This window comes from Excalfactoria chinensis, chromosome 12, assembly GCF_039878825.1.
Source record: "Excalfactoria chinensis isolate bCotChi1 chromosome 12, bCotChi1.hap2, whole genome shotgun sequence".
NCBI lineage: Eukaryota > Metazoa > Chordata > Aves > Galliformes > Phasianidae > Excalfactoria > Excalfactoria chinensis.
Window position 1 is genome coordinate 12,929,518 of NC_092836.1, and position 108,065 is coordinate 13,037,582.

Genomic DNA, 108,065 nt, shown 5'->3' on the forward strand with positions numbered 1-108,065 from the left:
TGAAGGCAGCTTCCACCTGCATTGTTGCACAGGAGGTGCTGCTTTCACAGAGGCATAAGAACAGCAGCAAAAGGAGCCACTGATCCTATCCCAAATACCTCTTTGTGGGCTGATTGAAGTGTATGTGAAGGGGTGAGGAGAAGGAGAGGGAGGGATGCAAGAATATGAAGGAGGCAGCTAGGAAAAAATGGCAGCAATGGATTAGGTTGGGCTGTTTGAGCAACTCGGAGCAGCTGGAGCTGCTGTGGGCAGGGATTTGTTGGCATAAAGCCTAGGAACAGCTCGATTCCAAAAAAGCAGCTGGCAAATGAGTGCAGTCTGGTAGCACAGACTGCACAGTGTGCACTTCTCTGTCTTAAAGGGATCGACTCATGGTTTTAGTAGCCATTGGGATAGGAAAAGGCACGTGAGATTAGAAGAAGGAACGGTGTGAGATGGGAAGGTGCAGGAAAGGAATATGTTGGTGTGTGTAAATTCAGAGCATTTCATGCAGGTTTCCCAGGATGCGGCAGTCGTCTTCTACTGAAGTTCACTGATTTTCTATTGAAGCATATAAAGGTATTTCTAATTAATATCTGCGACAAATTAAATACAGGCATGCTTATCTGAATGTGAGTATCAAGTTTAAGCAGATAAATTTGACTAGTCCCAGTTTAGGTTGCTTTCAAACATGGTTTAAACTTCATTTGTTCCTATAGTATTGCATTAAGAGAACTAAGTTTGCTCGAAGACTTCTACATACCTGACCCAAAATACAGCTATCTTGATGTGATCTTGTTTATACTGGAACACGTGAACCAGTCTAAAACTGGTGTAAGTATGGTGAAGAAGTTCTCTTCAAGCCTAGCAGGAGGGAGTGTGAGTCCCTGACCGCGGCTCCTTGCCCATTGCTAACTGGTTTTATTTCATTCTCAGTGCCCAGCACATCAAGGCATTCATTTGGACAGATGACTTGAAGTTTGCACTGCCGGAGCACTTTGTGCAGAATGCAGAGAGGATCTGGGCAATGTGAAGTTGCTTATTCATATTCTCTACCAAATCTGGCCACCAATGAAGGTTTATCTGCTTTTCTTCTACGTGGCACAGGTGCTGTAAGTACCACGTTTCCAGTCCAGCCCCCTTGTGCTTAATTAAAGAACTGCTTTAATGCCTGGAATGTCTCCGTAATCTCAGCTCTGTGAAATGCCTCTGCCTGTGTTCTGAGGGGCAGAGGGACCAAGAATGGAAGATAAACCTCCTTCCCATCTTTCTAGAATTCTCTTCCACATGCTGGGATAGAGAAAACGCAGCAACAAGAAGCCCATACAAGTCCAAGTGCCAGTGCTTAAAAGTAGTGCCAGTGTCTGGTTTTGAGGTCTTGGCTGCAGAACATTGCAGTGTTTCAAAAGGAAAAACCTTGAGTAAGTTTACTGCAGCTTGCTGGGAAAGAACTGGGTGTCCTACAGTCATTCTTTTCTTCTCTTTGGTCCTCCGCAGTCGTTCTTATAAAGGGCCGTTTCATTCTCGTTAACTCTTTAATTCCAGATTAAGGGTACGTTCCTGCCATAAGCATTTCAAATCACTTCTAAAAGTCCCGTGTCGAGCTGGTAGCTCGAGGTGACAGAATTCCATTCATAACTAAAGGGTAGAAAACATAGAAGGGATACGCTCTGTATGCCTGAGCGTGCAAATACCATCGCTTGCAACGGAGTTAATTCTGGAGCAGGGCTGCGCAGAGAACACTAGATGGCAGTGCAATACAGAGCGGCTCCTCCTTGGCTGCCTGCAGGGAAAACGTGCGCTGATGGCAAAGCAAAAATCACCGCGTTTGTTCCACGCTAAAAGATTTGACTTTTGTCTCAAGAATTCTCCCCTTCCCTCCCACTCCCTTTCCTTCCTTCCCCTCTTTAGCTTTGCCAGTGTTCCCCGTGGCTTTTCACAGCTCATCTTGAATGTATTTTTTTGCTCTTCTGACAAGTTTGGCAGGTTTGGAACATAAAGCTTTATGAATGGTTACCATTGCTGCAACTGATTACCCTAAGAATCACATGATAGACAATAAATGGAACCACAAGTTCTAAGGGATTTCTTTCTACTTTTTTAATCCCTCTGGTAACTCAGCTTGGTTCTTGAGCACTCGCCATCTGTCACTATGCCACAAAATCAAGTATTTGGGGCTCGTGCTGGATCTGCCATGACTGGGAACCTGCCCTGCATGCTAATTGTCATGCCTCGTAGGGACGGGTGGTGGGCTAGCACAAGTTTTTCCAGCTGCACATTAGTTGAACTGGCTTCATGCAGCAGGAGCTCAGCCCACATTGCTCTTTGGCCTCTCCATTGGGAGTTTGATAGCACAGTTTTCAAGCAGCATGGCCAAGATTTCATGCTAGTGAATGCAGCAGACCGTGGCCAGTTTAGGTGGAGGCAGTTGCAAATGAAAGAACACTTCTACGTGTTTCCAGCTTACCACTTCCCAGCATGCCCATTTGTTCAGGGCCGTTGTGAAAGGTAATGTTAGGCCAGCGCTGCTGAGGCTCTTGCAGCAAACATTGAGTCCTTGTTGTAAGGAGAGAGGAACAAAGCAAGAACTATTGAAATAAGCCATAAATCTCATTTCCTAGCGGATAGCATGGCCACATGTGCATGGCAGACAGAATGCAGTTCAATGTGCAGTCTTATGGAGGCTGTCATGCATTGGCTCTATTCTCTGTCATGCCATCACAGTTTGGGATCTCACACTACTTTTAGGAGTCAGAGAATGAAGAAGCAGCCTGATGGCTCTGGACCGAGCTGGATGTGAATTCATGGTATACTAAATGCTATCATTCTTCACGTAAGTGAAATAATCTGATAGATGCTTTTATCATCTGGTCAAAGCAGCTCCAAGCGCCAACCAGCCCCTCTCTATGGTAAGACTAAATGAAAACAAGGACTTCACTGGGGAGCATTTAAGGTATGAAGGCAAGAAAAAGAGGACCCTTAATCACTACTGAACTATGGTAAGATATGGAGGTGCATGCAGATGTGGGGAAACATAGGCCCCAAGCTCTTCTCAGTAGCACTTCATAAATACACAAGAAAGACCAGCATTAAATGGTTTGCCCTCATTCTGCCATCTTTTCTTTTTTGAACGCTTCAGTCTTCAAAGAGGTTGGAGAAAGAACCTTCTTATTTACACAAAGATGAAGGCAAAACTTCATCGAGACTGTGATACCGCGTGGTCTATGTGAAGAGCAGTTGGTGATGGCTGGTTTGAACCTTTCATACCTGATGGTTGAAGAGTGGTTTCTGTATTAAAACTTCAGCAATCACTTGAAGGGCCAAAGAATCTTTTTCTAAAGGAAAAATGTTTGCATGAATTCTGTCAATATTGTACTAACCGCCCCAATGATTTTCTTCAGACTAAAGCAGTTTTAAACGATCCGGCTTTAACTTATTTGCAGGGTCACCCATAAGTTAGACAAATACTGAAGTAATTGACTTGAAGTACTTCGGTAACATTATGAGAACGCCATTAGCAAAACTCCAATCAGCACTGGTTTCTGCACCCAGATTAATATTGACTGGAATGACAAAATCAAGAGCTATGTTTCTCTCCCCCCGATGAAAAGCTGAGTCTGCTGGGCCATCACATCTTACAAGTCAACATTTCTGGTGCTTTTCAAACTGGAGTAAACTTGTAACCTGTGTCCTGAAAAACAGCATTCCCTTCTCTCTTACAGAGATTCCAACTTAAATATGTAACTTATCAAAGCAAAAAAAAATTGATACAATTTCACTTTTGGCTGATTTTACTGCAAATTTTGTTGTAGAAATCTACAATGCCATTTATATTACTTACTTCCAAACTAATATTTTCCCAGGAGGTTTCATCCAAGCCCTGCTCGAAGCCAGGAGCGTTTAGGACCCTCTGTCCTTTTCCTTTTGAATAATGGAGTTTATGTTCCTGAAAGGCTTTTGCTTTTGAAAAACATCAACCCCGATGTATCTGTGCCATGTCAGATGATTACATTCATAAAGCATATCTTGTTCTTGAGGTAGGATAAAAGTCAGTTTTGTTTGAAAACAGTTAATCAAACGGTGACAAGCTTTAACTCCTTGTTTACTTTACAACGTGATACAAAATAAATTACAAACATGGGACTGGAAGGACCCTCTGGGTCACCGAGTTCATCCCTACTTCTATAGATGGATATACGTGTCTGACGGGCCTGCACCTTTCAGTAGGCTAAAAATATACGTGCAGAACCGCTGTAAACACAACCTAATGTATGCACAGAGGTTTCTGCAACACTACTGTGTTCTGTCTTATTTTCACCTTGGTATTCTGGTTGTGGCGAGCAAACAGAGACGCACTCACTGACAGACCAAGAGGCTGCTGGCTGCCACGCATGTTGGGTTTTAGCTGAAGGGGTCAGGAACATCTCCTCCTTCGCATCATCAGCTCCTGTGACTGCGGGTAGTTGGAGATGAAGTGTAACTTTCCTGGTCAGGACACCCGGAGTCCACTGCTGATCTTCACACTTAGAGACACAGAAGATAGGAGAGAAGCGAAACGAGTGAACCCAGCTTTCGTGTAGAGCATTGATATCAGAGTAAGAGCAGCAGGATTACTGTTTTCCTTAGCACAGCATTTAAAAGATGAATACTGACTCTGTTGTCTTCCTTAGGGTCTCTAAGAAGAACATTTTGGTTCTTGTGAAGATCAGGTTCTGTAAAGAGAAGCTGACACACTGCAATCACAGCTTGTCAGTGATATCAGCCTACTTCTGCTCTCAGAGAGTCCAGAGCACAGCTTGATGTATATTACCATCCAGAAGACCTGAATCAATTTATATGGAAAAAAATTGTCAGGCTGGTGTGTACCACTGAGATGAGAAATGGATGATTTGAAATCCCTCAGTGTTAAGGACTGCAGTCCTGGTACAAATTTAAGTCATTTACAAAGCAAGGATTAAAGACTAAGTATTGCACTCTGCTAACAAATCTTATGGCTGTACAAATAAGCTGCTTCTTGGATGTCGGACTACTTTCCTCTTATCTGCAGTTCCTTCTTCTTGTCTCCCTGCTGCTCTGCTCTTTATTTGTCTCTGGATTCCTGGCTGCTCTGGTAACTGGTGCTGGTGAATGTGGAATTAACTTGTTTATGCCTAAGGTATCATTAAAAGAAAAAACAACAAACCGCCCTACCTCAGTGGGGTTCATCTCCAAAGTATTTCCCCTCGGAAGCCACCTTTGATGAATCATTTATTCCCAGGTTTTTATTTCTAAATATAAAGTGAAAGCGACAGAATCAGCTTCAGTGCTGTAAATTCGTGTTGCAATTGCTGGTTTAATCTCACTGTGAATGAGAAATAAAGCCGTACTTTCTCTGTAATTGAAAGGGCTCGGTTTCAGATGGATGAAAATGAGATGGCGTAAATAGACAAGTTACATTCATCTCCAAACCTTCATCTTCAATTTAAAAGTAGGCTCTTCTAAAAGGAAGAAAAAACCCAACACCAAAATGCTCTGATCAAAATTCTGAGAGTTATAAATAAGGAATCTGTGCACAAAGGAACTTTGTATATTCAGTAGAGGAGTGTCATATGATGGCAAAAGCACATGAGGGTCACCCTGAGGATGACATCATCTGTGGAAGAGAACACAACATGCATCTCTTGTATGAGAAGCATGGTGACAATACCGTGTATTAGCAAAGCATTTGTAAGATTTAAGAAGTAATGGCCAGAACTTGATATTTGCTTAAATGGTAAACTTCCTTCAGAATTATTCACTGAATTCAACACATTCTGGTCAGAGGTGCCAATTAAATACTGCCCACACCCAGACTGTAAGAGCTGATTGCACCTATGATGAAATATACCCCAACTCTTTGGGAAAACACAACCAAACCCAAGTGCTGGATAGGAAAGAAACACAAGGGAAATAAAACAACCCTCTTAAAGAATGATGGTCATTTGCTCTTATGGTGCCAGATCAAATATGCTTAATATAAACACTTGTTTGTCTTAGTTCGATACATTAGAGCAAGGACCTTGTTTTCCTGAGAGCAAAGAACATGGAAAACGTCCAACAATTGTTAAGCCTGTTTCTGCTGAACATGGGCCATGTCTGATAACTGTCTAACAATAACAGGTAAGCTGGATCTGCTCTGATGAGAAAGTCCTTCAGAGGTGATCAGTGTTATTGAACTAAGGGCAGGATGAATTTCAGGGAGCTGTGACTATTTTCTATAGCACTAAACACAAAGAGTTTGATCTCTGAAATGGCTGGCTGCATATTGCTCTCATATATGATTCATAGTGCAGTGAGGGGCTGAAGGGCCAACCCTCAGAAAGCTGTCCTTTAAACACACACCGCACCTGAGGACGAGGTGTCCGCTTGGCCACTGCACACCTGCAGAAAGGCAGCTCTGTCCCCCTGAGCAGCACTTTGCCAGCATGTGTAACTAGTGATGGGATGAGAGGGAACGGCCTCCAGTTGCACCAGGGGAGGCTCAGGTTGGATGTTAGGAAAATGACCCCTCAGAGCTGTCAGGCACTTTGACGGGCTGCCCAGGGAGGTGGTGGAGTCACTCCCTGGAAGCATTCAAGCAATGTGTAGATGTGGCACTGAGGGATGTGATTAGTGGGCACGGTAGGGATAGGTTGATGGCTGCTGATGATCTTCGTGGTCTCCTCCAACCACTGATTCTTTCGCTGACAAGGCACAGAGCGGTGAGTCAGTCCTGGCCTGGCTTTTCAAGCAGCACTGAAGGACCTTCTGGTGTGGGGTGGTTTTCTGGGAAGAGAGCAGCAGCTGGGCTGTCTGAGAGGACACAGCAGCACCAGGGCTCGTCTTTTCTTTGCTCTCCACCCTGGGAGTGAAGGAATGGGCAGTGGTGTTGGGAACCGTCTGTGGCCATGGAACGCGCTCCTTCAGCTCGGCCTCGCCACATGCCGTGTCCCTGGGCAGCTGCGCCGCAGGGACTTGGCATCGGAGGCAACAGCTGGTGAGGATGCCTGTAGCTTTTGGAAGCTTCATACCACGTTGCTTTTGTACGCAGGACTCCGGGGCTTTGCCCAAACAAAATGGGGAAAGCCCTCCCTGCTGCACGTGGGGTACCGAGCTTTGGTGCCTTCCAGGAGGGCCGTCCGTCCGAGAGGCCAGCTCTAGGGGCCGGTTCCTGGCAGCAGCGGCGTCCCGTCAGCAGCGCAGCTTTCTGCTCGCGGAGCGCCTGGCAGCTCCGTCCCCTCGGGCCCTTCTTTCCCTCGAGGGGCTCGGCGTGCCGTCAGGGTCGGGGTCTCCACCCCCGCCTCGAGGCCTGCAGAGGGGCTCTCGGGCCTCAGCGCCGCGCCGAGCCGCGTTCCCCTCCCCCGCCGCCCCCGTGCCGGGAGCTGCACCTGGCCGCAGGGCAGCCGGCCCCTCCCTGCCCGCCGGTCCCGCTCGCCGCCTGGGCCGGGCCGCGCCGGGGCGGGCGGCTCGCAGCCGAGGCGCTGGGAGCCCCTCCCGCCTCCGCCGCCTTCGGGGGCGCCTCGTCCCGCTCGCGGCGCCTCATGGCGCGATGCAGCTGCAGTGGGAGGGAGAGGAAACCCACCCCCCTCGCCCGGCGGCCGCCTTTGTAACCGCTCAGCCCGGCGCGCCGCCCGGCCCAACTCGCAGCAGCTCGGGGAGCGCCGGAGCGCGGCGAAGGGAGCAGATGGAGCCGGAGGGTAAGAAGACGGGGACGGGTGGGGGTACGGGGAAAGCGGCGCCGCCGGGCCGGGCCCCGCGTCCCCGGGGAGAAGTTTCCGTGCGGGCTGCGCTGCCGCCCGCTGCCTTGCTCCTCGGCGGAGGCCGGGGGCGGTCAGGGGCCGCGGGGAGCGCCCGGCTGTGGGCGGCGGGGGCTCTGCGGACAGAGGCCGGCCCCTGGGCGGCCCCGATCCAGGTGTGCGCGGCCGGAGGGCAGCGCGGCCCGCCCGCCCCTTCCCCTGGCGGCGCCGGGCCCTCTCTTCGGCCCGGAGGGGGTGGGTTGGCGAAGGGGGAGGGGGGGGGGACCGAGCGGGGCGGCCGGAGCGGGGCGGCGTGGGAGCGCTGCGCTCCGTTCCGCTCTTCCTCCGTCCGTGGCTTTACGCTGGGCTGCAGGCCGGGCCGCCCCGCTCGCTCCCGCACCTTTGTTGGGGCGCGTCCCGCGCTGTCCGGCGAGTTGCGGCCGCGTATTTTTAGTTCTTCGAAAACCACATAAAACCGGTTCTGTGAAACGCTTCTTTGGGTAGAGGGCTATTATTAACTGCGGAGATCAAATTGATTTCCTGCCGATCCATATTTAGGCGCCGCGAAATGCCAAGTTTTTTTTTTTCTTTGCTCCGCTCTCTCCTTTTTCAATACCTTTTGGAGCTGTTAGTGCTTCTAATGTAAACCATTTCGAGTTGCAAATTGGAAACCTCTGAGCCGTAATGGGCTGTTGCGTTGAGCTGGCTGTCTCCCCTAAGCGCTACGAGAGTGCAAAAAGAAAAGGAAAAAAGCCCTACAAATCCTTACGAGATTCATGTTTAGCAAATTGGCTGCAAACATCGGAGCTGTTTTTTAAACCTTGGTACCTAAGTCACATTTTCCATTCCAAATATTAAAGAGTGGTTAAACTACGTTAAAGGGATACGCTGTACCTTCGTTCCCCGTGCAGGCTGGGGGGAACTTTAACACAAAGGAAAATGGCTCTACAGTTGGAAAGAATTGGAGGCGAACGTCTTCTTGCAGTGCCTGAAACGCAGCAGCACCGAGGAGTGAAAGAGACTATTGGCCATTGTTAGTGACCAGAGCTGGGTTTGTTGTCCATGCGGAGAAGTGGGCACGATGCAAATGGAATATGTGTTGATAAGCACATTGATAAAAGTGGGTTTTGTGCTCGTTATAAGGTGCGTATTTTAGTAGCAAGCTCATTTTCATACTGTTAGTCAGGATGCTGTAGTTACACAGATGATACTCTAACCAGAAGAGCCGTGTTTATAATGTCATGGGCCGATGCGTGTGAGCTGGTTTTGTTCATATTTCTCCTTAATAATGCTAGAAATAAGTGATTAAAATTAAATTGACTTCAAAGGAAATCCATCTTTTGAAGAAAAAAATCCTGCTATTTCAAGAAATGGAACTTCTCCTCCGCCGTGCTTCTTGGGTAGGTAAAGGCCGGATGAACCCAAGGAGGATGACAGTGAGTTGCGGACCTGCTGATGTTCCCCCTCTGCCCTGGCTCCTGGGTCACCCTGTCTGACCTCTGGCTTCTCCTGAGCTCCTCAGGTAGCGAGCTGCAGTGTGCTGGGTTTGCAGATGGGTCCCATGGTGCAGACTGGAGGTGGTCTGGGGTACCTGCATTAGCAGCCTGCCTCCATTAGTTACAGAAGGAGCCAAAGGTCTTAAGTTAGACATTGGTCGATGGGTGCTATAAATATCCCACCCTGTGCACGAACATGTGGTTTTGGTGACTGTGGTTGGCTTTGGAGAGCGAGTTATTTCTGTTTTCCAAGTTAGAGCGGCCAGAGTGTGGTGATTGGTGTCAGTGATGTCTGTAGATGTGGAGCTTGCTTGCTTTGTTCAGATGTGTCCTGCTTGTTGAGCCCAGGCTCAGTCCAGGCTCAGTTGGCATTGAAATACCTTCAGTGTGGTGCCTTGTGTGTCTTGCCAGACATGAATGCCGGACCTTATCTTTCCAGAGGGGCTCTGTGTCTTTACAGATGTGTAGACACAAGCCCAGTAGGGTATTATCCTCCACAGAGATGGGAAGAAAGATAGGAGATGGCAGTAGGTTACCCTTTCCTTAAGGAAAAGTCGGTGTGGTCTGGCAGTGTGACAGGAGAGGCTGACCTGCAGAGCTCATGTGAGTGTCCCCTGTAGCATGTCACTGGAGGTGATGATGTGCAAAGCAGCTGAGATTTGAAAGTGGTTTTGGTCCTGAAGTCTGTCAGAGATGTTGGAAAGGATTTTCTGTTCCAGTCAATGGAAGAGATTAATTCAACAGAGCAGTGATGGTCCTCGTGGCCTCTCATGTGTCATGAGCTTCTGTAGCACGCTCGAGGAGGAGGAGGAGTCCTAGGGCTGTATCAATGGGAGCAGGTTACTGGGACCCTGGGACACCAGCAGGAAAGGCACAGGAGGTCAGAATCCAAGGTGGTAACTTCTCCCTTGTGCATTGTTTGCATTGCAGTATTTTGGAGATGGGCTTTGTGGCTGCTTTGTGTTTGTTTGTTCTCAGTGCAGCCTTAGGTTTTTTGTACTCCAAGCTCCACAATTAAGTTCTTAGCTGTTTGTTTTTGGGGAAGCTTTGTTCTCAGGCGAGCTGTGTGGGATCAGGGGGGATTTGGAGACTGCAGCCCTCTGAAATCCTATCTAAAATTCATGCATTTCTCTCTGGTTTTCAATGAAAACCGAACAGCGTCCTTGGGCTGCCCTTGGAAACAGTTCTGTCCTTCCGCATGAATCCGTTCAATGGGTGAACATTCTTGTTCCTGAGCAAAGTGTATCTGCTGCTGCTGACCCTGCTGGATGGCAATGAATGTATTGCCTTCAAATTGTTTGCACCTACGTGTGATAAAGGCGTCTTGTGAAGACCAGCAGTTGTGCTGGTGCAGATGGTCCTGCTTTGGTCGGTGTGCCCACGTTGTCTTTATGTGAATTGAAAGGACGACGAATATTAATGTAACTGTGGTGTGATTAATGCTTTGTTTCTGTCCAGCTGTAAACTGGCTCTGACTAAAACAGCTGTAAACTTTTCAAATGCTTATTGAATAGGATTCATTTGCTTCTTCGAGCTGTTTTGTAAACAAATTAAATACTTCCTTGTACAAAATAATAAAAACTTAAAAGTTTGTAAAACTATTAAAGAGAGGTGTTTGGTAAAAACCAAGTAATAAAGGCTTCTGTATTGCAAGACTGATTGCAGATACTGCACTGGGGCTTTGAGTTGTTGGCTGTGTGAATGTTAACTTACCTGAGTGCAATAAACAATGTTGTAGATTAAAAGCAATAATAACTGCTGTGGCATTTACTTCTGTCGGCGTTATCAAATTTTAATGTGAAAGTGAATGTTTTGCTTCAGAGACCTTGGTTTATGGTTAATGCCTGATGACGAATGTCGGTGCCGCTTGCAAAATCTGTCTCCTATTCCAGATTTCCTGTGCTTCCCTTTGAGTGAAGAATTAACGTCGTATATTTCTCAGATGCGGAAACTGAGAGAATTTGAGATAGACTGAGATAGAGTGAGCTAAATTACAAGTGGGAGGGAGAGGAGGGGTGAGGAGGGAGGTGGTGGAGCTCCTCAGCTGCTGTTGCCATGAGGTGGCTGCCATCCATCCATGCTGCTCGCCCATCCCCAGCTCTCAGCGCTCAGGTTCCTTGTTCCTCGCCCAGCTCCCTGCTAGGCCCTGCCGGACATGGCACCCCACACCTCCAGTGTGAAAATGTGCCGTGAAATTGGGGCTAGATGTTTGCACATCAGCCTTGCATTCACTGGAGCTTACGGCAGTCGGTAAGTGGGAGGCAGTCATGGCAAGAGCTGCCTGCTTTGGGGGTTATGAGGAGTGAAACCTGAGAAAGCCTTTGTTGGTAAGTATTGTGGAGGTGCGCTGGGGAGTGCTTGAGGGGAAGTGTTCTGCCCCTCCCTCTGCCCCCACTCCCCATCCCTCTCCTACAAGAGGTTGAGTGTAACCGTGCTACCATATCTGCATTTAGCTCTTTGCAATGTCTTAACATTTTATAAGTCCTTGAATTTTATTCCTCCATCAGTGGATTTGCACATTATCTGCACTCAGTATGTTAGGATACTGCATGCTGTATCTCGGTGCTGGAAGGCTGTGCCAGTGCAGATAAGTGCTCATGTGGGGCGTCCTCTCCTGCAGCACTGAATGGAGGCAGAGGCTGATGCTCTTCTCCATTCCCTCCTGGCCATTGCTTTCTTTGTGCAGTGGTTGCTGTGTACTTCTCTGGGAAGCACCCAGGCTGCACTGTTGTGAACTGGCTTCCCAGTAATGACAGCATTTACAGCATGTTGCCTCTGCGGTCCCTGACCACTACCTCTCAAAATACTTCCTGCTTTTTCTTCTGGTGTCACTGACTTTTGTTGCTGTTTTGGTCATTGTGCAAAATGCAACTTTTATTTCATTTATTGATATTCCCATTTCCTTGTTTCCGAGGCTGCACTGAATTATTTGCCTTCAGTCCATGGTGTGGGGCAGTGGGCTGGTGTTGGAGCGGGCTGGGTTGGTTGGGGAAGAGGTGAAGGTTTGCATGGCATAACCTCAGTCATCTCACACAGGATTGGGGTGCTCAAAGAGGTGGTTACGTGAACTCGTTGCCTCCAGAAGCTCTGTTAACAGAGAGCTGAGCTGCCTGCCTCTGGGCCAGGAGTGCTGCAACACCCTTCAGGGTGTCTTTCAGGAGCATCTCTGCGTGATGGCAGCAGATTGCTTCTTCCATTTGTGTTCCTTGGTCTGACATGCCGGCACATAAATGTGGTCGACTGCAACATAAAACGGTTGCCCAAGTCTAACTTTCCTTTTTCGCATGGATGCACTTAATACCGCCTGAGAGATGTAGTGCATGTTGGTGGGAGGAGCAGGGAAGCCTGGGCTCAGCGTGGCCGGCACCCTGAGTAGGCTTGGCAGCCTTCCTTGGCTCTTCTCTGCAGCCGTGTCGTGCAGCGATTGCCTGGGGAAGGAGCTTTTCTGTCTGGAAGGAATCTGTCAGGTACTGAGACAGCCTTTGTGACGTTCTTTAGATGCTTGTGACTTTCTGGGAGCGCTCAGAGTTCTTAAAAGCAAGAATGGCGGTTTCTAAGTTTTCAGATTCGGGTTTGTACGGTGCACTTCAACGTTAGAAGTATTGATTGCAGTTCTGGGACGAGCTCTTGATGCTGAGTAAGAGGCTGTCATCAGGCAGTGAATGGAATAATGTACGATTCATGGTCTTCGAATCTGCTATTAGTAGTAGGAAAAGGCATTTCCTTGGATGACAGAATCTCGAAGGCGTTAACAGAGAGGGATGGAGCAGACCACAGGAAACGGCTGCGAGAGGGGAGCGACTGTTCAATGGTTTGGGTCCTCGTGAATTGCAGCGTGGACAGAAATAGCAACGTGACTGAAATTAGACATTAAAGGCTGAAGCTTCTCCTTTTGAAATGTAATTCTTCTCAAGTGCGGCTCTTCTGAAATTCTTTGAATTTCCTCAGAGACTGATTTAACACATCTCAGTTCTTTGAGTTAATAAAGATGGAAGGACCGAGTGTCTTTATGCTGAACTGCTGAGTGAATTGTTTCTGTATTTGTGCTGTTTTTCTCCTGTCGAGCACTTTGAGTTGCTGAAGTATACAGAGGCGCTGTGCTACGTGTAGCTACATCTGCCATTATTTATGTTGCTCATTGATCCATTTAATTAATGTGTAAGGCTGAAACACTGGGACTTTGGACTCTGGTTCGGCATCAGCCTGTTGTAGGAAACTCAATCTCCATCCTTTGGATGAGTACTCAGGTACATTGTGGCATGCACTTCTTTGCACATCATCAAGGCAAGCTGCATGGAGATTTCTGGAGCCCTTCAAAGTCCAAAGAGCCCAGTAGTTCCAGTATTGTTTGGAAGGTAGGGAGGCATGTAAATGTCACTTGGATGTCAGAGGTTTCTCTGGCTTGTTTTAGACTTCTGAAAGGCAGGCAGGTGTCTAACTATAATGAAGGAATTTAACACTGGGCACTAGTTTTTTTAAACTCTTGGCCCCTCTTTATTCTTTCTTTTTGAGCTTGCAGGCTCTGAGCAGAAATTCTCTCTTGGTAACTTAACCCTGAGCAAATATTTACATTCATGAGATTCTTGCTACTTCAGCAATCGTTCTGGGCCTTGAGGTTGGAACGGGGTGAAAGTTACTGTACCAAACATTGGGGATGGGGAAGGAGAGGGGAAAGGAGGCCCAAAGAAGGTTCCAGATGTGGTTTTACCATGTTTGGTAAGAATCACCTGCTCAGCGTATTTTGATTGTCGCTCCACAAACATTGCTGTATTCCACAGTAAGTTCTGCAGAGATACGATGTCACCTGCTGCCGTACCTGTGTGTATCTGAAGGTTCTTTGAGCGTGGAATTGCACCCACGTCTTCAAAACAGTGAAAGAAAATGTTAGTGTTAAACTGAAGTGAATGGAATAAAGGGATGACTGAGGTGGAAAAGAAGGAAAAGGTAAGTAAAACGTAAGTAAGGAAAGGGTAGGCGTCCCTGTGAGGTGGCTGCCATCGATCCGTGCTGCTCATGGTTCAGTGTGTAATATTGGTGGTAGGTGGATGGTTGGACTAGATGACCCTAAATGTCTTTGCTAACCTTAATTGTTCTTGAAAAGCAGAAACCATTGAAAGAAGGAGGAAGAGATTTTTGAGGAATGTACGTGTGAAATTAAACCTATGGATGGTTCAGAAATGAAAGAAAGATGTACAGAAGAAAAGAGAACTGAATAAACAAGGCGAAAATAGAATTATGTATTTGTGGATTCCATCCAGACCTCTGCCTCCTATTCTTTTGTTTTCTGGATGCTGCTGTTGTCCCGCAGTGTGCCCAGCATTGTCTGCATTGATCTGGAGAAGAGTGAGGAAGGCGGTGAGCTCAGTTCTCTGATGTGCAGAGTCAGGCAGGTTCCTCAGGGTGCTTCAGCACAGCTCACCTCCAGCATAGCTTCCTCTCTGCAGCCTGTCTTTGCTGTCCTCTGCCTGTCATGAAAGCACAAAGCCAGCACAAGCGGTGCGTTTTGTTCCCAGCTAAATGTGACAGCGGTGGGATTGTGCCCCTGCAGTCAGATTTGTGCTGGATGCTGACACGGTTCTGCCCAGAACTCCTGGAACTGTGGCAGGATCTGCAGTTGCTGACACTGATTAAAGGTCTGGCCCCCGGCTATAACAGCAGATAGCTACATGTTGGAACTGTTACCCTTTGCATTGAAGTAGAGTATATGGTTTTTCTATTTAAATATTTTCCCCGTTTTTTTCCTGTTTGTGGAATATGTGCAAAGCCCTGGGTTGGGGGTGGATGAATTTGCCTAGAGGAAAATCTCAGCTTTCCAATTTCCTGCTGGAGCCAGGTGTGCCACCTCCGTGCATCGCTCACGCTGGCTGCGGGAGTCGTTCTCTTGGTTGAAGTTTCCCATGGAGAAACAAACAGTGCTGCCTGCTGAGCCCTTCTGTATCTGTTTTATTAATCGCTATTGAAATTCTTACAGCCAGCTTCTGAGCTGTAAAAGTGTGGAGCCAAATACAGAAGTTGAGGGGGAACAGCAGCCCCTTGCTATTAGGCAGTTCGGGAATTAGTTTCTTAAAAGCATCTTCAACTGTAGCAAATACGTGTCTTGCCATTCCTTGTTTTCTGATGAAGCTGCAAGTGTTCACAAGCAACCAGCCAGCGGAGAGTAAAGTTTCCTTAGAATAAAAAACTGGCAGTAAAAGTTTGCCTCATCGCTGGAATGGATGGAATTGGGTAGTTGGTCGGAGTTGGAGCCGCTTGGTTTTGATGATTGTGCAGTCAGAGGAGTTGCTTCACATGGAATGCAGAACAGATGCTCTTCTATTCACTTGAAAGAGAAGACACTGAGACAGTTTTTTCTTTTTTTAATGTGTGTTTCCCAGACCATGGAAATCCTAAGTGTCATTTTAAAAATTGCTCATCTTTTCAGGACAAAGAATCGGAACAAGTGAATTTTGAGGCTAAAGGAGCTGCTTTGTTGACCTTCCTTTTAGTCCAGTGTTTGAGCTCTGCCAGTGGCCTCAGCCATGGTATCTTTGGGGAAGAGGGTCCACCATTGGTGTTTGCAGGGTGTAGAGACATAAGAACGACTTGTTGCTTTAATTTCTGGTTTGTTAGTTTGATTGTTCTTGGTGAGCAGATAGCACCAGAGTGGTTCCACTGTTTTACTTGTATGCTCAAAGTCTTAAAACATTGTATTTTGGCAACAAACACGAGGAGGTGGGGAATGTTCAGCCTGGCTGCTGTGTGCACCAGCAAAGTACTGCATTTTGAATCCTAATTGACTCTCCCAAGTAAGAAACATGCAGGTAAGTCATCTTCAACTGGAGCACAGCACGTATACTGTTTTGATGGCTCCCTTCTCTTCCCTTCCTCCTTGTTCAGCTGGGTTACAAAGAAAACCACCATCAAAAACAGAGAAGGACTGTGTTAAATAATGAACTATGGTAGCAGGCCCTCCATAAGGTGTTGTCTTGTTTTCTGTTCAGTGGGGGGGTTGGAAACCGAGGAGCCGAAGATGATGTCTGTAATTTGGAAACAATGTGTTGAAATATGCTTTTAAGATCTGACAGCACAGGCCGGTTTTAAGTTTTGCTCTTTGTTTTTTGCTACATCCATCATTGCACATACATTGCTCAGGTCTCCCAGGCCCAAGTATCAGCTTCTAAGAGCTTGCTCCAGGTTGGCCAGATGCAGGAGGTTGTACCACTGTCACTTCCTGATTCGCTCTGTGGGTTTCATTGGATGACATTCAAATCCTGTTGCTTATTCTGAGCTTTCCTGGTCACCTCGTTGTCCCACTCCAGGACAGCTGGGTGCCCTTGTTTGCTGCTGGTGAGGAGAACTATCAGCCTCCAGGTGCTTTTTCCATTTCCTTTTGTTCCTGGTCTGTTACCTCTCCTCTCCCCACATGGTTCTGTAGTACTGTAGGTCTTCGGAATATTCATGCTGGAATCTCTTTCCAAGATGCATTTCTGGTGCAGCATCTGCTTGGCTGATGGTATGTCTTTAAAAATCATAAAAGCCGAGCTGCTGCAGCGATGGGCTGACATGGTGTTGATCTGCATATCCAACCGGTGACCAGACTGCAAAAATGCACATTTCTGCTTGCAGCCTTTTAAAACTTTTGGGTTTAGATCAGAAGTTCACAGTTTACGTAGCTCATTTGCACACACTTCATTAACTGCGTCTCCCTGCTGCTGCTGCTGCTTCGCCTATTTCCTTTTTTTTCCCCCCCAGAATTTAAGTTCCTCTGTCTTGCCACAGAAAAACAGACAACCGTACTTGTTAAAGTCAGACTGCTGAGCATGGAGACCGCGGGTGCAGCATGCAGAGCCCTGGGTGTGGTGATAGGATAAGTAACGAGGCCGATCATCACTGTCATTCCATAGAAGTGCACATCATATATGAAATCCCTTGGGGTCCGTCCGAGGAGGCGCTGGTGTTGAAAACTGATGGTGGCTTCAGGCAGTAGGGAAAAGAGATGAATTTCCATCTAATAGACATTTGGTTCGTTAATAGGTCTTTCGTATTGATCTAACTTGTGAAGTGCATTAAGGATTTCCAAATGGCTTGTGCCTTAGTCTTAAAGATTGCTGTGAATTCATCGTTTGTACCAAAAGCCTAAAAATAAAAGGAGAGCAGTTCAAATGTAACTCAATTCTATAACTTCCATCGTGGCTTTAGATTTGAACAATCTAGTGGTGGAAAAAGTGTGCGAACGTGCTCAAAATGTATGTCAGGCCTTCAGATCCAGATCGGTATTTTTCAGTCTGGCATAATAATAATGCAGAAGGCTGTCACTTCACTTACAGCAAACTATGCTGAGTGCTCTGGTTTTCTTTTGGCTTTTCAGCAACTTTGGTATTAAAAGATACTGCTGGAAGGAATATTACATTTTTACCCCTGATGTTTCTGCTGCCAGATTGTGAGGGGAGGTCACACGTAAAGGGATTAACAGGGGATGGAGCAAGATAAAGCCTTGTCTGAACAGCCCAAGTAGGCAGTACTTTACATGGGGATTGATTCTTGGTTTGGTCCTGTCTTTGGTTTTCAGTCCTGTGAAAAGTGCTGTTAGGCCTTTAGCTGACACACTGCGTATGAATTTGTCCCCATTCCCTGCACCCAGCTGACCTTTTTGAATGGTATGTAGATCCAGATTCTTGATTTCAACTTGCTGGTGTTGCTGATGTGATTAAACTGCAGTGTCTGAATTTTTCTCTTTCAGTCTCGATAAACCTATTCTTAAGAACCCCGTGCTGGACCTCACAATTGCAGGATTTGAGCGAGTTTGTTTAAGCGAAAAACCAACAAAAACTGGAAGTCTGCAGTTTTTCTGTATTGTTATTTTTTCGTTTATTTAATGGAAGTCTTGATAAAGTCTGATTTATGGGGGGTTTGTAGCGCAGACGTTGCTGTGGATTTCTGCAAGCGCAGTTTTCGAGGGCTTAGAAGTGTTTGTAGCAGTTAGATAATGACAGCATTTGATGCCGTGCCCTGGCTGAAGTACCCAGCACATGATGTGGGGATGCTGAGGTACGTGTCCTGCTTGGAGCTGGGCTAGTGGAACTGCACTACTGTTTGCCTTTCTGGCGCACCCATTAAATCTGTTCTCCATGTAGCCCAAATTCAAGGGCTAAAATCAAGTTCAGTATGTTTTCAAGTTTTGTTGACTCTGAAATAAATCTCTTAGTTTTCTCTTAATTTATTTAATTGCGGCATCGTCCCTTCTTGAGAGCTGCCATGATAATGTCTTCCTTCCAGGCTGAGGATGTTTCTTCAGTACTGGCAGATCTGATCTAAACATTTGGTGCAATCCAGCAGGCCCGTGCTCCATCCAGCAGACCTGTTTCCAAATCCTTTCGAGGCACAGTAACTCATCCAGAACGTTAATGCAAACACTTTCACTTTCTTCCTGCCCTCATATGCTGTTACACTGCTCATCTAAGAATACCCAGTTGTGCTGAAATCTGAACAACTGCTTCCTTTTGTGTGCCTTCAAGTTTAGGAGCTCTCCTTTGAGAAGTGAATGTGGAGATGATTGGGGCCTGGCTGTTTTGGGGCCAAATGCACAGAGCGTGCTGAAGCATGACCAGGGTAGCTGAGGGCCTGCTGTGTCTCTGTTGCCCGTAGTTGTCTGAGGGCTGTTACTGGGTTGGTTGGTTTGCTTGCTTTTAGGAGGCCTTTGAAAACAGCATCATCTGTTGTAGCTGTAATGGAGTTCATGGTGTGCATGTTGCCAGAATGTTTTGTCATGAGAAAACAAATATCATCCCCTGAATTCAGGTTAGCTAATCCACTATTAAGTGAGGACGTGTGGTGTTTGTAGGCTGGGGCATGCCATGGTCACATCTCATCTAGCCAGGAATATTGAGAATTGTGAAACACTCTGAGTTCTGCACTGTCATCTTTAACTTCATGGGTTTTGGGATGACACCTCAAAAACAAGCACAAGCTTCCAAATACTGTTGTCAGCTTAGTCAATACTGAGCAGACACCGTAGAGCAGAGCATAAAATACATACCACAGTGTTGTCAGGAAATGCAGATTCTATGAGTTCATGGAGGTTCAGTATATTCCCTTGCAGTTACATCCAGTTTTACAAGAATATTGTTACTCATTTTGCTGGAGTTGGGGTCATAAGTGTGCACAGAGATCAGTAGCAGCTGTGCAAGGAGCCAAGAGTAGAGATCCCTGTAAGTCGTGTCACCAGTTTTCCCTCCTTTATGGCCAGATGTTGGGTAATCCTTAAATCATTTAGAACTTTGAAGACGCAGATAGTGAGCTAACATCTTGTTTAACAGGCAGGGTGCTTAACAGTTAATTTTTTTTCCCTCAAAATGTCGACATCATTAGATAAAAGCCAGGCTATTCTGAGTTGTTATTCTACTGTCTTTTCCATGCTCTAATTACGAGCTTGATAGGGGTTTTATCATCTAGGTGTTATGATGGACTTTGGTCAGTAACAGCAGGAAATGAGAGGGACACGCTCTTGCTCTGTGCTACACCCCTCTGCTCACTGGGAAAATAAATGCAGGAACAAAACTGGCTGTTTTTTTCTCCCTCTGTGTCGGATGGGTGAGAATTGACTGCAGTGGGAACTGGAGGCTCCTCTCGCAATTCTGCTTATGAAGAACGTGGGTTCCTCTAGGAAGACTTTGAACTTGGGAGGTTTTGTTTTATACGGAACCACACAGAAGATGGGGGAAAGTGCAGCAGTCAGGTATCTCATTCTTGTGAATATCTCGTGGTGTGTGATTAGCAGCTTGTGTATGTCCTTATGGGGGTAGTGGGAGATGTAAGGGGCTGGATCCTAAAAAATAGGAAGGTGTAGATTCTGTCAAAGTAAGGAGCTTTGCAGCGAGCTTATTTTAAATGGGGAAAGATCCCATTTGTTGGGATCTTTCAAGGAGTCAGTGTGGTAGCACAGGCTGCCTTGGCATTGCATGGCAGCAAACTGAGTCTAACAGAGGAATAACCTTTTTAGCTGTACTTCTGCTGCTGATTGCCAATGCTCTGCTGGTGCATAGCAAGAAACTCCTAATAGCTAGTTTTGTTAGGAATGGGTTTTTTTTTTGTCAGTTTTTCTTTCTTCTTATTCACTCCCCTCCCTCCTCTCACATTGCAAGTCTGAGTTACTACCGTGTTGGCAGACAGTGTACTTGGCACTAAGAATAAAGGCAGCACTAGAAAGATTATTTAAGGAATCCGTAAGATGTATGTCAGAAGATGTGTTGAGCTGGAGCTGGTGCTTGGTGGAGTTCCGTCTGCTCCTGTTGAATAAACTGGCATTTGGTTGAGTCCTCAGAAGACCACAGATCTCTTCTGCTGGAAAAAGTGGGTGTTGTAGGAAACTCTAGATACAACCATGCTAATTCTCATAAATCTCTCAGCTTCTTTCCATGCCCCTAAACATAGGGTTTGCAATCCCTGATGGGGTATGAAGACACCGCATTGAAGTGGCTTTACTTGGCACAGGATTAAGACATTCTGGGGCCTTGAGCCGTAACACAACTTGGTGCTGGCACCGGCACTGCGTGCAGCTTGCAGCAGAGGGCTCCTCTTATCATGTGAGGAGAGCTGGGAGCTTTTTATCCTGCTAGAATAATGGCAGGGCCTTGTCTTTTCCTCAGAGCAAGAGTGGGACACACATGAAGCAGCACAGTGATTAATACCTGCCTTTTTGTTCTTTTTTTGGGGATAAGAAGTACATTTTCCTTCACAGTTGGGCCACAGGTGATGAGGTTACTGGGGCTGATCCTGTGAGTCTGGATTTTTCCTGCCATTAGGTAGATTACATTTTGCATTTATCACTTTACAGTATTTAATTGAGAGAACCAGAAACTCACCCTGTCTTAAGTACTGACTTACACTGTATAACTCAAACAACGGAAGCTTTAGATGTCAGTGTACAGTGCTTGCACTTAATCTGGCTGTGGATCAGCTACCTTTGAATTGAGCCTTAAGGTAATGCTTTTTGGGCTTTGTCAGCTCAGTTGGACTTCTGACAGCTATTGAGAAAGTCAGAGAAGAGGATTGGCTTTGTTTCCTCTGATCTGTTGAAGCTTTTTGTCTCTCATTAACCTCATCTGGGGCAGCTGAGGACTTTATTTAGAGTCTGTAGAGGAGAAGAATTGGATAATTTGGATTGCTTGGAAAACACTGCTGGATGTGGATTTAGTTTTAAGGCTACCCAAAAGTTTGGGTTGGGACTAGATTAGCTTGTTACTGATCAGACAGTTGTTTGCCTGAGGAACAGAATTTATTATGTTCTGGATAATCCTTAGGGTCTGAAACAAGCAGTCTCCCTTGCAACCAGGTGGGTCCACTCTCAGGTGAGTGCTGTCAGCAGCAGCTGTGCCTTGGGGTGCTGAGGGAGCAGTGCCCACAAACATTCTTCCAGTGGCAGCTGCCCATCAGACACCTGGTGAGATGCTTGCTTCCTTTTTCACACAGGGCTTTGTCAGTGCTCATCCAGCTAGCATCTGATTTATGTTTGAACTTATCTGAGGCTCACTTCTGCAGTGCTTGGTGAACAAGCTCGTTTGCTCCCTGGTGAGCAGACATTGCAATGGCCCCAAACCATGCAACAGCTGCAGTGCTTTTGGCAGCCAGGGGCCTCTCGCATCAGGTGATGAGGTTGTTGGAAAGGCTGCCTGAAGATACACCTGCTTTCTGTACTTTGTAACTTCACTTATACTCTTCCTTTTCCTAGAAACCAGGATGTTTCCCAAAGGTGTCTGCCCCATGGTTTGCTTATCAAGGTTACCAGTTGTGTAATAATGTATTTCAAAACTGGTGCCTGTAAAGCATTTGTGTTGGGGCAGGAGGGATGAAGTTGCTTGCAGAGTCAAAGCATTAACTCTGTGACCGGAGTTAATCTTTTGGCAGTGATCCTGGCAATGGCTATTGTGTTTTGTTTGGTTTTTCCCTTTAGCTTCCTTAGCAGTTTGTTGCAGTCTTTCTGCTCTTTCTTGCTCTCTTACCCATACTTCTTACCCATAAGAAAGGAGATGTACATTTTTTAATCCGAATATCAAAGGTCAGTCTTGGTTATTTCTACTTCCCTTTAACATATGCTGTGAAGAAAGGTTACTTTCAGTGCAGTTCTGTGTCAATCCACCAGATGACACTTGATGCTTGGAGATGAAAAGATGATGAGTGGTCTTGTAGTAAGAATGCTGTATTTCTTTACTGATGTGGGAAAGCATCAGAACATTTTATTCCCAGAATGTTTTCGTATGGAAATTTTGAGTGCTGTGTATCAAAAATGCTTACACAGTGTATGTGTGCTCTTCCTAGTGGTCATGAGGGAAGAAAACAGAGATTTATGTGAAGGCTTTGAACAAAATTATGAAGGGCAAAACACAACAAACCATAATCCGCTTCTGATTGCTGTGTGCGACCCTGACCTGGTCTGTTGGCTCAAGGAACTTTCTGTGAGACACTTGACATTCTTGTTCCTCTTCACTTAATGCCATTGATGGGGATCGAAGGAGGCACAGCGGCTCCTTCTGTGCATGAAAGTTTCACTGGGGGCACTTTCCCCTACTCTGACATGTCTGTGTATTCTGCGCTCCTCACAGTGCGCCAGTGTTTGGTGATTGTGCTGGATTGCATGCTCTGTTTTGCTCTTTGAAATTGCAGTTTCCATTGAATGGTTACAAAGTTTGAAGAACAGGAATTTGTGGGGAAATTCCGCAGTGTCAAATTCAGATCCAGGTTTTTTTTGTTGTTTGTTTGTATCATTTTTTAGTTAAAGTGAATAAAAACCAAATACCTGATAAACCCTGCCTACCTTGTAAATATTAATCTAATGTAACTTACTTGCCATCTGGAAGCAGACTAATAAGGGGCAAAATAGCTGTACATGAGAAGCAAGGAGGAATGATACTTCTTGCTAAAGATCTGGGAATCATCTGCTCAGCAGATGTTTCAAGTAAGTCTTGTATAAGCTCTGCTTATAGATTTATGTAAGTGCAGCTCATGGATTTATGTTCATTCTTGATGTAATGATTGAGTTCCTCTGAAAAAAATCCCCAATCAGGTGGTGACGCTGCGGTGTGTACACAGACAAGGCCACCTGTGCTTGAAATCTGTCCCACCATTCATCTTGGGAAAATCGATGGGTCGTTTTCATTAGTGGACTCTTGCTCAGGAATTCAGTTCAGGCTGCGCACGCAGTTGGACAGATCGTGTTGCTTGTCTGTTCACTACTGCTGGTTTTTAGGAGCTGCAGATTTTTTGCTACGTGGCCCACCCTGTGGGCTTCCACTGCTTGCGTTTTTTCTTTTCCCTTTTTTCACCCCCTAAGTTGTAGAGAATGCAGAAAAGATTTGGGAAAAAAAAAAAAAGCGTCTGGATTTGAAGCCAGTATTGTGGTGGGTTTCTTCCTAAATCGTGGTAGAGGAAAGCAAAAAGGTTAAAAATAGAAGAGTTGTAGTGACTGTTAGCCAAGTAACGTGGCTGAACGCTTGTCTTGAAATCCTGGAGTTGGGATGTGAAGCAGTGGGGCTGCACGTGGGGCTGGAAGAACCTCCTGGGAGCAGAGCCCAGCAGCACAGCAGGGTGGCTGTCCTGGAGAGCTGTTTCTCAGGGCTGGAATCAGAGCAGTTGCAGCTGAAGCCTGTAGCTGCTCTAAGCTTCCTTTAGCACCAGGTTTGCAGTGTTCCACTATGGAGAAAATGACCAATATTTTATTTATAGTTGCAGGATTCGAGCTAACTTTTCCAAGGCTACAATTCTATATTTTCCAGGTAGTGTGTATTGGCTTTAGGTCAAGCAGTAGTTCATATTCTGTCTTACTCAGTCAAGGGGTCAGTCTGGGATCCATTTGGAAGTGGGGCTAAGAGTGCATCATTGGTAAAGCTTTGTGGTCTGTCTGGGGTTGGCACTGTTGGGGTGCCTGCATTCAGATGGGAGGTAGACAGGCCTACACACAGCTTGGAAAGCTCTTCAGTGGTAGGATGAACATTAAGGCTTGTGTTTGGAGCTGGCAAAATTGAAATTAATCATTGTTAGCTTTTGTAATTTAAATTTCAGTCTTGCTTTGTCTTTTATACTGTGTCTGGCTTCTCCTTCCCTTTCGCTTTCTTTACCCCAGTACCTCAGCAGTATATTAAAATGGAGAAATTCCATGTCCAATCTCAACGAAGCTAAGCTGGCATGAAATAGTTTACAGGACATTTGTGGTATTCCCTGCTGCCTTCCCTCTTCCCTCTCCATCTGTTATCCAACCCTTTCTTTCTCACTTCACTCTTTTATTCACTTGCGTTACTTGTGGTCAACCTTTTGTTATTCTTTCCTTCAACTTTGTCTCAAAACCCCATGAAACAATTATAAGGAAAACATAAAGAGCCAGTTCTCAGACTCAAGCCTAACCTTTAAACCATGTTCAAATGAGGTTTGAAATGAGGTGATGGGAGTTTATGGATCCCCAGTTAGAAGCAAAACCTGGTGAGCGTGATGAATTTATTGATGATAAACCTCAGCCCTGATTAAGCTTCTGTTTAAGGTTGATTTAGTAAATTACAGCAGATTACTGCTGCCTTAGCTGCAGATGCTGGGTCTTCCTGGGCACTGGAAGAGTGCATTGTGCCGTATTGGTGGCAATGGTAACAGCAGTCCTGGGCCTCACTGCAAGATGAAGAAAATTCCCTCATCCTTCTTAAAATCAAACCTGAAAAGCATCCTCAAGAATCTTTTCAAGGTGCACCACGTACCACTGAGGTGGGCAAGGAGTCAGGCATATAACTTATTATATTTCTCTTTGGTTAAAGAGGATCTGAACTGATTCTGGAGGCAGCCAGAGGGCTGCCAAGTTCCTAGGGCAACAAATTAATTAGCTTAATACAAACTTGACCTTACTTGTGTAGAAAATCGTGTTTTTCAGGTTGGAGAGGAGTGTGGCAGGACAGCAGTCACACGGTGCTTCAGTGAAACTCTGGATTAAAACTGTTGCAAATAACCAGAGGGCATGGGTAATTTGTTAGACTCCATGGTGTACATGTTTTCTCACTGTGGGAAACCTGGGTATTTAATATTGTGCCTTTCCTTGCTTCACTTTCGCCCAGCTTTTTTCTTTTTGTGTAGTCCGATAGGTCCAGTTTGCTTTGTGTTTTGTTTTGTAACAAGTACAGGGTTTTCCACCTTTTCCATATAGGGGTCCTCTCTTTCCTATCCACTTAGCACTATGGAAAGATATTTCCTCGAGAAAAGAGGTTTTTCCAGCCAAGAATGCATTGCCAAATGTTTGTCTAAAGCATGTCATTAGTATGGACGAAACAAATGATAACCAGCCCAAATCCAAACCTCTTGGCAGTCAGCTGGAACAAAGGACTCTTTTGACTATCTTGTGCCAGACGTTTAAAGCCATGCAATAGGCTGTGCTTAGAAGAACAGCATTCAAAATAGAAGCCCTGGGTGCCATAAAATAGGCAAGTTGGTGCAAGGCAAGAGGGCCCGGTAACTTTATTCCTCAAGCCAGGATGTAGTTTCATGGCTGTCTGAAAAAAACAAGAGAACAAAAGTAAATCCTGTCACAGGAACTCAGCTTGCTTTGGGTCTGGGGCAGCTCTGGTTGGTCTGAGCAGTGGTGCTCCTGTGAGCTGCAGTGGCTGCAGCAGTGCAGCAGCTGGCCAGCAGCACGGAACTCAGCCTGTCGCTTTGGGTTTCCTTTGTCTGTTTCCCCTGAGAAAAAACGTGCTACATCTCAGCTGGGAGGTGATTGCAATTTCTGTAATCGATCAGTTATTCCATGGCGATAGAAATGTTGCATCATAAAGTGCTCTGGGATTTGGGGGGAAAAAGTCTTTTGTGATAACAAGATTATCATTAAGCCTGGTTAGTTGCGATTGAACACATTCCAGAATCCGAGATGAATGCTGTAGAAAGTGCAGGCTTCTCCTGATCATCGCGGTGCGGATCTTTGTGTGAGCACTGCTTTTTGATTGATGTAATATAGAAATTACCAGGAGTGCTCAGACTTTTTCCTGTGTCAGTGCAGCTCTAACTTCTGCCTTGGCATAGTAAGGCGTGCTGGCTTGCCATGCCAGGCAAGTGTGCTGCTGCTGGTTCCTGGCAAGGAATGTAGGTCATTTGTACCTCTTAAGCCTGGTGGAGAAATGAGCAATTGAGTGAATTGTAGCCTTTCATTTTACATAAAGTGAAAGAAAATGTGAAAGAGGGGAAAAAAGACTTTGATATGAAAGCATGCACACATACAGATGTTTGCAAAAAAAGCTGTGAATGCAAGAGGTTTGTCATATATGAGGAGCAATGGTCCATACAAAAATTGCTAATATAATGACAGTCTTTTTGTTGCTGTGCAGCTTTCCACAGAGCCATTGGATTAACACCATTTTAACTGTCTTTGAATCCATATGAAAACAGAGTACGTGGAGCAGGAGCTCCATGCTTCCCTTTGGGCATTCTGCTGAGGAAAACAGCCCCAGCAGGAGCTCTGAAAGCAGCTCAGCACCTCGACTGCTGCTCTGGAGTTCTTTCACCTTTGCTTGTGCAAAATGCGTGTTACCGCACAGTGCAGCCATTGCTGAGCGTCTGCTGAACATTGCCTTTCCTTTGGCCCAGACGGTGGTTTTTTAGCCAGAGCTTCAGAATGAGAATTGGTCTCTCTTTGGAGCATCACGTATGTATGTGTGCGTTCTTAGAAACATACAGCTCTGTTCCTGCGGAGTATTGCTTCAATAAAAGTGTATGCGTGAGCCAGGCTGTCTCTTCCCATGTGTCTGTGGGTACATCTAGAATCAATTTTTAATCGAGTTGTGATCGTCAGTCCAACGCTTGTGCAGGACAAGGCCTTTGGATCATTAAGACTTCTAATGACAGCTGTGGAATGAGTGCTCCAGCGTAGCATGAAGAGGAAGCCAGTGCTTCCAGTGCTTTGAAAGCCTCAAAGCTTTTCCTGGAAGCACCAATTTAAATCATTTAAGGGAGTGATTTCTTAGCAAATATACTTAGTGCTCAGTGTAAATGAATCTGTGTGGCAGAATACTGTGTTCACTTCTTGCATGAAACGCCTTTATGGTGCTGAGTTCTTTGCATGGTGTCGATTCTCTGTGTGTTCCTTTGTGTTGTTTTTTTTCCCCTGCAGAATTGCACGTTCTGCTTCCATGGGAGCATGACTAATGTACGGTTTGATTTCTGTAGCACTAGTGATGTTGTGCCAGTGTTATAGCAGGGGATTCCCATCAAAATTTCCCTGCCGCCCGTGTGCCAGTGAGGAGTTGTGTGAATCCAAGATGTGCTTCACTTACAGACTTTGTTGGGAGGGCCGAGGCCCCCACTTACTTTCTCACCTGATAGCTGCTGCCAGAGGGTGGCTGAGCCCTGGCCAGGAGCGCCTGCTTGAGCCGCTCCTGCTGGGAAACCTTGGCAACACAGGACTTTTTTCCCTTCTTTCACTTTCAAGCATTCCCTGTTTGGACTGTGAACAAAGACTGTTTTAGTAAGTGTTTGTACAGCGCCTATCTCACTGGGCTCTGCTTTCCTTTGGGATTGTTAGGTGCTTTTGTGGTAATAATGAAATTAAAGCTGCCTACTGGTCCAACAGGCAGCTATCAGTGCTTCACCCAGGGCAAGGGCTGGTGCTCCTCATTGCCGAGCTGTGCACAAGAAGGAAAAGTGGTTGAGCCTTCTTCAGCCTGTCTGTGTAACACCAGGAGGACTGCAGAGCTTCACACCTGAGCAGTAACAGCTTGCCACTCTCTTGCACTGTCCACTATAGGAGCAGGGTGTGAAGGTTTTGGAAGAGATTTCCCCCCTGTCGTGTTATTTGTGAATAACTGTTTGTTCCTATCGCTCTTTAACACACGATCCATTAAATTAGTTGTGAGCAATTACTGTAAGAGCAGCAAACTACCTCTTGGTAGGTTCCTAGTTATTGAAGGGAATGATGGTCAAGGTACCGAGACAGTTATTGTCATACATACGCTTGTGTATGAATTCAATATATTTCTATTTAATGTTTATGTATATATAATGTTTATGTATATGTAAAATTAACAAAGACTTGGCCTGCCTCATGCTCTTGCTAAGCTGTTCAGTGTTATGCACCATTCAGAGCACACAAGTGTGTTTCCTCTTGTACAAAGACTATCTTTGTGTTTTGTGTGAAGTCACGGTCTATTTAAAACTCTGTGTTTTAATAATGGGTTTCACTGGAAACTGAAGGAAATGAGTCTGTGGGTTTTTGTCCTGATAAACCCGAATTGGAAATTGGGAAGTCAACTGTGAATAAATATGTGTGTTCTGTTTTGTTGTTTCTTCTTTCCAGCTTTGTTCCTCTTTTCTGAATGTTTTACAAGCGGTTATAAAGTTCACATCAATGATTACACACAAGTTTGGGAGTTCATGGAAGAGCTACTTCTGACCACGTAAATAAAATGAGAACTGAAATAGGCTCATGGGGCCTGTCGTGCTTTTCTGAAATGCTCTGTTTAATTGTACTGCAGTGTTTGTTGCTGAAGGTGGTTATCAGCACTGCCTGGAGCTACAGTTTATGTACAATGAGATCTAAAACCTCTATTGAGTATGTGGTATAAAATGGATGTATCAGGGATCTTTATGTAAGGACCGATGCATCAAGTTTCATTGCAGAATTGAGTTTTTTTTTTTTGTTTCTTTATTTTTTTTCTTCTAAAACTTTCAGTAGCTGAATCAGTTGGGATGTTTAACCTTCTCTTGATACCAGTTACACCCAGCAAGTGATAGAACTTCTTTTCTGCAGGATTTTAAGCGGAAGTGTCTGAAATAGGTTGCATGAATCCATATGACCGGAGCCAGTACTTTCTGTTTCGTTTGCTTAAGTCTAGGAAAGCAGTGGTTTGGTTTGTGGAGGTCATTTGGGTGGTTCAGTGGCGATTATGTGGAATCAGAAAGCTGTTTGAGTTGGAAGGGGCCCTTGAAGGCCATCTGCTCCAACCCCACTGAGCAGGGACAACTACAGTTCCAGCAGGTGCTCAGAGCACATGCAGCCCAACCTTGGGTGTCTGCAGGGATGGGACATCTAGCTCTCCTAACTGTCAGCATTCAATAGTTTAATTTCCCTCTATAAAAGGAATATTATAAACTTGCTTTCAACTTTCAAAGTCTTGATTTATCCTTTAAAAAAATAAAAAGGGATCTGTGGGAGCAGCCGCTGAGATCCCATGAGATTCAGCTGGTGCACCCAAACTTCCCAGCAGGAGAACAGCAGGTGGGGAGGGAGCCAGCAGTGAGTCCTGCTGCTCCCAGCCTGCATCCTGCTCCATGCTGTGCCACTCAGTCACCCCCCTCCAATTCGAGGATGCTCAGCTTGAAAAATGCATATCTTAGGCAGAAATGTAACCTGCTGTGTTCTCACAGGGCTGTATTCTGGCAGCGTAGCTGGCTGGCAGCAGTGCTAGTTCCATCTTCTCAAAATGTGTTTAGCTATCAAAAAATTTAGCTTGCGAATCAACGCTGATGTGACCAAAGAAACTTCAGGTTGCAAAAGTCACGCTTTGGAGTTGGAAATGCAACTCTAATAATTGCAGATTCAAGGGGAAAAATGATGGTGTTTGATGAAGGTGTTTTGATGAATATTTTAAAGCAGCCTTTGTTTCTAGGCAGCATCTGAAAGCCCTACGTGCTCATACGGGGAGCTTTTCTGCTGTTATACATGAAGGAAGTGCTAGCATTTAGCAGAGACAGGTTTTTAAACGCTGGACACATAAGGCAGGTTTTGGAAAGTCAACTTTTAAAAAGATAAATCATAAAAAAAATGACTTTAGCCTCATTTCTGATGGCTTGGACTTGGGTTAGAGTGTGTGGAAAAACTGAATGGCTCATGAAAGGTATCCTGAGTTGTCTCTGCCAACGCAGCCATCTTTGATCAGGAGTGAATTACAGAAGCACATGTTACAAACTGCCAGCTGTCTCTTGAATCTGCTTTTAGGAGCTGCTGTGTCGTTTGGCTCTTAGTTGTTTTATGTGGGCAGCTGCAGTGTGTTCATGCAATGTTCTTGCATAGCGCTCAGATGCGAGTATGATTTTTTGCTGGTTATTTAAAAGTTATTTGTATCTTCAAAAAAAGAAAAAGGTTCATTAGCACAGTGTTACTTTCTGGTTAGAATGAGTCACTTTGTCCTTGGGTTGTTGTGACTTTTTTCTGCAGTCGATACTATTAGTTGATACAAGTGAGACTGATGCTATTAATACTCAGCCAATCATAGGTCTGTATCAAGTATATGATGTTGTAATTAGGCAAGCTGACAGCTTTCCTTTGTTTCACTCGCAGGTGGATAGGGTTACCAGGTTATTAAATAAGTGGTGAACAAGTGTCAGGGATCTCCTCATTCCCTCTTTTGCTGCATACATGATATGAAGTCTCAGTTTATCCTTATCAATAGCCTCTTTTTTTTTTAATTGTTTTTAATTAGATATCTATATTTTTCCCACCAGGAAGAGGTTATCAGCAATCTGAGGGCTGCCAGCAACCAAGAGATTAATTCCTCATTACTTTGAGTGTGAACAATTCTCATAAAAAGCTCCAAGCAGATTACAGACTCATAACTGGCCATTCGCTTGTCATTTCTGTTCTACTTTGTCTTTCTCAATAACAGACCGAAGTCTGTTGGTTTGATTTTTATTTTTCCTTTTCTCAGCTTTGCACATCTGATATTGTGCCCTGTTACTAGGAGATGTGGCAGGATGCGTGTTACTTCACCGGAGCACAGTGATCCTAGCCTCTTAATCAAGGGAATGCAGGCTTGTGGGAGTCTTGCTGTTTAGCTGTTACGGAGGCTGGAAGCAGTAATGCTTTGTTATTTGTTCAGGGAGTGTTTGAAGAAACACCCTGGCCATCATTTCCAGACATACCTGTACGTATGTGATTTTTATAGACACGTATAAGGGTATATTTTCTTTGACTTAGAATATGTGCTCCTGCAGCAGTTTCTTGGCCTTCTGCTGTGCCTCAGTTGCAACCTTTGTCTCCCACTGCCAGTCTACCTTTTAACAAAAAGAATAATACATCTGAGCTACTCCTGGCCAAATTCCCCTGGGCCGGCTGAGCTTCCCCAGTATCAGCAGCAACTCTTTAATCTGGTTTCCTGAGGAAGCAAAGGAAGTAAGGCTTTGCCATTGTGCTGCCTGTCCCTCACCGCTCTTGGGACTGCAGTCTCATTTCAAACCAGGTAGATGGATGAAGGAGTCAAGGGATGCAGAATATATCTGGCTTTTTGTTTGTTTTTCTTCTTCTTTTTTTTTTTTTTACTTTCAGCTTGACAAAACCTTGCTAGCCAAGTAGCCTGCTCTCCATGTGGGGAGGGGACACGTGGTGAAGCCATCAGGCCATTGGATTGTGTCTGTCACTGGGCAGGGGACATAGAGTGCTGCAGTGTGCATTTTAGGAATGATGTATATATACATAGAAAATTGTTTCATCTTCATGCTGTGAAATGTTGTTAGGGAAAACATCTTTTAATTCTCAGAAAAGAAGCTGGTCTTGCACAAGACGGATTACTGTCATTTTGTCACCTCAAACCAAAGAGGAAATCAGTGCAGCGGCAGGAGTCAGAAGGGAGCCCAGGTTAGGGGGGTTTCTCCCCACAGCAGTGGGAGAGACCACTTATATCCCAGTGCCACCATGTTTTCCCATGTGGGACCCAGAGGAAGAGCAGGGAGATAAGAGAAGGCAGCTGCTTTGGGTGTATTGGAGCAGCTGTGGGACCAGGACCACTCCCAGCTGGGGTTTTTCTACGTGAAATCCCTGTAGCCAGACTGGGCTTTTCCAGCTTCATGCCCAGCTGACTCTGCTTTTCTCACGGTGTCTTAACCTTGACTCAACACTGCAGCTGGACATTCATATGGCCATCAGCTCCATTTTGTGCTTAACTTTCCCCTTTCTAAATAAGCCTGCTGGAAATGGTAAGTAAATATACCGTGGAATTTAGAGCGGATTCCCTTTAGCTGCTGTGCTGCTGTTTGCTGTGCTTACAGATCCCGAGGGGCCTGGTGTGACACAGGTGTCCTGATGCCTGTGCTGAGGCAAGAGATCTGGCTGGTGTGCTATTTGACAGCTGTTATTAAAAGACCTTCAGCAATTCCTGCATGCTCAGAGGTAGTGAATGGGTACTCCTTAGCATGCAGAACTGAAATACATTACTTTAGTAGTAGTTAATGGTGAACTGATGAGAGCAAGTGTTGTGTCAGTCTGACTGATTGTGCTGCTGTCAGTGCATGTGGTGGCCATGTGCATCTCTCTTGTGCTTCATTGTATTCTGCATTTAGCCTGAGATCATCATCGTGCTAACAGGGACATTTAAAATTGTATTTAGTGAAAGCTGTATGTACATGAGCCCATCCTCAGCCCAGTGTATGCACTAATATAGCTGACATGAAGTGTCATCTCTAACTTATTTTTAACTTTTAGTACATTAACCAGTGCTATAAACCCATAGCAATTAGACTGTATTAGCCTGCCTTGCTGGGATTTTAGTGCCAGGCTTTAGTCTGCCTTGCATTATTTTGGTGGGTCTCTAAGAGGAGCTGTAATGACCCAGTGGGGATGAGTTGGGGTCTCACCACAGCACCAGCACTGCCCTGCTGTAACTCAGCGCTTCTCCTGTCTGCTGCCACCAGTAACAGAATCACTGCCTGGTGTACTTTAAAATACACACAGTAATGCCAGCAGTGGCACTGCTTGCTGCGCTGTAGTGATAAGCTGATGCTCCTTATCAAGCCTGCCTGAGACTGGTCATCCCTGCTACAGTCTTGGCTCTGCAACAGGTTCATCCTTGCCAGCTAATTTTTAATTGCAATTGAACAGGAATTGCCATTGGTGCAAACACCAGTATGTGAATAAGTTCTTTCCCAGTTCTTCAGCTCCTCCTTGCAGGGCTGGTGGGAAGCACGTGCCTCAGCCAGCATTCCCCGTCACACCCCAAAGTGCTGCATGTAACAGGGTGCAGTTCATCTGTGGGAGGTTCAGTGACAGTGGAAGAAGACAGGGTGCTGCTGGTGGTGTTGGTGGTGTTGGTGGTCCGCTCCCGCCGGGCCCCACGCAGCCATCAGCGCGGCCTGTCAGCACCGCAGCCCCCTCCCCTCACTCCCCTCCGCCTATTGCCATGGAAACCCGGGGCCGGCTTTCGGCAGCCTCCAAACTACTTTTGCTCTTTCATCATGCATGCTGGCATTGTCAAGGGCTGAGGGTATTCCTGCAGCTTTGAATGAATAAAAAAAAAAAAAAAGCTGAATTTGGATGGGCGTTTGTTATTTGGGAGGCCCTACAGCAGGAAAGAACGGGCAACCTTCAAGTGACCTAGTGTCCGTACGGTGCCTAGTAAGGACAAACAGTCTTGCTTCATTAATTGATTAACTTGGAGGGTGGGGGCTATCGGAGCGCTCCTTCCGTGAAGTGGACGTGGCAGTTTCCTACCCATCTCGAGGTGGCAGCGGGCAGATGGCTGGCCGGGCTGTGCGGGTGCGCCGCTGGTAAGCCTGCGAGCTGCTGAAATCGTGTTGTTTGTGGGCTCGGTAATGTCTGCTCAGGTATCACAGAGAAAATGGTGCCTTAACAGATGTCTGCTCTTTGGCTTCATTGTGCATTTGCGGCTGCTTGGTGTCCATGCATTTAGCAGTGCATCTTCAATGGGAGCAGTCGAGAAGCTGGTAGTAAAGCACTGGCTGTGTTTGCTGCTGTAATGAGCCGGATTGATTTTATCATCTCTGCATGCTTTTCTGAAATCTGTATTTGTGTGGCATTTGTTGGGAGGATTTTCTTATATTTGGGCTAAGGCTGTTTGATTGCTGTGTGTGATAAGAGCAGCATGTGGAACTGGTAGTACTTGTTAAAGGAAAACCAATTGCTTGCAGACAGCATCTGCAAACGGGGAGGAATGAAATGATGTTGTAAGTAATGATGTTTTAAGTATTCTGAAGGCAGAAACCTGTCCGAGCATTGTCAGAAACGTTTCAAACTGTATTTTCATTTTGCTAGAAGAAACCGATTTGGCAGAGTATTAGTTCTAGTTTTCTGCTTATGTCCTTTTTTATGCTGAGTACATGCATCACGGAGCAATTATAGTATTTATTAAAATACTTGAGGGGGGCCTGAGCAAAGAATTGTGCTGCCATTCAATTGATTGGTGACAAGCTGGCCAGATTTTTGTTTCTCCTTGCGTTATTTGGTTGGGGAGGGGTAAAAATGTAGCTTTCCTCTAAATGTGTCTGAAGTACATAATGGCTGTGAAGTCACCATGACAACACGGGGACCTGGATCAGATTCTCCCTCCGCCCCTTCTGTGTTTTGTTGTTTTCTAAATATTTATTTGTGCGTTCTCTGAGATGTGGGAGGGAATATCTTACAGCTCTTGTTGGTTCCGTACTCGATGTTATCCAGCTTTTAGTGTACATTGTATCTGTGGGGCTTTTCGGCTAAGTGCTGTGATATATACAGTGCACAGTGCAGCTCAGATGGAATCCGAACAGGGACATGAGGACCTGCAGCCAGGAGTAGGTGGCTGCATTTCCTGTGATTCTGGTATTGCAGCCCCAAAAAACTTCTGCTGAGCTCCTGCCTGGTTCTGTGCAGTTGTGGCATCACTTCTGAAAGTTACATGTAAACTGATGTATAACAATATCTGTGTTCAGATATGGCTGGAATATAGCATGAGCATTTGGGCTGTGAAGGAGAAATCAGATTATGGTCAAGAGGCAGTTCTTTTCTTTGCTGAATGGTACTGAATGCGCCACGTGCAAGGGAAGTGCTTGGAGGTTTTAGCAAAGTGTGATGCAGGCTGCTCCTCTCCACTCACAGAGACTTGCTAAAGATACACTGTCTGAGGTGAGGTGAAATTTGTCTTCAGTTTCCCTCTTTCCGAGGGACTTCAGTTTTACCTTGTATGGTTTTTTCCAGCTTGCTGGGGGTTGGACTGTGCAGGGCACCTCAAGCTCTTCTGAAGTGCTGGCACTGTATAGAAAGAAGCAAGAAAATGGGTCAGAGAGGGTGTACAAGAAGAGAGGGTGTGCAAGAAAGGCAGTGACTGTGGTCTCCATTCCCACAGCTGTTGGCATATGCGTGAATTTAGACATAGGCTTACATTAGGGCTGGTATTTAGGGGTGGCAGAATTAAATACTTGTAAGATAGCCGCATACTTACTGATGGGAAAAAAATACATTGTAATTTGGATTAAGTTGAAGTAAACATTGCAATTGGTTCTTGTGCCTTATCATATGTGAATCTCGAGCTGACATCTTCCTACAACATATGGACTTAGCTGCTCTTGTGGCTGAGTTGTGGGCATGTCTTATTATTAAGTCAACTGAAAAGCAAATGCAACATGACTTTTGTCTTTGCTGTGTTACTGCACTTGCCTGACATGGGAAAACTAAGAGCTGGAGGTTTCCCCCTCTGTTCCTATCAACCTAATGTTTTACTTACTGATGCACAAGTCATATAACGGCTTTTTCTTTCTTAAGTACTGGAAGAGTAAGGAATTATCTGGAGCTGCGTAGAATTGTGTTCTTTGACAAATTTCATGTCTACCTGACATTATTTCCCCTTTTCCTTACTGTTTCTTGATGTTATCATTTCAAATACAGCAACTGTGCAGAAAATCCAGTTTTTTGGTTATACATCTTGAGTATCTGAGCAGAGATTTCATTTGAGTCAGAGGCCCAAAGCAATGAGATAAATCAGTGATGAGAACAACAAGTAAGAGCAAGAATCTGCAGGAGTCAGGTTGTACAGATTTTTGTGGTTTCGCATCTTGCTTTCAAGAGCCTTAAAGTTAGGAAATGTACCTTGAATGCTAGAGGCAAGAACTTGAAAGTCATGAATTTGGGAATAACATTGAAAAGAAAAGAGAAAAAAAGATGGGATCAGAAATAGATTTCAGCTGCTCCTGTCACTCCCTTTGCTTCTCATCTGCTCTGTGTATGTAGTGATACTGGAGTTAAATGTGGTGGTTGTGTCAATTAAATTCTTTGTTGAGTGAACCAGGAGGATAATTGTCTTTCTTCTAAGAATAAATTACTTCCCCTTATTCCCATGGCTTGAGATGGCCTTGATGCTGTAATGAAATCCAAACCCTCTATAGATGTCTGAAGGTCCAATGGGAGTAGAGCAGATTGACATCCCCAGTGGCTTGCAGCATTCTTGGTGTTTAAGGATCCCGGAGATTGAAATGACACTATTTACTCCATGTAAAGTTAGCAGCTGTACTGTAAGAGCCTCTGGTGCATCAAACCAAGATAGATATATATATAGAGAGAGAGAGAGTTATGTAGACATAGATATCTTTCTGTTCATTTTGTCAGTTTCTGTGTGGAGTAAAGAAATACTTTATTTCAAGCTTTCCAGGTACCGAATACAATCACATTTTTTGCACTTTTTTAGGGACAGCCTGTATTTGCTCTGCCCAACACTGGCAGAGCGTGCAGTGCATTCCTTCTGCTTGGTCTTTTCCTTGGTACATGGGGAGTGCTGATATATGAACTGCCACGAAGCACTTCGGGCCAGGTCCAAAATTCTTTAATTATATTAATTAAATGTTTATTGATTCCCTAAGAAACAGGGTGTCTGCCTGCTCCCCCAACATAACTGATAAATTCGCTACCATGGGTGATTCACAGTTTGTTGCTAAAACTGAATCTTGTTTTTATAGAGTTGTTTTGAGGGAAAAAACCCACAGAGTTTTCTGCAGTTGTGTTTTCCAAATGGAAACCCAAACAGAGCATCATCACTTAAGCATGGGATCTGTTGAAGCGTTATTTCTACTAAAAATGTGGATGTGGCATTAAAAACCCCTTGCCTCCAAAATGATGCATCTGACGGAAATGCTTCACTGAAATAACTGTAGGTCTCAACCTATTTGGTGTATCAAAGACGGGTTGGTTTTAATGTGGGTTGCTTTCTTTGAACAACTGACGCTTTGGTCTGGGGAGGGAAGAGGATGAATCTGTGTTGATTTGTTTGCAGAGGTGATTTGTGCTGCGACTGGGCTCTGCTGGGTGCAGAATGCTGATGTGCTCTGCAATGTGGCGAGGTGGGGAAAGCATAGTGGCTCGGTTCTGCTTTCTGGGAGCTGCGGTCTCCTTGTGCTGGCTCCCATCAGTGGGCGGCCTTTTCCCCATGCAATGGATGGGGATCAGTATATATATCAGTATATTATATCAGTATAAATCTGAATCTCTAGTCCCACTGCCAGCATCTGTATGAAGTTCTGCCCTCTAGCACAGGTCTTTCATAGAAGAGCTAGAAGGGACCTCTGGAGATCCTGAAGGCTGGAGCCTCCTGCTAAAGTGGGTTCCCTACAGCAGGTTGCACAGGAAAGTGTCTGTGTGGGTACTGAGTATCTCCAGGGAAGGAGACTGCGCGAACTCTCTGCGCAGCCTGATCCTGTGCTCCGTCACCCTTTCTGCTGTTGAATGTTGAATATAGTTTGTAAAACTGTACTGCTTTGGAATTGTTGGCACGAGAAGCAGAGCGAACAGCAGTTGCCATGAGCTATCATATAGGTTGGTGTGATATGCAGGGGACTAATGGAGCTCACAGCCTGCCCTTGTGAGATGGGAAGCCTCCCATATAAAGGAGCAGTAGTTTTTGTTCATTTTCAGCAGTCTGGATGGAGAGGCTGGAGGTTCATTTCTTAGAGGATTGGGCCCTTGAAGAGTTAAACGCACAGAAGTGCTAATCAGTGAATATTTAGGTCATGGAGGACCAAGACTGGAGAAAGGCCTGACAGTTGGTGGTTTTTACCGTGGTAGCGGAGTACTGGGGAATATCTTCTATCCAATATTTGCACCAGATTTTGACTTTCTGATTGTATTTCGTGTTTGCGTCAGTTTTGCTTCGCTACAGGTGAGGTTTGGAATGGGTCCCTATGTGGGCTTTTTGCTGTCATTATTTGGGTCTTCTGTGAGATCCTGCAGGTGGGTTCCTAGCACCTGGGGCAGGTGGAACAGGGGCATTAAAGCTCTTCTGCTGCTCCAGCAGTGTCCGAGAGGGTGAGACTGTTTGGGAAATGCTTGTTTCATGCTTTTGGTTATTGTGCTAGAATTAGCAAATTGGCATTCAGTGAAAGTAATTCTCAGTAATTAATTTTTTTCTCATCACTGAGCTTCATGTTTATAATTAGTTCTCTTGTCTGCTTCAGGAGATGAGTATCTGTCTGCTGCAATGAGTTCTTTTTTTTGCTTCACTCTGTTGAAATTTGCTCAGACTCCGCTTATTATCATCAGTGTTCATGGGAAATGAAAAATCACTACGGTGGAGGTTCAGAGCCTGAGGAGCTCTCAAGCACCCCTGTGCTTAGGAAGGCAACTGGAAAATAGCAAGAAAAGATGGGCAAAGAAAATGATCTCATTTGGTGACGATCTTCTGCACGGTTAGATCAAGGCAGGGGAATCACGTTAGATTACATAGTGTCACCTTTGCAAGTTGAGGACAAAACGTTCACAACATTCAAGCTTAGCTGTATCTCGAGTGTTCTTGAAACAAAGTGTTTCTAGAATGTATGACTTGAAAGATCTCTCTTTTATATGAAAATAAATCATTTCTACCTGTGTGTTTTCGGAGCAGCGGCCTCTTGTGCCTGTTCTGAGCAGTTTTCCAATGAAAATGTTTGATTAACTTTTTCCTGTTATTATTTTGACATGGAGAAATGCAGTCTGACAATCTGGAGTCCTGAAGTAGTCATTTGACAGTGCAATAATCTAAGCAGTACATCCAGGTTTATTCTTGCACTTGCGTGCCCAAAGTACAGCAGTTTTATGTTTGAGGTAGGCTGAGCAAAGAGTAAGAGAATATTTCAAAGTAGGGTAAATTCTGCTTTTCCTTCATCTCTCTCTACATGGAAATGAACTAAGGAGTTCCCAATAGTATGGGAATCTGTGTTGAATTAATGTGATGTGGGTTTATTTAAGCCGCTTACTTAACTCCTGGGGGCATTTGCAAGTCTCAGACTGTGCACCTACTGCTAGTTTGAACCTTACCCAGAGAAAAGGAGTGAAAGCTGTGGTTAGAAGGCAGTGTTATACACTGTGTGGTTTGGGTCAAAATACTCTCACATCATGCTGTGCAAATGAAGAGTATCCTGAACACAGTGGCCTGGTCCACATTGCTGCCGTCTCCTGCAGGCACTTGTGGGGCATTCAGGTTGCTCAGCTGAGAGAAGCAGAGGGAGGAAAGGTGAGGAGCAAGTACACAAGTTGAACATGTCACTGGTTTATCAACATGGCATCAGCGGCTTCAGTGGTGAGGCAAAAAGACATTAAATCTGCTGGTGGGAAAATGACTTGAAAGGTATAGACAGATCCATGGCGACATGTAAAGTAGCTCCAAATGATCCTATATAGTTGATGAAAAAATAGAAGGTTGGTCATGTGAAATACAGCAGGTATAATCACCGTTAATGTACAGGAAATTTGCTTTCAACAAAAGGAGTAGCTGAATACCAGCAGAAATTGAAATGTTTTTCCATTGGAAAAGCCAGTGAAGGGAACCTAAAGAAAGGCTCATCTTAAGGATACTCTTATTTTTTTCCATCTATGTTAATCTATCTTAAAAACAAGCCAAAACGGTAAGTTCTTTTCTTCCTACAGTAACTTCTGTTGCCCCATGTCTTCTGGCTACAGCAGTTTATTTGCCTGGAAAGGTGTTTGTGCCTTGTGTTCTGGGTGTGATTGGCTGGAGATCTGCTTTCCAGTCTGTGCTTGCTGGGAAGTTAAACACTGTGCTCATCATTTGGGAGAACTCAGAGGGAAGGCAGGAAAGCACACTGTGTCTGGGATGAAGTTCTGGGATTTGGAGGGTGAGCGCTGCTGCTGGCTGGGAGGATGCAGAGCACTCGGTGGGCCATCAGAAGTTGTTACGGGGCTGCTGGCTGCAGTCTGCACGGTCGTAGCCCAAAGTGAGTCCTGCACTGCCAGATCTGCGGAGCTTTTGGGCAACGTTTTGACTGGAGAAGTCAAAAGGCAGGAAGAGTTCAGGTGAATCTTTTGGAGGGATGAGATAAAAATCACTTGCCATCAGTTTGCTTGTAATAATAACAATGAGAATTAGATTGATATGAATGGACTAACGATAGCCACCTTAGAGTACCAGATTAATCCATCTCTCTCCATAATGAGTTTTCTATTTAACTGCCTACTGTTTCTCAGCGTAGTGGTGCATTATGTAGGCAGTTGGGTTTTGCAGATCAGTACTTTTGTTTCTTGTAATGGTAAAATATTGCTTTCCTGTTTATCCTTCACTGATCATACTGCTATGAACGTTTTCTTTGGTGGTGTGGATTACATTCCTTTCAAGCTTGGTAATTGCATCATCTTCAGCGTGCAGTAAAATTTAAGCCATTGAGTGAGGACTGTCTGCTGATGAATAGCTGCATTCTCTGATACTCAAACTCGCTCCAGTTCATCTGTGAAGAATTGGATTTGGGCTGTTAATTATCCAGACAAATCAGCAATTGATTTAAAGCATTGTCGAGGACAAAGCAAAGAATAAATAGCTTCTGCAAAATATGGCATTGTGAAACATTGTGAAAGGGTACTGATAGTGGCTGCTATAATTTGTCTGCGTACCTCGGAAAGCATTGTGCAGAAACATGAGCCGAGCTTTTTGAGATAATTATCCACAATGAATACTAACCTATTTCTTCCTCTGTATTAAAAGACAAAAGCAAATTTGGTTACGCGCTTTGTAAAAATAAACAGCAGCCAGCTAATTAAAACCTGGTGATCCTTCTCAGAAGTTTCTCCGACTTCTGTATTCACATCCAGGGCTTTATGCTATGGAAGAAGTGTTTGGAAGGTGAGGATTCAGTGCTGAGAACTGCATTAAATAAACTGCACCTCACACTGCCTTAGTGCAGGGATTTGTAGATCATAGAATCGTGGAGCGGTTTGGGTTGCAAGGCACCTTTAAGATCATCTCGTTCCAGCCCCTCTGCTATAGGCAGGGACATCTCCCATGAGACCCGGTTGCTGCAAAGCTGCTTCCAACCTGGATAATGAATGTGTTCTTGTTTGAGGCTTATTTCCTAGCGTAACAATAAGCTGGAAAGTTTCTTCATTAAAGAAATGCATGTGAATGGTTATCTGTCAGATTCAAGATCTTTTGGTTGTAGATGAGTGCTGCGTATGAGAGTTTCGTTTTCAGTTGGTGAGACTTGCTTCTGCTCAGTTCACAGGAAAGACTTCCATTTTTATTAGAAAACAACACCTGAAAAATCTCTAGGAATGAGTTTTCTTTCCAACTTTAAGCTCTGAGTTAAGCAAGAAAATGGGATTAATGCTGCTTCTGCAGTGCAAAGGATGGCGTTCTCTGCTGTCGGACCCTGGATTTCTTCTAGGTAGTCTGAAGATGGCAGTTGAAGTAGTAAGGGACTGGCTTTTGGCACATTCCTATTTGTCAGGCCTTTTTTCTTGCCTTTTTAATTAATTTTACATGAATTAGGACCATGCTTGAGCAAAATAAGAGTCCAATAATGCAACTGCTGGCAATCACATTACGGCAGAACAGTAAAGCACCGCCGATCTGTTTAGCTCAGCAGTGGTTAATGTGTGAGCTGCTAGCCTGCCCCAGTTTTGAAATAAAATGTGTCAGATTGAGGTTGTTTCTTCTCCATGATGACACAGGCAGTGAGAGCAGGTTTTCTGAGGAGGCAGCACGCTGTCAGGCTGCAGTAACTGGGGGTGCTTCTGCTTGGAGGGAGTTTTTGAGTGAACCCAAATTCTGGTGCTCTGGCCCGCCTGGAGCATCAGAGGGGAAGGAAGCCAATAGTTCTTCTTTGTGGTAAATGTTTACCCGTGGTTTTTTTTCCCATTGCTTGCTGCCTTCTGGAGCTGTTATTGCTGGTATCTATCATATGGTACCTGCTCAGGTGGAGTATGGGTTTGAACCTAATGAAAATGGAAGGAAAAAGTGATCTGACTGCTCAATAGATGGTTCCACATTGGGCTGACAGTCTGCATCTCTCTGAAATAGTGCAAAGAGCCACCCATACACGAGTTAAAATGTTCATTTCTACAGCCATAATGCAGAGGAAAATGAAAGTCATCAGTAAAGGTTAAGTAGGAATGGGGTATTTCATGCTGTTGCTGGTTCTTACCTGCTTATTTCACACTGCTAGTCACAGACTGACCTTCCTTCACAGTCCTCTCCATCTGATAGCCTGTTATCACATGCAGGTACCACTGCTTAGTGTTGTGGCTGTCACTGCATGAGTGTTTCCAGTTCATCACTGCTTATTGCAGGGAGAGCTCCCAGATTTGTGATCTCCTCCCTTCCCCAAACAAGGGGAGAAACTGGGCACTGGGGCTGGTGCTGGTTGTACGGCTTTACTCTGTCCTCATTCCCAAGAGCAGGGCTTCTGGCCTTTTGTCTGTCAGTAAAATGTCAGTGCTGTAGTGTAAATAATAAAGGTAATGATGGTCTCACAAGGCACTGTGTCTCCCTGGGGAGGACAGAGGCTCCCGCCCCCACCATTTCCAGTCCCCCATGTCCAGATGGCGATGCTTTAATGGACTTGTTTGCATCCTCTTTGAACACCACAGCCATTTAATTTGGCAGCCGTGTTACTTCATATTCAGTCACTGTGAATCTTGCAATCTGCCTTTCAGGTAGCTTATTCTTTAAAGTATGTCAAAATGGTATCATTTCCAAATCCTAAAACTAAGGAATTCTAATTCTAAGTGCTCAGGAAGGTGAAAAGCACCGTGGGCTGGGAGCCCTCCTTGGGTTGGGTTCTGTGCTGGGCTGCTGGCTGCAGTTCCCACTGGGCTGATGCCTTGGGGTTACGGCATGCCTTGGTGTCTGCTCAGAGGGGTACAAGAGCCTGAGCTTGGAGCCTGTGGCTGTCATCTTCCTTTTGGGTTTCTCAAAAGAGAGCTGTCACTCCCTACTGAGGGAGGTGGAAGATAATGCACACTTTGCATACATTTATGAATGTTTGATTTGGATACAGGGAGGGTGAAGCCTAAGCTCTGAGCTTCTCCTAATTATCCCCAATGACTTTATGAGCAGAATAACACAGCTTAAGGCGCTTTCCGAGTGCTAACTTTAGTGACAGTGACAACATGTTTCAGGATGCAAAAGCGTCTTCTGATGCCACAGGTCAGTGGTTGGTGAGTGGCTGTGCTGCCAGTTGGTGTCAGTCACTTGTGGGGTGCTGGGCAGCCAGGGGGCTGGAGAAAAAATGACGGCATAATCAGGCTTCATCGCAGTTCATCTGTGTGTGTGCTTTCTTGTGCCTCTTTTAATTGTTGTTCTTTGAAGGGCTTCTGAAGTCTCAAGTTTGCTGACACTGAGCAATGTGCTGCTAAGGGAGCATAAAGCATACTGGCAGATTTAAAGGTGTACGTGTCACTATTGGTTGCTTGATGCTAACTCAGTTGTTTGCTTTGGGAATAACGTTATTGTTCCAAAAGGCGACTTATTCAAAGGTGTTTTTCTGTGTGATATTTGCAGCAGTTTATGCTAGCTGGAGCCAATAGGTGATAGTAAATCCAAAGAAAAATGACAGCAATGACAGAACACATCTATCCATGACACATTCTAAAGAACCAATAAAACTGTGACAATATAAATTAATTTTAGTTAGTCAAGTAAAGTAGTAGATCAGAATTATAGATTCATTACAATTCATTCAGTATCTGAAATAATCTTTCAATAACCTTTTTTTTTTCCTCTTTTTTTCTCCTGCTCTTAGGTCTCTTTGTGTATTTCTTAACAGCTTCTGAGTTTCAATAATCACCCTTATTCTTAAATCCCTCTGTTATTTCCAGTTGTCCTTTCTCCCCTTATCACTCAGCTTTGCCAGCAAGCATACATTGTCCATATTCGGTATTCTCCATCAGTAAAAGGACAATAGAAATAACAAGGCAGAACTTCCCTGAAAACCACTAATTATTGAAACAATTACTGCCATGCAGTAAATGCTATTTTATGAAATAAAATTTTATACACAGTTATTCAGATATATCCCAAGCAAGTAAGATGGTTTATAATTATCCTTATCATCCATATACTTGTCTTTGAAAATGCCAGTTGCCAGTTGCATTTCATGTAATGACAGACCAGACTCTTTCTTAGTTTATTTCAGGACTGAAGATTATCACTGAGCAAGAGAAAATGTAAATTGTTTCCATGGTATTAATTTGAATACACAGTTTGTGCTAATGATCTGATTCTGAAATTGTAGTGTGTGTGTGTATACACATACATATATATATATTTATACATTTAATCATCTTGAGTTTTGTTTTTTTTCCCATAGATTTGTTTAAACTGTCAGAGTTGCAATCCAGTTCTGAGATCACGGATGGTATGTTCTTCTCTTGAGGACAAAGATGTAGCTGTAAGTCACAAGGATTTTAGTGCTTGTGATTTACAGCTGTTGTCTCAGATTATCAGCTGGGTGCTTGCAGAATGTTCTTACAGCCTGTCAGTAGCTACTGATTTGATGAAAATGTGATAATAAATAACAGAATAGAAATGGTTACTGCAGATACAGTAAATTAGCTAGAGTTTTGTTGGGAAAACCAACAATAGATCTTTTTACTGTAGCTTTTTCTGCAGTCCTTGTTACAGGACTTTGAGTTGGTGCTACTTTCTTTGGTGCTTGCCAAGGTGAAGTAAATATAAAGGAAGCTTTATCCTATCCTGTCTGCTTTGGGATCCAAAATACTGCAATCAGTTCAGTGGTTTCTAGTCTCTTCCAGCTTATTTATCCCTGTGTAGTTTATGAGGAGCACTTTTAACCTTTCTGGGTTCTTTTTCCTGCTATTGCTTGAACCATTAGAGACAGTGGATCAGTCTATAAAGGCACTTGTCTAAGCCAAGATGGTGTTAGTGCAAGCAAAATGACACTCGGTTCTCATTTCTTCCATCTGGAAAATACAGAATTTGCTCGTGTATCTCCTTGGAAATGGAAGCAGTGCTGAATTTATCATCAGGAATGCCCAGCATTGCTTCAGTTAGGTGGGATTAGCCTTGTTGTGGGAAATGGTGCTTTATCTCAGCCACTTTCAGTGTGTGCTTTGAAGGCCTTTTTATTGTACCTGGTTGTGATATGTGTGTCCAGTGTTTTTTTATCTTACTTTGTGTGTCACGGGGTAGGAGCTGGGAACCATCAGACACTTCTTTACAAGGCAACGGTGAGCAGGCAGGCCTGTGGTGGGCACAGTGCATGGGCCAGCTTTGTTCCTGGAGGTTTGGCTGACAGCCCAGGTGTAGCCACAGGCTGTAAACCTACTGCTTCTTGTTGCTTAAGGGTCAGGATGCTTGTTTTGGGACCACAGGCCCTGGAGATGTGGGCTGCCCAGGGCTCCTGGGAGATGGCATCCAGAACTACATGGCCAGACCTCTCCAAGGCCTGTGCAGAGAGGTGCTTAAGGCCAGGCTGGATGGGGCCCTGGGCAGCCTGACCTGGTGGGGTTAGAACTGAATGAACTTTAAGGTCTCTTCCAACACAAGCCATTCTGTGAAGCCTCCATTGTGTTGGCTGTACTGCTTCTGAAGGAACTGAGTGTCAGATATACATGTACTCCAGCTGTACTTGTGACTGCAAATCCCTTATTTCTTACTGAATTGCAAAGGGAGAAGAAGACAACCTGTTCTGGTGGCCTGGCATGGCTGCTCTGTTTGAGTTACCTCAAGTCTCCATGACCCTGCTGTTCACTTAGAAGGCAGGACACTTCCAGTAGGGTGTTACCAAGCAGCAGTAATTGCTGGAATATGTTTGTTAATGATTGTCAGGAGCTACTGGAAGTGCATTACTGCAGATATTTTGCGGTAAGCAGCTCTGCTACCAAAATAGCATATCAGCTTAAAAATACTCACTACAGTTTTCAGTAATGAATTCGATTTTGTTTAAATGCTGCAGTATGAATTGACAGCACCTTATGGTAGTAGAGAACAGCTAGCCCCTCCCAAAGAAGCTCAGTTCCTTAAGAAAAAAAACTCCTTTTCTACCTGGTTTTATTTAGGACCTAAATAGCCTTTTAAATGAGCAAAAGATAATTATCAGTTTACTGAAAGCAATAAAATATTTCAAGATTAAAAAGAAAAAAAAAGACAGTTAATTGGGACACTGTTGGAGATGCATTATATTGTCATTAAATCTTAAGTGAAGGATAATCTCTCCTTATTGGCTAACTGAGAGTTTACCCACTGTAAAGTGTGCCATTAAGAAGATTCACAAGCACATCAGCAGAGCAGTGTGAAGGTCTTGCATGTTGCTTTTGTCACTGGCAAAAAATGCAAGAAGCTTCTAGTAAGAGAAGAAACGGATTAAGCCTTTTTTTTTCCTGTGACACAGATTGAAAAGAAGGCTGGGGTCTCACTGGTGGCTCTTAGCACCTGGCTGTGTCCTGGCTTTTGTGTTAGCCCTGTAAATCACTGGAGGGTTGGCAGTGTAAGGCTTTTCCGTCTCTTTCTCTTTCCCACCATATAAATAACTCTGCAAAAGGCAGATCTGCCATCTTTCTTTGTTCTAGGAAAAGAATCCCCAAGACAGTAAATCACTCAGATGCAGGTAATCTGAGAGGAACAAATTGGAGCGGATTTGGCTGGGGTAATTTGTTTGTGTCTAACCTGTGTAAAATCTCTTAGGATTTTTACAGTAATGGTTTGTTCTGGTGCTGTGATTCCTGTGTTAAAGCAGTACAGATGTGAACTCCCGGGAGCGTTATTAACTTGAAATGTACTCTTTGATTTGCATAATCAGTGTAATTGTAAATCAGGACTCTTTCATCATAATGAAAAACTTGTTACCTGTCGAAGAAAAAAGAAAAAAGAGTTGCATTGAATAACTGGTGTTCCAGCTTTCCTCTGTGGGGGGCTCGCTGTGGTCTTTGGGGTCAGTGAGGGCTTAGGGGATGGATGCAGTGGCAGCTTTCATTTGGAAAATCTGTGGCCAAAATGAGTTTGCAGTTGCAGCAAGAATCCTGTGCTGTGTCCTTGGGTAGCTCATAACCAGCAAAGGGGGATGAGAAGCCTGTTTGGGACTGCAAGGGGAAGGGGCAGGGAATTAAATCTGAAACCTGGGACAGAAGTCAGAAGAGTTGCTCCGCGCTTCAGGAGGCAGCAATAAACTAAGACTGTTGTGCACTGAAGACATGAGCCTGACTGCCCCTCTCTCCCTGCCTACCTTTCTGCTGCAGAGGGTGTCTCTTGCCTTCCCTGCAGGCTGGCTGACATCCTGACATGTGCTGCTGCTGGTGGGGCTTTTGTCCCTTGTAGTGTCACTCCACTTGACATCTGCCCCAGGCTGCTACCCCTTTACTTTGTCACTCTTTTACCTGCTTTCTTTGCTAGATTCAAGAATCCCTTTTTTCCCCCCTTCTTTTTCTGCCTTTGATCTTGGTGTCACAGAAAGTTACTGTGCCTATTATTATAGCCTAGAGTAATTCAATTATGCCATTCAAGGGGAAAAGCCAGGCAAATGCTTGCTCGAGAAGAATGAGTTTGTCTTAGCCTGTCCTTTTTACTTTGATTAATTGCAAAAGTTCATAGCGCTGCCTTCCAGCCATGGAGATGTGGGTTCAGTATCCGGCAGTGTTACTTTCTGTATGGAAAGCAAGTTAAGTGTAAATTTTGCAAAACTTTTGCCAGGCTCAGAAACTGATTGATCTCTGAGTATTCACCAGCACTTGAATGAAAATGCCTGGCACAGCTGCTGCTAGAGCCACTGATAGCCTCAGACAGCACAGGTAAGTGAGTACTGACTGCACTACCACATCCTGTTTCGTACAGGAAATTAAACTATTTTGGTGTTTGGGCTGAACATGCCTATTGTTAGTTCTGATAGGGGAAGGTATTCTCTGATGCTTTGCTTCAGTTTCATTCTTACTTTCCTTTAAAGTGAGCCTAGTTTTATTTTGCTTCAGGCTGTTTCAGTATGGCTTTTCTGGTCACTACTTCCATTTCTGGTCCTGGAAAGTTTAAAGTGTCTCTGTCTGCTGTGAACTGATTTGAAGCTGAATTACACCCTGCAGACCTTATTGATCTACTGTGGTATGAATATGGAACATCCAAGTAGTCTTTTAGGAGCCGTTACTTCTGGTTGGGATGGGATGATGGCTGCTTGTATTCACAGCAAAAATCCTGCAGCTGAGTGCCTCTTTGGTTTGGTGAGCTGTGCTCTTGCTTTCTCCAGCGCAGGGCTGATTGCAGTGTTGTTCTGGCAGCTGGATTTCTGAGGTGTGCTCATTCTTCTGCCTTTGCTTTGTGACATAAGGAGTGTGAAGCTCTCAGTAGGAATGTCTTAGATGCATATTTAAAGTAGTGCGGTAGTAGAGAATTAGATGCGAAACTCCTCATTTCTGTCACTTGGAGATTTTCACTCCGCTTATGCACATCTATAATTTATAAAATATACACATAAATGTAGAGCAAACATTTAGTTTAGGAATGATAGGAATTTATAGTTGGTACCTGGGGGGTTTTGCCAGCTCACTCTGTCTGTGTGGGTGATGGCTGGGGGAGGCCAAGACCCCCAGGGACAGCAGTGCTGCTCGTCCTGCAGACACAGGTTGGGGTGACCTTGCCATGTGAGCAGAATGATGTCCTACACACATGGGAGATCACACTGCTGGGGTTTTAACAGTACTGAAAAGCACTTGTAAGAATTGAGAAGCACTGGAAAGGGTTATAAATCATCACTGAATTCTCATCCCGTTCTGAAGACAATACTGAACTATTCAGTGGTCAGGCAAGTATTGTTAATTGCAATGAAAGCAATGCACCTACCTCCGTTTGCGGATCTTCAGGACTAGTGCGTGTTGTACCTCTGCGTAGTGAGTTCATGTTTGGGACCTGCACTCCCACAGCAGTTGGCTTTTGGAAGCAGTTCAGGGAAGAACAACTCAGAGCTAACAACTGATTTCTCAATAACACGTCTGTTCTGATTCAGATGATGAAAGGCCAGGGGCATAAAGCATGTACCGCTGCCAGTGAAGCATAGCCCTGAGTTATTTGGGTTAGCATGCAGTAATTTGCTTTAAAACTAGCTGATGATGTTAAAGGTGGGAGATCTTCATGCAGATTTATGTAAAACACTGTGACAGCGATGTTCAGTGGTAACCCTCAGGATGTTATTGAGAAGTCTGTTAAAGGAAGTGTCCTCACCTAAGGCATTTAACAGAAGTCAGAAGAGGGCAAAAGTACAATGAACCCGAGAGCAGAATGCTGTAGGTGCAGGTTTGGGGGCTGTTGGGCCTTCCTGTGCTTTATATGCACAAATCTGTTTCTTTTAGCTGTTTGGATGAAAGTCTTCTCTCCTCTGGATGTGTTTCTGTGTGGTTGGAAGTTAAACTCAATCTGTGTAATTTCTCACAGCCCTCCTCAGACACTCAGTAGTTTGCTGTGGTTTACAAACTTTGTGTTTTTCTCGTAAGGACACAGATCATCATTTCCCAGGAGAGCTGTGAGAGCCGTAACCAGAAAGGGGAGAGAAGGAGGGCTGTATGTTTTCAGGACATCTTTTAGCCAGCTCTGTCCCCGCTGAGTTACACTGACTTCCATTTCTGTGGGTTGTTTCAAGGCAAACTTTAACGCTGTTACTTTCAGAAACGTAAAGCTAAGTGCCTATTTCTGCAGATTGCAGCAATCTCCTTTAACTTCTGCTTAGTAAAGCGCCTCAGCTCGTACTTGCCACGTTTGTATACTTTGAGTCACCTAACCACACTGATCATAGGAAGTGGGATGGGGGAGGCCAGTTCCTGTGAGCATGGCATTTTAAACCATGAAACAAGAGCTGCAGCAGGAACCGCTCTGCCTTCTTCTGGTTGTGTTATAGTCTGAGCAAAGGGGAAAAATGTGTGTGTCTCTGCTTGAATACAAGTAAGTGATATATATCTCTACTGATATTAAATTGCTTGCTTTCAGATATAATGTTTTCTTGTTTGTTTTTGTAAGCTTATGGTGATAGCTTTGCTGTCACTCTTCTTACTGAGGCTGACTTTTTGGAACGCCAGAAGAATAGATGTCATGTGCAATAACCATTGTTAATGTCATGGAGCTTGATAGAAGAGCACGGGTGCACCCCCACTGCACGCTGCCTTTTCTGCAGCTCTGCACGGTGTGTCTGTGAGCGGTGCTGGTGGCACCTGCAGCTCTGTGAGGATGGGAGGCAGGGACACATGGGGACAGGAGACAGCGCAGGATGACCTGGGTGAGGAGCCATGCGTGAGGTTCTGTCAGTGCTTCATCTCTGCCCTGGGCAGGAGGAAGAGGTGAGTTTTTAGTGGATTTGAGGGAAGGGCTGGAGTTAATTAAGTGGTGTGAAAGGAGAAAGAAGGATATGCCAGATGGCAGCATGGGGACAGGCCATTGCTGCCCTCAGCTCAGCATGGGGGTCAGAAGGAAGGGCAGTGTGAAATTGGAGAGGGGGGGAAAGCTGCAGGGCCCTGGAGCCCTCTGAGGGTGGTGCTGGGTGTTCTGTAACCGACTGCAACAAGCAGGGTAGTGTCATGCCATTGCTAGAGGTGATGCCTTTCTTTTGATTTGCAAGACAAATTTAATTGCAGCTCATTGCACTTAAGGCTCACAAAACTGGGTTTCCATCCAGCGTGGTGAATGCTTTAGTTTCTCTAAGAACGTCCTTAAACAACTGTGTCTGTAGCACTGTCTGAGTGTGAAGGGCAGAGTATTATACCACTCGACAGATTCCTGCTGACACGGGGAAGACATAATCAGCACCTTCTAATTTGTGACAGGGCTCCTCTTAGCACAGTCTGCTCATTCACAGCGTACATTAGCTCTGCCCTTGCAGCCCCTTGCTTTCTAGCAGTAGTTTTCTGCCTTAAGGACAACGTGAGCCTCTCCTCCTTGAAAGGCTTTTGCTAAAGAGGAGGGAACAAAGAGAGAACTTCACTTATCAGAGGCAGCGTCAGGGAATGCCTAAGTGGATGTTTCAGTTGAAAATAGAGATGTTGGAATTGGGAATAATGAAAACCTTTTAGGGGAGGCGAGGGGTCATTGCGTATGCTCAGTTTGTAGCCAGGAGGTGGGAAGAGCTACATTCCCATTGCAGTGCCTAATGAAAATAGCTCTGGTTGTTAATACTGGAGAGTTGCTGTTAAACCTGCTCAGTTCTGGGCACAGGCTGGTTGTCTGCAGAAGCATCTTGTGCTATTACCTACATTCTGGTTTGCTTGAGTTTTTTCCCACAGCATTTGGTCAGACTGTTGCTGGTTGCTGACCCACTTGATGCACACTTTGCAAAACAGCATCAGAAGTGAAGTCACCACGACCAGATGCATCTGTTCTATAACAGCTCATTTCCATCTGGAGTAGTTTCCTTTTTATATGCTTGAAGAAAGAGTAGAGAATTATAATGTCTTCCTGTGCTCTTAGAGTTGGACCCGGTGGATCACGTTACACTGAGTTGCCTTTCGGAGCTGTTGACTTCAATGACAGCCTAACTCAGCAAAACATTAGGAAACTGGAGGCTGTGGGAGCTTGAGGAACTTGTGGGCAACAGCAGTGGAAGCACTGTCAGCAGCGCTGGGAATGGTACTGCGCTGGCTGCTGAGATCCCGTTGTGTCCAGGAAGGGGCCTGAGGAGCAGAGGCAGCCTCATACAGTGTGATGGGCTGGTTTGGGCATGGCAGGAGGCTGAAGGGCTTTATTATAGAATCACAGAATAATTAAGGTTGAAAAAGACCATTAAGGTCATCTGGTCTAACCATCAATCCGTCGCCACTATGTCCAGTAAATCAAATCATCAAGTGCAACATCAGCGTAGTTCTTGTCTGTTCTGTTTGGCCAAACTAAGATAGCAGATTGTACTGGTGCCCATAGCACGTGGAGCAAGACTGTCCATGGAGGCATGGGTCTCACAGTATGCACTACATGTTCAGCATTGCCATGCTGCCACAAGAAGGGGAAAAGAACAAAAAATGCAATATCGTGCAATGAAGTAAAGTCAGATTCATCTTTATGGATGTCTGGAAAAATCATCTGATGATATTAATTCTCAGAAAAAGTGTGCTTTTAAAGTAGGTGTTGTTCACCGTTGCCTTCCTAGTGTGCTTAGTCTGTAGAGCCCTATTCTACAAGCCTGGCATTTTGTATCCCTTCTAACCCTTGGTCATTCTCTGTGGCTTTACTGGGAGAGCTGGAGGTGGGCTGACATGGCGAGGTGCAGCAGTGTCTGTGGTAGAGGTGCATCTTCTCACTCCATGTCCCTTCCTAGGAGCACCCTGGCACACTCCTCCAGATGTGGGTTGTACTTTTGGAGAATTCCATGGGAAATAATCCAGTAAACCTTGTTTTCACAGATCATTGTATAGTGCTTGAAAAAATATGTGAAGAAAGTGGATTTTTGTCTTGTGTGCAAAAAGCGGTCCTTAGGGGCCACATCGGAGATGAAAAGAGGGAACCATCTTGGCTTAGATTAAATAAAAAAGAATGAAAGCCACTTTTGTGGTTTCATCCATGCATATTTTTCTTGATTTAGGGCCAGCACTACATTTCATGTTTTAGGTGCTTGTGGCTTTCCAAGTTTCTCTTCTTTTTCAGTTATCAATTTTATTCTCTGCTTTACTCCCACACTTTACTCTTCGATTGTGTCATCAATATGTGATTAAGTTCAGGCAGTAGGTGAACAGCATCAACATATATACCATGTATATGGTACAAAAATACTGTATTTTTGGAAGATGATGTATTTCTTCTTTTAAATGGTTGTTTTTAATGGGAAGTAGTAAGGCCTTGCAATGTATTTGCTCTGGAAATGCCTCTGAACACAAGTCCTGGAGCAAGTGGAGCCAAGTTCAGAGCTTTCTTTGGGCAGGATGAAGGTGTTTGCCCTTCATATGGAGATTTTGTGCCATGATTGTTTGCATGGATTCTGCCATAGGAGGGAGGTGCTGTAGGTACAAACATCCACTGAGAGTTGGGTTGTTCAAGTCATTCTGCACAAATGCATGTGCAGAAAATACAGGTCTGCTGGATTGCCACCCAGTCACCATCAGCAGCCAGTTGCTGCTGAAACACTCGGGTCTCTCCTCTGTGTGCTGCCTTTTGTATTTTCTTGAATTGCAGCTTTTCTCGTATGCGTGATTTTAATTTCTTGCTGTGTTGACCTACTGAGAATAGGGAAGGAGGTTGTCCTTTCCCTGAAAGCTGCCATGTCACGGCATGGCTGTTGTCACACAGAGCTCTTGGTACCCAAAGCTGGGGCAGCTGCATAAGCTTCTTCTGTGATGATTTGCTTGAAATAATCCGTTAATCTGCTCTAACAATCTACTCCGCTTTCACTGCACTTTGCTGATAAGTGAAATCATATTTGAATAAAACCTAGTGCTTATAAGTGTCTGGTTTTGAAGAGAAGCGTGTTTTAAAGCAGATTCAGTAGTGGAATTGCTAATGAAGCTTCATCAGCAACAACTGGCAGCCGTGATGAGGAATTCAGGGTTGTGTATTTGGGTGGCAGAGGTTGGGAAATATATTTCTGCCGTCTGTATCTATTTTTGCCAGCAACATTAATATCTTATGCCTTTTTTTCCTTTAAATCTGTACTGCTGCAAAAGTTTCAGCATCAGCTAATCTTCCCAAGCAGACCGTGAGGCTCAGGTTTCAAAGTCATTATCCAAAAGGTCACATCCTGATTTAAGACCATTAGTGTAAACCCAGGGTCATTTAGTTGATGTGGTTGGAGGTGCTTGTCGTTTTGGTTTTTTGATCTTAATATAAATCTAGCTAAGAGTAGGTTGCATTTGTGAGGCTAATGCTGTGTTCCTGAACACATCACAGGAAGGCTAAGATTGATTTTCACCTTCCCTCACCTGAAGGGTGCTGGGCATTTCAACTAGTCCACTTCAAAACAGGGAACATTAGTTGAGTTTCCTTTGCTATTGATTGATGGATTGTCATTCACATTTTTACATCAGGTAGGCTTTGCACTATTTTGTCCTTCTGGAAGCATATATATTCTGATGTTCATTTACAGCAATTTTGAACCACAGCCTTTTAAAACCAGTTTTATGCCTTCTTATATAACACACTAGTTCCTGGAGACTTGTTACAAGACAAGTGGAAAAAGAAGTATTGTCTGAGTGAATGGCTTGCACTTCTTCTACCCCCTTTCCTCAGGGTGTGATGAGAACGATATGCTTCTAGAAGTAGCACGCGTTTTCTCCAGGATTAATAGAAGGAAATAAATATTGCCTTTTTTCTTTTATTTTTTCCTTCTAGGTTGCCCTTGTTCTCCTTTTCAAATCAAATGTCACATTGACTCAAATCCAGCGTTGGAAGCATGTGGGGAACTGCAGCATATCAGCCCGGCACAATGTATCCATCAGACTGGAAGGAAGCCCAAAACCAAAACTCCACTGGCCAAAATGCATCCTCTGCAGAAACCCCAAGGCAAGTGGCTTTGACCTCCTAGCAATTCTGCAAGCTTCTATCATACACGACAGTTTTAAATTATTATTTTTTCTATATTTTAACTCAAAGCAAAGTATTTATTCAGTGTTCTACGGTTCCAGTGCAAGTAGGAGGGTTTTATTGTCTTCGGTTTTCCAGTTTTGGAGGGATCTTAGGGAAACCATCAAGAAGGAATTGATTCAAGAAGAACTGATTGCTTAACTTATTGATTTACACTCCCTTTACTGTTATCATACCTCATATAGCTGCGAAATCTAGATTTAATTTAGCAATATTGTTTTCATTCTTTATCATTAGTTTTTTTTATAAGTATTTAGAATAGCTTGTCATTTAAACCTGGATCTGTTTTCCATTCGTTCTAAGAAATCTATGCAACAGGAAATGCCAGGATAGAATCCGTGTATTTTAAATATGAAAAACTCGTCACTTTCAAGGGATTTGTGGGCTCTGGTAATTCCACAATCCTGCCAGACTCAATAAAGTAGATGACCCAACAGTAATAAGCTTTCTTGAATAATTGTTCTTGATCTTATTCTTTAAGACAGAACCCAGCTAACTGGGCTTCTTTATGCTGCTGTAGAAGTAACCCAACGTGAAGCAAGTCTCAGGCAGAGTTCCCATGGGAATCTCTCACACAGTACCCAATATTTGAAAATCAGACCTAATGGCTCAGAGTGTGCCAAGTTATACAAAACTACAGAGTATTCTGACAAGATCTGGTTGCAGATGTGCCATCCGTCTTCCTGGAAGACACTTCTTCATCATAAAATATCAGTGCTGTTATTATTTCACTTACATTCTTTATAATAAAGCTACCTTTAAACAGTTTCTGCAGTTAACTTACCAATATGTAAGATCCTTTGCATGGCTGGGAGAGGATAAAGGTTTTTTTCTTCACTTTTACTGACTTTGTAAATTTGAAATGGTTTCTCTCCCTGGTAATAGTTTGTTGGTAACCTCTATAGTCTGAATAACAAATAAAGATAGGAGGATGCTTTTTGCCTCTCTAGAGAAGTCAAATAATCAAAATAATAAATACAAATCACTACCAGAGGCTCTAGGAACAGCTCTGCTTTAACCCCACCTGAGGCTGTGCACTCATGGCTCATGTTTTCTGTTTCTTTTTTGCCTGTATTTTCTTCCCAAGGAATAGCTCTTCATAGGCCGATTTATCATATACAGACACATGAAATTACTGCTGTGGTTTCTGTATTTGTATACGCACACATTTGAAATTATATAAAAAAATATAAATTTAAGTGTCTGTATTTAGATAGATGTATATATCATCTAGATATATATTTATAGTATGTAAATATATATATAGAGATGTGAGTGCAAATCACAGCACTGCAGATTAAGTGCTTGCCATGACAAGCCCATCACTGCCAGGGTGATCTGATAGGAATGCCTTTCTCAGGTCACCTACCAGGTGTGTGCTGACCCTTGGCATTGCTGTAGAGAAGGTACTTGCGAGATGGACAGCTTGTGGGCTGGGAAGTCTGAAGTAACACGGTGGCTGAGATGCTGACTGCATGCAGAGCTCAAAGGCTCCAGCCGTTCGTCATCACTGACCTCAGACAGTGACCGTTCGTAGCCAGAAGAAGGAGGAGCCATAGGCTGATTTGGAGCTTGAAACAGTCATCATTCTGCTGGGTCACGGCAACGGGGATTGACTTCTTGGGACCGTGTACCTCAGCTATAGCCTCCTCAAGAAAGTAACCCTGAAATTACACTCGGCGGAGTTGCTAATTAAAGCTTCATTACAGAGTTAATCTTGTAACACTGATGTGCAATGTGAAAATGCTTGAAATACATCGTTCTTGAAAGCATTGTTTAAGAAAACACATACGTCAAGTTCCCTCATTTGTGTATTAACTCCTTGAATAGCCCAGATCAGAGGGAACATTTGGCAGCCCTGCTCCAAGTAGTGCACATTTGGGAGCAATCACACTGCCAGTTTTCCTACCTTCTACTGTAAAGTCTGCTACTATGAAGCTGCTTTCTCTGTCTGAAACTATAGCAGCACGTGAACCTGTTGCCATGGGTTACTGCTTACGTATTTCCAAAACCCTTTACTCTGCAAACAATGTAAGGTCTGAATATATATATTTTAAATGACTGGGTTTTTTTAAATACCGTATTTAACTTTGCACCTTCACCTCCAAATGAATTCTTAAGCAGAACGTACACGTTCTCACAATGTGCTTTATTTATATAGTATATAACTCAACGTAGAACCAAAAGAGGAAGGAAATTTATGAAGACTACACCACGGAAGGCATGGGGGAGGGAGAATGAAAGGAAGAAAAGCTATTATGTTCTGCTTGTGGGTTTTTTGGCCAAGCAAATACAAGGCACTGAACTCCATGGTGGGATTGTTTCTGTGGTGGTTTGTTTTGGTTCAGCTTTTTTGTTGTTGGTGGTTTTTTTTCCTTTTCAACATAAGAGACTGAACAGAGTGCTGGAGTCTTGAAAAGTCATGGGAGGGGAAACTCAGTGGCGTGGTTGAGATGGTGAGCCTATTTGCAAAAACGAAGTGCGAGCTGCGCATCCTGTTTGGTAACAAGGAAGCGGTACATTGCAGCGAGCTGCACTGCTCTTTAACACGTTTTGTACAACGGGAGAGATGCAAAATAGAAGACCATCTTTTTTCTCTAGTGTACAACTGTTTGCTTTTGTATAAGGGACGGTTTGGGACTGCACCAAGTGGAATTTATAAAGGTGGAAAGAATGGATATTCCTTGTTCTGCGTTGTGCGCCTGCATTTTTTTTTCCAGTTTAAGATAAAGAAGATGAAGATTTATCCTGTTTCTTCCTCCTGTTTTATTAGTACCTCCTAAGCCTGTCCACCTCAAACCTGGGCAAGAAAGAATTCCTCCTGCACCTTCTCGGCCTTTACCAGCTGATCCCAAGTCATCAAGGAGCTTAGTGCCTGGAGAGGAAGAAATACCAATATCAGCAGGAGTCAACACCCTCATTGAGAAATTTGAAAGCATTCGGTAAATATGTCGTTGTACCTTTGAAACTGTGCATTTCAGTGGGTATTACTGTGTAACTTGGAGTTTAAGATCTGCTGAATTTGAGTGTTCTCCCACAAGTGAGTAGCTCAGTCTGCTTTTAGTAAGTTCACTTGTTTTGGCACTATAGGAAATTGATTATTGTGACACAAAATAATAGAGTTCTCTCCTTAAGACTCGGTAAGCATCAGGCTTACTGTTGCATTGCTTCTTGGAGGCAAGGTATTGTTCAGTGTCAGTGTATTTTGAAATGGCATAGTGTGTAACAGTTTCCTTAGAAACTGATGTATAAAACAGCTCATTTCATAAACACATGAAAATCCTCTTCAAAAGACTGGATTTGGCTGATGGACCTAAATGATTGTTTTCATAAAGAGGGAACGGAGACAGAGACACTGTACTGTGCCTTTTAGTGTGTGATGATTCCTCTTGCCCCAAATGTTCAAACCAAACTGTATTTGCAAGGTGGGGGGTATGAAAAGTTTGGGATTCTAACGGTACCTTTTCAGTTAAACTTACGGTTAGAAGTGGTGTGGTTTTTTACCTGAACGTTGGGTGTTACAGCAGTATCTGTACACATGCCTCCTGGTATTGTCAGGGGGCTGTAAGAAATGCAGCTTGAAACGAATGATAATCAGCCCCAGTCTCTTTTGAGGCACTTTTGAAACCTCTCATTGTTGATATGAATGACTGGGGTGCTTTCTCCTCACCTGCAGGCAACCTGTACATATTCTTCAAAGGAACCAGCTCAATTTAGCTCTTAAGATGGAACCAGGCCTGGACTCATCCAAGCAGTCGAGCTCGTGTGACTGTGACACGGTAGCTTCCAGCGGCTGTTCAGCAAATGAAAAAAGTGAACCAGATGAAAATGAGCCAGACGTACCGTGCAGTGCGGATCTATCTAACACAGACATAATGAAAATTAAAGAGCTAAGCATAGGCGATAACAAAAGCCATGAAGACTGTACTGCTGTGAATGTGAGCAAAGAACCCTCTAGAGAGCTTGGCAGTAAAGACTCAACTGCAGAACTGAACGGTAATGGTAAAATTCCCAACAGAGACAGTGGCATTGACAGCCCTTCTTGTAGCGTGGCAGGGGAAACTTTCCCCAACGAAGAAGGTGCGGAGCAGAAGAAGCCCGGTGTGTCTGGGAATCCAGGGGAGATGGAACCTGACAGAAAGGGCACCAAATCTTCCTCTGCAGAGCAGAAGAGAGACTCCACACAGGATGAAGACAGTGACATTGATGAAGGAAGTAGTGAGGAACAAGAAACAGCAGAAGTGCCAAAGTTAGAGTATATGGATGTAAACAAGGTAAGGTGGTTGAACGTTACTTTATTTGAAGCCTGTTTCTGACTCTCCCCAGAGATCCCTTGCATCACTTTTGTGTGTTTAGGATTTTTTCTTTGCTCCTATGTAAGAGGATCATGACAGACATTAATTTCCTGCTCAGTTTTGGGTCATAGCTTATTCCTGTTCTAGACTGTATCTGTTAGAAAGGTTTCCAATCTTGATTTAAAAGGTTTCTTCTTATGAGAGCACATCAGAGGCAGAGACAAGTCGTTACAACTGAAGTACCGGTTGTAGATGAAGACTTGGACCCTGTGTTTTTTGTTTGAATTTGTGCAGGTTTGGCTCCTACTTATCAGATCACATTGTTTGCAGTGGGGTTTCATGACATGCAGGGGTCTAATTGGTTAGTGAATCTTTCAGGGTCAGGGCCTTATATTCTGGGAAGACGTGCATGTTGGAAATGTCCTTTAGCAGTGTATGTATATATAATTTTTTGAAAGAAAACCAGAAGTGCTTCTTTTAGTGTGGCTGCTTCTTGAAGGGTACACTTTTGAGGGTATTCTGTGCAAAATAATGGAGTCCATGCTGTTGTATATTTGCTGCAGCTGTTTAATGGCATTCCTCTGATTATCTGATTATCAAGACAGTTATATTTAAAAGAAGGTTAGACTTTCCATTAAAGGAAAATAAGATGCTGCAAGCAAAATGCCTGCAAAATATTCCCCTGCTTGATTTTTTCCCCCCCTCTTTTTTTTGTTTCTTTGTGTTTGGGATGTTTTTCACTTGGACATCATGAGAGTACAGTTGACATAGAGGGTTTGTGTTTAGAACTATACCATGAGCACTAACAACCAAGGCTAGTGAACTGCAGCCAGTGAATAGTAGTGCTCACATCTCAGTCCATGCGAACTGAGTGGTTCTGCCGAGGTCACAGAATCAATCCTGAGTTATGTACATCTAGAGCTTGTCCTTTTGGGAGAGGTGGCAGTTTAAACTCATTCGGTAGCTCCTAGGTCAGATCAGTCAGTGAGTGTTACACAGTGGTGAAATTGCGTGCAAGTATATGGTGTGCTTGAAGTTCTGTCATTCAGTGCTGACAACTATAACAAGTACAATTAATGCTCTGTGGTGTCCCCATCTTTTCCAAGAAGACAGTGTGATGAGACAAACACACCTCCAGGAAGGTATGAAAAAGCCCCGGAATTTATCTAGTGAATGCACTGCTTTATGCTGCATTCCTTTCTTTTTATTACAAGCTCAGGCTTGTGTGATGAGAGTCACTTTCCTTTCAGATGGCTCAAACACCAGCATTATTGCCTGGGGCAGGTGTTGCCCATCCAATACTTAATTGCTGCTCCTTTTGCAAATTCAGTGAATGTCAAACTCATTGAAACTGACTGGTTTTACCACCCTAGGTTTACACTATACCAATAACAAAAAAGTGAGACAATATTGCCTAAGAGCAACAGTCTCTCAAATAGGAGGCCTGACTCCCACTGACCAGTTATTGCCTGGGAGTGCATGAGGTGGGAGTTGCTGCCTGTCTGGATCATGCTGTATGTTGGCAGACCCAAGTACCACAGGCTCGGATGAATTCCCTCAGGTCTGTCAGGTGCCAGTGGGAGTTCAGCAAGAGGGAAGGATCGAAACTCTGATTTTGGTGCCATGGATACCATTGGTGTCACAGTAATAGCTGACCTGAAAGCAAAACTTGTGAGTTGGTTTTGGTAAATAGTCCCTGTCGAAGTGAAAGTTGTTTGTATCCTTGTAAATGAACCGATGCTTTCCATCCTAATTGCACCAACTTCCATTTGTTCAGCTAGTGGTTTTTGATCCTAGAGGATCCAGATCAGCAGAGCCTCAGCTCAGGTGTCAGGATCCCCAGGATCTCTTTGACTCTATCCAGGAGGGAGCCTGAACATGGTTTTCATTGCTCATCCCTGCTGCCATTTGTTAACACTTATGGACTGGAATGGCCATAAAGCATCCTGCAGACTAGGGAGTAGTGAGGGCCATGTAAGCTGGGTCTGCCTGGCAAACCTGGCTGCTTGCTGTGTATAGAGAGGATGCAATCTCATTTGCCTGCCCACAGGTCTCCAGTCTCACCTGGTGGCTGGTGGGGATGGCAGCCTGTCAGCTGGGCAGGAAGGCTGCAGGGCAGGCAGCCTGCATCCTGTGCAGTATTAAATCCATGGCAACATGAGACAGGATCCAGCAGGCCTGCAAGGGAAATGTGTATCGTATGCAAGAAATCAGTGTGGGGAATCCTCCAGAAAGGTATTACTGGGAGAGATTCTTATTAGCATCTGCTAAAATGTAACTTGTGTCCATTAACATCTGGTATCTCTTCAGTGTTCTGCTAGTGTAAGCTCATTTACATCTCACATCACAAGCATCCCCATCACAGTGCATGGCTTCTGGTCTGCTGCTGTTCACTTTCCCTCATGCATATGTTCGTACATGAACACATATGCTATGAAATACTTTAATTATTTTATCTTTGTAATATACGTATATAGGTATTTGTGCAATTAAAATATTATTTAAAAGATTATTAGTTGCAACATATCATCAAGACAAGGTCTTTAATCTGGGTATTAGATTTCCTGTTTCAGTTAGGCATGCAGTACCAAAGCAGATGTTTCAAGCCCAAGTGGAAGACCTTACAGTATCATTAAAAAGAGCTTTACTGACAAATACTACAAATAATTACTGGTCTAAGACATCAGAATTTTGATGGCTGTTTTTAAATAGCATTCCTTAGGCTGAATGTCCATACAGTGTGAAATAATGCAATTAAACACTGAGTTATGTGGTCGTATTTGTCAGTAGGGTGCTTAATGAATTTATGAAAGAGCGAGATCTCTAGTGGAGGAAATGCTTTGTTTCATTGTGTTCCTTTTCTTCCTGTTGGATCTTCTCATCTAAATGAGTACGGGAAGACAGGTGTGACATTAAAGTGATGTCCTTTGGGTCTGTCCTTGCATTTCGGCTTGATTTCAGTTTTGAGAAGGCAGTTTTGACGCTGACCACTAGAAATAAGCTCCGTTTTGTGGCCACATGTGGAGAAAGGCTTAAAGACATGCTGCCTCTCCTTCAGTGTAAGGATTGTGCCCTCTTCTGGGGACGCAGTGTGCACAGCTCAAGGTCAAGTGAAGCCAACTTGTGTGTTATATCTTCACAGCACCCTCCCATTCTGCCCTTTGGTTCTGGTGCAAATCTGGACACTGCAGTGCGAGTCTGTAAGGGTACAGAGCCATGGCTTCTGACCAGCATGATTCGATTTGAAGCTGCCTTGTTATGTGGTTGCTCTGAGTTCACATCGCCCTTGACAAAACAGTTCTCCAGAAAGCAACGTGCCAGGCTGGGAGGAAGAGCTCAGTGAGCACCCATGTGGGTGTGTGGGCAGGAGAGACCCCTTCCTCCCCCCAGGGGAAGCTGTGTGTCCAGGCTTTGTTCCTGCCTCCCCCTTCCCACTGCCGGTACCGGGCTGCAGCTGCACAGCGGAGGTAACCAACGCTCTCATTAAACAGTCACGTTTTCCAGAGAGCTTTGTTGTAGTTGGAGGGGGATGCATGGGAAGTACAGCTGCAGAATGATTTAACGATGGCTCGGTAATTCCTGGGATATTGCGTTAAGCAAAGTTCATGAATAAACATCAGTAGAAAAAGCATCGTATTTGCTTTTTTCCTCTCTAGATTTCTACTTCGGAGCGCTCTGCATCTGCTACCCGAGCTTTCACACATCCCATGGCTGGTGAAGTCATGCAGCCTGATAGATGACTTGCATTGTTTTATTTAGTCTAGGTTCAGCTCTGCAGCGTGATGTGGCTTCCTTTGGGAGTCTGCAGCGCAAGCTCACAGATCTCCCTGTTAGCACACAATTATTGAGATACGTTTTAAATCGCAGGAGGGACTTGCTGGGATTTCCAGCAGTCTTTTATCAGAATGAGAATGAACAAGGGGAGCTTATTAGTTTTGATAATGTTTCAGAAAATGTCAGGAGCTCTGAAAACTGAGGCATGTTAGCCCCGGTGGATACATAAAAAGCAATGACAAAAGCAGAACCAAGGAGCTGTCATGCTTTGCAGCCTCTGTTACCTGAGGTTCTGATCACCAACTGCCTGGGAGCGGTGGAGTGATGCTGCTGAGATGGGCAATGCTTTCTCGTGTTCTTTTGTTCAGATATTTTTCACTAGCAGTAATATGTGCTCATTAATAATCACCAAAAAATGCCTTTCTCCATCTGTCCCGCTTCGTGAGAACCTGCTGTGTAAAATAATGCTGATAATGGAGAGCCCCCCTGGGCCTCGTACAGCCACTGACGTGTTCCTGTTCTGCCTGTACCTAGCTGGAGTTGTGCTTCTGATTTCACAGTACAGTTTGTGTTGGAAAACGTGACCTGCAGTCCTGCAAGTCAGACCTCTGGGTAAGATTATCTCCACGTGTATTTGGGGTAAAAAAGATTTCGAGTTGGCCTTGAAGAGGATATGAAGTGATTACCTTCACTTCCTGATTTGACACTAGGGAGCGTGGCCGAAGTAATCGTTTTCTTATGAGAATCTATGGAGGCCTCCTGATTTGGTCCTTCAGTTGGCTTACAGCAGGTTAGTGGGGGAGCTTTATTTGGGGACTTTCTGTCTTGTTTCCTGATGCAGTGGTACTTTCCAAGCCTAGAGATGAATCCACACAAGTTACCCGCTAAGCAAAACAGCGGAGCCACAGAGTGCTCGTTAAGAAAAATCAGATATGTTCTCATCTTCACTTGTATTGAATATGCTGAATAAAGTGAGATCTCAGCACTACAAAGAAGCCCTACAAATCAGACAGCTTATCCATGCTGCTTTCAACATTTTCACTGAGGAATTTGTGTATGATCTTTTTGGGACCTTCTGCAGGGGAAGGAGGGCAGCAGGTTGGCCCAAGCCCTGCCCCAGCCAGTTACAGCCTACAGGAGGGTTTCAGAGTTACATTGCCTGCAGATCCTGCTCCCTGCCTGGCACCTGGTGGACAGCTGGGCAGACCCTCAGGAAGCACTGATATTGCACAACACAGCGTCTGCTGTTACCCACTTTGTGTCTGTGATTGGCACGTTATACATGTTTGCAGGTGCTGATGCACTCCCGTTGCAGGTGGGAATCTGCCCTTTATGAGAACCTGGTGCCGGTTGTGCATTTCCTTTATTTTAAAATGTTTTATGGACACGTACAGCTGAAAACGAATTGTTGGACTTTCATCACAGAAGTGAAAGAGCATCGCGCAACTGCTGCTCCAAGCACTGCAGGGAGCTTCCTGTGTCACAAATAAGCACCGACACTTCCCTTTTCTCATCTTCCTTGTCACTCCGCCAGCTCAGCTGCTCTGAAAAGGTCCTACAGCAGTTGTAAGGCTGTCGTGTGGGACTGTGGTCCTGCCGAGTGGTCATGGTGGGCAAAGGAGGAGGGAAACGCATTTAGAAACATTTATAAAACAGCTTAGAATGCATTTTAAGTGGAAAACTGAGTATTTTATTTGCCATGTCATTTACATGCCTTGTAAACGGCACATTTTTTTTCGGCAGGTTGGTGACCTGCACATAGCAGGGGGGTTGAAAGCAGGTGATCGTTGCAGTCCTTTTCAACCCAGGCCATTCTGTGGTTCTCCTTGCTATTGGTTCACTTCAGCATTAGTGATGTTGGGGGTCTCCTCAGGCTGGGCATGTTGTGTCTCTGCTGATTTCTTTGTTACCTGAGGACTCTTTTCCCCTGACCATCTTTGTTGCCTGAGTCATTAGGCTGACGCCTCCTTACTTCAGTCAAGCAGGGCTCTTCGATTCCTGTCAGGCTGTAAGTTGTGTTAGTAAATGTGAACAGAGACTTACATAAAGCTGTTAAATAAGGAATATAAATGCATTTCAGTTTGCACACTTCTTCCTTTAGAAACACAGGCCATGAAATACCTTGTCCATATCCCCTGCAATACAGCTCTGGCCGTGTCGAATCTGTCCTTCCAAGAGCACACAGTGCAGGAGGGTTGGAGCTGTGCTGTCCTTATAATTCACTGCATCAACTGTTTTAAGTACAACATTATGTCAACTGAAAGGTGAATAAGCTGCAGATCAGTCTGAAAAACATGCCTGTCTGCCACTCGCAGAAGGAACAGCTGAAGATGATCTTGCCTTAAAACATAATGCTCAGCTCAGGCTGATATTGTGCTCAGCCGTGGTTTGGTCTCTGAGCAGATGTCAGCAAGATTTTTGTTAAGTATAAACTGAGTTGCAGATGGTGAAGGTCAGGAGGTTAGAAAGTGCCTGTGCTATGTAAAGATTTACTTTTGAGAGCAAATGTACTTGGTTGAAAATAATTATTTTTCAAATTCAGAACTTAAACAAATCAGAGGATGTTCTGGGTGCTGCCAGCCGGATGACATCAGCCCCTTTCATTCAGGCACTCAGCAAAGCTGGCAAATAAATTCTTTCTCAGCGAGAGATCCCTGTTATTGGAATCTTAATGGCCAGCAATGTCTTTCATTATAATCTATAATAAGTTGTGTTTCTCCATAACAGCTTCAAAGCATTGTGCTGTGGTCTTTTTTCTCCCAGAATATTAACATATATCATATGAGTATTCATTCAATCCAGCATTTCCAATACAGCAGAAGTCCTCACTGTCCCTTGGTTGCTGCTTCTGTCACAGAGCTGCAGGTACTTGGGCTGAGTGGTACCTCGTTTCATGTAGGGTAGCTGTGGGCCTGGTTTGCTTGGATTCATGGCTAGCTTTGAGAAGGCTTTGAGGTCTTTTGGTTGCGCAGCGGTTTGCCTGAATGTGTTTTTTAATTTAAGTTTGTTTCTTTTTGACTTTGTATATAATCAAAACAAGATGGCACTGAAGAAGCCTAAAGAGAGCGTTTCAGTGACACTTTCTAACCATGTTGTGTGTCTAACAAGGGACTGGCGAGCAGACAAAGATAGGTGATGGGGACAGAAATCACTGGTGCTGCTGAGGGGCCCAGGTGCTTCCTGGAGCAGAAGCAGGCTTTGTTTTTAATTGACTTCAGCTGGACTCATTCTCTGCAGATTTGTCCGGTCCTTTTGTGAGCCTGTGGGAACCTTTGCTGCCTGCTGTGTTATGTGCTCCAGTGCTGTGCATGCAGGGTTGCGATGCTCAGGGAAGCAGCTCTTGGTCTTGGTGAGAAGTGCGGAGCAGATTCTGGACTGCATTGAGCTCATTCACTTTGGGCTTCTGTATTGGCAGGGAATTTGGCCCATGGAGAAAATGGAAGAGAGAATGGTTGGTGAAAGTTAGTTTTGCAGATGGATTCTGTTATTTGTGACTCCTTTTATTTTTTTTCCAGTGTACAGAGCCCCAAAAGCTGTTCAACATTGCAAACGAACTGCTCCATACAGAAGAAGCGTATGTTAAAAGACTCCATCTGTTGGATCAGGTAATTCAATTTTGAATGAGCTACGTTTTGTTTTCTGTGAGCTGCAGTGATGTCTTCCATTCAGCCTCTAAGCTACAGCCCAGCAGTGAAGATACAACTTGTTGGTGGGAGAGGGGCTTCGCTCATTATGGTTCATGTGTTAGAATCATAGAATCACTGAGGCTGGAAAAGACCTAAGAGATGATCCAGTACAACCATTCGCCTATTACCAATAGCTCTCACTAAACCATGTCCCTCAACACAGCATCCAGGCGTTCCTTGAAAACAGTGAAAACAGTCGTTCCTATGGAAAGCTTTCCAGTGTTTGCTTTGGATGAGCAAAGGCTGTTTCAAGACCCTAGAAATCCAGGGAGTGCTTTTCGCTTTTGTTCAGTACAGTGTGATTTTCCTACAGAGAAACAAAATAATCAAAGGGTTGCTTTTGCTTCGTGTAAATACCAGTTAAGTGCTCTTCAGGGACCAATTGTTCTTTGCAGCTTCCACTCCCAAAAACAAGATGTCTCATCTTCTCAGTAGTTTCAGTCTTTTTGGCTTATATCAAATCAATGCCCCAGACATTTCTAACAGAGAAGTAGGCCCTTATGCATAAATCTAATCCTGTTTGACAACAGGCTCATGTTTTGTGAAACTCCTGAAAATGCTCAGGTTGGCAAACCCCAGGGGCTGAGTGCCAGAAGTCAGATGTTGTGGCTCTGTTCTGAGGCAGTCAGCTTTGTAATACTGCAACCTGATGCCACTGTGTTTTAAACTCTGTGTTGGTACTGTCTTGTCTCACGCAGGTGTTCTGCACTAAGTTGTCAGAAGCAGGTATTTCATCTGAAGTGATAACGGGCATCTTCTCAAATATTTCCTCTATCTATTGTTTCCACGGACAGTTTCTTCTTCCTGAGCTCAAAACAAGAATTACTCAAGAATGGTGGGTAACTGTCAGTATAATTACTTATAAATTATATTTTCATGAAACTTTTAGTAACCCGGCCATCTGATTTTATTCCAGCATTTTTAATTGTTTGATGCAGTAGTTCACTTGTTATTTAACACGTTAGCATGGAGTCTCTTAAACCTCTTTTACCTGAATACAGGAGTAGAGCTGAGTGCTCAGCATTTCTAGAGTACTTGGTGAGAAGTTTTGTTCTGGACCAGAGTACTCTTGGAGCTATTTCTCTTGTTGTATTTCCACTCTCCTTGTTTTGCAGTACTGTGAAATTGTAGTACTAGGAAAGAAGCAAAGTGCTTATTTTGGCTCCATGGATGAAGTATCTTGTCCCCAATGTGAAGTATTGAAAAACATGATTATTTCCCAAAGAAGGAAAACACGTCATCATATCACAGTCTAGACTCTGCATGCCATGTTGGAGACTTCCGTCCATTTGATATTTTAATGTAGTGATTATATAAAATTCATTGTTACAGAATTAGCATTTTATCAGCCACACAAAGGAAAATCTAGAAAGATTAGATAGACAGCTTTGTGCCCATGAACGAGTTTACATCTGTTACACAGCTGCTTCTATTGTAGTTTTAGTACCACAGCATTGGACAAGATCTGGCCTTCTGTGAAATAATAAATACTATTTGTTATGCTGTACATATACTTTCTTTAAGAAAATAGTTATTTTTTTTAATATAAGTGATAATGGTCGTACATCAATTGAAATTTGACAGCTGTAGTAAGTTTTAACCTTTCTGCCTATCACTCCATTTAATTGTAAGGTAGATGTAGGACCCTTGACTTGGGATGATGCACTGGCTGCGGAATCTCCTTCAGTGGAAAGTGCTAATAATGCTGATGCTGCACCTTACTTCATATTAAAGTCAACAAAGTTGACCTTTCCAGCTATCCTAAATGATGAAGTCAAGATTGGAGCTCACGTTTCTCTTGCTAGAGTCCATTCTTCTTCACATAGGTCATCAATATCCAGAAGGAATAAAAACGTGTCAGCACCTTTGCACTCAGCCTGTGTCTACAGGGATAGTTGCAATAAAGGAAAGGAAAACTGGAGAGACTGGAAGTCAGGGCAGGGCATGAACTCATTCCGTGGCTAAAGGGCACTACTGTAAACAGACTAAGAGTCAGGAGTTCAGTGAGAGAGGAAAGCTGGAGAAAATATGGAAGGGAATCTTAAACTGGTTCTGTCAAGGAGATTGGAACATGAGAAAGTTGTACATGCAGCTCTCACTGTCATTTACACATCTAGCTTCCATAGAGGCCCTTTGGAAATCTCCCCATAAATGACAGCTTCAGCTTTACGTGGCTCTTGTGCTGCTGAATGGGGAACAGGGGTGCAGGATGGCTGTGCTGCCACAGCTCCCCAAGGATACTACAGTATCTCTGTAGTATGAGTCCAGCAGACCATAGCAATTATTTTCTCCTATGTGCAATTTAACTAAAAAAGCAGATTTGCAGAGAGTTAAAAAATGGATTTCTTTGCCTGGGACTGTGAACTTGGGCAGAGCTGTTGACACTAATGGAGACTTTGCAGGTCTCCAGGCTCATCTGAACTTCCTGCTGTTGCTGCTTGATAGTACCTAGGGACCAAACACAACCGAGGGCCACCCTGGGGAGCTTGGTGTGGTGCTGGGCTGGGAGATGCCAGCCCAAATGTCTAACTTGGGTTCACGGGTGGGTGGAAGACAACAGTAGAAGTCTGTTATTATAGAATAATAGAATTGATTTTCAAAGACTTCTATACTTAGCATTCTCTTTCCAATAGGAGTGTGAACCCACGGTTAGGAGACATCCTGCAGAAACTGGCTCCTTTTCTGAAGATGTATGGAGAATATGTGAAGAACTTTGACAGGGCAATGGACATGGTGAACACGTGCATGCAGAGGTCATCTCCTTTCAAAGATGTTGTTCAGAATATACAGGTATGTCGTTAACTAGCTTGATGCGGCTTTCTTGAGGTCCTCATTTCTTTTATTTCCAATGCATGGCAGTGTTTTGCTGCAGGGTGGTACCATTTTATAATTAAAAAGAAACACAGATTTAGTGGCAGACTTTTGTTCTGTTTTTGATGCGCTGCACAGATTTTTCACATAGTTGGCTTTTTCTCCCACTCCTGTATTTAAGAGGAGCAGTGGAAGTTTAATTCTTCAACTTAGCCATTTGCCTGGCAGTTTTGACAATGTTGGACTTTCTCAGGAATTCCCTATTTGTTACCTATGTATGTCTTGGAATGTGAGGAGAATGGGGTGAGTTCTCTCATTAAGGGAGAGAGTGAGATTGCTTTGCTGTATGTTGTATTTTCTGTTCATATTTATACAGCAGAATGAAGAATTATTGGTGCTTGTAGCTCAGTTCTTCCTTAGCACTTTGTGCCTCTCTAGTGGGTCGCCTTGCCTTATGTGCTACCTTATGCAGGGCAGCCTCTTGCTCTGATGCCCTACACATCCATTTGTAAACTCTTTAATTTTCTCATTACTAATTCTAAGTGTTGCTTTTTAACATGGACATTTTCCTTCTGAGGCTGGTATGTTTGACTTTGGCTCATCACTGGCAGCACTGCTTGGAGAAAGCTGTTGGGGTTTCTGACACCCTTGATCTGATGTTTCTGAGGCTCATTAAGTTGTGCATGGTGCTAGAGGGCCACAACTCTGCCAGAGGGTGCTTGGCATGGATTTTCATTTGTTCATACTCATAAAGCTGTGTGGGAAGGAGTAAGAGCTCTGCTTATGCTGGTGTGTCTGTAGGAACAGTCTGAGACACTGGTCCAGCTGCAGGAGGACACAGCATGCTGGAGCAGGCCTGCAAGCATCCCTCTGCAGGTTCTAGGAGAGTGTGGACCATCCTTCAGGGGAGGTGAGGCCTGGCAGGGAGAGGGTTAAGCTGAGCAGGGAGCACAGCTGCTACCCTAAATGGGAGCTTGTCGGCTGGCCAGCTGTCAGGAATCAAGTAATCCCAGCAAGCTGGGAGAGGAGAGGCCCTATGCAGAGGGTAAGGGCTGCTGGCCGGCTCAGACAGAAGCTCCCTCTTGGAAGAGCAGAAGAAAGGCAGCAGGAACTGGGAAATTTCTTCTACCAGACTCTCACTGTATGTGGCCTTTTCTTAACCTTTTTCTGTCTAAATCCAGCCTGTTCTTGCTGAGGCTCTGTGCAGCTAAGTGCATCTGTTGGCTGGAATTTGAGCCCAGGCAGTGCTGGGCCCCCGGGGCTCTGCCTTCCCTGCAAGGGGCTCTGTGGCCCTCCTCGGATGCCTGCTGCCCTCAAGGACTCTGGCTGGGCTTCCAGCACTCCCAGCCTGACCTGGCCTTGTGGAAAGGGGAAGCAGAGGCACAGCTGGGCTCTGGAGGGAATCGAGCCTCTTCTAGAGCAAGCAGCGTATGAACTTGTGCTTTCAGTGTGCATGGGCATTTTGTTGCCTTTGGTTTAGTGTCAAGCTTGAGGAATAATTCGGTTAGTAACTGTTCTCTCTACAACAGAGAGCTGCCCTCCCTGAAGTTCTGTATCTGCACTGCACGCCATCAACACAGATAATTCCTGTTAGCTGTCAATATGCGAAACACAGCGGCAGCTGCCCAACACCATGTGCATTTTTTGAGCTGAACTTTGACAGACAGTGTTAGGGCAGCGGATGCCACAGGGGATGTTCAGTATTTCATTGTATGTTATTTTAGCTGTGGCATCACAGCACCTTCTGCTTCTGTTGTGACTATAGTGAATTTGGCAAAGATCTGACCTGAAAGGCTTAGTCAGCTCATCTGGCCTATCTCTGTGCTACTGGGAGCCACAGGTACTCCTGCAGGCAGTAGTTGTCCTTTGTGTCCCCTCTCCCAGGATCTGCTGTATCCTTTGTTAATGGAACCACGACAGAAGTCTACAGTGTATCAGAAACTGGTGGTTTAGCATATAGTAAACTGAAACCTGGTATTCTGATTGTATGATTTGTACATACAAATGATTTTGCAGTTGCATTTGTATTTCAGTGGAGCTGCCGCAGGCCTTTCCATTTCTTTGTGGCATAGAACAAGTACTGTGGGGTTCGTACAGCTCTGATGGCTGGCACGGGATCCAGAATTAAATTAACATGACTCCTCTTGTGACCTTCAGCTTTACTTTTCAAAATACCAGTAGGAGCCTGCTGTGGTCCTGCAGGACTGCAGTGTCTGCCCCAGCTGTTAATGGAGTACTTACGCAGGCATTCACAGTTATTAATTACGCTAAATGAGAGCAAATAGAAAACAAAAAATCACATAGGAGTTATAAGTAAATGACTGCGACGTGTCAAGCTGACTTCAGCTGTCCTTAAAGATAAACATTCTATGTGTTTTGCGTCCACCTACTGGGGTGAAAACCTGATAGCTGCTAAGTTTATTAGGACTCTACTTTTGTGAGTTTTCTAGTTAAGCCATCGCAAAAGTGCTTTTTCAATCTATATTTGCGTGTTTCAGATTCTTACGTGAACTCATTAAACGCAGAACAAATGTTTCTCTTCCCTCTAGTAAAGTCGCTTGAATTGTAATGTAAGCTCTGTAAAGTTTCAGAGATCGCATAACGTGAAAGGTCTCCTGTTTGGAACAGTTATTTGTGATTGCTGGCTTTTTGTAGAGGATTCATTTGGCATGTTTATTCCAACTGACATGAGAGTCTGGAATTGACTTCTTCCTCTGCTTCCCTATTGTTCAGTGTTAGGGTACATCATGTTGCAGGAATAAAAAGACAATGGAGGCTATATTAGTGAGTGGATTGGGGAATATTATAAACCAAGGAATAAGGCAGTTGTGCAAATCTGTGTCTCTGTGCTTCCTGGAATCTCAGATTCTTTCCATCCCAGTTGTATTTTCTGGGAAATGTGCTGTAAAAATGAAAGATAATAAATTCACTTAATCTCCTATAAAGAGAAATGCTGTTCACTATGCTAAGGTTTTTTCTTTTTTTTTTCTTTTTTCTTTTTGAAAACAAATTTATATCTTGAAATTTCTGGAAGGATAGCTAATGTTTTTCTACCAGTCATTTCTTTATCTCCAGCCTTTGCTTCCAAAATGGGGCAAGTCAGCGCTGTGTTTTGGACTGTAATATGTATGTGGACGTGTACATGCACATGAAACAAGCGCCTTTCCCTGAGTGAAGAACACCAAGTTAATGTGGAGGGGCTGCTTACACTGAAACAGTCCAAGCCATGGCATTAGTGAGCTGACTTACAAATACTGGTCTGGAGAAGACTGCGTGTGTTTGTGGTTAAGATACTGATGTAGGATTCAGGAATGAGATGGTATCATTAACAGAAATGTTCTGTCTACTTAAACTCAAGTTAGTTATTTTTCAGCCGCGTTTGTCGTTTCTCCTCCCACTCCTTCTAAATAAAAATATCACTTTGTAGGGATTCGATGAGAATAAGTACATTGCAGCACTCGGTGCTGTTTCAGCGCCTTATTGGGTAATATTTAGTGTAATCAGTCCCAAAGCTAACCCCTTCCTTGGTCAAGTGCAATGAGAGAATTTGGGGTAACTTCCGAGATGGTGTATGAGCGGTGTATCTGCTGCTCGTACAGTAAGCTCTAGCAAGCAGTGTGTCTCTGTGGAGGTGCTGATTTTATTTGATCCTTGAGGGCAGCGGGGAGAGGGAATGCCATGTGTGAGAAGGGCTTTTCTGAGAGTGCAAAGAAACACCCAAAATGTAAAATGTTGTACGTCTGCAGAAAATGTCGGAGATCTGAGACAAAGACCTGTCAGCTCTCATAGCTTGGCAAGTTTTCTTGGGCTCCTCTATACAGTTAACTATACAGTTTCTCATTGCTGTTTCACACCAAAGATGACCAAAACCAAAGCCTTCTGCAGTTGTTTTCTCTCCATTACAGAAACAGGAGGTGTGTGGAAATCTAACGCTACAGCATCACATGCTTGAACCTGTGCAAAGGATTCCTCGTTATGAGCTTCTCCTGAAGGACTATCTAAAGAAACTTCCAGAAGAATCTCCAGACAGGAAAGATGCTGAAAGTACGTGTAAACTCCTCTCTGTCTAATGAAGGCAATAGAATCTTGGGGAGTATTCTTTTCTTCACATGTTCAGATACTTCAAGGCAGGGCTGTGGTAACAGTGGGGAGTTGAGTTAATCAAATTATTGTCCAAATTAATACAAAGGGATTTGGGAGTTCTTCTAGAGAAGAAAGGAGCTGATATGTTGGCTCAGGCAATAAATGCAGGTTTAGCAAGTAAACAGTAACAAAGTATTGAAACTGGTAATGGTACCCATGGATCAGTTGAATATGCAAAAGCGATTATGTTTGTAACTGCTTATAGCCTTCCCTTTAGTTTAGGGAGGACAAAATGTAATCAGTCCTTGTTTTTGCAGCAGCAGTTCTGCAGGAAAAGCGCTGATCAGGGAGAAGAAGAAAACAACTGTGCCATACCTTCTTCTGATTACATCTTGGTAATAACGTGCTTTTCTTTATTACAGAATCGCTGGAGCTCATATCTACAGCAGCAAACCATTCGAATGCTGCCATCAGAAAGATGGTGAGTAGAAACTGTCTAATAGGATTGTAATTTGATGGAAATGCTAGCTTGAACTGATCGTTCTGTGATTCTCCATTGCCAGAGGCTCCATAAAGCAAGACTGGAGAGGATTTTCAAATATGGCGTGATGGGGCCTTAAACATCAGTTGGATATCTGAGTTCTGTTTAACATAAATTGTCCTGTTATGGTTACCGTGTGTCATGGTTTTATGATCACTGGCATTCCCCATCATATATATATTTCTCAGCCTAGATTTTACTTTCCCTATTGCTAAGGGGACAATGCATTGAAGAAAAAGGTCTTCATAAAATTGTTACTTGCTTTTCAATGAAAATGTTGGAAGTATCTCAGATCAGTCTATTCATAAGGTCTCCTTGCCGATTTTCATGCTGGTTTTGATTTTGCAAGTCCTTTCCAGCATGGAAGTTATTTTGGTTGAATTTTGGCTTGTTTTAAATACACGGAGAAGAGATTAGAATATGTCAGTAATAGCCTTGGTAAACTGTGCTTCAGGTTGGGCAGCTTAAGGTAATGGAGATTTTTAAAGCCAAATTTTGCAGCACGAACTCTGGACTTTTTCTTATTTTATTGAGGCCTTTTCTGCTGAATGTTCATGTATGTTTTACATGCAGAGCTGCTACAGTGCTACCAACAGAGTAAATGACTCGATAGTTGCAGATATTACCTCTTTTTTTTTTTTAGATTTAAGTGCCTCAGGAGTTTCTATATCTTATAGATCTAAAATACTCCTTATCGGGCTTAACACTCAGTGATCATTCATGAGTTACAAGGTTTATATCCTCTTCCATATCACATCCTTACTTATTCATTCTGTCCCTTCAAAACATTGTCTTTATCAAGAGATGTCATAGAAAAGAACAAAATTAAAAGTAAGATCTTTCTTGTTTTTGTTCTGTCCTCTTTTTGGTTTGCTTACATATATTGCTTCTTCTTCCCTCCCCCCCATCTTCCCTTTCAGCCTTTTTATAAATTCTATTTTGGAAACCAGGTGGTTTGAGTTGTTCTTGGTATCAGGGCTGGGTGACAGCACGTGGCTCTGCTGGGTGCCCTTTGGGTCTGCTGGGATGCCATGAGTCTGCCCTTCCTGGGGCTGCTATGGGAAGTAACCAACTGGTGTCTGTTTTCACTATGTCTCAGAGAAAACCTATTTCGAAACTGTCTGCTTCTATTTGAGTCTTGCGTGTTCTCTTGTTCAAGATAAATTTCAATGGAAACTTTTCTGGTTTTGGGTCTTGAGCAACTCCTTAAGTAATGACTGTGTTGCTGGGTCCATTCTACAATGCCTGCATTGGCGGCAGGTACATGAAGCTACCAGGCTTTTGCTTTCAATGTGGGATGCTTTTCTGGTAATATGCAAGAAAGGAAATATTGCTGCTGCAATAATGTTGTACCCCTTGCTGATGAGAACTTGAAGTCTCATTTCATTGATTTATTCTGTAATTAATAGATTTTACCTGAGCAAGGACTCAAATGAAAATTATCCAAGTAAGACTTTCAGGTTTGACTTTGTGATTGCACCATTCCCGCTCTGCTCACTGTCTGCTTCAGCAGCCCCAGCTGTGGGGCATGTCCTGCACACACCTCTGTGAAGCCCTGGGATGATGTGAGCAGCTGCATGGGGTCGTGCCAAACCAAAAGAAAAGCAAAGGCTGTAGCATGATGTCCAAATGCTAGCAATCGTGTTGGCTGCTTCCTCCTTTTGTGGGAGTGGAAGGAATAAACCATGCTTCTGAAACAATCTTTTCAGAATATCTTCTCCTTGCTGGGCAGACGTCCCTCAAGTTTTGCACCTGCTCTTAGTATCCCAGTCATTCCTCCAACAAAGTAGTTTGCTGTGTCCCAGTTTTCTTTGATGTGGCCCCCAGGATGTAGCTGCTTTCCTTTTGGAGTCTACCCCCACCTCCCTTCCATTTTGTTTTGCATTTTGTTTACTTAGAGGGTATTATTTGTTCAGTCGTCCTTTTGGTTTGTTTTGATAGATGAATTGGTTAGCGTAGAAATTAGTGTGGTATACATTTATGGTGAAATAGCTCGTGTCAAATGGGAATGAGGGAAGAGTATAAAGACCTGAGATCCAGCTGAATCTGTATATAGATCGAGGTGTGGTTTACAGGTGTGCTTGGTTGTATTTTCTGAGTGTATTTGTGTAGATCCATCCTCGCTTTCTGGCCATTTGCTTACAGTGCAGTTTGGAGCATATCTGTCCAGCATGTGGTTGAGAGCCAAATGTTTCAAAGTGCTTTTGCTCAGCAGTAAGACTCATGCACCTTTGCTATTTTGACTTGTTAAAGCTGCTGCATTACTTAATATAGCAGCTGCAAGTGAGTTACCTTTATCTGTTTAAATTCTGTGTTGAAGCACTTTAACATTGTCAACTGAATATTAAGTATAAATATTGCTTTGCTGAAAAGGAAATGCTGACCCCTTTCTCTAATAAAGATTTTTCACTAAGATGGAAGGATGCAGAATGACGTGAAAATATTTTTAAGTGTATTTAGGCCTATTTATAATATATATAAGCTTATTTTTTATTTTGTTTAGATTTTAATTTCTGGGGGTTCTGTAATTTCAGGAAAAGATGCACAAGCTTTTGGAAGTCTATGAGCGACTCGGTGGCGAAGAGGATATTGTTAACCCAGCCAATGAGCTCATTAAAGAAGGACACATTCAGAAACTTTCAGCAAAGAATGGCACAGCACAGGATAGGTATTTATTCCTGGTGAGTTTTTATTTTCTTGCTGCTCTTTTATTTTCAGAGTTTTGCTGTGAATGGATTTGTTTCTGTCTCTCTAATCGCCACACAAAAAGCTTTCACTAACTGAGCCCAGTTTTTCCTTGCTCTGAGCAGCAATTTGCTCTTGATGCTTTTTCCTTGAGGATTTCCTTCCTCCTTCTGTCCTCACACCTTTGCCAATGACTTGTCAGGCCTAAAAGGGGCTGTGCCATGAAAGCCTTTCAGAGACTGCGCTTCTGTGATGTGCTTCTGAGGAGGCACTTCAACTATCTCACACTGCTGAATCAACTGGCCAACCTCTCTGATACTGACAGAACAGATATCTTTGCTTTCAAGACAGTTGATTTGGTACCAGAGTGAGCACGTAGTGTCAAGGGAAGAAGTGGGTGGCTGACACGTTTCTATTTGTCCACCTTTTTCAAGGTATGATTTGTGACTCCAGCCTACTTCTTAAATCTCTCCCTGTTAATCACATTAAAGAGTAAGGTGCGCCAGAGTCACAATTTGTCAAAATGCAGACTGTGTCCTACATGCAGCTCTTCAACTTAAGTACTTTCCTTGTTGCAGTTTAACAGCATGGTGCTGTACTGTGTGCCAAAACTCAGGCTGATAGGCCAGAAGTTCAGTGTTCGAGAAAAGATGGACATTGGAGGACTGCAGGTTTGTCTCTCTTGTTTCCACTGTTTTTAATGCCTAGATTTGCTTCTCTAGTAGATAGTGTCAGATCACATCTGAATCTAAAAGAAAGGACTTCATAGAAATACAGAAACAATTAAAGAACCAGCTTTGGTTCTCCTTTTTTTTGCTTTTTGTTTTTTTTAGTTATTATTACCAGGTAATAAAGTAAAGTAAGAAAATAGTGATTTGGTTGAAAGCTTTCCCTCATCACCTACCTGACTCAGGAGCCCCTTTTTTTTCCTTTCTGCTATAGGGAAATTGTACAGGTTCAGAGGTTTTGTAGTGAGACGAGTCATTATGAAAATAATCCTTTGTTTTCTCTACCTTTGCATTGCATTCAGAGCGATCCTTTCAGCTAAGCATTTCAAATAACTAATACACTTTGAAGTCATTAAAATGACTGAAAGAAGGTGAAGACAAATAAGCTGATACGTTCTTTTTGCAGGTCCAAGAAATTGCCAAGCAAAACGTGGCTCATACATTTTCAATTACAGGAAAAAAGAGATCATTGGAACTACAAGCCAGGTATAGTGCTTGTTCTGTCTTTTGGACTGGTGAATATTTATGTACAAATTGATGATGTAGTTATATGTTATATGGCTGGGCTAGTATGGTATAGCTTTAAACCAGAAGATAAGCATACAAGATGATTCATTTACATATACACAAGAGTTCGTTGGTCTTCATTCAGTCTGTATGTTATAGTGTTGTGTTGATTGGCTTTGTTCAGCATGTAAGATGTTTATAGAAGTGTTTTTAGATTCTGCTGTAGTAATAATTCAAACACTTTGGCAGTTGTTTTGTCTGGTAATAATTAAGGTCAATAACCATTAATAATTTTTATGAAATAGAAGATATACAAGCTAAAATACTTAAGCATTTAAAGCTGTGAGGATGTCAGTGCTTGGACTTAATGAAAATATCAAGTAGAATATTGATGTTTTCTGATTTATTGTATTTTTCTTTATTCTGTTTTAACAGGACAGAAGAGGAGAAGAGGGAATGGATTCAGGTTAATATAAAAACAATACTAAATGGATGAAATGGATGCAGTCAGCACCTTCTGATTTTTAAGATGACCTTTTGGGTTTTCGTACAAAAGAAGCTGTGTGAGAAAGCAGAGTAGTCCCATATGGACTATGGAGATTCTAGTGCTCCTCTCAGTGTGCCCTGCTGAATATTGTCTCAGTGTAGTGAGCAGAGGCTTCAGATAGGTTCCCATGTGCTGCAGTCCTCAAATGCAGTGAGATAAGAAAGTGAGGAGTAAAGGATTGTATTCTTGCAGTCTGACTTAGAAGAAACACTAATAGTGTTCTTAGTTTTTGAGTTCATGGTGGTGAATTAATGATACCATTCGCAGTTGTTTTAAAAGGTTTTAAATTTCAGATTTCATTTCTGCAAGTGCAAAGGCTTTTCAATAGAATGATGTCCCTAAACATTCTCCTGTGATAACTTTAAAATATTTTTAATTATAATTTTTTCTAAGGCTTCTTTTGTAATACATTTTGTCTTCTCTGGCATGTTTATTTCAGGTCATCCAAGCAACAATTGAAAAGCACAAACAGAACAGTGAAACCTTTAGAGCTTTCAATAGCTCTTTTTCTCAAGAAGAGGAACATCTTCCTGATTCATCAGTAAGAATGAGAGCTTAATTCTTCTCTGCTGTAAGAGTTTCACTGACAGTTAAACTGCAGTTACTCAGCAAGTTTCAAATACTATTGTCTTATTCTTGTTTTTGTTTTACATTACAGTACAGTCAGCTCTATTTCTCTGGCTCTCAAATGTATATCAGTCATAGTTATTCAACCATGCGGGTATGGAATAAATTACCCAGGGTAATTCAGTGCAAGAGACCTATCAGTCATGTTTTCCAGATGAGTGGCTCATTTAGCATAACAGGTGTATCTTCAGTGTTATGAGTGGTTGGCTGCCTGGAATGATGTCTGTGTGCCTGGGAGATTTCCTTCATTACCTTTCCCCACCTCCTTAGAGATGTATTTTTTTATTATTATTTTCTTATTAGTCAAAAAGTTTTAAGCAGTTGAACTGAAAAAGATAGTATTGTTAAGGTCCCTATAAAATGCATCTATTTCAGAAAGGTTCAACTCTTCAACCACATACACAGAATGGTCTTGAATGCTTAGTAGTCTTGAAACTGGAGTGAATTCTCTGTGCTGTGTCTGCTAGGAATGTTATTTTTGGAAGCAGTCACATGAGGATAATGACAATATGTCTTCATTTAACTTCACAATTATGGTAATAACCTAAACCGTAATTGCTTAAAATCTAAAGGGGAGAGGCTCTGGTAGAGGAAAATCTTGGGGAATTTGATGAAGGGCTGCCTTTGTTGATGTCATCAATGGTCAAACTTGGAAGATCTTGGAGCACAGGATCTATTTGGAGAGAGGATCTATCTGGAAAGATTAAACTCTGGGATTATTTTTTTTTCTATCATTTTACTCCTTTCCTCCCCAACTTTTTTATTGTGCATCATAATTGTAGGGACCTCCACTTCCCTGCTCTGCCTCAGTGATTCTGTAATGCTGGATTTTTGTTGAACTGATTTCCCAGGGGGCTCAAGAGAGATGTTAGATACTGTTGGATGTTTCTTTCATCCCAGCATAAATCACAGACTGGCAGCATAGATCTTTGCAAACCTCCGGAGTCTGTGATCATATCACTTACAGTGGCCAATGCTAGTGTGTTTTCAGAATGTGCTGTATAGCTTTAACTGGTCCTGAACTATTTGTCAGCTAAAAATACTCTGAAAGAATTGGAAAATAATCAGTCTGTGTCTGTATTCTTAAGTTCTGGCTGCATTCAGAACTATTGATGCTCTGGTGGAAAAAATCTTTCGCTAATAGGCAAACTAATAGGCATACTTCTCTCTATCTAATTAAGACAGTGTCTGTTCAACTTCGTAACTATTATCTTGCTTTGTAAATCCCATTTTATTTTGTTCCTGTGTTAATGGTGTAGCCTTGCGTTTATACCCTACTCGTTCATAAAGCTAAAGCAGGACAGAGTTCTGCTTTTTCTCTTGGCTGTGATATGAGCATAGTGTGCACATTAATTTTGTTTTATGTCAGAATGCTAACCTGTATTTTTAGGAGATAATCTAATCTGGATTATGAGCTTTGAAAACTGATGTCAAGGCTAAACATACCAGAAATTGCTGTCAATTAAAAAGAGCTGGATATAATTCTGTAAGGAAAGCTGGACAAATTGAGAGCACTCTGTGTAGCAATATGCTTCTGTGAGCAGCATCTACCATACATACCTCATCATCTTGGTAGGATACTGGGCAGCATGCTTCAGAGGAAAAAATGACAATAATCTTCCTTTTTCGCTCTCAAGAAATACAGATGCTCTCACGAATTCCAGGCTAGATCTGTAACAGCTACTAGAAATGGGGCTCTGGTTATAATAAGCTTGTAGAAAAACTGCCAAATTGCTTTTCTCCCATCCTTGGCTGTACATTTGATATGTTACAGTGCTCATGATTAATTTCAGTTATGTGTCTGCTGCGTGCCTTTGCACGCGATCCTTACATGCTTTTGTTTTCCCTACTGACTTACGTAGTATTATGCAGCCATTGAGGGTTGATCTTTTGCCTGTGAATCACCTACAGAAGTTTCACACGTTGATGTAGGTATAGAGCTTTGACACTGTCTGATATTTTGACCTGATTTTTGAGATTATCCCTGTGCAATAATACGCAGCAATTACAGTTCCTGGTAATACTGTTTTCACTAAGATTTCCTTTAAAAAAAAAGCACCACTACCTGGAGCCTGTTGAAAAGAGTCTATCTCTGTCTCTCCTTTATCTTCTCCGTGCATTTTCTGTTTTTCATAGTTACTGCTTATATCTTATGTAGTCTGCCTAAGTGCAATCCAGTGAGACTGTCAGTTTGGACACTTCTACAATACACACAAGAGGGGTGGTAATAAAGTCCCACGTGTCAAGAGGGAAACCGTTCAGTGTCATTGTCAGTCAGTCTCCAGCAGGGTTTCTGTCATGGTGATCTTTTGAGGATATCATTACAGAAAGCTTCAGAGCCCTTTGTAGCTGCAGAAAGGGGATGCTCGTTTCTCTGCACTTCATTTTCATCTGCAGCATTTCAAGAAAAAAAATTGTCGTTCTTATTTCTAAGTATATAAAAATATCCCAAAGGAAAATAACCCGTTTTGCCACTGCTTGATCTCAGAAGAGTGGAGGCTCATAGTATGTGGCAAGGAAAAGATGTAGAGAGCCAAGTGACATCCCTGAGATATGAAAGTTGGCAGTGCTTCTGTTAGTTCAATTATGACTTTTAGGATGTCCACGTTCAAGTTGTTCTGTGTCGTTGTGTTTCCTTCAGATAGCAAGTACGAGCTCTGTGGAATCGATGCCAGGAGCAGACAGTGGAGCGTTTGGAGGAGTAAGTAATTCAAAGCTAATACTTTGGTAGCTTGGGGTGTTTTATGTTTCTTTTCCATCAGGAAAAAAATCAGAAATATTTCAGTGTGTTGGTTTATATTCCACTGTTAGTTGATGCAGCTGTGCTGTCCTTAACTTCTTGTGTGAGTAATGCTCCCAGCTATTCGCAAGGCTTTGCACCATCAGGCAGTGTAAATCCTCCTTTCCAGGTACGTGCTGCACATACCTGGAAGGGAGGAAAGAAACTGGCGTGAGGGATGCTGATTGTTATTGCTGTAGGGTTGAGGTGTGTTTTTTAAGTTCTGATGGGGAGCTACACTGAATGGGGATGAGAGCAAAAGGAAGCCAGACTGGTTAACACTGACATTTTGTACAAGTCAGCATTTCACCTCCAGGACCAAATTTTGAGCAGTATTTCCTTCCCAGCATGCTTTCTGTATTTCTGCCAGTACAGAGGAGTAGTTGTTAGTGCCTTCATACATCTCTGGCCTTCCAGTGCTTGGCTGCTGCAAAGGCAAGGTATATTTTTTTCATTTTGCTCTTATAACATCTGTGATTCCTTCCGAGCAAGATAAGCACTGCTTCAAGATTGAGTCCCTAGGAAGGTCTTTTTTATTTATTCATTTTTTTAGTGTTCGCATCTCTCCCTTCTCAAGTATTTTCAGAGAATAATAGATTTTCAGGAAAAGCCTTAGGGTTGGCTCACGTTTACAGAAAAACACAGGGACAACATCAAGAAGAAACCAACGCAATGAGATTATTATATCACAATAGGATATTACACATTAGCTTGGAGCTACTTAGAAGGCTCCTCTGAATCTCTCTCCAAGGCTGTGACCTATTGGTAGAGTTTATGATCTATCAGTGAAACACTGTTAAACAAGTCAGCAGCCTGACCTGTACTAACCAGAGTTTATTACAAGTGAGTGTACTCATCACTGTACTTATTGCAATTTATTATTTATTTATAATTAATATCTGCAATAAGCATTTTCTCTTTATTTATGGCCAGTTTTACCATTAGTGATCCGGTTGATTTAGCTGTAGTTGCTATAAGGAGGTAACTACTTACCAAAAATTTGCCTAAATAGTACTTCAACGCACCAGGACTTCTGTTGGTCTATGGGATAAGCAAATTTTAGTTGTATCTAAACAATGTATTTAGGTACTTTACATATATGGATTGTGTCAGCATGAGCAATGAATTCAGGTGTGAGTTGCAGTTTTAGAAAACATTAATGTTTAATAACATCCCTTTTAAAAGAAGCATTTCAGTGACTTCACAAGCAAGTACATTTTGAGCTTCACAGCTTCCACAAGCAAACCACTTGGTGGTAGTGGTGGTCAGCAAACTGATACCTCCTTCCTGTGGTTATGCTGAGTCTATTGAAGAATCTGCTGGCGCTTCCTTAGCCATGCATGTTATCATAATCAGGCAATAAAAACAAGGCAGAAGGTATAACCTTGTTTGCTGTACTGCACTACTTGCACAGTTTATATGGCTTAATACTAAACTTCCTGTTTGCAAAAGGAAAGTACAGACCATTGGAAGATTGTCTTGCATGTATGACATAGTCATATAGAGAAACAATCTAAATACTTCTCTTGTGTTGCAGAGTATGAAATACACAAAGTATTCTAATTTCTCACACATATTCAGCATTTCCAGAAGTACCTGATGATATTCTGCCCCTCTGGGTGACTGCAAATGTGATTTGTAACTGGAAAATAGCCAGCTGTGTAAACAGATGGGGGAAAAAAAAAAAAGATGGGAAACACCTTTGGTGCTCGTGTATCTGCCCATATGAGTCTCATCAGCCGGTGTGTATGTTGTGTGTGCAGCACTGAGGCTGGCTATTGGAACAAAGTGAACTACATTGCAAGTAATAAAGAGCAGAAAGCAGTCTGCTGAGCCCATTGCGTTTCTTGCTGTTCCTGTGGGCTCTCAGTTGTTTCTTCTCTGCTTCCCCACATCACACTGATGGTTTGATGTCTGCTTTCCTAAGTGTTCCTGCCACAAGCCCTGTCCTTGCAAACATTGCAGTCCTAGGCATGAGTTGTACTTATCCAATTTCCACCAGAATTTTAAAGGCTGAGGAAAATGAAAACATTTGCCAAGACTTAGAGAGTTTAATGCAAATGGGTGACCAAAACAGCCCAGTCTGAAAGAAACTGCCATAGACTCAGGCTCCGAACAGGCAGAGGGGCTGGAACTTCGTGTTCCTTGCGGTCTCTTCCAACCCAGGTCATTCTTTGATTCTGTTCTGTGATTCTGTGATTTCATGTGTGTTTTTCTTTTCCACTGACTTCAAAAGAGGACTGGGTATATCGAGAAAGACAAATCCAATGATTATTCAAGTATGTTAGTATCAAGAGTCCAATTTAGGCCAGGATGGCTTTAGTTTCCCTTTCAACACACATCAACAGTAAATAACGTCATTTGAGTAATAAGTGACTCAGATGCAAAGTGACTTTTGACAAATGGGGTTTGTGAATTACAGTGCATTTCCTCTCTTTTTAGATGGTGTGTAGTTAAGAGTACGTGGTGGTATCAACTTCCTGAGCCATCATTGGGTGGGATCAAACACCCGGGGAGCTCTTCATGCTGAGCCTTTCTAGATCAGTGAAATTTGTATCAAAAGCTTGCTGTATGCTACGGCACAAAGTCTGTCTAAAATAAAAGCCCAATGCATACCTGCCATAACATAAACCAGACCTAATGGGATAGCTTTTCAGTTTTCTTTGTGCATTTCTGTAAGTGAACGCTTCCCAGAGTGTTTCACATTCGTGAGAAGTCAAATTTGGGGATCCTTGAAGGAAATATTCAACTGCGGTCATTTCCGTATTACAGAAACATGCATAGGTGTGCTGATGGATATTCCTGTTGAAGTTCAAATCAAGTAAACCAGTTTCCACATAAGCAGTACATTCAGTTCGTATTAGAGGAGCTTCAGCATTTTTCCCACGTGGGCATAGGAAGTTATCAATTAAAAGCCAAAAACGGATTTTTTTGGTTGCTGTTCTTCAAGATTTATCTTCTAGTAACTGCTCGCAAGCGTAAATGGCAACTTCATTCATGCTCTTGCAGTTGTAGTAACACAGATGAAATTGTTGTTTACATAAGAATCAAAAAGCTTTTTATTCTGTGTTCAAAAGTTGACTTTGAAGAGGAGTAGAAAATAATGTTTGCCAGTGATGCAGCGTTCTGATCAAACAACTTAAGGGGAATCCATTCCTAGCTGCTAGAAGGGAAAGCAGCCTCATAAAAAATTAAATAGCACTATCATCAAAATTGGAGTAAGAAACAGAAGAGGACTGGCCAACTTCTGTGATACAAATAAAAAGCTGTAGATTGCTCTTTGTCAGTAAAAGAAGATCAGGTTGCCTTTAATTATGTGCCTTACTTGCAGAGCTCTAATAGTGTCTGAAGGGAACATTTTGCCAATGAATCATCCAAGGCATTGTTCAGTTGTTGTAATTAAATGTTGTACTGGTTACATCTGGTTCTTTACAAGAAAAGTGAAATTCTTCACTCTGCTTGTGCGTGTGTTGGGTTTGCAGGCGTTTTGCATTGCTGAACAATTAATATGTATGTATATGAGGGTATGGTGATTTTCCTGAGTGAGTGGTCCCATCTGACTGTGCTTCACCAAACTGAATTGCAAAACATCCCATGTACTTGTACCGAAGTTTGAAACATTGCAATAGCAGCTGTTGTAAATTTAGTAAAAATGAAAAGATTCAGTCCAATTAGAAGTGATTAGTTGTGGTTTTGTCCCCATTACAAGCCGGGCTGATTGCAATAGTTCTGCAGAAAGATTCTGTTTTCCTCTGTACCCAGGGAACATCGGGTCAGAGACTCAGAGGGGCTGAAAGATGTAGGAGTGGTGTCAGCAATCAGGCTGGACATGGAGAATTAGTTCTGGTGATCAGAAGTCACGTAATAGCACACCAGGAGCACCCAGTGGCTGATTGAGCACTTCCACCTTAGCCTTCGGCCATTAGCAGAGTTAACATGAATTCTTCTCTAGAATTACTTGCTGTGAAATCCAAGGAGGATCTTTGCTCTCTGTGTGAGAGCTCTGTCAGTTATGCTGTTATATGTATTTTTTTTCTTAAATCATACAATTTTATTTTTCATTTCAGAGCGATTCCTGTAGGAAATCTTCCAAGTCCAAGCGGGACAAGGAGAAGCAGGCATGCAAGAGCTGCAGTGAGAGCTTTAACTCTATCACTAAACGGCGGCACCACTGCAAGCAGTGTGGAGCAGTAAGTTTCAAATTGCACGGAGCCTTTTGCAGAGACCGTAGGAGATATATTTTTGTTTTTTTCAGTGCAGGAACTAAATAGATTGTTTGTGGCAGGTTGTTGATAGAGTAGATCTTCCCACTTGCTTTAGTGCCTCGGAAGCAGGGCGGAAAAGATCACATCTGCTGCTGTTTCCAAGTGATGTAGTGTGTGCTGCTTTACATGCACATACTGCATCAGTAGTTAAAAAGAAAGGTGATGCATTCTCTGAGAATATGCATATATCTGGGAGGCGTTTGCCCACTGTTTCCAGAAACAAAATGGCCTTCCAGTGTCCCTGCTTCTTGCTGTCCGTTTCTGGGATGAGTAGATGAACATACAGTGTTTAAGATGAACAATATCTTCTTTTCCTAAAGCAGAACTGTCAGAATTGCTTTTTCCAGAGTGCTTGGAAAGTTAGAAAAAATCAGTGCTGGAAGTGCAGGGCCAGGTTACGGGAGGCACTGAGCTGCCCTTTCCCAGTGCCATTCATTGACAGCTTAATTCTCAGATTTTCCTGGAAATGGCATCCATAGCCAGGACGAGATTGATTTTCTGTAATGTGACTTCAAACCTCCCTTCTGTGACTTAAGTTGCACAGTTCAATGTTTCCAATGTTACGAGTACAGAATAATGTTATTTAAATACCGTTATTCATTTGGGAAGCAGAGATAAACTTTGGTCTGGAAGGAGATGTAAATGCATAGCTAAGACGTTTAAAATACTCAGTCTCAGCAGTCGAAACAAAATTACTGCAGAGGAGACATCTTTGCAAAGAGCTGGGATTTTCAGTTCTGTTTTTGATAGTAGCTAAAATCATACAGTGTTTCTGTATGGTTAAAATGCTCTGCTGTAAAGCTGAGTATTAAGAAAGGAAATGATAATTTTCCTCTGTGGACGCAGAGATTATAAGAATTGCATTATTAATAATTTATTGTTAAATAGTTGTTGGTTACGTAATGTTTTCTGACATGGCAATAGCAGCAAATGAAAGAAGTTAAATTGCCTCAAGGAAAGACTATCATGTTTCTAAAAATGCCAGCTTGTTTTGTTTATATAACTTGGCAGAATGGCTCTTCACTTAATGCTTGCTGAATTAAAGCAGTTACCTTCTCACAGTCTTGCAGTGAAGCATATAATAATATATACTTGTAACCGAAGGGCATTTGCGGTGTGTTATTATACAGTAATTTCTGAATAGATGTTGAATCCGTCTGACTGCCCTTGTATTGTACCCCAAGGGACAGTTTCTCTCCTTGGAGCAGCTGTGCAAAAGCAAGTAGTAGATTTAAGTCAGGAAGCAAGTTCCAAAGCTGCAGATCCATCACTTTTTGCAGGCACTGATTTCATGGGACTGATGTTTCCTTGCATGCTCTTGGAATTAAAAGCTGTTAATTTGGCATCAGACAAAAATTATAATGCATATTATATTGAGCTGTGTTCATAAAATGGTTGGTAATTATGGATGCCTTAGTTCTATCAGGCTGAACTGCCTACTAATGACGAGGTGCCAGCCATCTTCACTCTAAAACTGTCTTATGATTGGCATTGGAAAGCACTAATTGCTTTGTAAACGTAAGCTCTTTTTAACTCAATTATAAAGTATTCCCCAAGAGGTATGTGTTTTCTTTAGAGGGTTTCTTGGGATCAGATCACAAAGATATTAATTCCTAATGGAGGTAAATAAAGTATTGTAGATTGAACACTTCATTTTATATTCACTGTAGTTTTCAAGGTTTTGCTTCATTAACGTCCATTCTGCGATTCAGTTTGTTAAGAGTATAAATAAGATTACATTCTAATAATGACTAATATAGCACCATCCTTCTGATACAGGTGATCTGTGCAAAATGCTCAGAGTTCAAACCACTTGCAGATAATAGTCGTCACAATCGAGTGTGTAAAGAGTGCTTTCTGCAGCTGCCAGTAAGCCCGTGCAGCCCTGGAGTGGAAGCAGTAGGAGAACAGAAGAAAAGACAAGCTGCAGAGGTACGATGTTTAGCTAAGAAACATCTGGTGTGCTAGCTGCCCTTGTGTGTCTGTTTCCATCATTACTATTATTCAAATGCATTTGTTAAAAACAAAGCAGATTGTAATTCAGAGTTTTACAGCATCAGAAACTTCATGTTGAAATAGCTGTGCCTACAGACGAAGTGCACTTAATATGCCTCAATATAGTCTGTGGTATCTCACGATAAATTTTCCAGTACTGTTTCATTGGAGCTGTTTGCCAGTGAAGTGAAAACCTACACCTACCCAGCAGTGAGCTACGTTAATCTGAAAAGCCAAAAAGCAAACCAGTGAAATGTGACCTATGGCTTTACTTCAGAAAGCAGATTACAGCAGAAAGCTATGAAAACCCAAGGAGAAACATTCATTTTTCCTTTATACGCTCATGCTTCTCACCTTGTGCTAAGTCTTCAGAGGATCAAGTAAAATGCAAGAGAATACGGATATAAAAAAGAAAGATCAGAGGCAGGCTTTTTCTTTCCCTCCTATTTACATGAAACTTCCTTAACAAACCTAATAGCATCTGAGAAGACTGCTGCTTTTCAAATGTTATTAGCAGAAATCCTTGGGAGACTTCTGTGCAAAGTCTGATGTGAAAAGGAATTTTCCTTTTCTTTGCTCTCTATCAAAAGACAGAAATTTCTTCTTTTTTTTTGCCATGGTGCTCTCTGATTTGGTTTATGCCTCTGCAGCCGTGCTCAAGAGTGTCTGTAAATCCCAGTGCTGAGAAGATGTGAATGACAGAAACACAAGTATTTGCATACAGTTTTTATCCCAAATTCCAGACATTTCCCATCTCTCTTGCAATAGTAATGTAAAACAAGCACAGAGCACTTGGTGCACTGCTTCTGAAAGAACGAGCCAAATACATTGTCTACACAGTAGTTCTGCAATGTAAGAGAGGCACCAGCTTTCTTTTTGCTCTCTCCTTTCCCAAAATACTTGTTTCAGATATGTAAAGTGTGATCACCATTGGCTGTGCAGTGAAGTGAATTATGAAAGTGGGTTGTGGAAGATGGGCACTCTATAGGACGGGTTCCAGGCAATCATTATTTCTTATTTCTAGGCTTGTGCTCCTTTACCAGTGATACTAAAGCTGCATTCTGTACAGACTTGCAGCAACACCGTCCTTTACATACAGAGGAGACTCACTCATGCTGAGGCACATTTTTCATTAATTTGAAATCACCCCTAGTATCAAGTCTACTTTGCTAAGCAAGAAACTGGCTGTGTCATCTTAATTGCCATTCTCAATTTCCTTTGTAGAAGTGAAATTTAACTTCCCATCCACTGGAAACGGCAGTTCAGCATCTGCCTCTATTACATGGAATTCTGCTATTTCTTGATGGTATATAATGGTGATTAGACTTTGTTTTAGTTATGGTCCGTCCAGCATTTGTCCTTCAGTATTGTTTGACTCTGGAAAACTAAGTATTCTAAGTATTTTTACTCTATAAACATGATAGAAACAGCTCTCTTTTTTTTCTTTCTCCAGAAGCAAAGCTTATTAGCGCCTGAAAACAGCCTCTTCAGCAGCTACCTCCAGTTCCTTGAAAAAGGGAAGACTTGGTACAAAATGTGGGTGACCATCCCCAAGACTGAACCTCTCGTTCTGTATCTGCAAGGAATTAGCCAGGTGAAGTAATGTTCATGAAGGCTTTCATACAGCAAAAAAAAAAGCATAAGTTAAGCTGAGAAATAGGTCAAAGTGTTTGACTTGGTTGCAACAACAGAAATGGACGTGGCGAATAAACTTCCAACTTATTCCACAAGCTGTGAGCTGCTTGGGTTCCCTTCCAGTCAACAGGAGATGCTTGACTTGAGATTACAAGTTGAAAAGGCAAACTGCCTCAGACAAAATGCTAAAACTAATGCAACAAAACCAATCTTTGGATCTCTGTGAAGTCAGTCAAGGGAAACAAAAAGCTTTAAAAAGCAAAGCAGAGAGAAGAGATTTACTGTGAAACTTTTCAGTTGGTGTCAAAATTATACATCAGCAAAGCATCAGTGCAAGCCCTGTGTCCCACGCACCCTGAGCCAGAATGTCTTTTGCTCCTTGGAGAGCATCAAATATTGATATGAGGCCTATTGTCAGAGCCAAGAATCAGTGTCCTGACTGCAGCAGACATTAAGATAAATCCATGCTCAGACCTCTCATGTTTTTATTGGACACATTAATTCATCCTAAATTACAGACAAGTTTGGGCAAGGAGGGTGAGAACAGGGAGAGAGGGGTTTAAACTCTTAGGCTTTCCTCATCCAGGAGCAGCGTATTTCATCTAAAGGTGACTGGATCTAGAAGTTGCAGGAATGCAACATCTCTTACATGGTATGACCTAGAAAGAGAATTTCTCCTAGTGCTCAGCTGATTGTCTCAGGACAGCATAAGTAATAACCCAAGAGACATAAAACAGATATATTTAGCACAAGCAGAAAGATGCTCAATCCCCCAGACCCTCTTCTGCTAGTCATGCAAAGCCATGGTCAAAAGCTGGAGAAAGTTCTGTGCTTCATATGCTGTGTTCTTTGTTCCATGTCCTGCCAAATTTGATCTTGAACCTTTTTTGATATTATTAGTAAGATCCTGTATTTTAGGGGAAAGGGAGCCTTTGTCATTTGATTGTCGATCTTATGATGGTTGAATATAGTAGTTAGTGTCCTCAGCTATTTCAGCTGTGTGATATATCACCCAATAGGAAAGCACACAGGACAAGGTTAATCTGTTTTACATTCTACAACCAAGACTGGATTTACTATCAGACATCAGCAGTACAGGCTGAGACTATAAACAACATCAATGAGTCCTTTCTTCAAAGGACTGCTGTTCCTATTCACATACTTTCTTCATCTTCCCTTCAGCATCCAACTGATGTTATGATGTTATGAAGTGAGTTCTTAATATTAACCCAATGTTTCCACTAGTCTGAATTTATGCAAAATACATGAGAAATACAGCTTCCAAAAGAGGTACCTTTTGGAAATACTTTTGGCAACAGTGATATTAAAGGTCTTGGAACACAGATCAAGTGAAGCATGACCATAGGAGCATTTGTGAAAGAAGCCTCTTGGGAAGGAGGGATAAACCAAACCCAGCCTGGATCTCCTGGTACATTAATGGTGGCCCAGACAGCAGTCACACTGTGTGCTGCAGAAAGGATTTCATGCAAATAGCAGAATGACTCTCAGGCTTTAAAATAGCAAGAGCTGTGTTCCTTTGCTTTATATGCTTGTTCCAAGAGAATGAATAAATCCCCTGGGTGTTCACAGTGTAAGTTTTGTACGGGGCTTTATGCATGAGGATAAAATTCACAGTTTATTTAGGTATGGAAATCATAGCAATTTTATCTGTCCTCAGACCGAGACTGGATTTGTGCAGCTGCTTGTCATGTTTATCCAAGTAGAATTATAGGAGTTTGCTTGTAAGCACAAACCACCTTGAGCTTAAGGATGGCTGGTTTTACTGAAATTGGGCTATTTCCACAGATCCTGACTGGAGCTTCACATTCTGTTCCCATTGCCCTGTATGGACAGGTGGCTCCAAGGCACTGGTGCTAACTTGTGTGTCATTGAGAAATGCAGAGTTAAGGAAGCACAGCTAGTTAGAGAATTAATTGTGGAGAAATGTGGAGCAGGAATCTGGCATAGCCAGGAGCTTGATCCAAGTGAAATTTGTGCTTTAAAACTCCCTAAGAAAAATGCACGGTCTTCAAGTATGTGGTCCTGACATTTTTGTGTAACAATTAGGAATAGTGAGTAAATAAATTAATACAGGCTTCCTGATTTAATGGATCTTGCACGTGCAGGTCTTTGTTTGCATTGCTGTGAGCAGTTGTGAGACGTGCATTACTTTAAGCCTGAGTGTTAGAAAATCAGATTTTTAATTGCTATTGTTCTCAAGGCTCTGGCTCCCTTGTAGATGTACTAAATCATCTGTATCCTATATGGGAAGCAGGAGAACGTTGTCAGCTCTGATGCAGGCATTGAGTAGGCTGCTACACACATAGCTGCAAGAAGACATCTCCTTACAAATGCTTGGGATCTGTCTGGTTTGGAATTCAGTTTTGGAACTAATATTGGAGGTGCTGGCATCGTGTGAAACAAGCCTCTTGCTCTCTACCTGCATGCAGGTTAGCAGAGGAGTTGCTTTATGCTCAGGATGCGACTGTTGGAGAGTTTTATTGCTGCCTACATCTGTGAGTTGATCTGGCTTTTAAAGGATGGCAGAAGATCTGAGCTTTGACTTTCCTTTGCAACCCTGACAGGGGTCATAAATAACCCAAGACCTGCTGAGAAGATTCACTGATTGATTTGAAATTCTCTTTTATTTCCAGTCTCTTCCCCGGTAGCTGCCATCGTGGCTCTCGGTGTCCAGCTCTGTGTACTTGTCAGCCTTTAACCAAACTTTCAAATGTCCCACGGGGTCCAGAGGGGCTGTGGCTATTCGGAGCTGGACTCAATTGCCTATACCTAATGAAATGGCTTTCAGTGAAAGCAAATGTGTAGGTTATGTAGAGTTACATGAAAATCCCCAATAAACGCACTGCTGGACCTCTATTCGAGTCTTCAAGTAGAATTCATTGCAGGAATTTTACATTTTCCCTTTCCTCTTCTTTTAGGATGGACGGGGTCCACGTCCTATTCCTCTGCCGGGATACGAAGTCAGTTTTCCAGGTTCTGGTGAGAAGTTTGAAGTGAAGCACGTTTTTAAGCTCTGCCAGTCTCAGCAAACTATATATTTCAGTGCAGAAGATGAAGAGCTGCAGCTGAAGTGGATGGAAATTCTCGCCAAAGCAGCCAAAGGGGAAACTGAAGATGTAGCTGAAGGGCTCAGCAACCCGTAGAGCAAGTTCCATTTAGTTTCTTTTGTACATGCTATAAACCATCACTTGAATTTTGGTATTCATGGCACTTTGAAATCTGTATGGCTTTATATTTTCATGTGTCTGCATAGGAAATTCAGTGGTTTCTCTCCTTTTATTGTACATTTCTCACGTACAGTAGTTATCTGGCATATGTTATGTTAATGGAAAAGGTAGTTGTAGTTGTTGGTGGTGTTGATGCTGGTTAAAAAAAAAAAGACAAGGAGAAAAGCATTAATTTTATCAAAGGTAATGGAAAACCATTGGTCTCTTGTTTTCCTAACTGTATATTTTCCAGTCCTTTTGATTGCTGTTCAGTGCAGGATGTGTATAGTCTGTGATTAGTTCTATAAATGCTGCCTCTTAAGTTAAATGTTGTAAAGGCTTGTGCTGGCCACTGACATTCCGTTTGCTGTCCTCTCCCTCCTGGTAAAAGGTCTTTGTGAAGTGTGAGCCACGTACTGAATATTTTCTTCTGCTAAAACTTTGTCTCTGCTATTTTGAGATGACCTGTTCACAAGACAAATACTGTAGAAGGGACTTCTAAAAATGACTGCAAAACTGTGCAGGGAAGAACATTAACAAGCCTCGTTGATTTTAAGCATTTATAATATTGTTTTGTTTTCTTTTGAAACCAATACCTTCCTTACTTCTATTTGAACCCATTTTAATGTAAGTGAACAAATGTTTTATACTGCCAACTGGGATACGATCAATAAACAAGAACATTTTTAGTACACACAGTACAAAAAGGTGACTTTTTTTATTGTTGTACTGGTTAATTTAAAAGTACCCTAGGATTTATTTATATACTTTGTAAATAATGTTTCATAAGTATTTTAAGAATTTTTTTAAAAGATCTGAGCTGATTAACAGGATTTAGTGCTTAGAATGAGACATATTTGTATGAACTGAATTTGTAATTTAATTTTCCTGTTCGCTTGTATTTGTCTAATTTTCAAACTTAAGTGCTTATCTATTTAAATAAAAATTCATGCAGTTAACTCCTGAGCCAGATCTCCAAGGCACAGCAAGCTTTAGGTCGGCATTTAATGTAGGTTAAAAAGAGGGAAAGGAAAAAAAAAGGACTGTGTGTTCCTAGTGGTAGCAAGCATGTAGTTCTGATCGAAATGAAATAAAATTGTCACAGTACGATAATTTTTAAATGGTTTGGTTTAACTTTTGTTTCCTCTTCAGCCTCCTGCGTTTTGTGGTACTGGTAGAAAGAAAGAGCTGCTCCATACAGCCTGAGTTTGTTAGAACTGCTGAAAATCAGTGATCTCCATCAGTGAGTGTGTTTCTTACCTATAGAGAAGGATTTGGTCACGTGGGGCTTTTTTGTTTTGTTTTCAACATAGGTGTAATCAGTTACTTGTCTGAAGTCTGCGATGCTGAAGAATTAGAGGTTTTGTATTTAACCAGCTGCTGGTAAAGTATCAATGATTTGAATATTCCCTGTCCTCCCTACCTCCTCCCTTCCAATCAGTGAGAAAAACCTTCCTTGCAAAGCCCATTTAAGTTCCCAGTGAAGCTGACAGAACAGTCTCCATCAACTAGGAGTTGCATTGTATTCACACACAATCAATTAACCCTGTTCTTTTTTGAGGCAGTGTAGCAGAAATGCTAAGTCATGGCCTAATGAACCAGTGATGGAGCACCTGGTGGGAAGGCAGAGCCAACCCAGGGGAGCTCAGGTGTATGCAGTACAATGCAGCTGATTGACCAGAAGGGGTGGAGCCAGGATCCCCCCCTTCTCAGACCTCAATTAAGGGTTCACAGTGGAGGTGAGGGTATTTCACTGGAGATCCTTGACTACCTGAAGCCTTCCAAAGGTGAGCAGTTTTTCTTCCTTTGTTTCTACACCCTCAGCTGCTGTATTTCAGCTTGTCCTCATTTCCTGCACCAAGGACTGTGCTACTCTTCCACTGTTGCTGTACGTTCTATCACAAGCACTGTTCAGACTTTGGATTGTTATTTCTTTTCTTGGGACACATGTGAGTTGCTTACACAAAGAGATCTGGTGATGTGAATGTTGGGAGTATGATGATTGCAAGGGGCAGTCGCTTCAGAGCCCTTTAGTAGATCTTAGGCCTGACAAGTGCAGCAATGTTTCCTTCTTGTTCTTTGTGTTGAGGTAACACACGATTTTGCGTTTTCCTGCCTGTTTTGCATCCTGGCATGGTTTCCCAGAAGCAGCTGCCCAGCTGGGCTGAAATTGTAGATCAGAGCATGTGGTTAACCTGCCTGACACCCGCATTGCTTCTCTTGGTCTTGCACGAGCAGCATGGAACATTAGCTGCTAAGTATAAGTGGCAGCACATCCTGTAAACAAGTACCTTCCCTTTTTACACACCTACTGTTTCTCTTTTTCTGTTCTGAAGTCCACGTGGGGCATGGCAGGGTTTTCATTTGGCTTGCACTTTGTCTTTTCACTTGGCTGGGCTCTCTGCAGGCCTAGGGAAGCTTGACAGAGTTGAGTGATTACTTTTTGCTGTAAAATGAAATAGTGATAAAATTGGCTTTTCAGAAGGCAGTTGCTGGCTGCCCACACAAATATTGTGTGATCTGCAACCATGAGATTAGACTAAAGGAGGAATTCTGTTTGGAGCCTCTAAAATAGAGTTTTGGGAAGCTAAAACCTGCTTACAGAGATGACTTGCTCAAATACAGCCAAATGAACTTCTGCTAACGTGCACAGTATAAAGAAAGGTACCTGGACGTGTCTTAGCAACATGGTCCAATCCTCCAGCACCAAACCCTCACCTGAAATATATGGCTGTGATTTCACCTGTACATTTGAATGAACTTAGGACCTGGCCTGCAGTGCTGATTTATTGTTGACTGACAGTAGCTCTGAAAAAAGTTTTCCCTCAGTACTTTTCCCCCTTCACTGTCTGTGCTGCCCTGCCCAGCAGAAAGCTTATTTAAAGCTAATTTCAGCTCAGCATGTGCATGCGGTGTGTGCTGAGCAACAGTGAGTCATGTTCAGTTTGATAAGGAAATGAATGAAAATCCCTGCAATGTAAAGAGACTCCATGTTCCCACGTCTAGACTATGCATGCTGTGTTGGAAAAACTCAAATTTCCAAGTCCCCGTATTGTTTCAGTCACATGGGCCTGTTTTCCCTGCAGATGGCAAGTAACTTTCCTGTATTTCAGGATGTTGCTCTGCTATTGTGGAAGTTTCTCACTTTGCAGTTCAGGTCAAAGAGGTTTCATATATTCTATAGGTAGTGTATATAAACCTGAAAAGGACTAATCAGTTGTCCCAGTAACTCAGATCAAGGAAAGAATCTGTCAAGACTTTCACGCTGTTACAAGCATCCATGTGCTTGTAAGACCTTGGGCCACAGTGCTCTGCGGCTTGCAAGAAGATGCTGAGCTGGGAAAAGCAATGTCCCACTTCCAATGCTGAAGAAGATGCTTTTAGACTCCAGGTTGGAGATGACAGTGTTTAGTGTGAAACTGGTGACAGAGGTAGTGGGGAGGATGGTTGGATGTTTTTTGCTTAAAAAGGTGAATTCATCGAACATAAATAATCACTGTCCGGCTCCCACGTTGATGGAGCTTTCCCAGTTAGGCCTTAAGGCAAATGGAGGTGAGAGTCCAGAGCAGGTAACAGAACATGGCTGCTGTCCCCAGATGCGTGGCTTAGCATCACATTAGGGGGTATATTGCAAACTGAGAAACCACAACGTGACTTTTGCTTCCTGCTGTCTGCTCATCATCCGTAATTACTAGAATCACGTGTGATGTTTAAAGAAGCAGTCCCCAAGGGCTGCGAGAGGAATGTAATTTAACAATGTTCTGAGAGAAATAGGGCAGAACTAGTTAAATTAAATGGGGGGGTGCGGGGAAGGATTCTGACAACAAAGGCTTACTGAAAAAAACTGCATTTGAACTGTGAAGAAGCAGGTTGGTGTCACACATTGTAAAGTGAGGAGGGGAAGAGCAGTGTGATGTGGGGAGGTGTGCAGTGCAGTGCCTTCCTGCCAGGCTGGGTCTGTGCACGCCATCAGTCCCAAAGCATCCTCATAGGAGGAGTTTCTTGTTGGTTGGCTGTTTTTGTCTGGAAGTGCTGAGGAGGCAGATGCCAATTAATGCAGTTAGAGGTTAATTAGACGTGCAGGATCATTCAGAGAATTGTGGCAGTTTCTGAAGGATTTCCATTTTAGTGCTGCTTCCTTTCTTGCCCTTTGGACGCACCTCATAGCCTCCTTGTACTTCAAGTTCATCCTTTCCCTGCATCTCTGGAGCATCTTTTCTTCCTTTGAAGTGCTGCTTTAGCCTTATTTGTGTGTTTGGTTGACAGGAAAAATACCATCTGAAAGCAGGGTGCATTTACTCTAAATTGAATTCACATCTTCAGAAGCACACCACGCTAAAGCGCTCGCTGTCTCGCAAAGTGGAGCTATTTTGACAGGCGTCTGAAGTGCAGCGGGCACACAAATCCATGCTCAAATGTGCTGAGACTGAGCGCAGTGCAGGGAGATGCAGCCTGCCTGCTTTTGTCAGCTTTGTACATGCAAAGCCAGTGCCTCAGGTGTGTTGCACAGCTGATCCTGCAACCTGCTTGCTTCATGTGCTTAGGGGCCAGTGCTCCTTGCCTTCCTCAAAAGCAGCCTTGTAAGTCAATGACTGTCATTTTCCCACCTGCTTGTTCATGTTTGCCCTTTGCTATCATTGCCCAAATAGAGCCCATGTGTGGTGATAGTGATGGTTGGAGTCATTCTAAATATAGAAAGAAGACAAGAAGTTGCATTGCTAAGAACTGGCATCCTCTCTGAGAAGGGGAGGATGTTCTATGCAGAGCCTGGTGCTCCCCCAGGCACATCTGGGTCCCCTCAAAAATAAGTACATTGCAGCAGTCCAAGCAAACGCCAAAAAAGTGCAAAATTTGCTGATGAGACAAATCTGGAAACAAAGAGATGATGACAAAGTCCTTTAAAACATGCCACGTTCTTGCTGTGTTGCCAAGCAGGAAAGAAAACAGCATTCTAACAGCAAAGAAGGTGCAATAATGTCATGCCACTCGTGGGGCTGCTGGCTGAGGTGCAGGCAGGTGCAGCACATTGGGTCTTTATTCTGCTGCCATGGGGGTGGCAGGAGCCCAGCCTGCTCCAGCAGTCTCAGCATGGGCAGCTTCTAAGCATCTGGAGTCTTAAATTCAATGCCAGTTCCTTTCCTACCTCTTGTGTGTCCACACCCACAAAGTAATTGCTTGCAAATTGGTACAAGCTTGCTAACGAGCTCATCCTGGAATAGCATGCTGCTCTGCAGCGCCTGCTGAACAAAGTGCCTCAGCAGAGAGTACCTGAGGCCAAAAGCAGGATCTGTTTGTGGAGCTGGCAGCTCCTAACTGGCGTTAACTGGTACTCCCTGTCTCTGCTGCCATGTTCACAGCCCCTAATTACAGCAACTGAAGAACTTCCACTGGATGCCTATAAATCTTGCATTATTCAGCAGTGCCATCCTTGAAAATGAGTAATTGCCGGAGTTTGGGTATTGTATTATGACACTGCTTTTATTTTGTCAAATTTATGGATTTATCCTACTTTGATCTAGTGAGAACCAACAACATGTTGTTTGGATATTAATCACAGCCATCCCTCCACGCAAACCCTGACAGGCTGTTTAAGCTCGATCTCCTTTATTTTTATGTTTCAATCACCAGCGTCTATAAAAATACACGATGGCCGTGCCAGCTCTGTGCAGCAAAGCCGATAGCAGCTGCCTATCTGTAGGCCAAGCGTGTTAATGCTTAAAGCCTTGTGTCTGTGCCACTACAAAGCGTGGCTGACACCTAAAAGCTCTGATACCTGAGAGCTCTGCTACCCACTGGGGGGCTCAGGGATGGCCCAGTGCTACCACAGCATGCTGCACGTGTGCTGTGCCCTGCCTGCTGCCCAGCCCTGTGGACAGCAGGGGGTGGCTCAGCTCTTGGGTGCTGCTGCCATACGAGCTCACTGTAAAATGGGACCTGAGCAGGGCACAGCCAATAATCCTAGCAGTGATTCCTAGTAAATGTCAACAATCCTTATGTTTAATTACCTCCGTTAGCACTTTCTGTAGTGGCAGATTTAGCAGAGTTCTGCACGAGCATCAGATAGACTGGAAAAAACAACAAGGGCTGTCAGCAACAACGCTAATAGCAACAATTAAAAGCGTGAGGCTTTGTTTTGCATTCCCCTTCTAAAAGAGTTTTCTGTATGCACTATATGTAATGAAACGCTACTTCGGAATGCACTTTAGTTGCAATTTCCTTTCAGCAGACTAGGATAAGTGAATGCTGCCTTCTCCTAAGCAGAGCTGGGATTTAGGCTGTATTGACTGAATTTGTCCCATTCTCAGCATTTACAGAAAGAACGTGCTGGTCTTCAGCTCCCTGGGCTCGGTAGTGCAGGCGTCCCTTTGTGCCCCAGGGCTCTCGCATGGAGCTTTCAGTTCACTGCTGCACTAAAGTTGGAATAAGATCTGTAAAAACCTGCTGTAATCGCAAACCATCTGTATCCTTCCTGCGAGCAGCGTGTTTAATAATAATTTTGATAGATCTAATTGCCCGTTACTAAGAAATGCATCGGGCTGATGCTGGTTTGATTCATGCAGAGCGTGGCGAGCTGTGCAGGGTGCTGGCAGCGATAACAGCCTGAATGCTGGGAGGAAACAGCCATGTCGAACCCTGCGGTTCAGGTTCAAATAATGGGTTTGTTTTCTGAAACAGGGGGAAATGGAGGAATTTCCCTTCCTTGTGTTTTCACAGTTTGAAACCACATCCTACCTGCTTAGAGATCAAGTGGTAAAATTCCTACTGACCTCTCTTTAGGCCTGTTTTTCCCTTTGGCAAATATGACTTTAACTTAATCTTTATTGTGAGCTTTGTGCATCCGGGCTGAGCTGGAGTTGGAGCTCCTCAGCCAGTGCCTCTTCCAGGGCTCCCCTATACTCACACTCCCTGATCACAGCACAGTGTGCTGCAGATCCATGCTGCTCTTAGGGACTGCATTTATTATCACTTCAAACAAAAATACATCAGTGAAAACTCAGGGGTATTCTGTCTGCATAGCAGACCCTCTCTGATCTGCCCATGGCGTGCAGCCCCTCCTGGCTGTCATTTCTGGCACCAGGGAGTGTGCCGCAGGGGTTCCTTTTGGGACCATCAGCCTTTCTTGGTGTGTCATAGAGTTACAGAACTTAGTTGGAAGGGACCCCTATAGGCCATCTGGTCCCACTCCCCTGCAATGAACAGGGACACCCACAGCTCCATCAGGTGCTCAGAGCCCATCCAGGCTGATCTTGGGTGTCTCTGGGACATGGCATCCACCACCTCTGGGCAACCTGTACCAGTGCCTCACTGCCCTTAGTGTAAACAACTTCGTGTCCAGTCTGAATCTCACTTCTTATAGCTTGAAACCACTTCCCCTTGTCCTGTCACATAGACCCCACTGAAGAGCCCATCGCCTTCCTTCTTACCTTCCTTTAGGTACCGATTGGCTGCTCTCAGATCTCCCCAGAGCCTCATTTTATCTGGGAAAAGGTGTGGCTGCTAGATGGGCTTTTGGGTGCTCAGGGAGGAGGAAAGGTCTCCTTCAAAGCACTTTCTAGGAGGAAGTGTTTGATGAGAAGATAACTTTTAGAAATACATTGTTTTTAGGGAGCATCTCAGGGAACAAACAAAAAATCATGTTGGTGATGGCACAAAGGCTGAAGGCTGGTACAAGCAAGTTGTGCTTCCAGTAGCAAAGCACCCCCAGAGAAAGGGTGTGTGTTAAAGTGCTGCTGTAGTAGAAACTATCTCAGTCTGCATCAGTTTCCTGTACTAAAAAACCAGCACAAGAGGCCCAGGGTACAGTGCTGCCTGCCTCTGAAGCTGTCACTGCAGGTTGCTGGGGACTTGTAATACATATACAGCAGCACCTGACTTTGACTGGGTAGGACTTAGCAAGGTCTGTGCGGTAGACAAGGGGAGATGGTTCCAAACTAAAAGAGGGGAGATTCAGATTGGATGTAAGAAAGAAGTTTGTTACACTAAGAGCGATGAGGCACTGGCACAGGTTGCCCAGAGAGGTGGTGGTGCCCCATCCCTGGAGACACCCAAGGTCAGGCTGGATGAGCTCTGAGCATCTGATGGAGCTGTGGGTGTTCAGTGTGCAGCAGAGCAGGACCGGATGGCCTGTTAGCATCCCTTCCAACTTAAATGATTCTATGATTCTAAAGCGTACAGGGTCTCATTCTTCATCTTCTGTCATCACTTGTAATGAAGTGGAGCTTCCAAAGCTGAAGACAGAGAAGTCACTTGCAGTATCTGTCAAAAAAGCCGTAAGCTTAAGTCTTTCCTTTGTCCTAAGATCTGTTCTTCTGAGTACAGCTTGTTTCTGTGCAGAGGGGCTAGCACAGGGATTAAGCACCACCTAAATCCTACTTATGCTTTCATATTAGTGCATAAATAAGATTTATGCTGCTATTAGTCCATCTTTAGCTCTCTGTCTAGAGACAAATTCCATATGCTGGCCATGATGAAAACAGAGAATTGTAGAATCACAGAATTGCTAAGGTTGGGAAAGACTTCTAAGATCGTCCAGTCCAACCATCCACCCACCACCAATATTGCCCACTAAACCACATCCCTCAGTGCCACATCTACGTGTTTCTTGAGCAATGGTGGCCTGGTGAGGAGCTGCCTCCATCTGCCCTACTTCAAGGGGATGGGCACTTTGGGTAGGTGAGGCCCTTCTTTGACCAGCTGCTTACCAGCAGCCTCTGCTTGTTTCTGAGTTGCCCACCATCCTTCCGCACTTAACTGAGCTGGTGTCTGTTGCTATCCTTTATTTTCTTTTTAACAGAGGATCACAGATTAAGGAGTTGGAACCAAAACGAATTTGTTGCACGAGGCATTCATTAACAAGTCAATTAGGTGTTCTTAATATCATCCCAGCGCAGTTTTCAGTACGAGTGCTTTCCTATTAATTTTCCTGTCCTCCCAAAATGTAGCATTTTGCCAGCAGAGAGAAGGGTTGGCAAAGGCAAATCAAAAAGGAGAGAGCTGCCAAGTGCAAGGAAAAAAAGGAAGCGACAATGCAAGCAGGCATGGCGAGCATTCAGTTATTTATTCTCTTCCCTTAAAATGGGATGGACTTGGACAGGTGTCTAATGCAGGAGATAATGAGGGTGAGGAGTAGCACACAGTAATAAAGTCGCGGCGTGCCTGGAATGAGCTGAGACCAGTATGAACTTGTTCACCCTTTCAGAGCTTTGCTGTGAGCTGAGGCTGAGCAACACGAGGCCTTGCCAGGTGAGTGCAATTAGGAGCGTGGTGTTAACCCGTGTGTGCATATCCTTCAGCTGCTGCCCTTTGCTAAGTGAACAAACTGATGATGTTGCACAGCATCTGTTGCATTTCAATACGCTGCTCTGATAAATCCACTGCATGAAGTGAAAAAGGCAAAAGATTAAAGTTAAGATGGCTTAATATGGTGATGTGTTGTAATAAGCCATTTAAAACAGCACCGGGGGAATGCAGCACTGTGACAAACACTGAGCATTCACCCCAAAACTATCTTTATTTGCAGAATGGGGCAGCAGGCAGCTCCCAGGCTGTAGAAATAGATGGGTTTAGTCATAGCTCTACTAAATCAGTTGAGGATCTGACCACGTACCTTAGTTTGATCTTTCAGCATGAGATACTTTCTGCCCCCTCTCAAGCCCCAGCTGATCAGGGATTTACGCTGTGACTTCAGCTGCCCATATGCTTATAGGAGCCCGGTGCTGCTGCTCCGTTTTGTGGCACTGTTTCCCTCCAGCAAAGCTTATCTCATAGAAATTGCTAAGTGATGTGATAGTATCACATCATTACAACATGGGTGATGCCTCCCCTGGCAGTGCTGCCCATCTCTCATCAGATTTCCCTTGTTCTTTGACTGCAAATAGCTCTTTAGTTCATTTTATCTCTCTTTAGTTAATTTCCCCCAATTTCCATCAGCATGGAGGCAGCCAGACGCTATATCATTATTGCAATTACCTCTGTATTTTTGCCCGAGGGATCGTTTTTATGTTGGATTTGTGGCATATTAACGTTTCTTCCCTGATTTCAGTGCTGGGTGTGATATAATAATATTTTACAATACATTTGTAATGAAGTAATCGCACAGAAACAGGATGCTGACGCTTCCCTGTTTTCCTAGAGCTGTCTTCCTGTTGCCGTATTGAAGGAATAAAGCAAATCCAATGTGCTTCTTGTGAAAGTGTCTAAGGCAGATGCTGGTATCACATGGGTTCAATCCTCTTCTTCATTACACAGATCCAAATCCCTGAGACTTGCTTGACTCGGGGCTTTTCAAGTCCATGTGTGCTGGCTTTGGGATGCAAACAGCAGCCAGTGCTGGGCCTGGATGGGTCTGTCCGGAGGTGGAGTGGGTTTGAAGTCAGGAGAGGTTACCTTACATTGGAGTAAGTTGTAGGCAGACAAAACTGGGACCCACAGCAGTGAATTCCAGGGCTGGACTGTTGGCTCAATGGCAAATGCCATTACTGTGATCCTGCTGAGCAAAACGCTTGTGAGCATTTCCAGAAGCATGCATGAGGTTTGGTGACCCTGGAGTGCTTCACTCAGGCCAGGGGCAGCTTGCTGGGAGTGAAGTAGGAATGTCAGTGTCTGAAGGCAACGTGGCACTGTCACAGACTTTGGGTTGGGTTGTTTTCATATGGATTATCTGTAGAAACTCAGGCCGGACACAAGATTTCTGAGTGTATTCATTCAAAAGGACAGATAGCTGATCCGTTCTCTGAAAATATAGGAATAATAATAGCAAAACAGACATTTCTTGTCAGCTGGTGTCAGAATGATTTATGGAGTGATGGGCTGTAGTCTCTGATGAGACAAGATGACAGCTTTTCTAGACGTGACCATTATAGAAGTGCTCTTCAGCTGTATTTTGGTGGAAGAGCAAGGTTGCTGGGGGTCATCTGCATTTGCTTTAGAAAAATAATGTCGTTTAGAAAGGTGTCTGTGTTTGTATGAAGAACTGCATTTGTGGAGGAGAATATCACCCTGACGCTATTTAGGATTCGTGGTGTCCTCATTTCTAGTTCAAGGCAACACAGAAACTACTTTCAGTTTCAATGGCAAATATATGAAAATGGGCATTAATGCGTTTAAAGTGGCACTCAGACACACAGAAATTGGAATCCGGGACAACACACAGTGAATAACAGGGCTGTTCCTGCAGGAACAGTGACACGTGTCACCGCAGGAGCTCAGCAGCGGGGGGACGTGGGTGCCTTGGTTGAGGCTTTAGCCCTCTGGTTTGCACAGGGTAGGTCTGATGCTCTCAGTAAAGTGCTGAGCAAAGGAGAGAAGGGATTCTTGTAGTTGGAAAGCTAATGGCTGTGTGACCGTGTGAGTAAGGATTCTCCTGGACTTTGTTTATCACTGGGAGCATCCCCCTCTTCTTGTGTGACATCACTGTCGTGTCATGCCATGCACTCTCAGCTTGGGTCCAGTGATGCTGTACCGTGTTTAACCAGAGAGCCTTAAAATTGTGTTGTCTGTGACCTCCAGTATTTATAACTGCAGATGAAACCATCCCGTTTCTCTTCCCTCTAGCAGACCTATGAGATCTTGGGGTTTTTTTTTCTGAGATTTCCACCATCTGTCATTGGACCAGCAGGGACCTTAAAGCCCACCCAGCCCTGCTGTGGGCTGTCTGCACCCCCAGCTCAGGCTGCCCAGGGCCCACCCATTGCCTTGGGCACCTCCAGGGATGGGGCACCCACAGCTCTGGGCAGCAATGCCAGGGACTCACCCATCCCTGAGTAAAGAATTTCTTCCTTAGATCTAACCTGAATTTACCTTTTTATCCCAAACCCTTGAACTTTGCCTCTGGTGAGTTCGTTCTCCATTTTGGGTCATCAGGGTCAATACTGAAGAGTTCACTGCCCAGCTGTGGTAACCACAGGAATATATGGGCACAGACAGGCAATGATCCCTGCTCAGAGACTGCCACCCTGTCTGAGGTCAATCCCTGCTAATCCCTCTGGAAGGAGGATTGGGATCCAGGAGCGAGGCTTGCTGTAGGAGACAGGTCACGGGGGAACCCCATGTGTTTTAACTTACACACGCTGTCCTCATGCCTTTAATTCTTTGTGTAAAGATCAAATAGTCGATTCCATATTGGAAGAGGTGTTTACATTCATAGCTCCTACGTAATAAGAATTAGGCACTTCAATGGAACAAGGATCCAAACACCTTTGTGTGTCTAAGCCAAAATTCTTGTATGCAGAAGGAAGACTTTGGAACTACAAAAGTCAAACTTGCCTCTTCCCAGACCCCAAACTACAATCTTGACCATTTAATCTCTGCTACGGGCATTTCAGGGGCAAACGATTACAAGTGTGAGACATGGGCATGAGAACTTAGAACAAAGTGCTTCCAACTAAACCGCGTTCCTACCTCTTTAAAAATAAACCCCAGAACTGCATCCTGCAGCAAGTTGCAAAAGTGCAAAGAAGGGATGACTCACTTTTTTTTTTTGTCACTTGGTTTTTATGTAACCTGCAGCTCCAGGAAGCTGTGAGCGCCAGTGTGGACTTCCATGGAGTTCAGGAGCTCCTATGTTCTTTGCCCTGGTACACAAACCATGGCACAACACGTGGCTTCCAACTTCTTCAGTATCCCAGAGCTCTAAGTGATGAAAAGTGAAATTTTAGACCCTGTACCAACTGCTGAGTGCTTCTGTGGGAGCCAGCAGAGGCATCTCCAGTGTGTCCTCAGAGCCCTCCGACTCGGTGACATATTTGGTATGTGTTATTCATGTTGTCCATTGCACTCGTTTGCCCACAGTAACTGGAATAATAGTTTCAGTCTGTGCCAAAAGTACTGCATTCTCACAAGGGAGAAAAAGAAAGGTCTAAAGAAAGAAACACAGATACATGTATGGACAGAGCTGATGCACTAGAGGGTTTTTGGAAGGTTAGCAAGCTCCTGAGCACAGTGCTGTAATGCCTGATATAAATCAAGCCCGTGCTGGGCAGATGCAGCCATCTAGAAAAGGAGGGAGTTAAATTGTTTGGTGTCTGTTGGGAGGGAAGGGAGCCTGAAAGGCTCTGCTTCTTATCTCAGCTCCCTTAAGCTCTTCTGTGTGCAAGGAAAATGGGGATGTGTGGAATGAAAAACGGATTTAAAATGAATTCTGAGGTGGTTCTACACTTTTATGGGCCCTTTTCTGAATTCTCGTGTTAAAAACAGAAATATAAAAGTCAACAACCCCCAGGATGACATACTGGGTTATACAAATATATCAGGGCAACTTCTGTAGGCATGGTCTGGTCCCATTGTGTTACTGCACTGCGTGGGAACAAAGAGCCTTTGCCCAGAAGGGTTTGTATTCTGCATGGACAAGATAGCAAATTAGAAGGCAAATGGGGACAAAGGGAGGCACATTAGTCTTTGTCTCTTGCCATTTCCCCAATACTGTCATGTTATTTAAGGACTACAAGCTTGACAGCCAGAGCTGCATCCAAGTGGTACCAAGTGACCCTGCTTCTTGCAGCAATGAGGGAAGCTCCCTTCTAGGCTTAGGCAAGAGTGTGGGGCTGAGTCACATGTGCCTCAGGAAGAATGTCTTTCTTCTGTTCCCAGTAAAAGTCCAGAGTTTGAGGTTGAGGCAAGGGGGAATGTAGATCAAGTGTACATTCGTTCACACTGTGCCTACATAAGCACTGGGATTTGTTTTGCTTTGTTTTCTGAGAAGGAAAGAAAAAGGAAAAAGGGGAAGATGAATCTGGTTGGAGATGCTGGAGCTTAGCTGAGCTCTTGGGGCAGGCTGCACCCCCATCTGAAAGCAGGGCACAACCGTGCTCTGTTCTGAGGGTGTGCTAAGCCTCACCTGAGCACAGCTCCAATACTGCACGTTCAGCCAGTGGTTTCCTGGCCTCCCAGGGCTTGGAAACATTTCTGGCTCGATGAGGGTTATCCTGAAAGACTGAGCATCCCCTCGGGCTGACTGAGCACGGGGAAGGCAGAGCCAGCCTGAAGGAGAACAGAGGGGGTGGATCAGAGAAGATGATGACAGGACACTTTTATTTATAGACCGACTGAGGCAGCGAGAGGGAGCTGTCGGGATGTGAAAGGGGAGGGACGTCGCACTCCCCCTCCCCAGCCCTCTGTACAGCTCAGGTAGCCAAGTGCCATTGCTTCTAAGTGCCATTTGCTCCTTCTTCCTGCTCCTCTTATGCTCTTCCTTTTTTTTTACATTCTCATTTTCCTGCTGCCTGCCAATTGTGTTTTATTGCAGCGATTTGGAAACGAGCTCCTTAATCCCTCACATTGTTGAGAGAATGATGGTGACTTCACTTCCCACTTTACAGAGAGCAGGAGAAAAATGATTGCTGTGCTATAATGTGATGCTCACTAAATAGAGGCCAGAGCCAACGCCTGTCAGCTAGCATTTCTAGATCTGTGTCAGATGGGGAGAAAGAGGCTTTCGTAGCTGTTTTGTTGCTTTCTGGTAAGGTTGCTGGTATCTAAAACTGATAAAGTGCTCACAGGAAAAGCTGTGGATGATGGCTGCTAAGGTGAGGCACTGTGCAGAGCAAGCAGGGCTTTGCATGGGGGGAAACCTGTCCCCGCTGTGAACCTAAGGAAACCACTGGGAAATGTAGGTGACTGGAGCTGCTGTGCCTCAGGTGTGCCAGCTGCTGGAGCAACAACTCATCCTGTTGTAAGGAAGGCAGGGGTTTTGTAAGAGATGGAAACATGTCCTGGTTTATTCATTCTTTTCACCTCCAATTCAATCTACTGGCAATTGAAATTCCTGACCTGGAGCTACGGATAAGTTTCCAGATATCTATGGCAGCAGTGTCATGGGAGCAGTGATGGATCTTATGCACCTAACAGCAGCAAATAGAATGTTTAGGAAATACCTTTGTCATTAGTGCCTTCGTCCCATGCAGCTGGTTGTGGCAGTGCACATGATGGTGCCCCTGGGGATGCTGCTCCCTTTGGGAGGCAGCACAATGCCAGCCTCTGTCTTCACTGATTCCTTCCCTTCATTCCCTGCTCGCTGCTGGAGCACAGCAGCACTGTGGAGTGTCTCCAGCCTCATGGGCAGAATGAAGTTCCAGGGCGGCCCTTTGAAGCAGAGGTGAAATGCGTGTCTGTTGTTGGCACTCTAGCCATGGGATGCTCTGGTTAATGGCACTGTTTCTAGCAGCTTCGTGTGCGATCGTGGTACTGATTTCCCCCAGCGGGACTCTGGACAAAGCAGTGCTCAGAACAGGCGTAGGAGCCAACATAA

At 43.7% G+C, this 108,065-nt stretch overlaps 1 protein-coding gene across 3 annotated transcripts; it reads left to right on the forward strand.

The window, feature by feature from the left end:
* The first annotated feature begins 7,408 nt into the window (after window positions 1–7,408).
* Window positions 7,409–93,939, forward strand: FGD3 (FYVE, RhoGEF and PH domain containing 3). Of its 3 annotated transcripts, none has more exons than XM_072347124.1 (19): window positions 7,409–7,673; window positions 54,385–54,555; window positions 57,410–57,578; window positions 58,313–58,910; window positions 66,221–66,310; window positions 67,090–67,226; window positions 69,025–69,181; window positions 73,108–73,246; window positions 73,708–73,766; window positions 76,361–76,507; window positions 77,090–77,182; window positions 77,646–77,725; window positions 78,182–78,212; window positions 78,733–78,834; window positions 81,562–81,621; window positions 85,767–85,889; window positions 87,744–87,896; window positions 89,413–89,553; window positions 92,534–93,939. In XM_072347124.1, the coding sequence occupies exons 1-19, from the start codon at window positions 7,526–7,528 to the stop codon at window positions 92,756–92,758; spliced, it is 2,823 nt and encodes a 940-aa protein (XP_072203225.1). In that variant the 5' UTR covers window positions 7,409–7,525; the 3' UTR covers window positions 92,759–93,939. The 3 variants fall into 3 exon arrangements, with proteins under 3 accessions (XP_072203225.1, XP_072203226.1, XP_072203227.1); XM_072347125.1 differs by lacking the exon at window positions 7,409–7,673 and adding an exon at window positions 33,154–33,673; XM_072347126.1 differs by lacking the exon at window positions 7,409–7,673 and adding an exon at window positions 49,907–50,025.
* The last annotated feature ends 14,126 nt before the right edge of the window (window positions 93,940–108,065 follow it).

Bases quoted from the DNA above. Each gene is read 5' to 3' on its own strand.
- FGD3 (XM_072347124.1), top strand. From the start codon at position 7,526: ATGCAGCTGCAGTGGGAGGGAGAGGAAACCCACCCCCCTCGCCCGGCG. The intron at 69,182-73,107 runs GTATGTCGTTAA...TCTCCATTACAG, and splicing joins ATGTTGTTCAGAATATACAG to AAACAGGAGGTGTGTGGAAA. The intron at 77,726-78,181 runs GTATAGTGCTTG...CTGTTTTAACAG, and splicing joins TCATTGGAACTACAAGCCAG to GACAGAAGAGGAGAAGAGGG.